Source organism: Pinus tabuliformis, chromosome 8 (genome assembly GCF_031772625.1).
Source record: "Pinus tabuliformis cultivar Carrire ecotype Pingquan chromosome 8, CPIR1, whole genome shotgun sequence".
Lineage (NCBI taxonomy): Eukaryota > Viridiplantae > Streptophyta > Pinopsida > Pinales > Pinaceae > Pinus > Pinus tabuliformis.
In genome coordinates, this window is record NC_142294.1 from 944574422 (window position 1) to 944704377 (window position 129956).

At 39.5% G+C, this 129956-nt stretch overlaps 1 protein-coding gene across 2 annotated transcripts; it reads left to right on the forward strand.

Moving 5' to 3' along the window:
• Positions 1–34066: 34066 nt before the first annotated feature.
• TIC20-II (chloroplast import component Tic20-II) lies at positions 34067–117582 on the forward strand. Of its 2 annotated transcripts, none has more exons than XM_089373109.1 (2): positions 34067–34985; positions 116170–117582. In XM_089373109.1, the coding sequence occupies exon 1, from the start codon at positions 34241–34243 to the stop codon at positions 34922–34924; it is 684 nt and encodes a 227-aa protein (XP_089229235.1). In that variant the 5' UTR covers positions 34067–34240; the 3' UTR covers positions 34925–34985; positions 116170–117582. The 2 variants fall into 2 exon arrangements, with proteins under 2 accessions (XP_089229235.1, XP_089229234.1); XM_089373108.1 differs by lacking the exon at positions 116170–117582 and adding an exon at positions 35192–35612 and having other exon boundaries at positions 34068–34985.
• Positions 117583–129956: the final 12374 nt, after the last annotated feature.

Genomic DNA, 129956 nt, shown 5'->3' on the forward strand with positions numbered 1-129956 from the left:
ATTTCGACAAAATTCCTTGTTTCACACATCGGGACAAGTTTCACTCAAATGATGTTTTAGAGCAATGAAAGATGAATTTTGGGAAACTGAGAGAGGTTTTTGTCTAGAACATGCCAAAGAAGAAAAACCTCCTTCACTTTTTGCACAGGTGTCATTGTTTGAGAGAAATGTTAAGAATACCGTTGCCTCAGGAGAATCAAAGACACCTTTGAAGTGACCTTGGGAAAATCACGTTTTCTCCTCGCTTGGTGGGCCAAAGGATTTGCTTGATGGCTAAAATGATAACTATACACAAATAGCTTTCCAATGAGCTATCATGAGCTCAATTTGGGGTTGAGGAAGGCATTCAAAAGTTGACTGCAACAACACTCTTCTTTCAGGCAGCCTCATTTGGCACTTTTTGACCAGTCTTGGGAGATTTGAGTTTTGATAGGTCAAATCAACTCCAAATTGAAAAATTCCAATTGGGTTGGAAAGTATACTCAAATACCTTTCCAACGAGCCATCCCGCGCTCGATTCCGACACCGGGTCTGTCCTTTGGCAGTGAATTGCCAGTGAGCTGCCAGTGACATGTCTTGCTATCAGTTTTGTGAGAGGATCTCTCAGATTCAGCATCATAGAGAGTTGGCCCGCTTGTTTGTCTTACACCTCCATGATGGACATGTCACTCTTGCAGGGGTGAACTTCACATTGACACCTGAGGTGATCTCAGAGGCTACAGGGATACCAAATGTGGGTGAGGTGTGGCCTAAGCGCAGATTACTTGATTTTGTTCACTTTGAGCCCTATGTCCGGCCATCATTTGTGAGACTGTTGACGGGGGTTTTCCCATTCAGATTTCTCCGGAGCGAGTATGCTCCCCTCATGAGACTTATCATGCATTATTTTACCTGTGAGGGCAGATTTTCACAGGTGTATTCATATCACATTCGCCTGTTGATGCATTTCACCCGGGTGAGGATGATGAACCTCCCGGTCTTCTTGTTTCATAACATTCAGAGGATGGTGCCCATGTTGCAGAGGAAAACCCCGGCTCAGCAGTACAGGAGCCTTTGTCACTATGGTTTGATCCAGCTCATAGTCTCTCATCAGTTGACTCAGCAGGGCATCTCATGGGAGGAGTTCATCTCCCATGAGTTTTTCACAGTGCCACCTCAGCCACATCAGGAGGCCATTCATGAGGAGGGTGGACCATCTCAGCAGCCTGATGCTCCCGTCACCCGACATGTCAGCTCCACTCCTTTGGTCACCTATCAGAAAGGCCCAAGGGCCTTATTTGCAGCAGCTAGGCGAGTACTATCTCCACAGCAGGTGGAAGGGGTCTCGCCTTCATCTTCAGATCAGCGAGTGTTATCTCCACATCAGGTGGAAGGGGCCTCGCTTTCTTCACCAGCACAGGTACTGCAGAGGGGCAAAGAGCCCATGATTCATGAGGATCCGGTGATTGATCTCGAGGCCAGTTCTCCTAGCCAAGAGGCAAAGGAGATCATTCAGCATCTCAGGGCCGAGAATGATGTTTTGCAGCGGAGACTCGAGGGTGCCCAATGGACCATCACTTATCTAGAGCAGCAGAACAGACAACTAGAGGAGGAGAAAGTTCTTGATGAGCTTTGGAGGATTCGTAGTGACCGAGTCCTAAACCGTAGGAGGCCCGGTGATCCATTACCTGCTGACCGGGAGTCATTGCTCATTCAGGAGAATGCTCACTTGGAGAGGCTGTTGGCTAAGGCCAACCAAGAGAAAAAGCTGCTAAGGAACATGAAGAATCACTATTGGGTAATTTTGGTATTTTTGGGAAATTTACAGGTTTTGGCTTCTCAACGGGTCTCACCCCCGGTGAGACCCTTTGTCATCGTAGCTCCGTTTTGCAAAAACTCAACATTTTTGGATTTTTCATGCAAAGTTACACATGCCTATGGATGGACTTGAGTTTTCATGGAGTTTTGGGCCTCCAAAAGGTCAAAATACAGCCAAATTTTGACTTTCTGCCCCTTTTTTGAGCTGCAGAAGTAGTCTTGGGAGAATTGACTTTTGACTGGTCAAATGACCTCCAAATCCAAAAATTCCGATTGGGTTGGAAAGTAGACTCAGAGACCTTTCCAACGAGCTATCCTGCACCTCATTCTGACACCGGGAAGGCCTCCAAACAGGGCTCCAAAGTGCGCGACCCGTTGAGGAAGATGTGCGCGACCCGTTGAGGGAACTTTGCCAGATTTGACCAGTTCAGCTCAGAAATTGCAGTTTAGCTCCAGTTTGACTTTCTGAGGTCGATGGTGGTCCTCTTGACTGTAGTTATGACACTTTTTGGATACTTTTACTCTTGTTTAACTCTTCTAGAAGTTTCTCTCATGTAAAGGGTAAAAATTGACTGTATGAACTGGTTTCCAAGTTTATAGAGGCAAGTTGTTTTGACTGCCTATTTTGTAGTGCTTAGTTTAGAAGTTGTTCAAACAGCTCCTAGGATAGTGAGCTCGACCCATGGAGGCAGGGAAAGAGGTTAGATCATCTATATTATGTACTTTCTTGCTCATTTTCATGGTTGGACTCTTGAGGGAGAAGCTATCATTGTATTATCACTTGTATCTCTGCAATTTTTGGCTAAGGAAGACCAGGGTTTTGCAGTCATTTTTGGGATTCTTGTGGACTCATGTGTTGATGGTGTGTTTCTTCATGTTCTTGTAAGCTTTGTTATGTGATTCATTTCCTTTCTTTACTGCTGCACATTAAACAAATGAAGTGTTAAAGTATGAATTCATGCTAGCCATGCTCTACTTTTAAATTTGTTTAATTTCAATGTTTTCTTCTGTCTAAAGAGAATTCAAAGTGATTGTTTGCTCTCTTTAGCTCCTTATCTTTCATTCCTCACCATTCATTTCAGTTAAAGGCATCAATACAGGCTCCTACCTCGCCCCAAAGACCCCCTGCAGAAACTGTGTCGAATCCCCGCACCCTAAATTGCAGCTCCTCAATTTGCCACCAAAAACCCCAAAAACCCCCAAAATCAACCTTTATAACCAGTTTTACTAGCCTAATATCAGTGTTACCTTGTTGGTCATCTCATCCCATTGAAGATCTACCGAGATTGACCGGAGAGAGCCTTCTCCTGCCCCGTAGGGCTAGCTACGAGGCTGAATGGTTTGATGTAGCCTTGAGGTTTACCTTTCTCAGCCTGAGGTGAAATTTCAAGTGCTAACATACTGGTGACCATACTGGGGAGAACAAACTTGTCTGTTGATTGATGTGTTTGTTTCATAAGTCTTAGACGGAGCCTGAAGTTATGCCAGGTAGCCTTCGAAAACGCTCTTGTTTTACATCAGCGTTAGTAGATAAACGCTGCTTCAGTCAATCTCCGTGAGCTTGTGAATACAGCACTTCATTTGCATTTTACCCCAGTACATGTATCAAGTTCAGATCTGATTGTTGATGGTGAACAACGATCAGACACTTGAAAGGCTGAAATCATTCACTGGCGACTCCTTCACTGAAAAAATCCAGAGATCAATGCTTCATGGTGACTTCACTGCAGAGAGATCAGTAGCTTTGAGCTTTTCACGATGGATCGGATCGCAAGAAGATATGCTCCCTTGAGCCAAGATCACATTCCAGGTTTTCCGAATAAAATTCCGAAGGTAGATTGGTCAAGGAATTTGCCTACATTTAAAGATGATGGTAAGAAGGATGCTGCTCTTCATCTGGTTAGATTTCACATGCATATTCGCAAGTTGAAGGTTGATTTTCCTGAAGATTGCTTGATGAAGATATTCCTGGCCACTCTGGAAGGTGAAGCCCAATCTTGGTATGAAAGTTTGTCGCCTGCTTGTATTTACTGTTTAAAGGATTTTCATGCCTTGTTTATTAAAAGATATCAAGCATCTTATCCATCATTAAATTTAGTTCAAGACTGTTGCAAGCATGCCTATAGTTTTATTGAAAGCCTTGAGAAATATTATGAAGATGATAATTTTATGGATGTTGAGATCATGGAGGCTTTGTATGAGAATCCATTTCAGCAACATGAAGAAAACCTAGTGGATACCCATCAAGATGATCAGAAAATTTTGCAGCAGAATCAAGATCAGCAGCTTGAAGATGGCCATATGGCTGAAAATGATGAAAGAGAGGGTTCTATTTCAGATCTGCCCACAGAAGACAGCAGCATGCAAGTAAGTCCAGTGTTGATTGCAGAATGTGATAATGTTAGGACAACTACTTCAGAACAACATTTAGATTATGATGACCAGGAATATCTTGTGCTGAAGCCCATCAAAGAGAGCTCTACTGTTGAGATCATAGACAAAGTTTTGGATTCAGATGTTCATGAACAGCAAGGTGAGATCTTTGTGCAAGTAAGTGACGAATCTCCTTTCAATAACTCAGTAATAAATGATAGTTTGAATGCCTTGTCATATGAAGATAATTATTGTTTAAGCAGAAGAAAACAAAAGGCATTGTCTCCTTTGTCTGAAGAGGAGATAGATCAGCTTTTGAAAGGTCTTGTTACAGCCCAAGCTACAGCAGATTTGCAATGCACACATAGTCAGGAAAGTGTTGGGGAAACTTCTTCCTTTGTTGAAGAAGATGAGTGTCTTATAGATCAGCAAACCGATAATGTTGTCCTTCACAAAGATGATAATCCCGCTGTCATATCATATGAAGATCACCTACCATATTGTCTGACTACCGAAGATCATAGCATACAGGATTACCTTTCAGATTCTTCATATGTTTCATGTGCTGAAATGTTTTTCCAAGAAGAGATCTGCTCATCCATTTGTTCAGAGATTTTTGAAGCCCATGAGCATACTTTTACTGAAGCACATGATGAAGGTAGATCAGAATTTGAAGCAAAGGAAACCTTGTTCTTTCAGCAGGAGGTGGCAATGGTAAATCCTCATGTTTTTCACGATCCTCTAGCAAGTTTGTTGCAGCCATCAGTGATAGTGTTTATTACAGTGTTCAGTGATGAAGGAGATCATGGTCAGCTATGTTTTTGGATGCTCAGTTATAGGTTTGTACTGTTGACCAGAAGATCTGATAAGAAGAATCAATCAAGAAGGCATCTGCTTGGTTGGTTACATTGGCATTATGATATAGTTTGATGGTAGGTTGTCTTGTAAGAAACATAGGCGGTTATGTACTGCCATCAAGTTTTAAATTTTAAGTTCAGGTCTTGAGTTAGTTTGTTAGAGTCAAGTTTTTCCATCATTTCAATTTGTCATCGAGTCGGTTTGAGTCAAGTTCTAGTTAAGTTTCAGTCAGTTTTCAGTCAATAAATGAGTCAAAGTCTTGTGTTGTTTGCCGAAATAATGACTCCATTGCCCAATGATTGGAAGGCACTGGTCTGCTCTCCCAGAGGTCTAAGGTTCTTGGCACCTCCAAGGAGCTACCATCCCCATTGGAGACAATGTTAGTGTCAGTCTTTCCAGCCTTCCTACAGTGATCAAATATGCTCTTACAAAGTGGTCTCAGAGTGTCAAGGTCAAATTTTGTCATTTCAGTGAGTCTTCAAGCAAAATTTGGTCACTAGGCATTAGGCCTAGGGTTTGCCCAAATGTCAGTCCATGTCATCATTCAGCTGAGCCTATCATCATTCAGAGGGTTTTCATTATCATGTCAGTGTCGAATGAGTCATTTTACATCTTGTTCATGCTTCAGTTGTGCCTAGACAAAGTTCATTTCCCTCTCCTAGGGTTTTGAAGCCAATTTCTCTTGGACGGTCAAATCATCGGCAAAACTTGTTTCCTGATGTTCATACACCTTCCCCTATCCTTAAAGTACCTTATAAAACACTTCCCATCCCTTAGATCCGCCAAATTCCTCATTTTTGCACAAACCCTAGTTTCTAGCTACAACCTGGCAATTTCTAGGTTGGGCCTGTGTTTTGCCCTTTTGGACCCCTTCCCCTCACTCAATCTCTGAGATTTCACTTTCCCCTTCTTCCTAACATCCCTCCCCACTCCCAAAAATTTCCCCAAGAATTTAGAAGCCCCTTATCCCCTTCATTTCGCTCCATTTCGACAAAATTCCTTGTTTCACACATCGGGACAAGTTTCACTCAAATGATGTTTCAGACCAATGAAAGATGAATTTTGGGAAAATGAGAGAGGCTTTTGTCCAGAAAATGCCAAATAAGAAAAACCTCCTTCACTTTTTGCACATGTGTCATTGTTTGAGAGAAATGTTAAGAATACCGTTGCCTCAGGAGAATCAAAGACACCTTTGAAATGACCTTGGGAAAATCAAGTTTTCTCCTAGCTTGGTGGGCCAAAGGATTTGCTTGATGGGTAAAATGATAACTAGACACAAATAGATTTCCAATGAGTTATCATGAGCTCAATTTGGGGTTGAGGAAGGCATTCAAAAGTTGACTGCAACAGCACTCTTCTTTCAGGCAGCCTCATTTGGCACTTTTTGACCAGTCTTGGGAGATTTGATTTTTTACAGGCCAAATCAACTCCAAATTGAAAAATTCCACTTGGGTTGGAAAGTAGACTCAAATACCTTTCCAACGAGCCATCCTGCGCCCGATTCTAACACAGGGAAGGCCTCCACAAGCCTCCTGCAAAAACGCGACCCGTTGGGTGGTGCGCGACCCGTTGGGAGGGGCGCGACCCGTTGGGGATTTCTCCACAAACACTTGCCAGTGAGCTGCCAAGTGACCACAAACTTGCTCAATCTTCCTCCAAATCATCAAATTTGTTTGAGGTAGGCCTTCTACACTTCAGTTGGTGGTTTGTCATGATTGATGGCTCTCATGCTTGTGTGCAAAAGTTGAATTGTGCAAGTGGATGAAATTTTAAATCATTATCTACAGAGGTTGAGGAACAGAGGAGGCCTCGTAGAGGAGGTAAGGGAGGACATCATAAGCGGGAAGAGCCTACTTCTTTGGCAGAATTGCAGGCCTGTCCTTTGGCAGTGAATTGCTTCCAGTACATGTCTTGCTATCAGTTTCGTGAGAGGATCTCTCAGATTCAGCATCATAGAGAGTTGGCCCGCTTGTTTGTCTTACACCTCCATGATGGACATGTCACTCTTGCAGGGGTGAACTTCACATTGACACCTGAGGTGATCTCAGAGGCTACAGGGATACCAAATGTGGGTGAGGTGTGGCCTAAGCGCAGATTACTTGATTTTGTTCACTTTGAGCCCTATGTCCGGCCATCATTTGTGAGACTGTTGACGGGTGTTTTCCCATTCAGATTTCTCCAGAGCGAGTATGCTCCCCTCATGAGACTTATCATGCATTATTTTACCTGTGAGGGCAGATTTTCACAGGTGTATTCATATCACATTCGCCTGTTGATGCATTTCACCCGGGTGAGGATGATGAACCTCCCGGTCTTCTTGTTTCATAACATTCAGAGGATGGTGCCCATGTTGCAGAGGAAAACCCCGGCTCAGCAGTACAGGAGCCTTTGTCACTATGGTTTGATCCAGCTCATAGTCTCTCATCAGTTGACTCAGTAGGGCATCTCATGGGAGGAGTTCATCTCCCGTGAGTTTTTCACAGTGCCACCTCAGCCACATCAGGAGGCCATTCATGAGGAAGGTGGACCATCTCAGCAGCCTGATGCTCCCGCCACCCGACATGTCAGCTCCACTCCTTTGGTCACCTATCAGAAAGGCCCAAGGGCCTTATTTGCAGCAGCTAGGCGAGTACTATCTCCACAGTAGGTGGAAGGGGTCTCGCCTTCATCTTCAGATCAGCGAGTGTTATCTCCACATCAGGTGGAAGGGGCCTCGCTTTCTTCACCAGCACAGGTACTGCGGAGGGGCAAAGAGCCCATGATTCATGAGGATCCGGTGATTGATCTCGAGGCCAGTTCTCCTAGCCAAGAGGCAAAGGAGATCATTCAGCATCTCAGGGCCGAGAATGATGTTTTGCAGTGGAGACTCGAGGGTGCCCAATGGACCATCACTTATCTAGAGCAGCGGAACAAACAGCTAGAGGAGGAGAAAGTTCTTGATGAGCTTTGGAGGATTCGTAGTGACCGAGTCCTAAACCGTAGGAGGCCCGGTGATCCATTGCCTGCTGACCGGGAGTCATTGCTCATTCAGGAGAATGCTCACTTGGAGAGGTTGTTGGCTAAGGCCAACCAAGAGAAAAAGCTTCTAAGGAACATGAAGAATCACTATTGGGCAAGGATGCATGTTTGCAAGGCAAAAATGAAAATGTTCCAAAGGAGGTTGACCGAGGCACTAAAACGGAGAAAAATGCCAAATCCACTCCGTATCTTGGCTGAGGCATCCCTCAAGGATCATGGCACTCACTAGCATCATCTATAGCACAAATCCCAAAAATTTTGGAGAATTTTGGGTAATTTTGGTATTTTTGGGAAATTTACAGGTTTTGGCTTCTCAACGGGTCTCACCCCCGGTGAGACCCTTTGTCATCGTAGCTCCGTTTTGCAAAAACTCAACATTTTTGGATTTTTCATGCAAAGTTACACATGCCTATGGATGGACTTGAGTTTTCATGGAGTTTTGGGCCTCCAAAAGGTCAAAATACAGCCAAATTTTGACTTTCTGCCCCTTTTTTGAGCTGCAGAAGTAGTCTTGGGAGAATTGACTTTTGACTAGGAAAATGACCTCTAAATCCAAAAATTCTGGTTGTGTTGGTAAGTAGACTCAGAGACCTTTCCAACGAGCTATCCTGCACCTCATTCTGACACCGGGAAGGCCTCCAAACAGGGCTCCAAAGTGCGCGACCCGTTGAGGAAGATGTGCGCGACCCGTTGAGGGAACTTTGCCAGATTTGACCAGTTCAACTCAGAAATTGCAGTTTAGCTCCAGTTTGACTTTCTGAGGTCAATGGTGGTCCTCTTGACTGTAGTTATGACACTTTTTGGATACTTTTACTCTTGTTTAACTCTTCTAGAAGTTTCTCTCATGTAAAGGGTAAAAATTGACTGTATGAACTGGTTTCCAAGTTTATAGAGGCAAGTTGTTTTGACTGCCTATTTTGTAGTGCTTAGTTTAGAAGTTGTTCAAACAGCTCCTAGGATAGTGAGCTCGACCCATGGAGGCAGGGAAAGAGGTTAGATCATCTATATTATGTACTTTCTTGCTCATTTTCATGGTTGGACTCTTGAGGGAGAAGCTATTATTGTATTATCACTTGTATCTCTGCAATTTTTGGCTAAGGAAGACCAGGGTTTTGCAGTCACCTTTGGGATTCTTGTGGACTCATGTGTTGATGGTGTGTTTCTTCATGTTCTTGTAAGCTTTGTTATGTGATTCATTTCCTTTCTTTACTGCTGCACATTAAACAAATGAAGTGTTAAAGTATGAATTCATGCTAGCCATGCTCTGCTTTTAAATTTGTTTAATTTCAATGTTTTCTTCTGTCTAAAGAGAATTCAAAGTGATTGTTTGCTCTCTTTAGCTCCTCATCTTTCATTCCTCACCATTCATTTCAGTTAAAGGCATCAATACAGGCTCCTACCTCGCCCCAAAGACCCCCCTGCAGAAACTGTGTCCAATCCCCGCACCCTAAATTGCAGCTCCTCAATTTGCCACCAAAAACCCCCAAAATCAACCTTTATAACCAGTTTTACTAGCCTAATATCAGTGTTACCTTGTTGGTCATCTCATCCCATTGAAGATCTACCGAGATTGACCAGAGAGAGCCTTCTCCTGCCCCGTAGGGCTAGCTACGAGGCTGAATGGTTTGATGTAGCCTTGAGGTTTACCTTTCTCAGCCTGAGGTGAAATTTCAAGCGCTAACAGGGCCTAGTAATCTGGTGGGATTATTGTAAAGCCTAGTTGTATTGATGAGGGTTTTGAGCTTAGGAATCCTTTGGTGGGATATATGGTAAACCCTGAGGAAGCCCTAGATGGTTTTTTTGTGACTCCCACATTCATGCTTGGAATATGGCACAGGGGTGATTGGATGAAAGAGATATTTGGTTCAGCCCAATCTATGGTCAGGTGGTACGTGTAAGTCCCTGTCTTAGTTGGCTTTTTCATATGTTAATAAGAACTATTTTCCCATTGTGTTTTATGTGTAAATGTACTTGTCAATGTGTGTCTTTAATGAATGTTCTATTATTTTTATTCTGATGGATATAATCATGGTTCATGAAAGACTTTGGTTATGTCTCTCATCATGATTTTATTAGTACATCAAATGTGAATGATTATATGATTTAACAGATGATAATGCAGCTATTGTGACAAGGCATCAATTCTCCTTAATGATTCTCATATAAGTATGATACCCCTATGCTCAGATATGTGGCTATGGCCTGTAGATTACATGTTTGTGATAAGTTTGAAGAAATGTCTGTCATGGCTAATAGGGGTCAGGTTTTGTCCTTATACCAATGTTTTCATTAATAGCTTTAATTCATTGTTATTTATCATTTCTTGAAGTTCCATTAATTTCTCGGCAAAGGCATGAAACCTTTCCTTGAAAAAGTGGCACAAAATCTCACGCTACTAGCTCAGAATTTCCTGAAAAAGGCCATAGTCGCATGCATTCCTTATTGTGGGAGTGAATAGAGGGTCTCAATCACATGCATGCCTTGTCATGGGAGTGATTGGGGGTCTAGCTTAGCAAAATGACAAGTTGTCTCAAGGGTTGGGAACCTGGCAGGGTTGGTTGTCTCTTGAAGGTTCTGTAGCTCCCAGGAAAGGTCAAATTAGTTTTGTTTTGCTGATTCCACTTCCTTAATTGTACATGGGGAGTTGAATCACATCATAGTAACTCTCCATCACATGTTTACCCCAGTGGACTGGTTAGCTTCGGTAAATGTGGGAGGAGGGTGTTACAGAGTGGTATCAGAGCATGGTTCACCCCTTGGACTGGACGGGAGGAATATGTTTGTCATGCATACATGTCAGTTGCATATGTGTTCTTGATGCTTGTGGTCTATGTAATTTTTGTGTAGGAATGGTTGTAGTTGTGTTGCCACGTGACATTTTATGGTGTTGTTTTTGGATGTATTTATCGTGAGCGCATGTTGGTTATGCCTTTGTTATGCGTGTTAGTGTTTGTACGTCATTATGCATACATTGACATGGTTATAATTGTCATGCATGAGGTCCTGGTATGCAGTTGTTATAATTATGCATGGTAACTAGATGATGGTTGAGATGATGTTTATATAATGCTATGATTATGTTTATATAAGTATTGTGCTAATCTGGTTGATCTTGCAGATGAGATATCCTCCCCTGAACTATACTGAGGTATGTTGATTATGTTATGTTTTGGTTTAAGCTGACATGGTATACTTGCAGGAAGAGAAGATCAAATATGACTAGAAAGATGGTAGACTATAGTTCACAAGACTCTCCCTATGGATCAAATGAGAAACATGGTGGTGGGTACTCTTTTGACTTGTAAGACACATTAAGAATTTGTAAGGAAAAAATAAGAAGTTACAAAGCAGATAATGACAGAAAAATGCAGGCATAGGAGGAATACACAGAAGTTAATGTAGTAATCCTTTAGAGTTTTTTAGACTTGTAGAGACAGGGACTGCTTAGGATCATCCATGGGCAGGAGGATAGGACTAATGGGGGATATATTAGTAGGCCGCATGGTGGACATAAGTCGGATAGAGATGACACAATCAGAGATGGAAGGTTCTTGGATACACCATATAGGAGAGGTGACGGACACAGGTTTTATTCTAGTTTTGGTTCTAATAGGTACCATGGTCATTATCGTTATCATCCTTACAGGAGTAGTGGCAGAGGATATTTTCCAGATGAGTTCAAGAAATCCAAGCCACTACCTTTGATTGGGGTTTGAATAAGCCAGAGCATGTAGAGGCATGGTTACTTAGGATGAATAAGTTATTTGAGTTGTATGATTACACAGAAAACATGAAGGCCATAATAGTTATCTTCAGCCTCAAAGGGAAAGTAGACATATGGTGGGAATATGTGAAGCATATTAGAGACATTAGGATAGAGGAGTTGAGTTGGCATGAATTCAAGAGACTCTTCAGGAAGAAATATTTGTCATAGAGGTAATATGATAGTAAATCCAAGGAATTTTATGAGCTAAATATGGGGTTGATGATAAATGAGGAGTATACGACTAAGTTCCTAGAATTGTTTAGGTATGTACCATATCTTAAGGATGAAAAAGCCAAATTTCAAATATTTGTCAGTAGATTTCCATTAGCATTTAGAGTTTGGATTGAGTCTGATGAGGCTCGGTCACTTGAGGAAGTCATTGGTAATTTTAAGCATTGTTATGAGCAACCAAAGTGCAAGACAAAGTCACATCAAGGTTGGAAAGGGAAATAAAAAGTTAAAAGTAAATGGAAACCAAAGCGAACAAGACCTCAGGATGAAGTTGAGAAAGAAAATGATGCACCTTACTGTAGGTTTTAACCTTGTACAGAAATTACCTGCATACGAATTCTAAAACACAGAAAAATAAACAATGCGAGAGCATAACACATAAAACACATATACACAGAGATTTTCCCACTAGATCCCAAAATCTAGATTACCATCTTGATTTTTCATTATGTTCCTTTCAATGTTACCATACATATTTATACATGCCGAAGCATCCAATACCATGGACCGAAAACCATCACGTCTAATACCATGGACCGAAAACCATTGCATCCAATACCATGGACTAAAAAACCATCACGTCCAAAAAACATGTGCGAAAATCATGCACAAAACCATAGGTGGGTCCACCCAACCTAACATAGGGTCCAAAACCAACATTTTCCGGGGCGCTGCCCTAGACCTCAAAAAGTGGGGTTACAAGTGCCCTTCAAACCCCTTGTTAACTATGTGGAAAGAATATAACACAAGCCGACATTCTCCCACTTGTTGTTTTCTTTCCACAGGGGGCCACAAGAGATCTTAGCCATTTTCCTAGCCCTGAAATGCCCATTGTATCTATACACCAAGAGAACTTCTCAGAGCTCACAGATTTTGTCAATGCATCTATAGTATTCTTCAAAGTATCCACCTTTACCAGCAACACCTTTTTGTCTTCTATCATATCCCTCACAAAGTGATACTGAACATCAATGTGCTTTGCCTTTGAATGATATGCAGGGTTCTTTGCCAAGAAAATTGCACTTTGGCTATCACAGTCTATCCTTATAGCTTCCTGTACTAATCCCATACTTGAACACAATCTCTGCAACCAAACTGCTTCCTTGCTTGCATGAGTGGCTGCCATGTATTCTGCCTTTGTAAATGATAGTGCCACTATAGATTGTTTCTTACTCATCCAACTGACTGCACCTCCAAATAGGTTAAACACATACCCACTTGTAGATCTTCTCTGATCCAGATCTCCAACCCAGTCTACATCAACAAAGCCATGAATATCCAACACTTTGTCTAATGTTGGTCTTCCTTGGTAGCACAGACCATAATCACTAGTGCCACAAAAATACCTGAAAACCCACTTCACTGTTGTCCAATGCTCCTTTCCTGGTTTTGACATAAACCTGCTCAATACTCCCACTGCATGTGCAATGTCTGGTCTAGTACAGACCATTGCATACATCCAGCTACTGATACACTTGCATATGGAACACGAGACATGTCCTCTTCCTCTTCTTGTGTCTTGGGACATTGTTCAACAGATAACCTCACACCTACAGGAATAGGAACCTTCACTAGTTTACTATCCTGCATATTAAACCTCTATAGTATTGTCTCGACATACTTCCTCTGGTTTAACCAAAGCTTCCTCTTTTCTTTATCTCTTTTAATTTCCATGCCCAAAATATAGTTTGCAACACCAAGATCTTTCATGTCAAATTTGGAGGACAATTGGGTCTTCAAATCCTGGATAATTTCTTTGTCATTTCCAACCAGCAACATATCATCCACATACAAGACTAGATAAATAACACGGTCACCAATTAATTTAAAATACACACAGTGATCTGCTTTGCTTTTGGTGAAGCCAAGACCCCGTATAAATGTATCAAATTTTTGATACCACATCCTTGGTGACTGTTTTAACCCATACAGAGACTTCTTTAACTTGCATACTAGTTCTTTCTTACCCTTCACTGCAAAGCCTTCAGGTTGCTTCATGTAGATTTCCTCTTCCAGATCCCAGTGAAGAAATGTTGTCTTCACATCCATCTGTTCTACCTCAAAATCAAAAGAAATAGCAACAGTTAAAAGTAATCTAATAGAAGTTACCTTGGAAACAGGTGAAAAAATATCACCAAAATCAATTCCCGACACCTGGGAATAACCTTTTGCTACCAACCAAGCTTTGTATTTCTCCACTTTTCCTTATGCATTTGTCTTCTTTTTGAACACACATTTACTACCAATGGATTTCCTTCCAGACGGAAACTCCACCAGATCCCAAGCCTCATTTTTGTGCAAAGATGCCATTTCATCAACCATGGCCTCTTTCCAAAGTTTTCCATCCTCTGAATCTACTGCTTCCTTCACAGTTCTGGGATCATCGTCAGTAATAGATAAAGCAAAATTTGAACAGAAAATAGATGGACTATACCTTTTAGGCTACCTTCTTTCTCAAACTGATCTTCTCACAGCCGGAGTTTGTGGCTCTTCATCTTCTAATTCCTCCTCTGTTGTAGAGTCTGATTCTTCCTCCTTTAGCTCAAACTCTATCTTCTCAAGTTCCTTTCGTTGGAATTCATGTTTAATAACATTGTTCACCTCTCTAAACACCACATCTCGACTGTACACAACCTTCCATGTGACTGGGTTCCAAAGCTTATAACCCTTTAAACCATCCTTATACCCAATACAGATGCACTTTTCAGATTTACTATCCAACTTGGTTCATTTCTCCTTTGGAACATGTACATATGCATCACATCCAAATACCCTTAGATATGAAAGAGAGGGTTTCTTACTAGTCCATACCTCCTGTGGAGTCTTATCCTCCAACACTGATGAAGGTGACCTGTTGACCAGGTAACATGCAGTATCCACCACCTCTGCCCAGAATTCCTGTCCTAACCCGGCACCACTGAGCATGCATCTTGCCCTTTCCATCAACGTTTTATTCATTCTTTCTACAAATCCATTTTGTTGAGATGTAGATGGAGTAGCCTTCTGCCATGCTATACCACACTTCTTACAAAATTCTTCAAATTCCTTACTGCAAAACTCTCCACTGTTATCTGTCCTCAGCACCTTTATCTTCTTCTCTGTCTGGGTTTCCACCAGAGCCTTAAATTCTTTAAACCTGTCAAAGACTTCAGATTTCTTCTTAAGGAAATATATCCATGTATTCCTTGAGAAGTCATCTATAAATGATACATAGTACATAGACTTACCTAGTGATGGAACCTTCAGGTCCAAACACATCATTGTGCACAAGTTCTAATATCTGTTTCGCCCTCTTACTACCAGAGGGGAAACTCACCCAATTCTGCTTCCCATATACACAATTTTCACAGAAATCAAAATCCAAAGAGCTATTACTCATACCTTCTACCATACCTTTACCATGAAGTATCTGAAGGCCCTTTTCTCTAATATGTCCAAGCCTTTGATGCCACAACATGGTCTTCTCTCCAGAGACCACTAGATTTTCTGCTCCACTTTCAGGAACCACAGAACTATTGCACCCATCAATAATAGTGCTACCTTGCATCTTGTATAGAGTTCCAATCCGAACTCCCTGCATCAATACCAGTGCTCCCCGAACCATCTTGCAGGTATCCTTCTCGAACACTATTTTTACACCTTCATCATCCAATTGGCTTACAGAAATCAGATTTCTGGCCAATGCAGGAATATGTAGAACACCCGGAAGTGTTCTAACCCTTCCACCTTGCAACTTCAACTTTACTTTTCCGCGACCAATGATTCTAGCCTTTCTGTCATCTCCCAAGAACACATCACCACCATCATATTTATCATACTCGCAGAACCACTCTCTATGGGGAGTGAAGTGAAAGGATGCACCTGAGTCAATCAACCATGCCTCATGATCTACATGTGTACTTGAAGAAGCCAAGTACACATCCCCACCTTCATCTGAGGTTGTTTTTGCCTCTGCAAAAGGAGCCTCATCAGATCCCTTTCCTTTTTGAGGAGCTTTAGATTTACAGTCCCTTTTAAAGTGGCCTTCCTTTCCACATTTCCAACACACCACCTTTATAGGTTTTCCTGGAGATTTAGATCTCCCACTCAATGACTTATTTTTGTTTCTGTTCTAGGTCCACCCTTGTACAAACAAGGCATCACCATTTTGGCTCTCTATAGTTTTCCGTCTCATCTCCTCCGTCGTAAAGGATGATACTATTTCATCAAAATGCAAGGCAGTTGCATTGCTACCTATTGCAATAACCAAACTATCCCATGAATCTGGTAGAGAACACAACAAACTGATGCCTTATCTTCATCTGAAATTTTAATATCAATAGATGCTAACTGACTTACCATAGTATTAAATTCATTCAAATGATCTATCACTGAGTCTCCAGTTTTCATCCTGAGGTTATACATCTTTTTCTGCATGAACAATTTATTCACCAGCGACTTAGATTGGTACAAAGTCCCTAACTCGTCCCACAAAGCCTTTGTCATAGCTTCCCCTGATACATTAGGCAATACTGAATCTGAGACACACAATCGTATTGTGCTCTTTGCCTTCCGATCCAACTTCTTCCATTCTTCATCGGACACTCCCGTTGGTTTAATACCTAGATCTACCACGATCCACTGGTCTTTATCCACCAACAGATCCTCCATCTTGAGTTTCCACAACTCAAAACTCTGACCATTAAATTTCTCGATCTCTATCTTTCCACTACTCGCCATCTTCTTTCACCACCAGAATTGATCTCACAGATCTCCCACTAGACAGGGTCTACCATAGGCCCGAGCGAAACCCCTCAGCAACAAAGGCGTCCCTTTGAAGCCAAAACTGCTCTGATACCAAATGTAGGTTTTAACCCCGTACAGAAATTACCTGCATATGAATTCTAAAACACAGAAAAATAAACAATGCGAGAGCATAACACATAAAACGCATATACACAAAGATTTTCCCACTGGATCCCAAAACCGAGACTACTAGCTTGATTTTTCATTATGTTCCTTTCAATGTTACAATACATATTTATACATGCCAAAGCATCCAATACCATGGACCGAAAACCATCGCGTCCAATACCATGGACCGAAAACCATCGCATCCAATACCATGGACCAAAAAACCATCGCGTCCAAAAAACATGTGCAAAAATCATGCATAAAACCATAGGTGGGTCCGCCCAACCTAACATAGGGTCCAAAACCAAAATTTTCCAGGGCACTACCCCGGATCCCATAAAGTGGGGTTACAGGTGCCCTTCAAACCCCTTGTTAACTACGTGGAAATAATATAACACAACCCAACACTTACAAGAAATTTAATGGACCTCAGCCTGGAGAACAACAGAATAAAGGTGATGGTAAGGGAATTTTGCAGTGTTGGACATGTGTTAAGGAGCACCACAAGATATATTTTCCACATAATCATGGTGGTAGGACTCAAATTTACAGTGCACAGGATGCAGAGACAGTTGGGGATGTTGGGCAGAACATTCCACAGACTTATGCAACACTAGACAACAGCTAGGAAAATCACCAGGCATCTATTATCGAGATGGAAAATAAGATTTGTGATCAAGTTGTTTCTATTTTGATTGAATCTTAACCTAATTATAGTTATGTAAGTCCTGACCTAGTGGATAAGTGTGGTTTGAATAAAGAAATGCATGCAAAATCTTGGTTAGTGCAGTTGGCAACATGTAAAAAGAAGAGAGTTCATCACTGGGTAAGAGCTTTTGCATTTGAGTTGAATGGTATGCCTACCTCAACACATTTGAATGTACTACCATTGGGATCATATAGTATACTTTTGGGTATGGACTAGTTGTATCTTCACAGGACTAAGGTGGACTACTCAGATGATAAATCTATTGAATGCTTGGATGACAATGGAGAACAAAGAATCTTGCAGGTTAAGAAGAAATCTACATCAATTAGAAAGGTGGCAGCTATGCAAGCAAAGAATAGTCGCAGAAAAGGGTGTGTGTTATTTGCAGTGCATATTTCTAGGGTTAAAGGTAATGATGTTGAGGATGCAAAATTTATGAAGAGGCACCCAATATTGCAGTGGTTTCAGGATGTGTTTCCGGTATATATTTTAGAGTTTCTGCCTCAGAGAGAAGTGGATATTTCTGTTGAGTTGGCACCAGGGGTAGCACCAGCATCAAAGGCACCATAAGTGATAAGCACACCAGAGTTGGTAGAGTTGAAGTTGTAGTTGAAGGAAATTCTTGAAAAGCGATACATTAGGCCAAGTGTATCACCTTGGGGTGCACCAGTGTTGTTTGTGAAGAAGAAGGATGGTACTCTCAACTTGTTGTAACCTGTCATACCATCTTATATTTATGCCAAATGATCCTATTTTTCATCCCTAGTGTAGAGAAGGACTAGTGCATTCTTGATTGGCAAAAGGGGAGAGAAAAAATTCTAACTCCAAAAGCTAAAAAGGAGGGCCGACCATCGAGATCCCAATTTTGGAGAAGGCTCAACACATCTAGGACCAAAATCAAAGGAAGAACCAAAATTTTGGGACCCGAAACTTAGAAGGAGAGGCAGATAACACATCAGAGCTCGAATTTCGGAGGGTTGATTATTTTGAAACTTTGAAGATGAGAGTTTTGTAACCCCTTAAAAATTGTAATTCCTTTGTAAGCGTGGAAATTGTAGAGAAGGGGAAATACAAAGGAAATCATCGCAAAACCAAAGTAACTTGAGACCTTTTCTTTCTCCTCCAAGAAGACACATGGAAATAGGTGATTGGTCCTAAGGAGCAAACATGGATGATGAAATCATCATGATAGGGCTATTGGGTGGACATGTAGCAGTCAATTTTAGCATTTTCAGAGACCTAATAAGGAAAATATGGGTGAAACATGTCACCCCTTAGAAGGCATCATGTGGATATGATGATGTCAGCATGACATCACTTTGGAGATCAGTCTTTCAGAGATTGGAGTTTTCATAACCCCTGTTAAATTATTTGATAAAAAATTTTGATCCGATGAAAGGGGCTTCGATGTGAAATGGTGTGTTGTTGTAGAAACCCAAAGAACCAAGGGGAAGAGAAATTGCAAAGGAAATAGGCCCCCAGAAGGAACCCGAAGGCCTTAGCACCTAAGTGTCAAGACATTGTTCATGGCACCCGGTTCTATGGCAGAGTTTCCATAAGGAAGTTAATAAAAAAGGGGGCCAAGCACAACGAGATAATATGATTTTGTAACTTCTATTTTAATAGAGTTACGATGCACATGGGCTATGAAAATATCAAATGTTGTATTGTATGAAAGCCTTTGGTCACAAGTAGTGGTTCTATGGCGAATAAGCAATAAGGAGCTAAAAAAAGAGGAGTTAGGGGCATCGGGAGGTTGTGATTTCATAACTTTATTTTGATAAGAGTTATGATATATTAAGGCCCTATAGTGCAGCAAAGGAGTATGTAAGACGAATGGGTCAGCAACTTAGTAAATGCATGTAGAAGGTTGGTGTCGTAGGAGTAATTGCAACTGTAGAGATCGTTGGGTCAAGGCAAGAAGGACCACAGTCTGCAGAAGAGATTTTTTTCTTGTCTTGTGCTGAGAAGTAAGTTGTCCTTGATATAGCATGCACGTTACACAAGATTAAATAAAGAACAGTGCCATCAGTTCAGAGAATCCATTCCGTTGTACCTTTTGATCTTTGTGCAGTATGAATGAGAATTAATTCACATTATGGAGATCACTCAAAGGCCCATTCTTAGAAGTTAATGATGCATGAATGTGATTAGTTTATCAATGCCTACAACTCGAGATCGTCATCCCACCACAAGTCCAGATAAGAGAGCCTAAGTCCACCCCAAGAAATCATAGGAGTCAGAAAGGGAGATATTTTACTGTGTCAATAATGACACCTCATGTTTTGTGTATGTTTTGTAAATATTTCATTCCAAAGAGGAACCAAAATATATTAGGAAAGCTAGGCCACTCACATACTCACATAGCTAATTAGTTCAAACAGTTGGAGCATTCGATATATTTTGTAATTGTTTGTTTGAACTCTCTCCCATTAAAAGGGGAGAAAAATTAATAGGAAGCGAGGGGATTTCCTTGGTTCCAAGAGATTGTTATCATTTTGAAATTCCCATAAGTCTAGTCTGTGACATGTATTTTGTTTTATAAGATTAATGAAAAAATTGTAGTGATTCCAAGCATTTTGGATATGCAGTAGGTGTTCTTTCTTTGTATGACATTTCATATGTGTATTTCCCCCTTTATAAATTATGTAATTATAGCTACTGGATTCACTCTTAATTCAAATGTTTACTTATGTTATGTGATAACATATGGTACCTGTGAGATTTTAGATTTATCTATGTTATGTATTAGCAGATGATACCTACGGATTTGCAGATTTACAGGTGTTATGAAATAACTAATAGTACTTGTGAGGGATAGAGTTGAAAGCCTTAAAATGTGCTCCATAATTTCTGTATTTCATTCATTTTATCTCTTCATGATTTTGATGGGATTTGTTGCATAGGATTCTACGTTTATCCATCCCTCTGCATTAGGTTCCTCCCTTGCATTTCCCCTTTCCATCTTTACTACAACAACAAATTAAGTTGAATTCTTTGTGTGTTGGTGACTAGACTTGAGCATTATTCTTGGGAATGATACATTGTTCACGTGTATATTGAAAGCTCCCTCTGAGAAAGGTAATTGAACCAAAATCTGAACCATTTTTTACATCCATCTCTTGAGCTGCACTGATTTATCGCCAAGAAAGATTAAGATGTCCTAGGCACTGACCCCTCATCAACCTAGGGGTTGTCTCTGGGAGCTGCAACAAAGTTTATGCATTGACTATAGGCAGTTGAACAAAGTGACCATCAAGAATATGTATTCATTGTCAAGGATTGATGACTTGTTCGACTAGTTGAAGGAAGCTACAATGTTATCAAAGGTTGACTTGAGATCCGAATATCATCAGGCATGCATTAAAGAAGAGGACATCTACAACACTACTTTCCGGACTAGGTATGCGCATTATGAGTTTGTTGTAGTTCCATTTGGATTGACTAATGCTCCAGCTACTTTCATGTGCTTGATGAATAGTGTGTTTCATCATTATCTAGACAAGTTTGCATTGTGTTCATTGATGATATATTGATATATTCTACGAATGAGGAAGAGCATGCCAAAAACTTAGCAACAATGTTGAGATTTCTAAGAGAGCACAAGTTGTATGCCAAGCTTAGAAAATGCAGCTTATTTCAGACAAAGGTACATTACTTGGGGCATGTTGTTTCCAAGGAAGGCATAATAGTGTATCCGGAAAAGATGAGAGCTATCATGGAATGGGCAACTCCTAGGAATGTGGATAAGGTAAGGTCATTTACGGGGTTAGTAGGTTATTACAGGAGGTTCACCAGGAACTTCTTTTGGATTGAATATCCTATTACGTCACTGTAGAGGAAAGGTAAGAAATTTGAATGGACAAATGAATGTGCATAAATTTTTGAGAAATTGAAGCAGTTGTTGATAAACCCAGTTCTAAATATTGTAGATCCAAAAAAAGAGTTTGTGGTGTGTACATATTCGTACAAGAGAGGACTAGATGGAGTCCTAATTCAAGAAGGATAGGTAGTGTATTATGATTCACGGAAGCTAAATGAGCATGAGCATAATTATCCGATACATGATCTTGAGTTGGCAACAATCATCCATGCATTGAAGATGTGGAGGCACTATATTCTTAGCAGGAGGTTTGCATTGATGAGTGATCACAGTGGATTGAGGTATCAGTTTGACTAATCGAATCTAAATTCCAGGAAATTTATATGTTTGGCCACGATTATTGAGTTTGACTTTGAGATCCGGTACATTAAAGGAAAGGAAAATAGGTTTGCAGATGCTCTTAGCAGGAGAGTGCAGGTGAATCGTATAGAAGCTATGATTTCTTATGGGACAAACTTATAGGATCATATTTTACAGGTAGGACAACAAGATGTCAAGTACATGGAGCATAGGAATAGGTTATAGTAGGGTACAGGTGATAAGAATGTGGACTATCGTCTGACATTGGATGGTTTGGTTAGATTTAGGGACACGATCTATGTGTTGAATGACATTGATATCAAGAATACCATCTTGCAAGAATTTCATGCAAAACCATATTCAGGGTACCTAGGATACCAAAATACATTGACAACGGTGAATTTTTTTATTATTATTCGCTGAATTTGAAGAAGGAAGTGGCAGAGTTTGTGGCTATATGCTTGGATTGTCAACAGGTAAAAGAAGAATGTAAGCACCCAGGTCGATGAATACAACCGATTCTGATTGCAGAGTGGAAATGGGAGGTCATTTCCATGGATTTCATCACAGGTTTACCAATGACATCTAGATAGCATGATTCTATCATGGTTGTGGTGGACATGTTGACAAGTTAGTGCACTCCATTCTAGTGAAGTCTACCTATTCAGTTAGTGATGTAGCACAAGTCTTCATCAGAGATGTAGTGAGGTTGCATGGTGTTCCAAGGAATATTATGTCAGATAGGGATGCTAAGTTAACTTCTAGATTATAGAAGGAGTTGTTTGCAGGTTTGGCCACAAAGTTGGCCTTCAAAAAAAGTCATCATCCACAGATAGAAAGATAGATAGAGAGGGTCAACAAGATATTGGAGGACATGTTGAGGATGTATGTGATGCATTAGCAGAGGAGATGGGAGCAGTGCCTTCCATTGGTTGAGTTTTCTTACAAAAATGGGTATTAGGATTCACTGAGAATGAGTCTATTCAAGGCACTATATTGACATAGTTTCAATACTCCCATACATTGGAGTGAGATAGTGAATAGGGTATTGATAGGAACAAAGATGTTGGTTGAGATGGAATAGGAAATGCAGGTAATCAAGAAGAATGTGAATGAATCATATGACAAACAAAAAATTTATGAAAATTAGAAGAAGATGTTTAAGGAGTTTCAGGTTGGGGAACAAGTGTACTTGTCCATCAAGCCCAAGAAGAGCTCATTGAGGATTGGATCATGTGCCAAGATGGTACCTCGATTTTGTGCACCTTTCAAGATTCTTTAAAGGATTGAACCAATAGCCTATCGAATTGCACTGCCCCTAACAGTGAAAGTCCATGATGTTTCCAATGTGTCCTTGCTTAAAAAATATGTTAAATATGTTGCTCATATGATTGACTGGTATGTATTACAAGTGAGCTAGATGGAGAATTCCATTTGAATCCTCAGTGTATTTTGCAGAGAAAGATGCCCATGCTCTAGAACTGAGCAATTGAGTAGATCAAAGTGTAGTGGAATCACTTTGGGCCCAATGAAGCTACATAGGAGATGGCAGATCAAATGTAGACTATGTATCCTTCTCTATTTGCTAGTTGAGTGAATTTTTTTGGAATGTGTTTTGGTGTGATGTTTTGGTATATGTATATACGTATATGAATGTAAATACCACCATGTTTTGTGTTATAAAGATCCAATACGCGATATGGGTGTCATGTCATTATGGTTATCATGTTGTTATGTTCCTCATGTTGGTTTGGTTCTTAGCGGGATGATCATTGTAAATACAACATCGTGCTAATTTATAAAGCTCCGTGAGTAGTATATTTTGCTTTTAAACGGTCTTGTTGGTTGTAGGTGCCATTGAACACCGGGGATAGTTTTCCCCCAAGGGGGATGGTTTCAAAACAACCCTGGTAAAAAAATCCACGTAATAAAGTTAATAAAGGAAAAATAATAACCAATGTCATGGGATGCGTATTCCAAGATGAATGTTGGAAAAATCATCCTAGTGTGGGTGTTCATTTGGTTTATTATGGTTAAGGAAATTGGCGAAGACAATGGAAAAGGATTTGGAAAGGAAAAGTGGCATTAGTTGGAATCTTATTTATGAAAATAATGGAAATTACGACAAAAGGAAGGTGAAAGGTCACAGGTTACATCTGAGGAGGAAAATGAAGGAAAATAATGGAAATTGAAGAAAATAAAGGCCTCATTGATAAAAAGGATTTTAAGGATCAATTTACAACCTTTTGCCAATTCATTTTTGTTGATTTCTCTCTATTCTCTCTACTCTATCATGCTCTTGGACACTTAGAACATTCTTGGAGTACTCCTTCATTGGAGGAAGGAAGGAAAAGGAAGGTCAAGAAAGAAAATGGAAGCAAAGATCAAGCAAGAAAGAGCGAGATCTAGTGGCTACAACGAGAATACATGTAGGTATCGAGTGCATGTATGATTTCCTTGCTAGTTTTGGCGTGCATGGGGATGAGCCTCATCATTGAGTAATTATATGGGCCTTAATTGGCCTTAATTTGCCTTAATTCACCTCCTACCTTAGTCAAACCAACTATTCTCAAAACTTATTGCATACTTTTTATTATATTTTGTTTATGAAATGAGTTAGAGTTGGATATGTTGCTTTGGGGTCTAATGTGCATGAAATGCAGGAATAAAGGATAAAAGCAAGGAAAATGCAGGTATAAAGGATAAAAGTAAGGAACTATGGTAAATACCTTGGTAAAACTAGAATGGGACAAGGGAGAGTAATTATAGCAGGTAAATCCTCCTCGTTTACTACCCCTCCATTCGAATATTCCTCCACCAGATCGAAGTGCAAACAACCATCACTTTGAAGACTAGAAGACAACCTAGCAAGTGAAAGTGACAGAAACCAGTTTATCAGATGTGTAAGTAGAGAGGCTTAGGACCTCATTAGGATTCAGACTTCTATTTGTAAAACTCTATTTTATTTCCTGAGCTGCAAAGACTTGTGGCAATTTGCTCTGTAATCCATGATGGTTTTATAATAAGAATGAGTTCTATTTAAGCCAGCTCTGAGTTAACTCTGAGGGCTGAAGCTCTTGGGTTAGGGCCTGACCCAAGCAGCCAAAGCTTCTCTTTACTGTACCATATATTCTAGCATAGAGTTCTGTTTTGTTTATTTGCTTAAGTAGTTTCATCATTTTCTGATCATTTGCTTAAGTAGCTTTATGGTTTTCACTGTTTATTTGCTTAAGTAGTTGCACTTTCATTACAACAACATAGCGTAGATTATTCATGGTTTTCTTGTTCATTTGCTTCAATAGCTGCATTTGTTGTAGTTTACTTCCATTTGTATTTTTTTAATTAGCAGGTTAGCTAGAGGAAAAAGATCACTATCAGGTTGTGTGTAGGTGTATCAAACTAATCTCCTCCTTCTAGGACCGTGACTTGAGGAAGGGACCCTTCAGCAGCCCCAAAAACATAGGTCTCTGGTTCTCGCATGGGCTATGGAGTTCCCTATTTAATGCAGTTATTTGTTCACCCACGCTTGTTTTCTCTGTCATTTTTAGTTGAAACTGCCTACAACACGTTCCTCACGCATCACTTACTCGTCATCTGATCACCAACAAACCTTCACAATCACCATCCGATTCACTATTTTCTCCAACTGCTGCCTTGCGTGGAGTCCACCACTTACTTTATGAACTTTAATTCCCCACGTCGATCTGCCTTGCCTGATCTGACGGCTATCGCATCACCCGATCACTTTAGGCGCTTTAAACCCTCACCATCAATATGCCTTGCCTGATACGATGCTTGTCGCTTCACCCGATCACCAACTATATTTTCCGATCTCCACCATTGATCATCCCCACTTGATCCAACGGTTATTGCGCAATCTCATGCGGATTAGTGCACGAACGTTATCCGCCCAAGAGCATGTGAGAAAAGTGGTTTCCTCATGCTACGTGTCACACAGTAAGGCTAATCGCATGAAATTTCCAAATACTGCTTACAGACTGAAGGGCATGCGAGAAACTACTTACCACCTTAGAAACTTGATCCCTCATTTCCGCATGTTTCCTTTCCCCGCGATATGATCTTCGTTGCCCATATCTTGACTTCACCCACGCAATAAGATCTTAGCCATTCATCGCTCATGTTAGCCTCATCCGTCCATCTCTTGACTTCACCCGCAAGATTAGATCTCGGCCATTCATCTCCTATTAACCTCGTTTGTCCATCCACTCACCTAATCCCTTAATGCCAATGAGGATTGCGTGGTTCAGCCAAGGGAAATAAGAGTTTGGATCAGCCATACTCATCTATTCTCATGCAGGATTGCGCAGTGGAGGCAGGCAAACAGTGGAGGAGATTGGAACCTGTGATTGATTCAGATCTGAGCTAGTTTTGTGTGTAACATGTGGAGATAGTACTGAGTACTTGTGAGGAGTATTGTACTATGTATTGTTACATGTTCTCAATCATTATAATATACAAATAGTGTGGGGTTTTCAGCTGTATGCTTTCCCCATATTACATACTGTGTTAATGTGCGCATGCGATTGATGTTTCATTGTTTTTAATTCCGCAAAATTGATGATCAACGTAGAGGAGGTTATGTATTATGCATGAGCAATAGTGTATAATCGGGATAATCTCTATGAATAAGTGTCATATTATTCAAAATTTTTACAAATTATTGTAAATACTATAAGAAAAACTGGTCGTAGAGCTCTTTTCTTCAATGGTGCAGGAACAAATGAGACAAACTTATGGAAAGATCGCCACATCACCAAGGTTAGTTACCCAAAACTAACCCTAACACAAATCTTCACCATTGGATTAACCGATCAAATATGGAGCGCTAAAGGTGTGCCTAATTGATATGTACAGGAAGGTACACGAGTTGTTGCATGCACGATCCATACGTGGTCTATTCTATATGAAGACTTGTACTGTAATCAACGAGCGAGGAGCACCAACACCCAGATGCACAATCAAACATTAAATTTTAACTATAACACTAGCATTACTCAATCATGCCACAAATTCTCATTAATATCATTGTAAGGCTAAGAAGAGGCCAAATAAGACCTCAGACAGTTTGATTGGTTAACATGAAATAGTTTCAATGTGTAATAGGGTAGGGAAAAATTAAATTACAACATATACAACAAAACTTTGGTTTAAACAACTGATTTTTTATACACCAACTCATATTTAAAGGCAGATCAATTACAATAGTCCTTGGTGCCTTAAGGCATGGACTAAACATTGAATACTCAATCAAATATAAAATATAAATCTTGAAGCCTATGTTTTCTATCTTAAAAATTTATGCTTTAATAATTTGTGTTTTTGATTTATATGCATTTTTGTTTTAAATACCTGATTTTTTAAACATATTTGCAAATATCTCAATATATATATATATATATATATATATATATATTTTAACTGAAACGGGTGTAAGATTTTATTTATTTGAATGAGAGAGATGGGGTCTTTGCTGAGGCAGCCCCGTTTACAAAGAAAGCAGCCAGCATATTCTGCTTGTGAGTTACAGACTTTTCAGGGAATTTGGTAGAAGTTTTCATCATTGATAAACAACTGTCCTTTCATGAGCGGGCATCCTTTGTTCGCCAATTGATCCGCTTCGCCATTCAGATTTCTAAGGATGTGATAGAATTTATAGGAGGTGAAGTCTTGGAGGATTCTTTTCAGTCTTCCCAGCAGTTTATTGAGGCTTGCATTGTTGAAAAGATCCTCAGCATTTAATTTTTTGATAAGGATCTCTGAATCACCGAAAACTTGGAGGTCTTTAACTCCCTTTTCTCTTGCTATTTGATAAGCTTTGAGGAGTCCATAGATCTCTGCCTAATTATTGGATTTCTGGCCTAGTTCCCAATAGAAGCTGTCTCTTGAGGTGCCATCCGAAGAGTAAATGACCCCACAAGCGCCAGCATTCCCAGGATTTCCTTTGGAGGCTCCGTAAAAAAAGATGGTGGTGAGGTTTTTGGATTTCCACCAATTTGTGAAACTTTCCTAAGTTTCTCTTATTCTCCACTTCGGATTAACTGTTTGAGGGGCGAGATGAAGCTTACGAGGAGAAGGTTCAAGCGAGGGAAGCCATCTACTTTCTTCAAGAAGGAGCAATGGATCTTCTTTATGAAACTGTTGTTGGGCTGCTTCCAAGAGTAATGCTTTAGCTTTGGCTGCAATTTGTAGAGGAGTGTATCTATTTCCATTGAAAATTTGATCATTTCGAGCCAACCATATTGCCAACAAACGAATTTTGGAATTGTTGTCCAAATTTTTTTCCAAAAAGATTTGGTGGGGATGCTGTGGGGGTAGATATTATTCCAGGAGGCAAACAGTTCCGCTACTGTATTCTGGGGGAAGGCTAGAATCTGCAGGTCCAAAAGAGCGTGCTCCCTACTTCCTTGGCAAATTTGCACTCAAGGAATAAATGCTGGGTTGTTTCAGAGTAGCTTTTGCATAACTCGCACCTATGAGGTCCTACAATATTCCTTTTCTCTAGATTGTCTCCAGTGAGTAGTTTGTTGTGCACCAACGTCCAGAAGAAGAAGTTCACTTTGGGAAGGGCTAGGTTGTCCCAAACTGACTTCCAGAAGGCCGGTGCGTGACTGCTGTTCCTTGAACTCTGGAGTGCTTTATATCCTGCTACTGTAGTATATGTTCCAGTCGTTCCCCAAGCCCAGCTGTCTCTTGTGTGGTGATGTTCAGGAGAGGATCCTTCCAGCAAATCGATAAGACGGTTTTTTTGTGGTATTAGCCAATCAGGGATACCATTGAGATCCCAACCGGCCCATTCACCTCTGCTGTCCCAATTCGAAATATCATAGAGTCTGGTTTTGCCTGCGCACAACAACCACTCTCTGACATCCACTATATCTTCATTTTCTTCCAATGGGTCGTTCCCCATTATTCTATCATGCCACATATTGATTCATTTTCCGTTTCCAGGCACTCTATACAGGTTTTGGTTAAAGAATTTGCTGCTTTTACAGCAAAGCTTCCATACCTGCGTGCTATTAGCAGAGGAATCGAATTGCACGCTTCTGTATGTAGAATTTCCGGCGTATTTGGACATCAACGTGATGTTGGTTTGATGATTGGGTTCATGGACCATTTTCCAGAGTAGTTTCCCACCCATAGCCAGATTTACAAGGGAGGAATCTCGGATTTGAAGACCCCCCTTTGCTGTCAGCCGTCTGACCAGTGCCCAACTTACTAAGTTCATTTTGTTTTCATTCCCTCTCCCGCCTTGCCATAAGAAATCCCTTAACAGTTTTGAAATCTGCTCTGTGACATTCTTGGGGGCCAGCAAGAAGGCGGCTTGATAGATTGGGAGCGCAGATAGCTGGGTCTTAATTAGGATAAATTTTCCTCCTTTGGTTAGCCAATAGCCTCCCATCGCTTCTATATTTGATTTAATTTTGCATATTATCTCTGTCCAGAGCATTCTCCTGTTGGCACCATTGATAATTGGAAGGCCAAGATATTTAATTCGATCCCAGTTGGCATGACCTCTAAATCCCAGAACTGCCGCGATGCTGTTGGTCTCTTGTTGACCTGTGTTCCAACTATAAATTTCGCTCTTTCTTTCGTTGATGAGAGCACCTGTGACCCTGCAATAGCTTTTCAAGACTGAATCGAAGCCTTTGGCGATTCTGGGGGACGCACCTCCGAGGAGAAGTGAGTCATCAACAAAGAGAGCATGGTTCAGGGGTACTGCATCTGAGGAGGATTTGAGACCAGGGAGAGTGCCAAGAATTCTTTCAGCTGTGAGTTTTCTGCTGAGGGTATCTACCATTAAAATGTACAGGAAAGGGGAAAGGGGGCATCCCTGCCTGATGCCTCTCCGGGCTTGGAAGAAATTGGAGGGGCGGCCATTGACCAGGGGGGCGATCCAGGGGTTATTTATGCAAGCATTAATAAGCTGAACAAAATGAGGCGAGAAACCAAAGGTGAGGAGTACCTTAATGAGAAAAGAGCGTTTGATTCTATCAAACGCATTTGCCATGTCTAATTTAATCAACATACCTCTCTCATTTCGCTTCATGTTGGTGTGGATTGTCTCCTGGACTTGGATGACATTGTCGAGAATGTGTCTGCCCTCCATGAAGCCGCCTTGTGGACTAGAGATCAACTTCTTGAGCAAGGGCTTGATCCTGCTTGCTAACAATTTTGCCAGAATTTTATAGGATGCATTACACAGAGATATGGGTCTGAATCTGGAGAATGTTTCTGGATTAGATTCTTTGGGGATAAGTGCTAGATATGTAGAGTTGGTTCTTCCACTGATCTTAGCTTTTCTCATGAAGCCCTTTATCATTTTTTGGAGATCTCTTTTGATTATGTTCCAGCATACTTTGTAGAAGTGTATCGTAAATCCGTCTGGGCCCGGTGCCTTATCTGATTCCATGGACCATATAATTTTTATAATTTTCTCCTCTATTACCTCTCTGCTGAGGGTAGCGTTTTCTTCTGGACTAATTAGATGAGGGATATTGGAGAGGAATTCTGTTATTTCCCCCTCGGTAGCTTGTGCTCCATCACTAAAAAGATTTTTAAAATGGTTGTCTACGGCAGCTTTGACTTGGGTAAAGCCTTTGCTGACATGGCCCTCTGTTGTCCTTATTTCATAGATGTGATTCTTGTTCAGCCGAGCTCTATATTGTCTATGGAAGAAGGAGGTGTTCCGGTCGCCTACCTTTAACCACAGACTCCTGGATTTGATTCGCCAGTATTCTTCTTCTTTTCTGAATGATCAATATATAGCAGCTTCAGCCTTAATTTCTTGTTCCAGGAGTTCAGCTGTGATCTCTTTGCTCTCCAATTCTGTTTGTAAAGTCTCCAATGTGTATACTGCCTCTTTTCTTATGCTGATTGGAGTAGGGACTGGTTTCCTTATCCACTCCTTCAGCGCTTGTTTTGTGGCTTTCAGTTTTTGTTCCCAAACAAAGCTTGGGGACCTTGAGAATGACTTGGCCCAGGCTTCTTTAACAGTTTCAAAAAATCCTTCTCTCTCAATCCATAAAGGGCTGAAGCGGAATGGTAGAGGACCTAGATCTTCTTCATCTTCAAGGAGTAGCTGGATCGGCTTGTGGTCAGAAGCTAACTTGGGTAAAATTTTTGTTTTGATTATCTTTTTATCCATAATCAGGGAACCTTGTACCAAAAATCGGTCCAATCGAGCAGAGATATGTTCTGTCCTAGATCTGTTGTTGGACCAGGTATAAAGACCGCGAATGGGCTTGAAGTCTAATAGGTCCCATTGCTGCGCTAGCTCTTCCACAAAGGCCAACATAGGGTCTCTGTTGTTGGAGCCGCCCCTTTTCTCTTTTGATTTCAGTACTATATTGAGGTCACCTGCTAGAATTATGTTGCTTGGGGTATGCTGGTCTAAAAATGCTGAGAGAGAGGTCCAGCATTCTCTTTTTTCAGTATAAGTAACAGGAACATAAAGATTAAATAGCGAGAAAGACAACTTACTTGCACATTGTGTTAGCTCCGTGAATATCTAGTGCTGAGTTTCATGAGATTTTTGAGTAAAAAGGAGTCTTCTGACCAGAGGGTTGCCAGCCCTCCAGAGGAGCCCCTTGAGTTTACTGCTTTGCCTGCATTTTTCTTCCACTTTGACTTGCTGATGTCTAGAAGCGCTCGAGCTTCTATCTTCGTCTCTTGGAGCATGAGAATATCTGTGGGTTCTATTTTTAGGAGATCCATGACTGCTTCAGCTTTGGAGGCGTTCCCTAATCCTCTACAGTTCCAAGAGACGAGCTTCATGATTTACTTGAGAGGGGGAGTAGGGCCTCCCTTTGAAGGCCTTGGTCTGGTGTTTCTTCCAATGGACATTTCTATGGTGGCTCGCCTGCCTTGGACTTTGAGTCTCTTAGCTTCCTCTTCCCTTATTTCTTTGCGGGATTTCCTTCCTGCTCTTCTGGAGGGGCGTTCAAAGGCTTCATCCTCTGAAGAACCCGCACTATCTATTGGTTTTTTTCTTGTTACTTCTGCATAAGATGGATTAGAGGGGCTACCTTGCAATACCTCAGCCTGTGTAGCTTCTCCCCCTTCTTGGTTTAATGGTGGATCTTCTGTATCTGCCTTTTTTTCCTGTGTCGTACCTGCTATGGCGGTCTGATCTTTTTCAGTGTCGTTCAGGGTTGCATCCATTTCTTGATTGTCGGTCTGGTCTTTTTCAATGTCATTCGGAGTTGCATCCCTTTCTTGGTTTCTCTTGGAGCTGCCTGGATCTCCGGAGTTATGCCCTTTTCCATTTCCTTTTTTTTGATGAGCAGTCTTTCAAACTACCGTCCATTGGTCCTCATTTGTTTTGTCTATTTGGTCTTCTGCTTTTTTCTTGCAATGTTTCGCAAAATGGCCGTGCTCGTGGCAGTGTCTGCATTTGAAAGGGAGCTGTTCGTAATCCAGTTCCTGGATGTGAGTCCACCCAGCGACAGAGAGCTTTATTGCTTCAGGCAAACCCTCTTCTGGATCAACCTCTACACAGATTCAGGCGCATGTGTACTGGTCTTTCCTTGCTGCCTGGTCTATGTATTTTATGAGCGCATTACCAATGATCTGAAAGGTTTTTTGATTCCAACAGTGCAGGGGTAGATGGGGGAGTCTCACCCACACCGGGACGGCGGAGGGGACATCCTGAGAGGGGTTAAAGTCCGGAGACCATTTGTTTAAATACAGTCCTTGTGGTCCCATGAAGTAAGGGCCATTTCTGAAGATGAGACTTCTATCTTCCGGGTTCTCAAAGGCAAATACGAAGAACCCTTTGCCAACAAAATAGCTCTTGACTCTGTCTTTAATCAGAGGAGACTAGTTTCTTTGGGTCCAGTTCTCGACCGATTTTGGAGAAGGCCAGAGGCCCGTAAACTGGCCTATTAATCCTCTTTCCGCAAGGTTCAGTGCTGCCTTGCATGTTTCTTCTTCATGAAGGGCAACCGTAGGGATCAATCCAAGTTTCTTGACGAACTTCTGCTGGCTAGCCGTGGGAGGGCGTTTCAAGCTTGCAGCTATTAATGCTTTGAATGCAGAAATCTCCGGAGGTGGGTTGAGAGGAGGGGCAGAGCCCCCGCTGGATTCCATGGGGTCCTCTGCATCCGCAGGGCCGCACTGGCTTGTCCCCAACAGCCCAGTCTTTCCAATCTTTCAAACCGGCAGATTTTACCAATATTCCAGTTGCAATGACCTCTGTTTCAACGTGAAGGCCAGTACAGGGAGTCAAAGCTCCTCTCTTGCAGCGAGGGAGGCCGAGGCTGGCCTGTGGCCAGAGGTAGTCGACGGTTAGGTCTTCAGTCTTCGGCGGCTCGAACGAAAATTACAAATATCTCAAAATATTATCTCATATTCAAGTGTGTAATATATTGTTTATGTTGTATTATTTTTTATTTAAATATTATAATTTATAAGTTTTTAAAAAAATTACACATTAATGTAAAAGAAAAAATTAACTGTTTTGCTTAGAGTATGTCTTAAAATGCTTATGTTTGGTTAAGAGCTAGTCTTTAAAAAAAAGTGATCGCCCTCAGACCTAGAGACATTTAGCAGGAGTAAAAGCAACGACAACGAGTAAATTCAAATAGTGTAGTTTTCCTTAAATAACAATAACAAATCAACTTACATTTCATAGCTATCCCCACCTCATTTAACAACAATAAATTTTACTATTGTTAAAAATACAAAAAACAATCTATTACCCATTAAATAAGGTGTCATGAAATGTTATTTTTTCTAAACATAATATGTATTGTTTTGTTAAAACAATTATATATTATTTTGTTAAATTTAAAAATATTAAGTTATGTTTATTTCGAAATTTATCTCTACACAAGTAATATTAATTATTAAAATTAAATAATAAAATATAAATAGTATATTTATGTATTTTTTTTTAAGGTTTTTTGTTATATTTTTTTATCTAATTTACTTCAAAATTTAATTAGAATAATTAAAAACTCCGTCATCCAAGTATTATAGATGTTTTTCTCGTGCTCAATCCATATAGAACCCAAAAGCCATTTTAAATAACAAAGGAAAGATTTTTTTTTTTTTAAGAAAAAAGAAAACCAATAATCCAAATACTCTCTATCTGATTTTTTCAGAAAATTTTCATGAATGAACAAACAAAAAAAAACAATTAATCATATGATTACAAAGAAATAAACTTTTAATCATATGATTCAACATTTTCAGGTAATAAATCCCATGCACTTTTCCCTCTCGCTTAAATGCCGAACAGTAAGTACATAGTTCAGTGGCCTTAATTTCCAATGCAAGGCTGAGCTTTAATTAGATTGAAAGTGCTGTTCTCTTCACGCATTACCTTTCTGTTACTTGTGGCTGTAATCGCTAAACCCGGGAACGCCGCTGGAATTTGAATGAATCGAAAATGAATAGCATTCTCTGTAATCCCGCTGCCGCAGCTTCGCTCTATCTTTATAAGAATTCATTTCTTTGCCCCTCCATATCCTCAGCCAGCGGAAGAAGTATCACGCCAACCTCCGCACCTTTAATTTCAACCTTGGGTGGCATCGGGGATGGCTGGAGCAAGAAGAAGACAAATTTGAAATCCCCAAGGACGCCAAGAATGCACAGAATCACAATGCAATCCGTGGTCCCTGCAACAGACCGGGTTGTGGCTGCTTTAGGGTACGTCCTGCCGTTCTTCAACGGCTTACAGTACGGCCGCTACTTCTTCATGCAATACCCTAAAGCGGAGATTCTTTTCGAACCCCTGTTTCCCCTTCTCCAAGCTTATCAGGCCGTTCCCTATGCTTCCTTCATAGCCTTCTTCGCCCTCTATTCGGCCGTGGTGAGAAACCCTAGTTTCAGTCGTTACGTGAGATTTAATGCAATGCAAGCCGTAGTGCTGGATGTTCTCCTGGTCCTGCCCCTGATAATTCAACGTATATTGAATCCAAGACGCGGGCTGGGATTTAATATTTTGGTGATGTCATACAATGCTGTGTTCCTTCTCCTCGTACTGGGATTTCTGTATGCTCTGGTGTCTTGCATCCTCGGAAGGACTCCAAGGCTTCCCTTTGTTGGAGATGCAGCTGACGCACAGATATAAAAGATATGATCTGGATTTTGCTGTTGTGGTTCCCCAGTTCAATTCCCATTCCAATTAACAGGTTTTGCTTATGCTCTGTTTTTTCTGTTGCTGTAATTTGGTTTAATCGTGTACTTGGATGCCGCCTAAAGTAATCGTTATTTAGTTTCGGGCTCAAAGAAAATGACATGTATGAACTCTGTAAAGGAGGTGAGGTATGCCTTTTCCCGATTCTTTGTCATGCAAGTGCTTAGTTTAACTAAACATTGTTGGTTCTGCAATGTCCAGTGTTTGTTGACTGTTGCCCCCGGAGTCCTTAATTGAAGGGGCGTTTCTCGATGCTTTCTCCCATTCTACCTAGTAAAACTCAATCAAAATTCTCCAGGATTGTTATTCGACCGTATTTCTGCCTATTATGGTTCTCCGTATGGTTACTCTAATCCGCTGTATTCAGTAGGCAGCATCTTGATGGTTGACATTATATATGGAGGAATACGGGAAGCAACATTGTTCCGTTGGATAAGAATATGTTGGACACAAATGTTTGGAATCGCATGGGAAATTGAGCATATTTTAAAAATGGTTCTAGATTAATGCTGACGCAAATTTCCTCAGGTAGTAAACAATGTTTAACAATGATTATTTTAAAGACGTCATACTGCTAGTGATATTTTAAATCTAAATAAGCTAACACGACCTTTTTAATGGATGACCATTTTGTGTTTGTTTTAACTTTTAACTACAAATTCTTGTATTTGACTCCCATTTCGTAGTTTGTCTTGGTTGCCATCTTCTTCACTTGTTGGTATCGAGAATTACTCTCAATGAAGGAAATTGATAGTTGATTAGTTGGAATTATTAGTCACTTATATTTTTTTATACTATCACAAGCATACCATCAATAGTAAACTTACTTTAACAAGAATACTATCAATAATAAGTTTGTGTCAACCATTTTACTATATATATTTTTCAAACTAACCAGGAGTTTAGTTGCAAGATTGCCAATAACACAATGAATGGAAATCAATGTATTAATGATTAAGTGTCTTGGGATGAAAATATTTGCCTATATCCATGCTTTAGTATGGGAAACCACTTTCCTTGTTGTAGTGATTTAAGTTGTTTGCATTAGTATTGTGTTTATTTTGAAATATATTGCAAAATAATTAATATTTGGATAGACATTTAATACGAGATATACAATGAAATGTATCCTTGTGTAGTTTCACTAGTTGTTTAAATGCAAATGAAAGGATATAATAGGTTGTTTAAATGCAAATGTAAACTACTATTGTTAATAGATTGTACGAGTATGATGATTTTTCCAAGTATAATCCTCTCACAGAACTCATCAGGCACTTTCTCTCATTCTAAAGATGGTAGTTAAGGTAAATTAGATTCTTTAGTGCTCAAGGTTGATAAATTAATTATTATTGTATTCATGAAGAGCTAAAGATGTCATGAGTGGGAATTGATTTTGGATGAGAAGGCTAACACTCCTCCACTCGATTGCTCGGGTTAGATGCAATTGATAATATGAGTACAATAATATATATTGAAAGATTGTATTTATAGGACAATTAGCAAGTCATCATCTTTTGAAGTGGCTTATCTAGGATAAAGTTGCTTGTTCTAGTGCTTATCCTTTGATGAGGCTAACTATACTTCAAAAGGTGGCATTTCTCTTTCTTTTGGGACAAAGTTCTTCATTATAGGTTGTGTCTTGCAGGAGGTTTTATTCCTTGAAGTCTGTAGTGACATCCTTTCGATCGCAAAGTCAAGAATTTGGCATCCAAGTTGATATTAAAAACTACCAAGAGTCTTGACCCATTGAGCTACTAATATAATGCTACGCCACCATTTGGAATTCTCCATTGTCGTTAGGACTTGGTGACACCTATAGGAAGACTGTAGTAGGAGAGCGTAGCTTACTCTTGATAGACGGTGATTAGTAATAACAAAAACCAAGATGGAAGGGTGCTAATCTTTTTACAAGATTCGAAATGATCACAATCAAACATGTGGCCTTTATTGGCTTTTGTTGCTTTTTTGAGCATTGGGATTTATTAGAAATCCTTTCATAAAACCTTCGTTTGTATAATGCGATTTCAGTGAATGATGTCATTTGGGAAGGTAGGTTTACAGTTCATGTTAAAATATAAAGGGCATAAATCAAAGCCTTAGTCAAGTTTCTTTTAAATGTTATATTTTTTATAATTTTAACTTCCCTTATTTTGTCATTGATTATAATTAAATATAACTTATAAGAGTTCAAGTAAATTCTAATCATTGAAACGACCCAATGATGATAAGACTCGTTGCAAGAAGTAGAGTTAAACCAATAATAATAGGGCTTAAGAATAAAAAATGTGTATGATAGCGAGAAAATTTAGGATTAGGTAAAAATGTGAAAGTTGGACAAGCATTTTTAGGAGGGTGAAATTGGCCTACAACACCAGCCTCCCAAAGTGTCTCAGGTGATGACCATCTTCATGTGGGCCTTCTTGAAACAAGGCCTTAGGCAATGCCCATCAAGTAGGTACAAGGCCACCTGGGTGCATCCTTGGGTCCTTTGGGGCACATCACGAATCTTGCCTTTGACATGACTTCTTGACTAAGTGTTTCATCATCTGGGGGTTTGAAAAGGGCCATATGTCCATGTGGAGGCTCCTCAAGAGCTAACTCTCATCTTTGAAGGGGAAATGTTGAGGCTGCAAAGTCACAAGTGCTCTCATGCTAGGCTAGACGCCCTCCCTATTACTGTAGAAGGGCCAAGCCATCCCTCAAGGGATATCTAATGCATCTGTGAGAAACCACTTGAAACATACCCTCAAGATCAAGTGAGATCAACATCATTAGGTAAACAAATCATTGAAGTATCATATTAGATGATATTCAATGCTAGGGGCACAAAATACACAAGCCTTGCCTTAAATGTCTTTCTAGTTGATGATTTGTAAGCATGTTACTACACTTGTGTTAGGGATGATTATGCAATTAACCTTATTAGGTGCTTCTAGGCTCAAGGGGACAAACAATTCCTAGGTAGATCCATCAATGCGTAGGTGCATGTGATAAATGTGTACATGAAATCTGAAGTACTTCGAGGAAGATGCCATTGCTTTGGTGCTAGTCAAAAGAGGTCCAAAACTTGAGTATAATGATGATAAGAGGGAGGAATTGTGAAGGCATGAGATACCTCTTTCCTAGACTCGTTTTCACCATCCCTCTGGTGCGCATAGCTTGCCTTTTACTTCAATGATCTTTCTTTTCTTCCTTGCATGGCTTGCATGACCAACTTGCTTTATGGTTTTTCAATACCCTTGAAAGATGATGTGGTTTATTGCTTATTGGGTTGGGACATTATTAGTTCCTTTGTTTTAGAGAGAGCATTACATGCTTAGGAATTGGGTGATGGCTAATGGGGGGGGGGTAGAGCTTAGGCTAGGTTTTAACTTTTTACCCACATGCTTATTATTAGTCCTAGCCATCTTCTGCATTTTCATTTTCTTTCATTTGTGGCCATATATGCTTTATCTTTCTTTCAATTGCATCAACCTCTCAGGGCAAAGCTTCTAGGCCTTGACATAGAGATGTGGATAAAGGGTGTTAATACTGGTGACAAATGACAATCAACCCAAAGAATGAAAGTGTATATCAAGGACATAAGGAAAATGATGAATATAGATTACCTTGGGCACACTACATCAATTAGTGTCTCCTATTCATGCCCCTCTTGAACAGTGGAAAGAAAGGTCTCAAGGAAGGTCACACTGGACTAAGGGCAAAGGATAACCTCCTAAGTGAAGTGTGGGAACAAGGATACAATGAAAAGTGGTCAACCATCCAATTTAACCGGTGATTCATATTAGAATGCCCTTAACATTAAATGAAAGCACACGATCACTGAAATGGTTAGTGTACCTTTTGATAAATGACCCACCTTCATTCAAGAAATATGCTAGATGGGAGAGAGCATTGATTGGAGCATAAGTGGAGAACTTTGAAGCAAAGCTATGTGTGGATCATCATAGGGTTGCTCGTTGGTTGGTTGACCAGAGGGGGAGAAAATTGTTCTCCTAGGGGTTACCCACTTGAGTGGGTAACAAGACCCTAAGGGAAACTATAGGCAAGCCACCATTATCATCTTAGTGGCTTTGACTTCCTCTCACTTTTGACTATGGGGCTTCCTAGCCAAAAGGGGTTTCTCTAAGGTTAATTGAGCTTACTGTGTCGTTTTGTGTAGTGAGAGCAAGGGAGATCTTAATGTTTATATTATTATTTGATTCAATGTGTATGATTAATATCTTTAGCTTCACCACTTAAATTAGGATTCTATTTATCCTTAAAGATTATCAATGCAACACAGGGCTAAATAAAAGCAAGTGGATTCAGTGTTATTCTATAAAAGTCAACACTGTTGCTTATGAGAGATGAAAGACCATTACTAAATATGCTTATAACATAATTAATGCAACAAAAGAGATCTATGAATGATCCACTTATTCAAGATAATACAAATGACAAAGTAGGCTAGTTTTAGCAAATTGACTTAGGATTTTTATCCGACGAATTTAGGTTTTAGTCAATCCAAAATCTGGTTTAAGATATTATTTCAAGGTAAAATCCATATATAAAACCAACTTATGAAATGTCCTTGACAAAATATTAAACAAGCATGAAACTAGGGCACAATCATCACAAGATGTGTAGGCTTTTTAGGCCTAGGGTCTTGTAGTTTAAGTGTAAATCTATGTAAATGATATTACAAGGTTAAATTCTAGATTAATAGCTAATCTTCAACAATGCTCTTTAACAATAAATAAAATAATGTCAATGACCTCAAGCATTAGGTCTATACAACGTGTAGCACTTTGGGTCCAAAATATGACCCCTTATTTAGAATCTAGCATCTTTCTAGCAAGAACATAGTTTGAGGTATTATATTTGATGACCTGAACAACATTCTGCTTCCCCACTATCCTAACCTTGTCATCCAAAAGCTCAAATAACAAGTTTCCATCTTTCACCCTATTAGATACATCAACTGATTTGAGGGCAAGAGACAAATAAATTTATAATAATACAATACTTTCCATCAATCCATCCATTTGATATGATGGAACAACTTGTTTTGGCCCATGACTATCTAAACTCCTTCAAATATTCATATGTGGACATAATCTCTTTTTACAAAAGAGATCCTCGCAAGTCATGCATACTAGGGCCTTTAAAGCCCTTACCTGCAATAATAATGGATTCCCACATAACTTCGTCATAAGGTGGGTGAGTGACATTGAAGGGGATATGTGCGTCATACCACCATCTAGCAATGTATTCAAAAGCAACTTCTTTGCATTGCTTCTTCCAATGGGTATCTAAAGTGGGTTGAGTTAGACTTGGTTGAGAGGCACTAGCAGAGGCAAAGCTAGAGGGAGGTGTGAAATAACTCTTAATGTTCTTATTTTTATGTTGATTGTGAGGCTTAAGAGATAGAGGAACATAATGGAAGGGGTCATGGACATTGGTGGAAGGGATAGAGGAAGAGTGTTCAAGTTCAAAATCACCATTAACACATGTTCTTATAAGTAAAAGTTGCGTCTTCCTTTTAAATTATTTGTTTTTGTTGCATTTTCCAAAACCTTTTTCTCTTCAAAATTCTCAAACCGTGTAAACATTTCTTTTAGTGCACCACATGGGGTTACTCTGCCTCTTGCACCAGCCAAATGTTGTTTCAACCTATGAATTCCCCCACTACAATTGAGTGCTGGCAAAATTTGCAAACCATTTGGTTATCAATAACGTCATAATGGGTCCATGCAACAACTTTGACTCTTAGGGCCATGAATGATGGAATTTAAATGGAAAGAAATTTGCAAATTGAAGAAAAAGACTTGCAACAAATTACAATGCAAACCCTATCTTAACTTTAAGAACAAAGAGGGGCTGATTTTAACTTGAAAGAGGAAAAAAAAACAGGGACAACTTTCGGATTTGCTAGTTCAGAAGAGAGAAAGCATGGTTGGGAATGACATAGGGGCTGTAACCTCCTCTTAAAGATGCCAACTCCATTGGATAGCTCCAAACCAACTCCAAATTATCTCCAAGATGTGAAACCAACTCCAAGCGTGAGATTGCTAGACCACTGTTGAAAAATTCAGGCCTGTTGTAGAACTTAGGAAGCAAGCTCATAATGAGAGGTGTGAAAAAAATAGGAGGGGGAGGGTTCTTTTTATAGTTAAGACTTAGGGTTTAGGTAGAGATTTTAGCCTTTTTAATAAAAATAGCCTAAAAACCCTCTTAAATCCACACATGTGGGGTTTGTGAATTGCTCGACTGGTTTATGACAAGAATGGTTGGCTTAGACTGGTTGGCACCAAATTGGTCCATCTGTCCGAGTTGATGGCTACGGAACACTAGGTCAGCTTCACTGGGACATACTCACTGCAGGAGCAGGGGACACTCGCTACACGTAATGCTATAATTTTTCAATTAGCATAATCACATATATAACAACGGGCTAAAGAGTGCTTGCAGAGATAGCGGCGCCTTATTCTTGATGCTCACCTGCTGCTCTTTCTTCTGGGTTGATCCTTGGCCCTTGCCATTGGTCCAAGGTTGTAGGAAGTGCATGCCCCTCGCTTCGGACATTAGAACCTCGCTCCTAGTGGGAGTGTTATAGGAGCGTCCCTTGGAGTGCCTTTTGGCCTCAAAACAGATGCTCCCTTATTAAATGGAATGCTGACACTCCCATACACATCCATGTGTCGGAACTATGCTTCCTAAGCACTTCAGTAATGTTCCCAAGATGCTCCCCACACGTTCTTGAGGCCAGTTGAACCCTCTTGTGCACTCTTGAGGCCACTCGAACATGTTGGAAAATGTAACCAGCTTCGATCTTCATAATTGTCATTATCCTCATGTCATTATGTATATTTTATGTTATAAGCAAAAGAAGAAAGAAAAATATTATTTTCAAGCATGGGTTTCCTGCTCTATTTGAATGGTCATCTAGGTCAACCATGTATTTCATGCTCCTAGGGTTTGTTAAGTCAAGAAAGTATTTGTCTTGAGTAAAAAAAATATGTCATATATATATGACCCATTTGGGCAAGTTGTAACATGTAAAAGATATTAATTTCTAGTCTAGAAAGTCAAATTTGACCTCCAAGGCCAAGTCGGCCCTGCCAATGAAAAGATGGCCTAGGAGAGGCTATTCGACCTGATGAGAAGCATATATATAGAAGGAGCATCGACCTCATTAACGCACACGTCTAAAGTTCGATCTCAAGCAAGAAAGAGAAAGCAAAAATAGCGAAGGACAAGAAGACAAGAGGAAGCCAAAAACAAGAAGTAAAATTTGATTTTTGGGCTTGATTTCTTTCACACATGCAAAACTAGGGTTTCTGCAACAGCTAGGAGGCCAAGAATTTGCAGGTCTGAATTGCAGGTTTGAAGTATAGGGCCAGAACTATGATTTGGAGTAGATTGAAGGAGGTTTGACTCTCGTTGAATTTGAAGACTTTGACTTGCTTAAGGAAGGGTTTCTTGGAGGGCTAACTTGGTGCTTGGAGGAAGTCTTGACTTTGGTCTTTGGGTCTTGGATTTCTCATTTGATTTGATTCTACAAGGAGAGGAGATTCTTTTTGGGTTTTCCCCTTTGGAGGGGTTTTGCCCTAGCTTGGAGCCTACATTTTGTGTCCATTGTCTTTTATGATCTTCATGGTTTATGCTCTTGATAATTGTTTGATGAAAATAATCTAACTAAGAATAATAAGAAGCTAACATAAGTTCAAAAGCTTTTATCAAAGATAAGGAGAATTGTATTAATAACTGCCCTACTTGATTCTCCAACAAAACATTCTTGTGCGAATGTGAAAAATGTTAGTGGAGGTGGGATCTAGGATGGGTTTATTGTTGAGGGAAAGTGACAATGAGGTTAAAACACCTCTTCCCCCCTTCTTTTCCTCATTCTTTCATCTTATTTGCTTGAGCTTGAAGAAGAGAGTAAAGGGGAGAGCAAAGGGGAGTAGATTTTTAGGGCATATTTATGAGAGCTTGGAGGAGGGAGCAAAGGAGAGGTTAGAGGAGTGAAGAAAGAGAAGTTTGGAGGAGATAACAAAGGTTGCCTCAAAGAGCTAAGTGTAAACCTCAATTCCTTCCTTTGCTTTTATTCTTTGTTTGTGTTTTTTTCCTCTTCGCCCATTCCCGTTACTTCTTCTCCCTTAGTTTATTGTAAGTTGTCCATCTAAGATTTGAGAAAAATGGTGTTTTTGTGGTTTATCATTCTATTTTTGGTTTATGGCGTGGATGGGGGTGGGCATCAAGGGGAAGAAATGGAAGAAGAGGGAATAGTGGTCACACTCATAGTGATCCAATATATGATAATGAGGAAGGGTTTGAAGAGGTAAATGGAAGACAAGAGGGAAAAGGATAATTGATACCTTTGTGGAGATATGTGACAAAAATTGAGGGGAAAAATGGTGGAACTGCCAAATTTCTATGCCATCATGATTGTCGTCAAGGAAAACCTTATACCGATTCATATACTCATGTGAGGAGGCATCTTTATGGGGTAATAAAGAGTGATGATAATAAGGGTGCCATAGGGATCTCAATTTTCCCTAAGATAGCAATAAAAGAAAGGGAAAATTGCATCAAAATAGAGGAGGTTGCAAAAAAAAAAAATTGGAACTTTATGAATGATAGTAGATTTCCTTAATTTTGGTGGGAGCAATGAGGTGGATGCAAAAGTGGTGCAGTTTCTCTATGCTTACGGTATACCATTCAATGTGCTTCAGTCCCCCTATTGGCATAATTTGGTCAAGGGCATCAATGAAGCCCCAAGAGGATACAAGAACCCTAACTGTGATGAAGCTAGAACTTTATTATTAGATAGAAAAAGTAAAAAATTCAAAGAGCTTTGACATGATTTACAATGAGTGGGGGGGGGGGCTTCGGGGTATTCATTATATCAGATGGTTGAACAATGTTAGAAACCAACATTTGATAAATGTTCTTGGTGTTTCTGCTAGTGATGGTGTTTCTTACAACGCATGACTCCCCTTCTATCACTGCATCTTCTCAAAACATTGCAAATCTCCTATTGAAAAGGATGTTGGTGTTGCTAATGTGGTTCAAGTAATCACTGATAATATGAAAAATTGGAAGGGAGTGGGAAAAATCATTGAGCGGACTTATCCACACATCTTTTGGTTCGGGTACTGGCTGCACACATTGAATCTTTTGATATATGGTATTGTCAAGCATAAATAATTTGGATGGATTAATCAACTATACAAAAGAGTTAAGCAAATCATCAAATTTGTCACAAGGCATACAAGGGTCAATTACTTTTTTGGTACTTAAATCTAGGTTGCAGCTGCTTAAGATTGTAAAAATTAGTTTTGCTAGCTATTACCTCACCTTTAGGTGCCTATTGAAGGTGAGACAAGCATTGCTATGGTGATGAGTGATGCATGGGATGACATGAGCAATGATAGAGATGGTCCTAATGTAGTGAAAAAGACTATTCTTGAGTCTTGACAGTCATTTTTGGTCACAGATTAGATATATTTTTCAATTCACCAAAGCCAATTTATCACATTATCATGTTCGCAGATTTGGATCGGCCAATAATTAGGGAGGTGTTTGAGCAGATAGATAGCATGCTAAGGCATATTAAAGATATTTTGTTGAGCCTAAAGATGTCAACTTATATGACTATATTTGTGCCTGTTGGAGCACATACATTCTCGTCTTTAATGTAAAAAAACAGGCTGAATGTAAATTGGGAAGAGACCTTGGTTTACGTTCATTACAACTTGTGATTATTGTCCCATTACCTCGAGGAGGCAAAGGCAAATAAAGACTTGATGGTTTGGGACAAAAATCCAGTGGAGGATAATTTGGAAGGTGGATGTTGTATTTAGAACAATTGGAGGATGCTCTTATGGATGATGATGATCATGTTGAGATACCGCCCCCATCTAGTGCCATGGTCCCCATATCCACAATCTGGCTACAATAACAGAGGCTTCATCTTCAGTTTCGTAGCTTCTGCTTCCATCTACTTCACTACCACCACATGGAAGCCTACACAACAGTCGTGGTGGTGTAAAGAGAGAATAGTAAATAGATTCACTACTGTATTTGTTATAGATGATAAATTAGTGTTTTGAGTTTGGACCTTTCGCTCTTCATACTTTAGTGTGGAAATGGCCTATTGTGTAAGCATCATCACTATTTGGTCATGTTGACAGTTGCTAAATAACCTTCAATATAAGTTAATGGTCTACTTTCTATTATATGCTTAAAAAATTGATGTTTGTTTGTAACTGCTAGACTCTAGATGGATGGTGACTGACTGACCTTGTCATATGTTTTTGAAAGGTCCAACTTGTGATGAAGAATGACATCTTTCTGGCCTTTATGGAATGCAGACTTTCCTGGTCAGTTTTGATTGCTTCATGTAGTCGTTGATCATCAAGAAATCTAAATTGTTCCTTGGAGATGGGAGGAGAGAGAATATGCTTGTGTCACCTAACAGTTATCTTGGAGATGACGATCTTATTATAAATTCCATTACACAATGGTATCATTCTGAAGCCCTTAAAGGTGTTGGGAGGTGCCATTTTTAGGTAGCATTGTCAGGAAGGTTGAGTTAAGGGCTCCCAGAATCTTTCCCGACCAGGTGGATTCTTCCACAACTGCTAACAGATCAGTTTCAAGGTAATCATAGAACTTTCAAGGTAATCATAGAACCCTATATAGGTCCATCCTTCCCTGGATTCTTGTCCTTATGGAAAGATTCTACTACTTCTGACCTCCTCAGAAACCTCTGCCATTAGGTCATTGTTTGGTTTTTTTCCACAAACTTAGGGAAGTAGGATGAGAGCTTGACAATCTGTGCTATATTTACCCTAGAGGGTTCCTTGAGGCTTGAACAACTGTTGAAAGTGCCCAACCACAATTGCGGCAATGTCTTGAAACTCTCTTTGAATTGTATTCCTAAAATGTCCCAAATAGTATCAGAATTCTTTCTCATGTTAGTGTAGTTATGAACCTTGTTTGTGTTTTCATCTCTTTGTGCCAATCACACTGGTCTACACTTGTTATATTTTCTAAACCACGGTCAGCATATTTTTCTCTAAAATAATGCCTAAGCTATTAGATAGCTGAAACCTGAAAGTCTGCAAACATGTACTGTGGAAAACTTATAAGGAAAATTCACAGGTCTGTCCTAAATCACATCACTGTTATTACACAGGAAAAAACGGAATTACAGTGTACTAGTTAAATCACTCTTAGAAGTAAATACAGAAACTCAGTAGATGGACTGTCAAAACCTGTAATCGGTTGCTCATTAATTCTGAAACAAAATCTGCTATAGGAAAACATCAGCAAACTGATTTACTGTTTGCTGTTCAAAGCTGAATGAATAAACCTATACCTCTGTCTTTTCTTTCATATTCTGAGAAGAAGAGTAGGTACAATGAAGCTGGACACATGCACAACAGCTTCTTAAATGAAAATGATCCGAGGCATTCGAGCATTATGAGACTGCATGTACCTGACCGAACTTAGACAAGCTAAAAATTAGAAAATTGTTTAATAAAACTTAAGCTAACACATGCAATTGCATGCAACATCTTTTACTTAACTGAGAAATGACATGCAAACAAACAACACATGTAAACTGCTGACAATAGATTGCTGAAGATAGAACAGCAAACCACTCTTATAACACTGATTATCTCTCATACTTAATTCACCAAATTGCTGAAGAAGAAGTGCACCCTCATTGTCTTGTTGAAACACCTAGATCTATTTGCTTTGTTAGGATATTTCAACACTTAGAAGTTAGTTAAGTTCAACTTGGTCTAATGTGTTTATTAGGTACAAGTGTGTTTCTTAGTATGCATTAATTGTATTGTAAATTGTAATCCCATTGTTATGGTATGTTCTAGACCTAGAGTGGTCCAACAATTCATATTCTCCTCGATACTAATGGCTATTGATTTGTGGCATAACATCCGATTGGTCCTATTACCCACCAAAATTGGTAACCCCACAGGAGAAAACTTTTCTCCTACATTTGTCATCCAACTGGACACCAACTATGTTAGGATATTCCAACACATAGGAAATAGTTAAGTATAACTTGGTCTAGTGTAGAGTTAGGTAAAGTGTGTTTTTTTACTTGTACTTTTGTAACTTACAATCCGACGGTCACGATATGTTCTAGACATGAAGTGATCCGACGGTTCATTCTCTCCTCGGTATTACCGACACTTGATCCGTGGTTTAACACCCGATTGGTCCATGATCTCTATTTAAAGAACATGGAGGGTCATTTGTAGGGTGACTATTCATGAGAGAAGCTTATGTAAATTTCTTTCTTTTATTAATAACTTGCCTGAGGTGGCCGCGTTGGCTCAGGCCGTGCACTGTTTCCCTCTTTGAGGGTTTTAACCACGTCAAGAATACTGGTGTATTGCACTGTGATATGTTTGTGAGCAGTGTCCTTTGGTGTTCTATCTGAGGAACTTACCTTGTAAATTCCTACATGGTATCAGAGCTATTTGAGGGCCGCATCTGTTGTTGATCCAAATCTGAGGTCGGTACAAGTGCATGCAATTGACATTTCCTATATATATTGTTTCTGACTGCTTTCGCGCCGAGAGAACTGCTCTATTGTGTTAGGAGTGTCTGTTCCAACGAGGAACCCCTTTCGTTTCACGCGAAAAGGTTTCTGGTAGCCCTAGCTACGTCATTTTTAAGATCTGGAGGTATACATGCTTTATTTGCAGTTTTAGTTATTCATCTCTCTGTTTATTTCGGTTTATTTAACTCTCTGTTTTTTTATTACTAGATCTATACCTTTCATTTCTGCGTATGCTTTTTGCCTTGCGACTTAATGCGACCTGGGCAAATCATAAACAGGAAAGAAGGATTTTTCTCATGCATATGCTCTTTTTTGCCATGCCTTAGTTTGATCTCGGAAAATCATAAACATTGAGGAAAATATATAGTTTATGGCGAAAACTAACTTCAAGCCATAAGGTTTGGTTTTTTTTGTATGTCTGTGTTGGGTTGTGTGGTTTTTTGTTTTGTAGGTAAAAAGAGTTTTTTCAAGTAAGCACGCACCCCAAAGCTTCAATGACTAAAAAAAAACCCCTTCTCTTTTCAAAAAATTACTAACCTTTTAAACTAGCTCACTTGGTCCAAAGTTACTTTATGAGAATAGAGGTCTTGAGTTCAAGTTTTTCTTTTTGTTGAGTTACTTTTTCAAAAAACACGTAACTTATGTTTTAAAGTTACTTTATGTAAAAGTGTTTTCACCCATTATAAAAAGTGAGTCACTTATAATTCTAAAGTCTCTTTATCTTTTATTTAAATTACAATTTAGTGGGTAGCTCATAAAGTACCGTTGTAAAAGTGACTTTCACTTATTTATAAAAGTGGGTCACATAATTTTTTATCTTCCAATGGTGTGGTCTTACATTGTGGATTTACTTAGAAGCAAAAATCTTTACAGAATAGCCCCATGCCAAGAAACCAAACCTAAAGATGAAGATAAGGCAACCAAATGGGAAAATAAGTAAGATCAAGCACGTGGGTTGATAGGGATGTCTATTTCTCCAGACCTTAGATTTCATATCGCAGAACTTGATACCCCTAATGAAGTAATGAAACAACTCACTAAAGTTTTTGGAATTAAAAATAAAATTAGAGGCCATCAACTTGAAAATGAGTTGCTTATGTTGGACCCCAATAATTTTTCTTCCATTAAATATTTTTTGTCCAAGTTCAAGACCCTTAGACTTCTCTTGGAAGGTGTTAAGGTTAAGAAAGAAGATGGTAGCCTTATCTATTCCATTCTTACTAAGTTGGGACCAACTTACTTTGTGTTTGTTTCCACCTTCCATTCTACTAGAAAAACCTTTATTTCTCAAGGACAAGACTACAAGTCCCTCTCTTTTGATGCCTTTTGTGATTCTTTAATAAGAGAACAAGAAAAACTCTTACATTTTGGTCTTCTTAATCTTGGAAACTCTTCTAAGAAAGCCTTAGCCGCCCAGCAACAACCAAATTCAATGAATCCTAAGAAACAGTATTTTAAAAGAATGGTCTTAAACCAAACAAGGGTCATAAGCAATTTCAATCTCAAAATTAAAAATCAATTCAACAAAATGATAAGGCAAATAATAACAAAGGGAAGAAGACTGATAGACATTGCAACTTTTGTAATCAAGATGGCCACTTAGAATCCAAATGCTTTAAGAAGATGGAAGCTTTGGAAGCAGCAATGAAGAAGCATAACATCCATTTGGAGCACTCTTCAACTTCAACTTCATCTTCAGAAATAACACTTTCTGCATGTGGTTGTCAAGCATCTCGGTCTGGTTATGCACTAAATGTATCTTTTTCTTCTCATTCTCATGAGTGGCTCATTGATTCTGGAGCTTCTTATCACATGGCCAAAAACAAAGCCATGTTTTCTTCTTTAAATGATTGTAACACCAAAAATATATATGTTGGTGATGATATATCTCTTAGCGTTGTAGGGACTGGAACTGTTCATCTAGAGAATGGTCAATTTAATGATGTATTATGTGTTCCAACCTTATCCTGCAACCTTCTATCTGTATATCAGATAACTCATTCAGGTGAAGGTAAAACCGTTGAATTTTCACCTCACGATGTTGTAATTAAGGACCTAAGAGTTCCTAAACAGATTTTAGCTATTGGCGTTGCTGATGATTCTACAAGGTTGTATAAGTTTAACAACTTTGGGTCATCAACTCTTCCCTCGGTATTTGTTGCTCATAATGATGAAGTGAGCAAACTTTGGCATGAGCGATTTGGTCACTTAAACTATTGCTCCTTTCAAAATCTATGTAAAGAAAATATGGTGACAGGTTTTCCTATGGTATCTTGTAGAGATGGTATTTGTTTCGGATGTGTACTCGGAAAATATCATCGAGATAGTTTTGAAAAACGTGCCTCTTGGCATGCCTCAGCCCCTTTACAACTTGTGCATAGTGATTTATGTGGTACACTTCCAGTTGTTTCATTCTCTGGCTACAAGTATTTCCTAACTTTCATTGATGATTTCTCCAGACGCACTTGGGTATATTTCTTAAAACTCAAGAGTGAAGTATATAACATGTTCTTGGCCTTTAAGGCCTCTGTTGAAAAACAATTTGGGCATCAAATTCTTAAGCTAAGATCTGATAATGACGAAGAATATGTTAACAACAAATTCATCAACTTTTGCACTGAGTATAGAATTCAAATGCAACATATTGTTCCATATACTCCACAATAAAATGGTGTAGCTGAAAAGAAGAATCGCACCTTAAAGGAAATGTCTAATTGTATGCTTCAATCTAAAGGACTTAGTCTTAATTTTTGGGTGGAAGCAATTAACTGTGCAAATTACATAGTAAATCGCACTCCTACTAAGGTTTTAAAGAATATCACTCTAGAAGAAGCATGTAACTCAGTTAAACCAGATGTCAGTCACTTTTGTGTTTTTGGAAGTGAAGCATGGACCCATATTCTAGATGAGAAACATAAAGCCTTAGAACCTAAGAGTGAAAAATGAATTTTTGTTGGATATTTTGAAGACTTCTTTCACCTAAATCCAAAAATATTATCATTAGAAGAGATGTAAAGTTTGCTGAAAATATATCAGCCTACGAGCCTAGTTCGACGGATGTGCCACCTCTCTCTATCCCTTCTACTTCTGAAAATATTTCTTCTTCAGATGATGACAACAAGGATGAAAATCCTCCCCCACCTTCTCGGGATCCTCCTTCAGCTCCTCAGCTTCCAAAATGTGTCCGCGCTACTTGGGATGCAGCGGGTGTTCTTGCAGGTGATCCTACAGATCAATGTCGCACTCATTCTCAGTTTGATAGAGCCTCTTCTTCACTGGCTCAAGCTCCAACGAATTATGATCTTGACACCTTTGCAGAAGCTTCAGGTTATCCAGATTGGGAAGCAGCTATGAATGAAGAATATCGTTCATTATTGGCAAATGATACATGGGATCTTGTTCCTCTTCCAAAGGGACGAAAACATGTTAGATGCAAATGGGTTTATAGAACCAAGTATGGACCAGATGGAAAAGTTGATAAACATAACTAAGGGTTTTTCACAAGTTGAAGGCATTGACTATACTGAAACCTTCTCCCCTATTGCCAAAATGAACTCTATCCGCCTTGTTCTTTCTTTTGCTGCCTCTTTCAAATGGGAAGTCCATCAGATGGATGTTAAATCTCCCTTTTTGCATGGGCACTTGCATGAAGAAATCTATATGGAGCAACCTCCTGGATTTATACAAACAGAGTCCAGCCTTGTATGTTGGCTTAAGAAATCTCGTTATGGTCTCAAGCAAGCCCCTCGGGCTTGGTGTGCCAAAATGGATAGCTTTCTTTTAGATACTGGCTTTTCTAGGTGTCATTCTGATAATACTGTCTACACCAAGAAAGTAGGTAAGTCTCTTATCATTCTTGTTCTTTATGTTGATGATCTTATCCTTACTGATAGTGATCCCAACCTTATAAACCATGTGAATTCCAACCTTAAAAAGCAGTTTGAAATGACAGATTTAGGACACTTGCATTATTTTCTTGGTCTTCAAGTCTTGCAATCCAAGGAAGGTATTTCCCTTTCCCAGTCCATGTATGCCTATGATCTTCTACGCCACTTTCACATGGAACACTGTAAGCTAGCCTCTTCTCCCTTTCAGTCTGGAGCCAAACTTTCAGTCGCTTGTACTTCCCCTGAAGTTGATGCTACCTTATACCGTCAGCTTGTAGGAAAACTTTGTATCTGACCCATACCCGTCCTGACCTTTCCTTTGTTGTTGGCCTTATTGCTCGGTTTATGCAAAACTCACATGAAAGCTATTAGAAAGCAGCTAAAAGAATACTTTGTTATGTTCGAGGTACAATTCAGTTTGGGATTCATTACAATGCAAAATCATCTCCTTTATTGGTTACTTTCACTGATTCCGATTGGGCTGGTGACCTCGATGATCGGAAGTCTGCTGCAGGTTATGTCTTCACTCTTGTTTCTGGACCTATTACATGGGCTTGCAAGAAACAAAGTGCCATTTCTCTTTCTTCAGCAAAAGCAGAGTATTGTGGCGCTGTAGAAGCTAGTAATGAAGCCCTGTGGCTTCGTCAGATCTTGTCAGAGTTTGGCTTTCAGCAACAGCATCTGACTACACTTTGGTGTGATAATCAAAGTGCCATTCAACTATGCAAAGATCCAGTCCAACATCAGCGCAACAAACACATTGAACTACACATGCACTTCATCAGAAAGCTCATTCATGACCATGTTCTTGAAGTGCAATATTGTTCAACCGATGATCAAGTTGCAGACATCTTTACAAAGGCTCTCACAAAGGCGAAGTTTACTAAACTTTGATTTATGGTTGGAGTTTAGGAAGTTGTCACTAAGGGGGGATAGGCTCTAATGCCTCCTTCCTTCTCCTATTGTGTCATATTTGTACATCCTTCAATCCTATCCCAAGTTGTTCTTAAGGGGGGATGTTAGGATATTCCGACACATAGGAAATAGTTAAGTATAACTTGGTCTAGTGTAGAGTTAGGTAAAGTGTGTTTCTTTACTATGTACTTTTGTAACTTACAATCCGACGGTCACGATATGTTCTAGACATGAAGTGATCTGATGGTTCATTCTCTCCTCGGTATTACCGACACTTGATCCGTGGCTTAACACCCAATTGGTCCATGATCTCTATTTAAAGAGCATGGAGGGTCATTTGTAGGGTGACCGTTCATGAGAGAAGCTTATGTAAATTTTCTTTCTTTTATTAATAAATTGCCTGAAGTGGCCGCGTTGGCTCAGGCCGTGCACTGTTTCCCTCTTTGAGGGTTTTAACCACGTCAAGAATACTGGTGTATTGATCTGTGATTTGTTTGTGAACGATGTCCTTTGGTGTTCTATTTGAGGAACTTACCCTGTAAATTCCTACAAACTAGCCAACAACCCTTGATATTCACTTCTCGATGATGATATGCCATGTGCCTCCATCATCTGCATCAACGACATATCACTCACCATCTGACATTTCCACTTGGATGAAGGTGGGCTGCTATTCAACAGGTACTTCGTTAATTTTGTAATCTGGTGCTTATACTTGTTTGTTTTGGGATTTTGGTATGGATAAAGGGTGATCTAGAAGATGGATTGATCTTGACTGTAGATTTATTCTCTCACCTTACTAGGGGGTTAATTTCTAGCCCTAGTTTAGTGGGACCTCCCTTGAGGCCTTACTAGGGGAGGCACTACTTGGAAAACTCGGATTGAGATAGCATGTTCATTATCCCCTACAACATACTTGACACTTTCCATGCCACATTACAAGCCCCATTTACCGCCTCCATTCTTCGAGTCTAACTTGTCATTGGTTCATTGGGATTTCAACCCTCATGTCTGCACTCCTTGAGTAGGGTCAGAAAATGTTGCCTTGGAGGTCGATGCAACTAAAAAAAATGGAAAAACATATCATGACCATAACAAATAAATGAAGAAAATCAAAATGCAAAAGATAGCCTGGACATATGTTAGTACGTGGGCAAAAGTTTAGCATGAACTCTACCCTCCTCATTAGCCATCACTTGATTCTTGAGCACATGATGCTCCTTTACATCAAAAGGAACCCTTGCATGTCCCAACCTTGATGAGAATGCATTGTCTCATCTGAAGGGGTGATATTGAATGCTACATTATAAAGAGCAAGCTCTAACCCTTGAGCCATGCATTGCAATACAAAGCATTATCAAGAAAAAGTAAAAAATGCACTAGAGAGGTGGAAAAAACAGGTCGAGTAGGGTACCTCATGCCTCTACGATTGCTCACTCCTTTGTTGGCATTATGTTACAAGTGTTGTCCTTGATGGCAACTCACTCAGAGGTTTGATACAGGTGATGGCAACTTAATCAGAGGACAGATCTTAGTACAACAGGTCAAGAGAGATATACGCAGGTTCATCGTGACCAAGACGCGTATACATGCGGGTTAGTCGTTACAAAGGCGCGTATGCGTATACACGCACTTTCACGCAAGGAAAAGTGCATACATGTTGGAGAACCTACTTTTGGTCTGTGGTATTTAGTCCTCGGTAATTGAACCTATGGTTTTGGGCCATGGTATCTCGTCAGAAGTGTTGATCCCAAGTATTGGGTCCATGGTATTATTTCTACATGGTTTTGGACCATGGTATTGGGAGAAACCTAAACCTATATAAGGAGAAGATCATTAGGCAAAGGGGGAGCAAGGGATGTATGTCTGACGAAGTGGGAAGATCTAGTATCGCTGGTTATGGGTTTGTGATGCTTAGCTCAGGTTGGATATGACAGCGAAGGTATAAGTAATTATCTTTAGATCTGTACGCGGGTTGTCTCTGGTGAAAGCGCATATACACGCGGTTTTGATATAGTCAAGTAGCGTATGCATTATGAGATTTGGTGTTTTAGGTTGCTGTTGGTTCTAGTGGTTGTTGCAGAGTTCTGGGCTCTGGTCTACGTTTTGTGTTTTTGATGACATGGTTTTAGTGATTCAGTATTGGGTGATTTAGAGATTTATGATGCAAGTATAAGTTGATGATTGTATTGCAGCAGTGATTGTTTTGTACTTATGGATCCAGTCTGAAAATTGATGAAACGTGGTCCCTGGAAGAAAAGAAGGTTGTAGCCTTCTGTAGGTCAGCACCTACGTACTAGTATATCAGCTAGTACAAGAGCTGAGGGGGTTGTAGCTCCCTTCCAGAAGAAGCTGGAAAACGAGAGAGGGTTGTAGCCCTCTGCAGGTTGCAGCCTGCGTATTGGTAAAGGACTGCACCGGTACATTGTAAAAGAAGTTTCTTATTAAAGGAAGATAGAAACAAATTGCAGCAGGTGGTTTTCACCCACATTGGGTTTCCACCTTATATCATGGTGTTTATGTGTGCTCTTTATGTGTGATGATCTGTTCTGTTTACTGTTCATATGGTTAATAATGTTCTGATGCATTCACTGAAGATGAACTAACTAAATCATAAAGTTTACTGGATGTACGCTAGTTGCTTTTAACACAGTCGTGTATATACGCGGATATCTTTAACTGAAGTAGCGTATATGAATCAGAATATGAAAATGAAAAGTGTTTGATTTGCTAATACTGATTCACCCCCCCTCTCAGTATTATTTCCAGCATCCTTTACATCTTATACATTCAGGATGTGGACGCCCATCAACTGGTTTGACCATGGCACTTGGGCATGAAGCCTTTTCTCCTCCCTTGCTAGACATTTACACTAACACCTATTGATCGAGGGGTTGACCTTGGAAATGACACTTCCCCTTGAGGGTTGGAAGCACCTAATAGGGTTGACCATTAACCACTTCTATCAAGGTAGGGAACACCTTTATGGGACTTGGTCTAATTAGATATTAGAAGGTGATCCAAGTTTGAAGTGTTAATATGCCCTTAGCATGCAACATCCAAGTTTGGTCCACTTAAATACTCATATGATTTTAGTCTCTAATGGATGGTTGCTTTCACTTGAGTTCATGTTGGTCTTGTTAGGTGGTCCACAATAGCTCAGGCCCTGAGGGCATCCATTCTGCAGAAGGAGAGATAACGTAGCAGATGCAATTTTGAGAGCATTGGGCCTCATGATGACTTGAGCAGATGGTACAAGTCCCATATAATACTGACCTTCTTTGACCCAACATATAGGATTCTTAAAGCTTGCACTACTGAACCCAACATGCCCCTAGGTTAACCTTGACACTACTTGATGGGCAGGCAATAATTCAGAGCCTAGATGAGGATGGTCTTCCATATGAGACTAGGGAAGGCTTGTTGTACCTGATGGTGCCCTAATGCTGGAGAGAGGAGGGTCTTGTTTTGACCATCAGAGACCCATGGAGGTGACATGGTAACACCCCTAGCTGGATTTGGGACCCAGAGGATGATTTGAGGAACACTCCTCATATTTTGGATGATCCTAGCACACAAACATAATTTCAGCCTTCATCACACCATAACATGGCATTTGGAGCCCAAAAAAGGGCATGACATTAGCATTTATGAGGCTACGACTCACACGCGTGGTCATTTATGACAACGTTGAACTAGTGGGTTTGCTTGTAACCTAGGCTTTTGTTTGATGTCAAACTTGTTTTAGGGCTTAAATAGCTAAAATTAATTGAGGTAGACCTCATAAAAATAGAGGTCACCTCATTATTATATCTCATCATCACTTGTGGAGTGTTTCATCCTAGCTAATGTGATTTGCATTCTTGTGGAGATGTGATAAAAAAGGGCACGACGTTAGCATTTATGAGGCTACAACTCACACGTGTGCTCATTTATGACAACGTTGAACTAGTGGGTTGGCTTGTAACCTAGGCTTTATTTGATGTCAAACTTGTTTTAGGGGCTTAATTAGCTAAAATTAATTGAGGTAGACCTCATAAAAATAGAGATCACCTCATTGTCGTATCTCATCATCACTTGTGGAGTGTTTCATCCTAGCTAATGTGATTTGCATTTTTGTGGAGATGTGATCCATTGTGGAATTTTTCTCTCTTGGAGACTAACCCTTGTTGTGGAGACATAATTTTGGGATAATAAAGGACTTTTTCATGCCTTTATTGTAAGTACTTTTGTGGTTGATTATCTTCTGAGTGATTATTGTTAGGGTTTCTATGTGCTAGTTTAATTGAATATTTTTCTATGGAATATTGGCAAAGTATTGCATATTTTTACTAGAGAATATATGACATCCCTTGAATGATCTTCATGTTAAGCTCTCTTCATGACCTCGTCCCCTCATAAAATGATAACTAGGATTTTTCTTGCCCTTACTTCATACTGGGGTTTGATATTTCTATGGGTAGGTTTCCCATAGACTCCATCACCCAAAGGTCAAGCACTGACATCCACATAGGTGATCACAAATCATTGGAAAACATTTTTAAAACCTTTTTCTCTCTCTCCCTCACATTTTCAGTCCTTCAAGGAAAGCCATTAGGCTAGGGCATAGTGCCAAATTCAACTAGGAGTGCCTTGGCTTGCGATAAGTTTATACACATGGTTTAAGTCTCATTGCATCAATATCCACCCTTTTCCATGTTAAGTTTTTCCATTTTAGGGTTGACGTCACAAGCCCTAGGTAATTTTGCCCTAGGGTGTATCCTAACCCAATCCTTGGCTTCAACTTAGGGTTGCTTAAAGGATTGTTGCTCCATTTGTTGATCAATTCCATCTTTAACAAGCCTTTTCTTGGTCTTATGCACCTTGGTAAGCCTTTGTCCTTGCTTACTTATTAAACCCTAGGTCATAAGCACCCTCGATAGGCCTCTTGGAGAGCATGCTTTGCCTTGTCTTTGTTGAATCGAGCCTTGTACTTAAGTTGAGTGTCATTCTTGAGCCTATCCCTTTGTCAATTTTGCGCCATAGATTTTGAATACCTATTAAGTGACCAATACAAGGAAGCCTCCCTTGTGGTGAAACTTGAAAGTCCACTAAAGAGCAGGAGGTGGTGAGCTGTGGTGACATTGGGCCTTCATCTCATAGTGTTGTCCCTTGGTCTGGTTCTTGCCTTGTGAGCCCTTTCACAAGTCTTGCCAGATTTTAAATCAACAAGTCCATTATATCTATTCAAAGAGCATGGAGGGTCATTGTCAATGATCGAGTGTGAGACTCTTTTGTATTAATAAAATTGCTTTAAGTGGCCAAGTTGGTTGGGCTCGTGGATTGGTTCCCTCTTGTTTCTTATAAACGTGGTGTTTTGTGCTAGTTATGTTCTTGGCAAACATCATTGGGACAATTTTGACAAACATGTCTCCTGCCACACCTCAACACTTTGTAGCTTGTTCATGGTGATTTGTGTGGTCCACTTATCCTTTTTTGTGTGGGTACAAGTACTTCTTACCTTCAATTGATGACTTCCCTAGACACACTTGGGTTTACTTGTTAAAATTTAAGAGTGAAGTTTTGACTTGTTCTTGGCCTACAAAGTTCTTGTAGAAAAACAATTTGGACACCAATCACAAATGCTATGAACAAATAATGAAGGTAAATATGTCAACAACAAATTCACAACTTACTGTACTACATAGAGCATTCAAATCTGACACACTATTCCACATACACCACAACAAAATTGTGTTGCTGAAAGAAAGTACCGTACATTAGAGGAAATGGCTATTTGTATGATTCAGTCTAAGGGATTAAGTCTTCATTATTTGGTGGAAGCATTCAAATTTGCAAGTACATAATAAATCACACTCCCATAAAGACTTTAAAAAATATAACATTGGAAAAATCATGGACTAAAATTAAGCCAGATGTAAACCACTTCTAAGTTCTATGTATTTGGTAGTGTGGCATGGTGCCACATTCCCGATGATAAAAGGAAAGCCTTACAACGTAAAAGTGACAAGTGTATTTCTGTTGGATATTCTGAAGATATAAATGGTTATAAACTTCCTATACGTCATTCTAATGAAATAATCGTTATAAGTGATGTTAAGTTTAATGAAAATCTCTTGGCATGCAAGCCTAATTCAATGTTTATGCCACCTTCTCTTCACATTGGGGTTTCTTCTCCAGATGATGACAATGATGATGGAAATCCACCTCTGTCTACTCACCTTCTTGTAGGTGAGTCCATTGAACATAAACATACACCATCACCACAACTTCCCAGATGGATTTGTTCAACAGGAGAAGTAGTTGGTGATCTTGTCAGTGATTGTACAAATGTTGAACTAGATCTTTGGCGAGCTTGATGGTACTCTCATTGTTACACCATAGGATGGTGAGATGTCATTGCTGGAATCAAAACTTTGAGAGGATCCGTTGAAACGCAAGATTGCTGCATTAGCTGCTACTTGATACTCTCCTTCTGCTAAAGAAAGAGCAATAGCTTGTTGCTTGTTACAAGCCCAATTGACAGGTGTTAACCAAGACTGAAAACATAATTTGTAGTAGACTTCCGATTATTAAGGTCGCTAACCTATTCTGAATTAGTCCAACCAACCAACAAAGGAGCCCCCTTGATTTTCAAGCTGATGAGATCTAATCACATTAGGTTTATCAAATATTTTTTCCATCCAAGCTTCATATGGGTCGTTGATTCTTTAAAATGAAATTGTAAATCAAGAGAAATGGACATTTTGATTAGTCCACGTGTTTTGTCATTCTTATTATCCCATTTGACTTTCTTATCATCATTAGTGGGGGCTTTTTCTTTTCCCAAGGTAATCCAGTGCAATTCTTTACTTTTAGTACATCCTCCATGTGGGATTTCCATGAGAAGTAGTTGATATCGGTAAGCAAAAGTTCATTTGGAGTGGCCATATTAAAATATGCAAATGATATGGATTTGAAAGCTGAAACTCACAGTTTGGATGGAAAGCTCTCTAAAATATAGGATGTTTAAAAAAATAGAGCTTAAAATGGACTTCGGATGTGAAAGTTATGCCCATTTAAAAAAAAGGCATTAATGGTAACAATGAGCCACATGGTAGGTAGAAGTTGGCTCACGTGGTAATCAATGTTACTGAGAAATACAAAAACTTATTTTTCCTAAATAGTTTTGCCTATAAGTTAACTTTTACAAATAAGTTAGTTTATAAAGTGACCCACTTTTATAAAACAAGTGAGAATCACTTTTATAATGAAGTTACTTTATAAATGAGAGATGCATGCAAAAAATAATTAAAAAAAGAATATTAAAGTCACTTTGTAATGTTTCACTTTTACAATACAAATGAAATATACTTTACAATAAAGTTATGAAAGTTTGTATGAACTTTTTTTTAAACAATATTTAAAAAAAGAGTTTTGAATTCAAGATCTCTTACTAAATAAAGTAACTTTCAACCAAGTGAGCTAGTGCAAAATAAAGAACAATACTAAAGAAAGAATGGGGGGGTGATGTGCTTGCCAAAATTTTGTGTTGGGGATTCACCCCGAAATGTGTGCTTGCCAAAATTTTGTGCTCATTCAAAAACAAAAAGTAGCATAGTAAAATTTTCAACTCAACAATAACAAAGTTAGATCTTTGTTAGCTTAGCTGAAAATTGCAAGTTTTCTCTGCGTTTCGAATTTGCCGAGATTGCACAAAGCGCATGACAAAAAACATACATAGTAAAAAGGACACTTGCCTTGTTTCTGATTTGTTGAGATCCCATAGGACACACGACAAAGAGCATACCCAGTATAAAAAACAAAAAACAAGAACAAACCCAAAAAAGTAGCAAACCCAAATAAAAAACAGAAACCTGAAATATCAACTTTTTAATTTAAAAAAAGGCCATATTTGGACTTATGCCTTTGGATCTGACAAGAAGGTTGTATATCGAGCAAACATACACCTTTTCAAATGAATGAAAGGTGTTATTATTTAAAAGTAGTGCTTTTGATGTAATGGAACAATTTGTTTAGGTAAAAAATGTTCAAAAATAGTATATATTCGAAATGCAACAACATGGTTCAAGATCTCGATCAACAATGAGAGCAACTCTTCTAACGGTCTTTGATAGCATGTTCTGTAAAATAGTGTATTTCATACAAGTCGAACTCCTCCAATAACCACTCACACAACCAAATCATAACACTGATGTTTTTATGTGGTTAAAATCCTTTGAGAGGGAAGTAGTCCATGTTGACGGGGCCACGTGAGGCAATTTTATTAATGGAAAACAAAATTTGTACATTAGAGAGTTTTTCACAGTTGATTATCAATAATGACCCTCTATGCTCTTTAAATAAATATCATGGACTAGTCTGGTGTTAAGCCATAGATCAATCGTGATTACTATCGAGGAGAGTATGAGTTGTCTAGAACATATCATGACCATTGGATTACAATGCAAATGGCACATATTTAAGAAACACACTTTGACCTAATACAAACATTAGACTAAGTTCAACTTAACTAACTCAATGTCTACATTTCCTAAGTTTTAACATCCCCCTTAAGAACAACTTGGGATTGTTGAAAACTGGCAGTTAAGGGATGAATTTCCTTGAATAAAATCTCGTTTATGACTATTCTAGAGTGACTTTCTAAAAATAGAAAGTCATGTCCATCATTTCAAGCATGACTTTCCAAAAATAGTAAATCACCTTGATTCAATTGGTAATCAAGTTAAATGACGGGAAATCACTTAACCTATCCTTAATCAATCTTAATTGCTCAATTATTATTATTATTATTTTTTTGGTGTGGTTCACGAACAACCTGGTTAGTGAGTGGTCTCTACGTCCACGAAAAAATGTGGGCTAATCGCCCCTTGGCCTACTGGCAAGACCTAACTCCAAGGGCTTCAGGCAGAATCGACCTTGTGACCTCCCGATGGCGAGGCACGGTTTTTGACCAACTGAGCTAACCCTTGGGGCTCTTATTATTATTATTATTATTATGATACTATAATATTATTATTAAAAGGGAATTACATGTCACCTTTCCTTCTTAGCATTCAATCATGCCAATTCACTCCTCTCTCTCTCCTTGATGGTACTTGTACCCCTCTCTCTCACTTAATGGTATGTTGCCCTCTCTCTTTCTCTCTCTTAATGGATTCGTTGCACTCCTCTTACACTCTTATGTGCATTCAAGTCTCGTCATAAAAGATTCCTCTTATGCACTCTTCAATGCAGATGTTACACTCTCTCCTTCAAGGCTTGCGTACTTCTCTTTATGGCATGAGTTACAAAGGAAAACATACCTCCTTTATGGCATGAGTTACAAAGGAAAGCGTACCTCCTTAATGGCATGAGTTACAAAGGCATGCGTATGTAACTCTCCCTCAAGGCATGCGAACCACCCACCCTCCCCCCCCTTAAATAGCATATGTAACTCTCCCTTAAGGCATGCGCGTTACTCCTCCTTCATGGCTCAAACTCCTTGCTCCTCCTATATATATGTGCTTTTCATCTTCACTTCTTACTCACTTGTGCATTGTGAAAGAAATGTTAAAGGGGACCGTTTGGTCCACCGACTTGGCATGATGTAATCACTGTAACCGACAGTCCTGTTGATCTATTATGGTCATTTGTTGGACATTAATAAAATTATCTTATCTTATCTTATCTTTTCTAACTTGTGAAAGAGGGAGTTGGAGAGACTAGAGAAGGATTGAGACAGTGAGAGAGAGAAACTTGGAGAGTAAGAGCAGAACTTGGTGAGCCAAAGTGATTTTCTGTTTGCATCAATTGTTGCTATCAAAGATCTTCTTGCTACAACTAGTTCAGATTTGGGTGAATTTCTTCATTCTCTTGATCTCTAATTGTATTTTGTTTCTTTGCTAAACAATTGATTTCTAATAGAAGAAGAATTTGGTTGGGTTTTCCCTTGGTCATTGGACCTAAATTCTCTGTGTCTCATTGTGTTCTTCTCTGTCTTCTATTTTTTCATATGATTTATATTGTGTATGTTCTATCTACAATTGCTTAACTGATATTGCAGCTGGAAGAAGTTTCATTTTTTTAAGTAATTGTTTCAGCATAGAACATCAAAGTTTCAACATGGATAGGATTGAAGGATTTACAAAGGCGACACAATAGGGGAAGGAAGGAAAGGTATAATTTAACACTTTCATTTCCATTTTGATTCTTCCCACTTGACCAACTTTCTCTTGGTGCCTACTAGTTGTTTGAACGTCCTTTGTTCATACTCCAAAAAGGTGCCATTGGAGTTTGAGTGGTACACCCTAGAAATTTTCCCTTAATTGATGTAAGCTGTCTCTACAATTCTTGTACTTTTTCTTCGCCCAATCAATAGTTGAATTCTTCACTCTTTCAAGATTATCATAGAACTGGTAAGTAGTGCTCCCTTCCTTACTTTCATGAAACAATCTTCTTTCATTGGCCAACAATTTAGTAAACTTAGGGTCTTAAAGCCAATATGGGTTGAATTTGAAGGACCTTGGCTGGGAGGGTTGGAACATGATCAAATTTCAATATGCCCTCTCCATCTACCCAATACTTTTTCCTTTCGCTTTTTCTAGTACTACTATCAAGAATCTGTCCAATCTTTTGGAGATACCATCTCCTCCTACACTATCATTCCTCCATGTGGGGATTACTCTCAATGGATCCATATCATGAAGTGTATAACCTTCTATCTTGTGGAGGAGGAAGTTAGGGGTCTGTTTTACCTATAGACCCCAATGGTTTCCGTCGCTTAAGAATAAAGTTCATATCATGGGTTCCAATTGTCAGAAATCCGGAAAGGCAAAAAGATTTTCTTATGTTGATAATTACTTGTGATATTCTTGTAGTTTTATTATCTTCTTGTATGTTCTTCTTTTATCTTAGTTTTATTAAGCAATCATCAAAACAAAGCGTGAAGATCAATGCCACTAGATGTAGGCACTCAGCCAGGGCTAAAACCTCTCTATAGGGGAAAACCTAGTCAAACTCTTCTACTAGTAAATCAAATTGAGGTAGACCAAGACCTTAGACCTAAAAGACCTTCCTCCTCCACCAAGTCAACCTTCTAATATGATTAAGCAAACTTCAGTACTCTCTTCTTGTCCAACAAGCTACGATCCAACAACAACCCAAAATTTCGACCCCCAACAACTTTAGAATTTCGACCCAGCTATAATCCAAAAACTTTGCATGATTGCCCAAGAACTCGAATTTGGTCTTCCAGCTTCTTCAATCCTTCTCCAACAACTTAGCTATTTTTTTTGCCTCCAGTAACTGTAAATTGAACTTGTTGAGCGAGTGTGCTCCAAATGAGTCGAATTGCTGCGTTTATATAGTGTTTGTGTGAGGTTGAATTCTCTTAATGAGTCTGACTTGTCTTTCTTGAGGACGGCTTGGTGGAGGAGGCCTAATTGACCTATTTTACATTAAAATAAATTTCTTTCTTGACAAATGAACCCTGAGACGGGTCTATTACATTATGACATGGACAAGGGTACTTGACATAAATCCTAGAAGCCTATAATGGAGGCTTTGACCTATAAATAATTGACCCAAGCATGAAACCCATGCTTTAATAAGTCAATTTCTATAATAATAAAATTTCTTCTTCTTTCTTTTGACAAATACATTACATCTTGACTCATATACAATTATGAAGACTGGCACTAGTTACATTCTTCAACACTCCCTCTTAACTAGGAAGGTATTCATATATATATATATATATATATATAAGGTACATGAAAGATCTCAAAATGATATGCTTTATGAAGAGTCACAGTGCTCGCAGTGCTACAGATTAGATATCTTACCAGGGTGCTCTAATCGGGTGGGACTATGGTGGACTCAAGCTTTAGCCACTCTAGATACCATCAGGTTTTTAAGCTCTACCACCAACCTAGGGATCTAGGTGCGTATCCAAGGTCGAAGCTCCATGACATATGCCACACTCCCTACTTTGGGATCTAGACATCAAGACATAGGCCGACCAGATGTCCTCCCAAGCATCTTGCCATAAGATGCTTCATCTCTCCTAATCAACTAAATTAGATATCCACCAATCCAAGCATGCTTCAAATGTTCAATATTTCATTGGGAGATCCTGCACAATCACAACCCTAATCAGTAATAAACTTTCAAACATATATATACAAGTAAACACAAACCTTCGGGGTCCTCAATCATTTTGATGCTGCTTTTATCATCTCCAATCTTATCAGAAGTTTTCTTTTTCTATTTCTTCAGCAACACCAAATACAGTTTCACTTCTTCTCAAGTCTTTTGTTTATAACTTCATGAATCACGAACATTCATCTGTAGTACTTTCATTCATTCAATTTCATTCTTACTTCAAGGTATTCATTATGATTGCCATAATATGCCCTCCGTCTCAACTGGAAAGATATACCCTTTCTTCTATCTAGGCTCCCTCTCAACTTGGGGAGATCAACAACTTCATAACTTCGGAGAAACTTCATTCTTTCAAGGCTTCATTTCTTACTTATGGCATCAAGGTTATCTTGATCATCATCATTCTTATAGCTTCTTTCATCATACTCATCATTATCATCTTCAACTTATGAATATCTTGAAGATTAAGTACTTGCAAATCTTCAACAACAAGTACAACCAAATACAAATATACAGAAGCATGAAGACAATTATGATATGTTGATCATGTCACTGAAATAGAAGCATCAAAACATTCAAACTTTAGAAATCAAATACCTAAACCTAGTTAGGTTCATATCAACAAGAGACACATCTTTTTATATACTAGACTTCAACTTCTTGCAAGGATTTTGTTATAAACCCTAGACTCCATCTTCGAGACATAAACCCTAAATTTCACAAACTAAATCATTAAGTTAGCATACTTGTCTATACATATCTAGGATGCACTAACATTTCTCATCAATATCTACTAGGTAAACCCAAGACACAAACATCAAAGTTAGATATACAACAATTTTATTCAAACTTAGGTTTCGATCATACAAACGAATATACACTAAGGGTTTCATTCCTAGGGTTCACGAACCCTAATTTACCAAACCCAAAAAATCTAGGGTTTCATTATATTACGTAGACATTAACTGTAAACCCTAAAGAACTAGGGTTTTATCATAACAATACCAAAACCCTAAATTTCAAAAGAATAGTATTTCATCATATGTTCTAGACAAGCACTAGGAGGACTTAGGGTTTCATTATTAACATTGACATACCCTTGGCATTAAGAGGCTAGGGTTTTTTAGTGAACCCTAAAGGTTAGGGTTTCACAAGAATGATCAAAATGATAGTATAACGAGGGTAGATTCAATCCAATGATTAATCACCCTAACAAGAATCTTTAAGATTCAAAATCCTAGACATAACGATGTCAATAATGTAAAGCAAATTTTAAAAGAGAATGAACATACTTTTTCTATGAAGAGAACCTTGTAACAAAACTTGTAGTTTAAGACATACCTTAAAATGTCATTTAACAAACCTTGTAGGACATCAATTCTTGAACGACTTCCTTTGCAACATAACTTCTTCCATGCTTCAAGTTTATCCTTTGAAGTCTTCTCCATAACCTTTGTGTATTCTGCAATCTTTCCTACCAAGGAAAACATAAAGGGTTAGTAGCATATAATACAAACAAATCTTGATATGAGAGGGAAACCAATCATAAAGGAGGAGACAAGGAACATGATACTTATCTTTTGGTAAAATGGTGAAGCCTCTTCTTAATTCAATCTTTCTAAGGGACACCTACAACTTATCAAAATAATTCAAAAATGTTCTAACAAGACATGTTAGACCTACAAACTCTAGAAATCAAAACATAAAAGAAAACATTGCAAAACTTAAGATAGAAGGATATGCGAGGGATAATATTCCCTAAGAGTCTTTGGCAAATAGATCTTTGATTTCAGATTCTTCAGTCTTGTTTCTCTTAGGTGGAGCTTCATCAACAACATTCACATGTTCTCTTTCTCTCTTCTTATTCCTTGGATCTTCAGGACAATGACTTTTGTAGTGACCCATCTTATGACAATTGTAGCATTCAACCTTGGATAGGTCAACTTTCTTCTTTGGTCCTTTGAACTTCTTGAAGGTTCCCTTCTTCTTGTGATGAGCAGAATAGGCATTAGAGGTGTTGTCTTCTTCATCCTCCTTCTTGTTGTTTACTAATGATATTTGGGCTTCTTCTTGACTGCATGCATTCCACATTTGTTCGAATGTTGGAGTATCCTTCCAACTGCTAATTCCTGATGCAAAAGCACTCCAAGATTTTGGTAGTCCTAGAAGAGCAACAATTACGAGCTCCTTTTCTAGTACAACTTCATCTATTGCTTGGAGTTCATCTCTTATTCTAGATATCCTTACAAAGTATGATGATACAATATCGTCTCTTGTCATCCTTATTGTCCTTACTTCATTCTTGAGGCTTGCTATTTGACCAATGTTCTTGATGGTGAATAATTTGGAGAGAGCCTCATCCATTGCTTTAACAGATTTTATATTAGATGTGTAAGGGATGAGATTGTCTTTCACTCCATCTACAATTAAGTTCATGGCCAAGGTATTTGTTTCCTTGTATTTTTGTTCTTGCTTCATCTGTTGGTTTCTTGACTTTTCCTTGAACAAAATCCAACACTTTATGTCTTGCGAGAATAAGATCCATTCTCTTCTTCCATGCCTTGTAGTTGGAGGCTCATTCTAGCTTGTTCTCTAACTTCATTGAGTTTGTTATATTGCTATCTTCTACTCTTTGTGACCTTTCTTGAAACCCTTTCTTATATTTCTCCTTTCAATAGATCTTTAGTTTGCCTTTTTCTTCATTTTTAGCTCTGATACCATGTTAGAAAATCAGAAAGGTAGAAAGATTTTTTTATGTTGATAATTACTTGTGATATTCTTGTAGTTTTATTATCTTCTTTTATTTTCTCTTTTTATCTTAGTTTCATCAAGAAATCATCAAAACAAAGCATGAAGATCAACGACACCAGATGTAGGCATGTTATATGGAATTTATACCTATGGATAAGTACATTTTCCCTAAGTGGGTAGTTACACTTAGAACAACATAAAGAAAGTGGTTTAACCTTTTCCTATAATAGATAGATGAGATGAAGGAACGAACTTGTGAACTTCGCTTCCTTTGATCTCCTTTGAATTGCTCCTGTCACTCCCGCTCGAACTGAATTCGCTCAATTAATACCTGTCAACAGAAATAGAAGACGACAACCATCAAAGCATATGATCTATCTACTATAAACAAATGGAATTGACAACATTTAAACATATATGCATCATAGATATGAACAAGAACTAGGGAAAATGAACAAACCACTTTATTGATGTAGAAGGAAGAGTTACACCAGATGCGGTTTGATCCCGTGTCACTCATCTAACTTCAGTGCAAACCCTCATCACACCAAAAGCACATCAATCCAGTAGCATAACATTACTTGACATGAACTCAAATCTCAAACCAACAGTGTTTCTCTACAATCTTCAAATTCCAGCCCTTGATCACTATGATGAGTGGTCAATTTATAGGGAAATGCAAGTGGTTATGTCATAAATTGGGTATTGAATGGTTTTCCAAAATTGGAGTTAGTTTCCATGGAGAAAGGGATGAGAGGATAGAGGGATAATTGATCCATAGCCTATCCAAAGTCGACCTCATAGGATGAGATAAGCGCTGGGCATCCTTCTAGAATGCTCTAGAAATCAAAGAATATTCCCAAAATCCTATGCCAATTTCGCTCATTCTCGCCCAGTGCAAGTCAAAATTGGCCTAAGTGCACTACTGTGCAGGCATGAATGGACCTACCTGCTTTGTAGCGCCGTTACCCTTGACCAAGGCTGCGCTGGTGTCCCAAGGAGGTATTTCAGTAGGGTTTCAAGTTAGGAAACTTTCATGGATGGAAGCATTCAATTTGATGACTTGTCTAGGGCATGTAACAACTGAATTATGGTTTGATGAGCCCTAATTGTAGTGATCTGATCGTCGGGGGTGATGTGCCCAAATAGACCTGTAATAGTTGCCCCCTAAAGCATGAAGTCGAAAATGATAATATCGAGTGATATGCTTTATGATGTGATGAGTAGGATCTGAAGCGGATGGTGACCTGCATCGATTACAATACATAATATCATGACATCTTTGAATTTTTCATGAATTGCTGAGGGAAGGCATACCCATACTTAGCATAAAAACTTTTCACTACATGTACATATATTAGATAGTTGTCTACAGATATAGACCCATGATAGGATGGCCATCTGTGTAAAGCCATTGTACAGATGATTTAGTACTCTCTTGAAATTGCAGCTCGGATGGATGAAACTAGATCCCGGGTCTTCTATATCATCCAATCATTTGCTCAAGTACGAGTCTAACCATTTGAAAATGTGATCTGAAGTCGAACATGGGTAGACACCCTCTGATTACCAACCAATGATGTAAGCTGTTAACAAATGCGAGAGAAATCACTGATAATGATAATGATTCTCAAGGTACTACAATACATTTTGCATGGTGTGAATAGATGTTTTGATGTCGAACACCATACAAAGTCTTTCGGTCGAAGGCCTGTGATGTCAACTTGTCGTCGGAAGCGAGAAACTTGCCATTGATGTATGCAAACCTCAAGGTATCGAAAGGGTGTTTCTAAGTCTACTTCTGGGATAATGTGTTGATGTCGACAAGAAGCGACTCATCGCAGGAGGGCCTTGATGTATCCCCCACCAATGACACGAAACGAGTGTAATGATTTTGAAGACAAAATACGACTGACGACACAATGTTCAGGAATGGTGGTCATGAAAATGAAGGTTTATGAGTATTGCAAACGATGAAGTTTACTAAGTGACTTATCTTGAACATGTCGACGACACTGAATGAATTGGCAGCATTGACCCAAAACCAAAGTGATGGATGGTGTGATAGACCATAGTTATGATAACCATCAAGCAGATAACCCAACCCAAATAGTCACAGAGATGAAGTGAAAGTGTCATGTTCAAGCGCGACTTGCTACCATAAAGTGATTTATCCCTTTTCCTATTTTCCCCACTCATTGCTGACCAATACCTCTTTATTTTTTTAAAAAAGCTTGCGGAGGATAACATATGCTTGTAGTATAATTCCGCCCTTCGGGTGAATCTATCGCTATGTGATGTTTTAACGAGTCTAGCGAAGGTGAAAATCGGTCTTGTCATGATGGACAAGTTTGTTGGTATTTGATGTTTTAACGAGTTTAATGATAATGAGAACTCTGTCCTTTTCATGTTTAGAGAGTTTGAAAGGAGACAAAAAGAAAACTCCACAAGTTCTTTTTTGTAAATTTGTCTCTCAAGTCCGAAAAAGCATAAAATAATACAAGAGAGACCCTATTGACCATGTTCAATCAACGTATTCCTTTTTTGTAAGTAATCTATCTCAGTTTGGAAAAGGGTTAAACTTATACTGAGTAGATGTCGTTTCAAATCCGTTTACGAGCTGAAAAAGACAAGCGCTCAACGATCTTTTCATATTTCGAGAGTCTGAAAAGAGCTTAAAGAGGACTTTAGGGGGGTTCCTTTTTCGATGTTTAACAGAGTTTGAAAAAGAGATAAAAGTATGCTCTGTGGTCAAAAGTACAATTCACGATCATGCATGTCAAATTCACCATTTTCGCTGTAAACCTGCTCAAAGAACCACCAAAGGGATTAAACATACTTGTTTCATTGGTAAAATTTGGTAAAAACTATAGTTTATTCATTTAATGAACATGAAATAACCATAAAACAAGAATTTACCAAGTCATTTTTACCATTTGATATTTACCATTCAGTTTTTTGTGCTCTGAACCAGTTTTTACCTCAAACTTCAGCAGCTGATTGTGGGAGATTTTGTCGATCATTCTTCGTGCCGTCAGAACCAGGTAGGAGATCTACCTTTTCTTTTTCATTTAAGGTCATTCCTTTTCAGTTTTAGGCAATTTTTTTAGGGTTTTGGGGTCCGTAGGGCAAATATACCTCGCCTTGGGATCAATGCAACCCAATGCATTGAAAACTACGTTGCAGTGCAGTCAAGCAGAAGGGTACCTGCTCTGCAGTGCACTGTCTCAAGACCAGGGCTACGCTGGGCGCAATTTAGAAATTTGTTTCATCTGTTTTACCCAAAATCTCTTCAATTTTTTGCATGAAATGGATCCTAACTAAGCCTATGGTTTGATTTCAGACTTTGATCGGATCATAATGGCTATTACTTGGCGTGAAAGAGAACATGAAGAACAGGATATGGTTGCCCTAAATGATCCTGGTACTGTTGAGGCCCTCGGAGATTGTGGGTTACTCAAATATTTTAGGCTATCCGGAATGAGGCAACAACTAGAACTATTGCACATTCATGGGATCCAACAGAACATGCTTTTAACATAGGGGGCAAAGTGCTCCCTATATTGATTGATGATATTTACTTCCTTACAGAATTGTTGAGACATGGTGCCCCCATTTCTCTTTCAGGTTCTTCCCGTGGGGGTGAATCAGTGAGGGACTACATTCGACAATTCTGTCGGCCAGGTACACAACCTAGCAAAGATGGGAAGATAAACATCAGGGATGTTCATGATTTTCCCTTGCGAACAATCCTCTTCACTATCACAAAGTTGGCGGGTAGTGTGACACTTCATCTGGCAAATAGATCATACATGCAGTATGCACTCGAGTGTCTTGAGCCAACTATATTCAACTGGTGTGAGGCAGTAATTTCTTTGATGAAAGAGCAACTGACCAAAGTAAAGAGCGGCAAGACGAAATTTTTTAGCTATGGTTCAATCTTGATTGCTTTTACTTTGGAGAGAATTCCATTGATGCAACCTCAGCATGTGTCATTGAGTTTAACTGGTCCTAGAGATCCACGGATGCAAAGATGGGTTGAGTTGATGGCTAGACATGCTGGTCAGTCATCAATCTCATTTCCTCCTGCATTCTTCAGTTGGCTCCATCGACAACACATTGTCATCGAGGAGCATCCATATGTAGGGATGGATTTTCGTGGAGATCCAGATTTGAGATTACCAGTGGGTGCTCAATGGGGTGCTATAGGTAAACTGTTTTGACCATGTCTTTTCATTTTTTAAGTTTTTACATGTTTTTTTTTTGTTTTTTTTGATGTTTCCAAGACTAAACTAAAAATGTTTTCATGCATACAGATGTTGGCATTGTTCGACTAATGGGTCATCAACAGGAGGTCGGTGAACGAATGCAGAGAAATGTCGGAAGAGCAGTTCTCCAAGATTTGGATCTGTCCAAGACACTGGCGGAGTTGCAAGATCATATAGAGGGGTTAACCCTCGGTATACCGGATGTCTGGATCGAGGAGTTACTGATGAGGCTACAATGCCGTACTATTGGTGTACCTAGTCGTTGGATGAGGCTATTGCGCATGATAGCTCAAGCAGTGACCTGTTATCATGAGCATCATTAGATCTACTTAGGATGATTTACTGTATAAATTTTGAGTTCTGAGGTCAGATGACCGACATGTCTTGGACACAAATTTTTGTAAAAATTTTAAACATCTATCTATTTTACTTTCAGTGTTTTTATATGGTTATGCGTAATCCTATTCAACTGTTAATGTGAATTGAAAATTTACTTTTTACACGTGTCGTAAATGTTTGTTTAACACATAGTTCGCTAAAGAATCAGTCAATGTGTTAAAGTTCCTGGAAATATGTTGATATTGAATGTAATCAAAATGTCTTTCCAAGAGACGAACTCTAAGGAACATACGATAAATAGTTGGATTTCGGACGATATAAACATTTGTAAGTTGCAGTACGACAAGTTGTGAGTCCAGCCTAATGATGATTCGACGAATGCCAAGCGAAATGGAATCAGAGAGGAGTTCGATCAATGCGCTATACTCAACGATATTGTTCGTAGAACGATTGATACAAATCCCTTGAAAACTCACTAACTTGCCACTTGGAGTGAATATGGCCCATGTTGCAGAAGATAGGTTCTACGTACTACGACTAGCACCATTGGCATAACCAACAAATGGTTCCAAATATTCCGACATGTGCAACAAATGCAAAGCGGATTACTTAACCACATAAAAACTCTAAAAGTCACATTGTGACACATGCAATCAAAGCATATATACAGTGTTTTTACTACGCATAATCAAGCATAGTAACGTTTAAGATACAACTCGTTTCGGGGTTGCGACAATGAAATTCCATCATAATCAACTAACTCGTAAGTGCCTTTTACCAAAACACGCTTAACAATATAGGGGCCCATTCATAATGGTTCAAATTTTCCTGCTCTTAATTTATCGACGTCTTGATCATAAAGCAAGACCAGGTCTCCTTTTGAGAATATGCGAGGCTTGACATTGCGGTCATATTGTGCCTTAATTCGTTTCTTATGTGCTTTATTGGCCAATGCGGCTTCATGACGTGTTTCATCTAGATGGATGAGTTCTAAGAAACGTGCTTCTTCATCAGAAGTGTCAGGTAACAAGTCAATTGCGAGTTTTAATGATGAAATTTCACATTGTATTGGCAAGATTGCCTCCAGACCATACACCAATTGAAAAGGTGTGAATCCAGTTGCGTTTCTTACCGAGGTTCGGTAAGCCCACAAAGTTGAGTACAGGATCAAATGCCAGTTTCGTTTGTGAACTCCTATCATTCGTTGAAGCATTCGCTTAAGGATTTTGTTGATGGCTTCAACTTGTCCATTTGCCTGTGGATAATAAGGAGTAGAACTATCATGTGAAAGTCCTAACTTGGCAGTTAATTCAGTCATCATGTGATTGCGAAAATGCGAACCATGATCTGTAACTATAGCTTGTGGTACACCAAATCGTGCAACCACATGGTTGAAGAAAAAAAGTGCAGTCGTCTCACCACTGTTGTTTAATGTAGGCATCGCCTCGACCCATTTCGTAAAATAGTCCACAGCGACAATAATATACCCATGCCCCCGGCCGAGGGAGGGTTACATGTCATAAAATCAATGCCCCATTTTGCAAATGGTCCAACAACGATGACAAGATGCAGTGGTGCAGGTGGTAATCGAGTTTTATGGTCAAAGATCTGGCATGCATGACAACTTCTGACAGCAATAATGCAATCGTTAAATATGGTTGGCTAGAAGTAACTAGCACAAAGAATCTTCTGTGCGGTAGCATAACCAGATAAATGTCCACCACAAGCACCAGAATGGCAATCATTCAGAACTTTCTCGGCTTCCTCATGTGTGAGGCACCTCCGTAAAATCGTATCGATACCACGACGGTAAAGAGTGTCGCCAATGATTGGATAACCTTTGGCTTGATATCGAATACGTTGCTATTGCGAGCGAGAGGTATCGGGGCGGAAAGTTTGGGTTTGGAGATAGATCAGTATATCTCCATACCAAGGGTTAGATGACGAAATCAGAAACAAAGACTCATTCAGAATTGATGGTTCCATTGTTGAGTCGATGGCGGTAGAGGGAAGGTCGTAAAGAAGCTCAGCAAAAACTAGAGATTTCTTTGACTTTTTGATGAATTCCAAATCAAATTTCTGCAAAATGACTATCCACTTCAAATATTTGCCCCCCAACAATTGACGTGACAAGATGTATGTTATAGGGTTGCAATCCGAAATGACAGTAGTCTTTCGGAGCAGGATATAATGACAAAATATTTGTACAACTTGAACAATAGCCAAAACTAGCTTTTCAACGTAAGAGTACTTAACTTCTATATCATTGAGATTACGACTCAAATAATAGATCGAATGTTCAATCCCATCTTCTCCCTGGACTAAAACCATAGCAATGGTTGTATCTGCAGCGTCGAGATACAGGAAATAGTCGTTTTGATAATTAGGGGCATACATTAGTGATGCTTAGATCAAGGTATCTTTGAGAGCATCAAAGGAAGCTTGCGCAATCTGGTCCCAATGGAAGGGAATTCCCTTTTTCAAAAGACAAGTAAATCCTGTAGCCATTTCGACATAGTTGGGAATGAATCTCCTTAGAAAGTTAGCCTTCCCTTGGAGTCTCTGTAACTGAAGTAAATTGGAAGGTGGAGGCATTACTGTTGTTGATATTGTGGCTGCCACGGTTGTTGATGTAACGGTTGTTGCCCATTAATGTAAGTTTGACCAGGCTGTGAATAAATTAGACCAGTGTAAGTCTGAGTCATCCCAGTTAATGGTAAACTGGCCTGAGGTTGTTGGATTCTAGACACAAATGATTGTTGTAAAATGGCTTGAGAAGACTGAGTCTGTGGACCTGAAACTTGAGGGTCAGAGGTTGAAGGACCAACTTGCAAAGGTTGAGATACAATCAACTAAGTTTGCGACTATGGTAAAGTCGTAATGACAGGCGTAGTAGGTATGGATGAAATAGATTGCATTGGTTGTGATGGATACACAAGCCTTGGTTGAACGGGCATTGTAGGCTGCCACTGACAAACAATCATTCCAAAATAAGTTGGACCTAAAGATGACGGTATACTGCCATATGATTGCCCCCCAGAAAATGGAGGATAAGCAGATTGGGCATATTGTTCTCCATATGGAGGTAATCCAGTGTAAAGTGGATACATTGGATGGTAACCAGATGGACCAACTTGATATTGACTTGATGGATCAAATTGTTCAGTATCCGTAAGTGAAGAACCAGGTAAAATTCTCGTGGACGACATGGGTGAAGACCATGGACTAGAAGCAACACCAGAGTGGGTTTCGGATAATGATTGGTAACTCGGCGGGACGGACAAAACACCATATAGATGTGACTCAGGTGTTGTGGTAAACATCAAAGTAGCGACAATAGATGTTGTCGTAGTTGTAACAGATGATACAGTTTGGGATGTTGTTTAAGCCATAGTCAAATGATCCAATAAATGTCCTAATGAATCTATGGGAGTTTGAAAGTAAACAGGATCAAAAGGAGCAGTTAATTGAGGATTAGAAGGATAAAGATAAAGCTCGGGTCCAAAACGAGTTGGAGTTCTGGGTGAAGTTTCTTCTTCAAATTCCTCTTCAATAGCAATCAAACCAGGTGGAAGGATTTCATCGTCAGGTCTGTAATAAATTTCCAGTGTTTGACTCTGCGGTAAAGGAGAAGTCTCAATAGTTACAAATGTCTGAGGATAAATCGGTCGATCGTCTTCTAGTACGGGAACAACTTTTGATTATTCAACTTCGAGATCCAAGTGTTCTGGTAAAAGAACAACGAGTTCAGGATGAGTTTCTTGAACAACTTCTGGTTGAACTATGATAGGTTCGGGATCAACTTCCGGTTGAACAGATTCAAGTTCAGAAGTAATTTCTTGTTGAACAACTTTGGGTTGAGGATCAACTTCTTGTTGGACAACTTCAGTTACCGTTTCACTAAGTTCACTTTTAGTGTCCTCGGGTAATTGTAAAGGTTCCACTTCAGTAGCAGATGAACCAGTAATTGTAGGAGTAACTGGGGTCACAGTACTTACCGGTATAGGTGACTCTGGTAAATCAGATGAAGAACCAAAAGTTTGTGATGTACTGGACTCAGTTAAATGAGACCGCTTTTGCCGACTAGGTGTAGCTTCACGGGGTAAAGGTGGTTTACTTGCTGTCCTTTGCGAACGACGGGGTAAAGATTGATGTTCTTCCACGATTGCTGATTGATTTTATTACAAAAGGAAATAAACAAAAAGAGGGTAATCTAGGCAAAAGGATTACCAAGCAACTGTGAACTACAATATATTGCCTCAGTAAACCAAGGACTTAACATACGTGTAGGCAATCTCCTTGAATGCTGTATTCAGTGTATCACAGTGTACAAGGCGGTCGACTCGGTTACCTATGGATGGATAGCAACCTAATGTAGTCCTCCCAAATATACTCGGAAGTACGTGGAGGCCCAATCCGTGTTAGCGCTGTCTAATGCGAAACTGCACGGTGAGAGCATTCCTTTATACTTTTTTACTATAACACTGCCCTATATATCCGAAAGTACGTGGACGAGCTACAATATACTTACGTACGTGGAATGAGGTATCACACTCGGAATGTATCGCAGACAATTAGCGACAACTGCTATGTTTAACGACGTCGAAACACGTCTCTAGCCTAGACCTCTAAATGTTATGCGTTAAGTTACAATGCTCCATTAGGTTAATTGAGATAAATTTTAGTTGATCTTGTTTAAAAGTTTGCCTTTCAGGTTCACCGCGTGATGTTTCTGAAACTCCTAGAATGCAACTATGATGAGAAACATTATTTTCATTTGATTTGAACAATGAAAACCGTAACTAAAAGGGATAGAGCAATCAGAATCTTTAAACAAAGAGCATAGAGCACATCTAATGCAACTTTCCCTATACTATTCCTACAAGCACACACAAACTTCTAAATGCATAATGCATGTTTTTCTTTTCATTCCTTTAATGTTTAGATGAACATAAGGAAACTAAATGCACAAACGATCAATCAATGCTTTTCACAAGAAACGAAGACTTTACGACAGTTTCTTTTTCAAAGAAATGAAGACTTTACGACACTTCTTTTTCAGAAAAGATTAATCGATGTAAGTTAGGAGAAGAAATGTAAATTGATTTTAGAACCATAGAAAACATTGATCTTTCAGCAAACAACATCAGAAGCAAATTTGGAAAAACCAAGCCAATGATGGGTTTTTTAGCTTGACAGGGATCAAGGAGCCCTGAGTGGGAGACAGTACGCTGCAGTGCATTGTCTCTAAGCTAAGGCTACTCTGCAGCGCATTGTGTCGAGACCAACATTGCGCTGGTGCTAGAGAGTCCAATCAGGAGACATTCAAACACACTTTTTGACCATATGTTAGGATATTCCGACACATAGGAAATAGTTAAGTCCAACTTGGTCTAGTATAGAGTTAGGTAAAGTGTGTTTCTTTACCGTTGTACATTTTGTAACTTACAATCCGACGGTCACGATATGTAGTGATCCGACGGTTCATTCTCTCCTCGGTATTACCGACACTTGATCCGTGGCTTGACACCCGATTGGTCCATGAATTCTATTTAAAGCGCATGGAGGGTCATTTGTAGGGTAATCCGTGCATGAGAGAAGCTTATGTAAATTTTCATTCTTTGATTAATAAATTGCCTGAAGTGGCCGCGTTGGCTCAGGCCGTGGACTGTTTCCCTCTTTGAGGGTTTTAACCACGTCAAAAATACTGGTGTATTGATCTGTGATCTGGTTGTGAGCGGTGTCCTTTTGGTGTTCTTTCTGAGGAACTTACCCTGTAAATTCCTACATGGTATCAGAGCTATTTGAGGGCCGCGTCCGTTGGTGATCCAAATCTAAAGCCGGTAGAACTGCATCCGACTGCTGTTTCCTAGATCTGCTGTTTCTGACTGCTTTCGGGCCGAGAGCACTGCTCTGTTGTGTTCGGAGCATCTGTTCCAGTGAGGAACCCCTTTCGTTTCACGCGAAAAGGTTTCCGGTAGCCCTAGCTGCGTCATTTTTAAGATCTGGAGGTATACAGTGTTTATTTGCAGTTTACTGTTATTTTCTCTCTGCTTATTTCGGTTTCGGTTTATTTAGCTTTTTTTTAACCGGATCTATACCTTTCATTTCTGCGTATGCTCTTTGCCCTACGATTCTGTGCGATCTGGGCAAATCAGAAACAGAAAGGAAGGATTTTTCTCATGCGTATGCTCTTTTCCCTGCACCTTAGTGTGATCTCGGAAAATCAGAAACGTTGAGAAAAATATTTAGTTTTTCGGCTAAAGCTAACTTTGAGCCGCAAGGTTCATTTTTGAAAATATTTAGTTTTTTAGGTAAAGCTAACTTCGAGCTGTAAGGTTCGTTTTCTTTGCATGTCCATGTTGGGTTTTGTGTTTTTTGTTTTGTAGGGAGAAAGAGCTTTCTCAAAGCAAGAACGCAACCCAAAGCACCCCCCCCCTCTCTCTCTCTCTCTCTAATTTTTTGTATAGATCAATTGGTTCAAAGCTATTTTAAGAGAGTAGAGGTCTTGGGTTCAAGTCTCCATTTTGTGGGGGCGGACTTTTTCATTTCCGCACATTCCCGCACTTCGTCGGCAACTTCAACAACTTTTTTTTTAAAAAGCCATAACTTCTTCATCCGGAAGCCTTTTTCAGAGCCGTTTTTTTTAAACCAACATAATTTTTCGAGATCTATCCATTGGAACACTTACTTCCAGCATCTTCAGCTTCAGTTTCTGTTGAAATGGAAAGGCAATACCAAGTTACCCTTGACAGCACCAACTACTTCCAATGGTTGTCCTACATGGAGGATTTATTTAGAAGTAAAGGTCTCTACCGAATAGCCACAGGCCAAGAAAAGAAACCGAAAGATGAAGACAAGGCTGCTAAATGGGAAAATAGACAAGATCAAGCACGTGGTTTGATAGGGATGTCTATTTCTCCAGATCTTAGATTCCATATTGCAGAACTTGAAACTCCTCATGAAGCAATGGAACAAATCAATAAAGTTTTTGGGATTAAAAATGAAATTAGAGCCCATCAACTTGAAAATGAGTTGCTTACATTGGACCCTAATAATTTTTCTTGCATTGAAGATTTCTTGTCTAAGTTCAAGACCCTTAGATATCTTTTGGAAGGTGTTAAGGTTAAGAAAGAAGATAGTAACCTTATTTATTCCATCCTTACTAAGTTGGGACCAGCCTACTCTGTATTTGTTTCGACCTTCCATTCTACAAGAGAAGCCTTCATTTCTCAAGGAAAAGACTACAAGCCCCCTTCCTTTGACTCTTTTTGTGATTCTTTAATAAGAGAACAAGAAAAACTCTTACACCTTGGTCTTCTTAATCTTGGAAACTCTTCGAAGAAAGCGTTAGCCGCCCAGCAGCAACCAAATTCAAAGAATCCTAAGAAGTCATATCCTAAAAAGAATGGTCCTAAACCAAACAAGGGTCCTAAGCAATTTCAGCCCCAAAATGAAAAATCATTTCAACAAAATGATAAGACAAATAAAAACAAAGGGAAGAAGACTGATAGACATTGCAATTTTTGTAATCGAGATGGCCACTTAGAATCAAAATGCTTTAAAAAGATGGAAGCCTTGGAAGCAGCAATGAAGAAGCATAACATCCATTTGGGGCAATCTTCAACTTCAACTTCATCTTCAGGAATGACACTTTCTGCATGTGGTTGTCAAGCATCTCGGTCTGGCTATGCATTAAATGTATCTTCTTCTTCTCATTCTCATGAGTGGCTCATTGATTCTGGAGCTTCTTATCACATGGCCAAAAGCAAAGCCATGTTTTCTTCTTTAAATGATTGTAACACCAAAAATATATATGTTGGTGATGATAGATCTCTTAATGTTGTAGGGACTGGAACTGTTCATCTAGACAATGGTCAGTTTAATGATGTATTATGTGTTCCAACCTTATCCTGCAACCTTCTATCTGTATATCAGATAACTCATTCAGGTGAAGGTAATATCGTTGAATTTTCACCTCATGATGTTGTAATCAAGGACTTAAAAGATCCTAAACAGATTTTGGCTACTGGCATTGCTGATGATTCTACAAGGTTGTATAAGTTTCACAACTTTGGGTCATCAAATCTTCCCTCAGTGTTTGTTGCTCATAACGATGAAGTGAGCAAACTTTGGCATGAGCGATTTGGTCACTTAAACTATCGCTCCCTTCAGCATCTATGTAAAGAAAATATGGTGACAGGTCTTCCTATGGTATCTTGCAGAGATGGTGTTTGTTCCGGATGTGTACTCGGAAAACATCATCGAGACAGTTTTGAAAAACGTGCCTCTTGGCACGCCTCAGCCCCTTTACAGCTTGTGCATAGTGATTTATGTGGTCCACTTCCAGTTGTGTCATTCTCTGGTTGCAAGTATTTCTTAACTTTCATTGATGATTTCTCCAGACGCACTTGGGTATACTTCTTAAAACTCAAGAGTGAAGTATTTAACACTTTTTTGGCCTTCAAGGCCTTTGTTGAAAAACAATCTGGACATCAAATTCTTAAGTTAAGATCTGATAATGGCGGAGAATATGTTAAAAACACATTCATCAACTATTGCACTGAGAATGGAATTCAAATGCAACATACTGTTCCATATACTCCACAACAAAATGGTGTAGTTGAAAGGAAGAATCGCACCTTAAAGGAAATGGCTAATTGTATGCTACAATCTAAAGGACTTGGTCTTAGTTTTTGGGCAAAAGCAATTAACTGTGCAAATTACATAATAAATCGCACTCCTACTAAGGCTTTAAAGAATATCACTCCAGAAGAAGCATGGAGCTCAATCAAACCAGATGTAAGTCACTTTCGTGTTTTTGGAAGTGAAGCATGGGCCCATATTCCAGATGAAAAGCATAAAGCTTTAGAACCTAAGAGTGAAAAATGTACTTTTGTTGGATATTCTGAAGATGTCAAAGGCTATAGACTTATTCCATTTAAGTCCAAAAATGTTATCATTAGAAGAGATGTAAAATTTGATGAAAATATATCGGCCTGCGAGCCTAGTCCGACGGATGTGCCACCTCTCCCTATCTCTTCTACCTTTGAAAACATTTCTTCTTCAGATGATGAAAGTGAGGATGACAATCCTCCCCCACCATCTCAGGATCCTCCTTTCGCTCCTGAACTTCCAAAATGGGTTTGTGCTACTCGAGATGCAGCAGGTGATCTTGCCGGTGATCCTACAGATCAGCGAAGCACACGTTCTCAGTTCGAGAGAGCCTCTTCTTTACTAGCTCAAGCTCCAGTAAATTATGATCCTGACACCTTTGCAGAAGCTTCAGGCCATCCAGATTGGGAAGCAACTATGAATGAAGAATATCATTCATTATTGGCAAATGATACATGGGATCTTGTTCCTTTACCAAAGGGACGAAAACTTGTTAGATGCAAATAGGTTTACAGAACCAAGTATGGACCAGATGGGAAAGTTGATAAACATAAAGCTCATCTTGTTGCTAAGGGCTTTTCACAGGTTGAAGGCATTGACTACACTGAAACCTTCTCCCCTGTTGCCAAAATGAACTCTATCTGCCTTGTTCTTTCCCTTGCTGCCTCTTTCAAATGGGAAGTCCATCAGATGGATGTTAAATCTGCCTTCTTGCATGGGGACTTGCATGAAGAAATCTATATGGAACAACCCATTGGCTTCATACAAACAGACTCCAGCCTTGTATGTCGACTTAAGAAATCCCTTTATGGTCTCAAGCAAGCTCCTCGGGCTTGGTATGCCAAAATGGATAGCTTTCTTTTAGAATCTGGCTTTTCTAGGTGTCATTCTGACAATACTGTCTACACCAAGAAAGTGGGCAACTCTCTTATCATCCTTGTTCTTTATGTTGATGATCTTATCCTTACTGGTAGTGATCCCAACCTTATAAACCATGTGAAGTCTAGCCTTAAAAGGAAATTTGAAATGACAGACTTAGGACACTTACACTATTTTCTCGGTCTTCAAGTCTTGCAATCCAAGGAGGGTATTTCCCTTTCCCAGTCCAAATATGCTTGTGATATTCTACGTCATTTTCACATGGAAGACTGTAAGCCAGCCCCTTCTCCCTTTCAGTCTGGAGTCAAACTCTCAGTCACTTGTACTTCTCCTGAAGTTGATGCTACTTTATACCGTCAACTTGTAGGAAAACTTTTGTATCTAACCCATACTCGTCCTGACCTTTCCTTTGCTGTTGGCCTTGTTGCTCGGTTTATGCAAAACCCCCGTGAAAGTCATTGGAAAGCAGCTAAAAGAATACTTCGTTATGTTCGAGGTACAGTTCAGTTTGGGATTCATTACAGTACCGAAGCAGCTCCTCTATTGGTTGGTTTCACTGATTCTGATTGGGCTGGTGACCTTGATGATCGGAAGTCTACTGCCGGTTATGTGTTCACTCTTGGTTCAGGACCTATTACATGGGCTTGTAAGAAACAAGGTGCCATTTCTCTTTCATTAGCAGAAGCAGAGTATCGTGGTGCCGTAGAAGCTAGTAAGGAAGCCTTGTGGCTTCGTCAGATCCTGTCAGAGTTTGGCTTTGAGCAGCAGCATCCGACTACACTTTGGTGTGATAATCAAAGTGCCATTCAACTATGCAAAGATCCAGTCCAACATCAGCGCAACAAACACATTGAACTGCACATGCACTTCATCAGAAAGCTCATTCACGACCATGTTCTTGAAGTGCAATATTGTTCAACAGATGATCAAGTTGCAGACATCTTCACAAAGGCTCTCACAGAGGCGAAGTACACTAAACTTCGATTTATGGTTGGAGTTCAGGAAGTTGTCACTAAGGGGGGATAGGCTCTAGTGCCTCCTTCCTTCTCCTATTGTGTCATATTTGTAAATCCTTCTATCCTATCCCAAGTTGTTCTTAAGGGGGGATGTTAGGATATTCCGACACATAGGAAATAGTTAAGTCCAACTTGGTCTAGTATAGAGTTAGGTATAGAGTTAGGTAAAGTGTGTTTCTTTACCGTTGTACATTTTGTAACTTACAATCCGACGGTCACGATATGTAGTGATCCGACGATTCATTCTCTCCTCGGTATTACCGACACTTGATCCGTGGCTTGACACCCGATTGGTCCATGAATTCTATTTAAAGCGCATGGAGGGTCATTTGTAGGGTAATCCGTGCATGAGAGAAGCTTATGTAAATTTTCATTCTTTGATTAATAAATTGCCTGAAGTGGCCGCGTTGGCTCAGGCCGTGGACTGTTTCCCTCTTTGAGGGTTTTAACCACGTCAAAAATACTGGTGTATTGATCTGTGATATGGTTGTGAGCGGTGTCCTTTTGGTGTTCTTTCTGAGGAACTTACCCTGTAAATTCTTACACCATAAACACTTCAAGATGACTGAAAAGAGATCAATGAAGTCAAGTAAAGTCTACTAGGATGTAATATGATAAGGGTAACAGTCGTTCCCCAGTGGAGTCGCCAATTTGTTATATGGAATTTATACCTACGGATAAGTACATTTTCCCTAAGTGGGTAGTTACACTTAGAACAACAAAAAGAAAGTGGTTTAACCTTTTCCTATAATAGATAGATGAGATGAAGGAACTTACTTGTGATCTTTCGCTTCCTTTGATCTCCTTTGAATTGCTCTTGTCACTCCCGCTCGAACTGAATTCACTCAATTAGTACCTGTCAATAGAAACAGAAGACGACAACGATCAAAGCATACGATCTATCTACTATAAACAAATGGAATCAACAACATTTAAACATATATGCATCATAGATATGAACAAGAATATGGGAAAAGGAACAAACAACTTTATTGATGTAGAAGGAAGAGTTACACCCAATGCGGTTCGATCCCGTGTCACTCATCCAACTTCAGTCCAAACCCTCGTCACACCAAAAGCACATCAATCCAGCAACATAACATTACTTGACATGAACTCAAATCTCAAACCAACAATATTTCTCTACAATCTTCAAATTCCAGCCCCTGATCACTATGATGAGTGGTCAATTTATAGGGAAATGCAAGTGGTTATGTCATAAATTGGGCATTGAATGGTTTTCCAAAATTGGAGTTAGTTTCCATGGAGAAAGGGATGAGAGGATAGAGGGATAATTGATCCATAGCCTATCCAAAGTCGACCTCATAGGATGAGATAAGAGTTGGGCATCCTTCTAGAATGCTCTAGAATCAAGGAATATTCCCAGAATCCTATGCCAATTTCGCTCATTCTCGCCCAGCGCAGGTCAAAGTGGGCCTAAGTGCACTACAGTGCAGGCCTGAATGGGCCTACCTGCTCTGCAGCGCAGTTACCCTTGACCAAGGCTGCACTGGTGTCCCAAGGAGGCATTTCAGCAGGGTTTCAAGCTAGGAAACTTTCATGGATGGAAGCATTCAATTTGATGACTTGCCATGTAACAATTAAATTAGGGTTTGATGAGCCCTAATTGTAGTGATCTGATCTTCGGGGGTGATGTGCCCAGATAGACCTGTAACAAGGCATTCAACCAGGGCTAAAAGCCCTTTATAGGGAAAAACCCAGTGAAACTCTTCCATTAGTAAATCAAATTGAGATAGACCAAGACCTTAGACCTAAAATACCTTCCTCTTCCGCCAAGTCAGCCTTTTAATATGATTCAACAAACTTTAATAGTCTCTTTTTGTCCAACAGTTACAACCCAACAACAACCTATAATTTCGACCCCCAACAACTTCAGAATTTTGGCCCAACCACAATCCAAAACTTCAACCACAACAACTTCAGAATTTCGACCCAACTATAATCCAGAAACTTTGCATGTGTAAGAGATAGATTGCCCAAGAACTCGATTTTGGTCTTCCCTTAATGAGGCCAACTTGTCCTTCTTGATGCCGATTTGGTGGAGGAGGCCTAATTGACCTATTTTACATTAAAATAATTATTTTTCTTGGCAAATGAAACCCAAGAAGGGTCTATTACATTATGACATGGACAAAGATACTTGACATAAACCCTAGAAGCCTATAATGGAGGCTTTGACCTATAAACAATTGACTCAAGCATGAAAGCCATGCTTTAATAAGTTAATTTCCATAATAATAAAATTTCTTCTTCTTTCTTTTGACAAATACATTACATCATGACTTAAATACAATTATGAAGATTGACACTAGTTACATTCTTCAACACCAATCAACATTAGCAAAACCAGATTGAAACTAGTGGAACTGGCCTGTTCGATTGGTCTGGGGGTCAAACCAATCTGGTTCGAGGTGTAAAACCAGAAATGGCTGGTTCGGTACGAAACCAAACTTTTTTCATTGAACTTGTCGATTTTGTATTGAACCAACTTGTTCTGTACAATGTGACCAAGGACGGTTCCAAACACAATTATTTAAAAAAAAGAATTTTTGAGTGGGGCAACCTTATATTCAAGCATATGGCCCTACTATTGCGATGTAATTAATGGTAGTGTTAAATTATTAAAGTGACATTACGGGAATTTTGAGGTCTAAAATGGGCCTCCTAAGAAAAATGTACAACTAAAATAAACTTTATAAGAACCAATAGGATTCAAGATGATGATGTCAACCATGGGGGATGATTCACCATTTTTGGATTAAAAAAGTAAAAAGATTAAAAAATAATAAAATAATAAAACTATTTTTTTCAACTCGTATTTTCAACTTATCTCCCTAAGGTTTTATTCAAATTTCGAACGAGAGTACTCGTTGGATGCAAAATTTAATTCCTCATCCAAGGAGTACCCATGTTGCATACTTTCGATGGACCCTGCTATACGGAAATATTTCTCATTTTTCGTGTAGTAGGGTCCATCAAAAGTATGCAACATGGGTCCTCTTTGGATGATGAATCAAATTATGCATCCAACGAGTGTTTCCGCTCGAGATTTGAGTAAAGGCATAGGGAGATAAGTTGAAAATACAAGTTGAAAAAATAGTTTTTTCTTTTTGCCCTCTAAAATTTGATGATGTAATGTAATCTTATTTTATTATTTCCACAATTTTTTTATAATTTCCTTAGGAGGCCCATTTTAGACCTCAAAATTCCCCTAATGAAGGATGAAAATGAAAGATAATCTTTCATTTTCATCCTTTTACCTCAATTTAACACTAGCATTAATTGACTCAGGATGTTTGAGAGTGGTTTTGACGTCATTGGATTTCATATGAAGAAAGTAGAATTTTAGTATCTTATTCAAAATCCAACAGGCTGAATAGTTTTCAAGATTAGAGGGATTGCAATGTTTCAATTGGATTCTGTTGTGTGTGAGGGTATGAAACTAGCATTTAATCAAGAGCACCAAGCCATTTATGTACCTTGGTGTTAGTGGAATTGATTGTTGAACTCCTCTATCATGACCCTAGTAAAAATTTTCCCATCGCTCAGACAAAATCTTGATTTGACATGTGAAGAATCTTATTTTAATGCTTAAAGGGTGATATTGATGATGAAGATCCAAATATAGGCAATGACTTAGATGATACGTATGTATTTTTTTTTTATTATATATATATATTTTTCAGAGGAAAAACCGTAATTTTTATTAATGGTAATAAAAATTACATTTTGTAAACACACTGGAGTGTTTCTATAGATAGTTTGATAACAAAACTGAATAGTAATGCAAAAATATAACAGGCAGGGGTCAATAATAAATAGTGATCCCCAAAATACATAAGGTCGAGAAGCTCACTGACATGTGAGTGCATATAATATCATGATCAAATACAAAATGTTCATGCACAATGTCCATAAGATACAGTAACCTGTTGTGAAGTACAAAACAAAAATATAAAAACTAAAGCCTGTGGTCTATCCACACGTGCTGTGCAGTATAATCTAGTTGAGGAGAGGATCTGTGAACCGACTCTAAGTGTGGGAAGATACTGTGCTTCCAAGGTACTTAGAGATCCTCCAACAATTTGAGCCAATTCTAGAGCCTCTTTGGAGAGACCATCAACTATTTGGTTGAGTTCCTTGTATATATGATGGCAAGAGAAACATGAGAACATATTTTTTAACCACAAAACATCATCCAATATAGGTGATAATAGGAAATTCCTGCACGATTGAGTGTCATTCAACCAATTGACCACAAGCTTGGAATCTCTAGAAATTTGAATATGTAAAGCACCCTGATCAATAACAAAGGCAAGAAGGTTCTGACAAGCAAGAAGTTCAGCATAATTATTCGATCCAACACCTAGACCCATGGAAACATGAAAATAGATGTCATTAGAGAGATGAAAAATGAAATTGACCCCACAGTTACCACCTAAATTGACTGATGCAACGTCGAAATATGCCCATGGTTTTGTCATGTTAGGATGATCAACCACAATTTTGTGAACCCCGCAGGCGTTTTTCTCCCGCGAAAAATGATTAAGGATCACCATTGCTTCAACAACAATGTTCCTTGGAGAAGAGACATAGTCTTGAAAGATAGCTCGATTATGAGTGATCCAAATTCCCCAACATATGATTAATGGAAGAGCTTTGAAAGTGTTGGAAGAAGGTAGAGAGAGCCAGTGAAGCCAAGCGGATTCAACAGATGGGCCACACCAGGGCCCAATTTGTGCTTTTGTGATCCTATAGTGATCCTAGATTTGTCGATCAAAAGGGCACCTAAGGAAAAGGTGAGATATTGATTCGCCATTTGCCTGATAGAGAGCACACCAGCTAGGGCCAATAGAGAAGCGCCTTTGAAGAACATCCCACGTAGGGACTTTTCCATTTATAATACACCACATGAGAATCTTAGCCTTCGGTGGGAATTTGGATTTCCAAATGATCTTCCACCACCATTGAGAAGAAATCAGATGACGCTGAAAAAAAATAAAGTTATATCTAACTTTTGGGGAGTATGGCCCACTCTTAGCTCTTGGCCCAAATGAGTTCATCATCCCTGACTATTACATGTACATGAATTGACTATAAGGCACTTACATAATTATTCCAATATTCCATAAAAGGATCCAAATCTCTAGCTCGAGCGCAGATTTCCAACCTTGACACCAGAGAGAAGTGGAATTCAGGTCAACAATGTGAGCTGACTTTGAATAACCTCGATCCCAAAGAAAGTCAATTAATGGGGAAGGGAGACGATGAGCACGATGACAACCAGGCCAAGGGTCCTATCCAAGATGAACCAGGAAACCATAGCCGCCTTTCTAGACAAGACCATTGCAAATGGTTTCAAAAGTATCTAATAAAGATGTTGAGTCGGGCTTTGTCCGACCTGCGCACCCATTCCTCTACTGTAAGAGGTGAAATGTATTTATCAATTACAATCATAGTCCAAAGGCTCCATCTGTTTTTAATAACTAGAGCATGAGAAAATAGGAAGATGTTATTGAGGCCCCAACAACCAAGGGCCTTTGGTTTAGCAATTTTATCCCACCCCACCCAAGGAAGGGTAACCTCAGAGTTTGAGCCAGACCATAAAAATTTGTAATAGACATGCCTTATGCAATACACCTTTTGGAATCCATGCAAGAGAGGACCAATACACAAGAATCACTTCAAGAATAGATTTGATTAAAACTAGCTGACCTGCTCGAGAAAGCCATCTTTGATGCCATATTTTAATACATGTCCCAACCTTAGAGATCAATCAGTGCTAGTCCACCATTCTATAAGTATTAGGCTTCAGGTGAAAGCACAAATATTTTAGGCCATCATCAAGGTGATATATTTCCATTGAAACTAATACATTGATTTGTTGAATCTCCTCCTCCTACAAATTTGAAATAAGAGGAGAGAATTTATGAAAATTGATGGCAATACCTGTGGCCTTCCCAAATAATGAAAGGATCTTCTTCAAGAGTGCCACCTAGTGAGGATCTCCATTGCAAAAAATGAAAATATAATCAATGAATAGTAAGTGTGATATAACTAGAGCTCTAGTTACCAAGCACCCATGGAAATGCCCATCTTGTTTAGCTTCCTCCAAGAGCCTGCTAAGACCCTCAACAACCAACATAAATAAAAATGGAGAAAGGGGGCATTCCTAATAAAGACCCCTTTGAGCATGAAAGAAAGGAGACGATGCATCATTAATTAATACAACAAAGGAGGCTGTTTGAATACATCTCATAACCCATGTGATGAAATCGACACTGAAACCCACATGAGCTACAAGTAATCAGAGATAAATCCAATTGACCCTGTCATAAGCCTTTGATAAGTCAAGTTTGAAGATAGCCTCGTTAAGATTCATCGTCTTAAGCATGTGTAAACCTTCAAGTGCCACCCCAATCGCTTCATGAATTTGCCTACATTCAAGGAAACCAAATTGTTCTTTAGAAATGAAGGCAGAGAGGATCAATTTTAGGCGAAGAGAAATCACCTTCGTAATAACTTTGTAAATGGCATTGCATAAAGATATGGGCCTGAAATCATCAAAAGAAGCAAGGGATTCCACTTTAGGAATCAGAGGTATAATTTTGGAACTTATTGTAAGGAGCATATGGCAGTTCCTACATGATTCCACGACCACTGCCAAGAGATCATGCCCCAGAATTTCATAAGGACCCGGGAAGAATTTGATTCCCCAACCATCTGGGCTATGACTCTTGTCTTTTTGGAAGCTGTGGAGAACAATTTTTAATTCATCTTCAGTTACTTTGGCTATTAGTTCACGATTCTCCATGTCATTGAGAAAGCGAGGGAAGGGGAGAGCTGTGCGAATGATTAAACTATTGTGGCCTCCTCTTGGGCTTTAAAGAGATCTTCAAAGTGGTGGACACCCAATAGGGCAAAGTCCGAGAATGAAGAAACATCGCTGCTTGATTGATCTTTTAATGACCAAATCGTGTTTTCCATCTTACGACCTTTGGCAAATGCATGGAAGAATTTTGTGTTGTTATCCCTGCATTCCAACCATATAGGTTTGCTATTCAATCGTCGTTTGATGTCACAATTTTCCAGAATTATTTTTCTTCTCCTTAAAAATTGAAAGAGTAGGTCTCTAGAGTCAGTAGATTCATAACCCTTCGCCTCCTAAGATGCAATTTCCTGAAGATTGTCGCTAATCTCCCTAAGTTCCAAAGAATCCGCCTGTTTCTTTGCCATAACCCACTCCTTTGTTTTCTACTTTACCTTCTTAAGGTTTTGCACAAACTGTTTACCAGTCGAAATCCTTGAAAGTGGCGAATAAGAAGACGTTAGTCTTTTACCATCTCCACAAGGGAGGCATCCTTTAACTCGGAGGAATTCATCTTGAAAGGGCATGCCGACTTACGAGTGGCACCTTTAATTTCAAGGAAGGTGGGGGAATGGTCAGATGCCCCATCGGTGCTGACTCTATATTTTATGGAAAAATATTGATCCACAATAGCTTCTCAGACGAGGAGCCGATCTAGCCTCATAGCTATATGGTCTGTACCCAACCGCTTATTTGTTCAAGTGGGACAGAGCTTTAGTGGTTCCATGTCAATAAGGGATTGATTGACTAAGCAGTCATGAAAAAAACAGTTAGTGGATCAATATGTGCTCTGTCCTCCCAAGATTTAGATAAGCTTGTTGTTGCTTAAATTGTATAGGGGGATTCAACAACGAATCAGGGTAGGGGCTGTCACTTTGATGCTTGCCCTCTCAGTTCTAGCTGTTTCCCTACAACAGACTATGGGGGGTAGTCCCTATGAAATGTGTGGATGAAAGACTTGTACAGAACCGACTAGTCCGGGAGACACAAGTGAATAGTCTAACAACCTTCTTATTGATGATTCAGAAGTTTAATTATTAGCACGATTTGGTTAGACTATTTGAAAGAACGGTGCCTTACGGAATCAAATTAATTGCAAAATTAGTTACTAAATTACTGGATGAACAGTTGTTGCTTAGGATGCACACTATCCTATATTAAATGTGACACCTAAAACTAAGTGAAATGCAAGATCTTGGTAAATTTTAGATTAGATGCCTATCTAAATGAGTACTTCCTTTCAACTGTTTTGAAATTAGTTTCAAGTGTGGGTTGTGGAGACAAACCCAGGGAAAGATAGCAAATGCTATATTAACGATACCTCCCTTAGATTTCTAACCGATCGATGTTTTCGGCGCTACAAAAACTGTGGCTTTGACGACTGCAAGGTCACTGTGTTAACCACAAGTGAGGGTCTAAACTTCACAGGTTGGGTGAGAGAGGTGGTCCTATTGTCTTTCAACCAAACTTTTGCTCGGAGGTAAATTAATTAATGCAATGATATTCCTAGAATGCAAGTGCAAAATGAGTGATTAGCTTTAGATGTGATCGTTAAATATTTCAAGTAATTTAAAAGCAAATAATATTCGATTAAGAGAAAGGAAAGTACTTTAGCAATTATTAGGACAATCTTCACCAAAAGAAGTGCTAAATGAACCAATAAGATGACACCATAAAATACTGCGAAAAGCAATTCAAGATTAGCAATCCCACAATGGACAATCACTTAATCAAATAAAAATAAATGAAAGATGCAGAAGTCCAATGTTTCTCTTAACAATGTTAAAGTGCCAATTAGATAATGCCAATCCTTCAACATGATATCAATTCAATAAGCAATTCTTGAGATATCAATGGTGATTGATCAAGTGCTTTAAGAGTGAGCTAACTTCAATGTTGCAAGATTATGATTGTAGACACGAGGCTCACTTGCAAAACAATATGTTAGTACCAATGTTGCACGACTTGTATGAGACTCATCACGACATTGACTCGTCGACTCATATAAGACTCGGGAACGACCCTTATAAGACTCGTCAAAATACAAAAAAAAGGTTAAAATATGGTAAATTTTAAGCACAAAAAAGAAACTAATGACAATTCTAACCCTTATAAGTTATAAAAACCACAATATATGCAAGAATTCATAACATCATCTCATATCTATAAAAGTACAACATAACATATTCGATTTTTGTAAGCAAAACATTTAGATACTGAATAAGAAAAGGACTCATGATTCCATAATTAAAATAAAAAAATTTCGGCAAGTTCAAAATTCAAATACATATGTCATAATTGATAAATGATTGTCTCATATGTTCATAACAATCTTGAGTCTCATCACTCATGGACGACGACGCCTATAGTAAGCCCTCGTGTAGCTAGTGCTAACATCGGAAGGCTGAAGCAACTGTGAGGCAGGTGTATTTGGAGTCTCCATTTGAGATGGAAAACTAGAGAGATCCTTAGTCTCTTCATCAAGGCAAATTAAATTAGGGGACTCCTCCTCCACAACCTAATTAGACTCTAAATCAATAGTATCCAATAAAATTGGATCTGTATCCTTTGGTTGCACTTGTTTTGTGAGCATTCGAAGGTTGTAGTAGATGAAAACCAACTTCTCCAACGTCTCATGCTACAACCTGCTTCTCTTTTCGCTGTCGATGTGCTCAAACACTGACCAATTGCACTCACAAGAAGAAGCACTGCAGGGTTGACTTAGAACTCTGATGGAAAATTCTTGTAATTGTGGCACCTCATTGCCACAATCTATCCACCAATGAGTTGTAAAAAAATAACAACAAAGATTATCGGTTTGCAATGGCAAACATATAAAAGAGAACTAACAAAATTACAAGCTAAGTTGTAACAATTTGCACTTACAAGGCATTTTCTTGTCCTTGAGACGTTGGCTTGAGCTGAATCCAAACATGCCAGATGCTTCCTTGTACATATCTCGTTGTATGTTGATTTTGTTTTGAATATCTTGATTCGAGAACATCTTCTCAATGCATATCATGACACCTCTCATCACCTCAGGATCTTTTTGAATGCTAGACCCCTCATTATAGAATAAGCTCGGATTGAGATATGTTCTTGTTGCATGCAATGGTTAATGTAGTTGTCTGTCCCACTTGGAATCAATAATTTACCATACAGGGAGATATTTAGATTCATTTCCCTTATAGAAAGTCTTGATGGCCTCTTTGGCCCTGTCCATGCCCCCATAAATATATCCCATTTCGGGTTTTTCTCCATCCATCAATCTCAAGACTTTCACAAGGGGCTTAGTGATGCTGACAATGTTAGTGACTTTGTCCCGCAAACTATCACCAAAGACAAATGCTTTCACAAACAATGCTTCTAGTTTTGTGCTATCTTTCCAAAATACCCATTGCTGGCTACAAAACATTCTTCTCAAAGCTTGGTACTCATAAAAAAGGCTTTGGAGGGAAAGAAAGTTTGTAGCAAACCGTGTAACAGCTCGACGACTAAGCTCGCCCTGTGTGAATTCCCTCATAAGGTTCAACACCCAAGCATGATTATAAATATACTTGGTAATTTCTTGCATTCTTGCACAACATCTTGCACCCACTCCAACTTCCGAATGTCCTCTAGCTTCTGATCTATGCAATGGGCAGCGCATGGAGTCTAAAAAATGGTGGGATATTTGGCACAAAGCAACCTCCTAGCTGCCACATAATTTGCTGCAATGTCCGTGATTACTTGGACAACTTTTGTAACGCCAACTTCCTCCACCTCATCAGCCAACAATGAAAAAATCAAATGTGCATCTTTTACATTTGCAGATGCATCAATGGATTTTAGGAATATGGTTCCTTTAGGGCAAGCTACAACAAAATTTATTATTCTTCTACCTCTCTGATCTGTCCATCCATCAGACATAATTGTACAACCTGTAAATTTCCATGAGCTTTTAATGCTTTCCAATTGTTCCTTGACACACTCAAGCTCCTCATCTAGCTCTTTCCCCCTAAGTGCATTATAAGATGGGGTTTTGTATCCAGGGCCAACACTTGCAATGGCATTCACCATGGGCTGATAAAACTAAGACTTTGCATAGTTGAATGAAAGACTTACGGTACCAAAACCTCCTCATTGCCATATCTGCCTCCTTCCTCTTCCTTTCATTAAAACTATCCAAGGTTGGTTGATATCCTGGAGTTGTACGAGCACTGAATAAAGAAGAGGTTATACTCCTCTTTGCCACAACACTTGAAGAGGAGTTACAAATACTTGGACTTTGAATCTGTGTTTCACTCTAAGATGAAGATCTACTTATCCCAACAATCTCATCCTTCCTTTTTTCCCTCTTAGAACTTTCTTCTTCAATGGATTCCAAAGCAACTGCCATTTCAGTAGTGACTTCATCAAGGCAATTTTGACAACATCCCACACCATTCCCAGGAATTTTGGCTAGGTGGTATTTTAGCCTGTTTATGCCTACATGCATTGTGTCTTTACAATAATTGCACTTGACATGGTGGTCATTACCGACAATGAGTCGTTGACCATGTGCCCATGCCGGATCATGAGACTTTCTAGAACCCTTTGGTGGCATGGTGACAGAATCCGAAAGAAAAAAAAAAAAATTTAATTTCTTTTTGGTTTTTTTTTTTGGTTGTGTTATTTGTTGTATTTGCAAATTTTTTTGGCCTTGTGGTTGAGTTTCTTAGCCACACAGGGCTGCTATGTGGCTGAGAAACTCAACCACAGGGCCTGCGGGCTGAGGAGGCAATCCTCTTTAGCGTGCAGGCTGTGTGGCTGAGTTTCTTAGCCACACAACGACCCTGTGTGGTTGAGAAACTCAACCACAGGGCATGGGGGCTGAGGACGATTGCCTCATCAGCCTGCAGGCCTTGTGGCTGAGGAGGACTGCCTCCTCAGCTTGCAGGCCTTGTGGCTGAGTTTCTCAACCACAAAACGACCCTGTGTGGTTGAGAAACTCAACCACATGCCCAAACATAAAAAAAATTTGCAAACATAAAAAAAATTTCAAAAAAAAAAAAAAAACTAAATTGAATACAAAAAAATTACATGGAAAACATTCAAACAAGGTTCATGATGCCTACTTGAAGCTGGGTCTAATCCGATGAAGCTTTTGTTAGCCTCCAAGAGCTCCTTCACTGTGCAATGGAGTCACTCAACACTCATACAAATTAGCCAAACACTCAAATGACAAGTGAATGACAAATGGAAGGGAGAGAGGTGCTTATAAATAATTTTCTTCCCTCCAATTACCTCATTTCCAAAAAAGAAAAAAATAATAAAAATAAAATAAAAAAATTGAACAAAATGTGCCTTTTGAGGGTTGGCGGGTTCTATAGGGGTCCAATACGGGTCCTATTAGCATACCTGCGGGTCGTATAAGGGTAGCCGGATTCTATAAGATACATGCCGATTCTGGGTCTTAAACGCGGGTTCTATGTGAGTGACCTGGCTCAGTACAAAACCCGCCAAGAAATGCTCTAATACGCGTCATGCTTCATTGGTTAGTACATTTGTTACAAATGTAAGCTCACAAGAAATGCTAATTCCACTTTTCCTATTAAAAGCAATGTAACTACTTATCAATAACAAACAAAAATATTCCTTTAGAACTAATGTCACAAGAATGCTAACAATCCTTTAGAAAACACAATATTGATGCTTTTCAATGCCAGTGAGAGGAAGAGGGCAAGACTAGGAATGCTTGCAATTAGAACTACTCAACAATGGTAATGCTTGCAATTAGAACTACTCAACAATGTTACCATTAAAAGAACAAGAGTAGGCTTATGAGGGCAGCAAGCTAATCTTATGCAAGAAATGCCAATCCAATCCAATCTTACCAATTATCTTCTTGACTTAGTGAAAGCACATATACTTGTCAATCAGATGAGATTGCAAACAATGAATTACTTATGCATGCAATGGATGCAAGAATGCAATTAGGTGAATGCAACGACTAGCAATGAGATGCAAAGCTTACAGCAGTGAGAAACATCCCAATTGACACCCAAGCAATTACCAAAGGTGCAAGGTGTGAATGCCCCATGAAATGAGATGACTGCTATCTATTTTTGTACCACTGTTTTGTCAATGATCAGACCTTACAACACTTAAATCGGACCTTAAATTAGAGTAACAGTCCTCCCAAAAATCACAAGAGATGCCAAGTAATGCAAGCCCAACCAATGCAAATGATATGCCAGCTATCCAAATGCCACAAGATGTACAAAAGAGAGCATCAGACTTTTAAAATATACTACTGTCACAAAAGATCAGTCTACTGTACCCACTGTTGATGCATATCAATCTATTTTTTCAGTGAAAAGCCATTACCAAATGCAAGAAACAAGCGCATGACCAATTTTGATGCTATAAGTACTGTACCAAATATCAGTGGTGCCATTGTTGTGTGATATCAGACCTCTGTAACTTTTATATCAGACTTCTAACAGTCAAGTCAGTCACCTGGATTAGTCATAAGATTACTTGCAAATTAGCCCATACAATTGATTATTGAGCCCTTAAGTCAACGTGTGAAGTTCTTTTAAATATTTAGGCTTATGAGGATCAGTTCTTAGGCCTAGATCTGATGTGATTATACCACTGTCATGACATTCTTCAGGTCTGATTATACTTATGACAATCAAATAACAAGAGTAATGGCAGGGGAATCAAACCCTTTAGGCCTTTTGACATTTTTCTAAGCCAAGTTTGAGAAGTTGAGGTGCCAAGAATGCTATGGGTAAAGTTAAAGATGTCGAGATGGGTCCCTCAAACACCTGCAACCATAGAGATCATTCTAATGCCAAACATACATCAAAAGATGCCACTATGAACAAGGGACTGAACTGCTGTAGCTACTATTAAAATGTATCAGATCACTGGAACTCGAAAATTGCAAGGAACAAGAATTAGTGTCAGCCACTTGTAGACCCCCTTTCCAATGACTGATGAATCAGTTGTAGAGTCAAAATACAAAGATTGTGACCACAGATCAGTGGTGTAATCTTCCCAGAAATCAACGTCTATTCTGCAATCACAAATAGTTAGCCCACAAAAGATTATAATATCAAAATTTCAATGTGAAACCAATACCAATCCCTCAAGAAATTTTCCCAGGCCTTTTTAGGGTCGTGGGTCCCTTTTTAAGGCTGCAGCTGTCAATATAGGGCTAATATTCGTACATTGAGCCCAAAATCAAACCTCTTTAGGGTTGCGGTAGGCCTGGAAGGCCTTATTTATGCCTGCGGCTAGGGTTTTAGCCTTTTCAAGATGTTAAAAATGGCCATGAAACCCTAGCCGTCTAGGGTTTTTAAGGGCTGGAAACTTCTAAAAATTACTCCTTTCTTTGATCACTTGAGAGATTTCACCTGTACAAATGAAGAAAAAAATTCTCAGAAAAGGAAAACACCGACATATATACAAAAAATAAAAAAATTTCCCGAAACCTCAAGTGCTACAAAAATAAGACAAGGGTTAGATTAATTTACAAATATTAACCTCAACTTCTCCTTAAGGTATATCTTCTGCTGTTCGGAAGATCCTTCATACAATGTAGCTAAGGCTTCCCACATTTGTTGGGCAGTATCCTTGCCAGCTATATGGGATACTACATGATATCGAACCTCGTCGAGAATGATCCTCTTAGTTTTCGCCATCTTAGTCTTGTACTTCTTGAGGGGATCTCCATTGGCGGGTACAACTACTGCACCATTGACATAAGTTTTGAGATCATGCTCATCTATAAGGCAGGAGATCCTAGCCTTCCAGATCACATAGTTGGAGGGTCCGTACAACTGATCTTGATCTCTCAACCCAGCGAATGCCATCTCTCCTAAAAAAAGTCGAACTGCTCCCTCTTTTCCTCTGTGCAGATGCTGCCCAACTATTTGCACTCCCTTATGGAGTGAGAAATCCCTCACACAGTTACTGTTGCTGTGCTAGAAAAAATCAAACTTCTTGGCTATAAGTCCTTCAAGGAAGAAATTCCCTCAGTATGTGCTATTCTCTCCTTTTGAAGATATTCTGCCAGCAACTGTTGCACAATAACTGCGTCCCACCTGAATATTTGCTCTACAAGGAAACTACGTTGCTCCCTTCTGCCTCTGGAAAGCTTCGATCTGGAGAATCGAATTTCTCTGTTGACTCACTCAGAGAAATTGATCTCACTCAAAACTTCGATCTCCTTGGCCCAAGGACTGCGCTACCTCTGGGGTTTCGAATTACTGCCAAGGCAGAATTTCAAACCTCCTTCCTTTTTGCTCTGAGCTCTTCTGCTTACGATCTGTGCTCCGATACCATGTGAAAAATTGGTTACCCGATTCCTATTGCAACAAACTGATGATATTTCTCCTATTTGTTAATTACTTGAACAAATTACTTGCAATTTTCTACAACAAATATCGAAATACATACACTACAACCTACACAAAATAAATATTGCAGAAACTAAATACTGCATTGGAGAGAAATAAACACACACATCTACACAGTTGCTTTTAGACAATGTCCCCGGAAAAACCCAATGTGGGAAAACCGGTGCAACAACTGAGGGTTATATTTATTATGCAGTAGTAAATCTGAGTAGTAAGTACAAATCATTGGATGCCCAAACTGGCTATTCAATACAGAGAAATACTGGCAAAGAGTTAGTGAGAAAAAAAAATCTCACACTAATCGGGAGATCCGACACTGATTAGGGACTGGCTAGATTGCCCCACGCTGCCTCTGGGCAGCTTCTGCATCAATCCTACACAGCTCCGCATCACAACTGCTGGGCTTTGCGTCACCTCATCTTCTGATCTCTTGTTGTCTGGAAATTCGACCCTCTGGGCCTCTGGTCTTACACCCCAGCTTCTGGCACTAGATCTCGACTCTCCCAGCTGAATTTCAAACTCCCTTTGAAGCTTTGCGCTACCTCTGTGTGGCACTGTGCTGGCTCTCTGAACTGCTCTATGCCTTATCTGCCTTGCACTCTTCGGATTTTGAAAAATCTCCTCCGGACTACTATCCCTGCCCCTCACTGCAAGAAGATCACTCGATCTCACTCCGAAAACTCAACGCTGCTACTCTAGAGAAATTCAATCTCTGATCTCTCTCATTTGATATGTTCTCCAAGTGCCCATCGAACTCCTTCTTATAATCTCTTGTTGGAGCTCCAACGACCAAGATTAAAACATAATCAACGACTAAGATTAATTGGGAGTTGACCTTTTAATTAACCAGATTTCCCTAAGTTTAGACTTAAGGAATCATTTAAAAAATTTAATTAATATTATTTAAACCATCTCTAGGTGGAATTTTCCTAAATGATTTTTGGGTTTTGGAGAATACATGTATTCTAGCGTCTCCACAAGTGTCGTGGCTAGAACACATCTGATGCTACAAAAATCAATAGGGTAATCCCTATGAAATGTGTGGATGAAAGACTTGTCGGGAACTGACTAGTCCAGGAGACACAACTGAATGGCCTAGCAACTTGGTTAATGATGAGTCACAAGTTTAATTATTAACACGATTTGATTAGATTATTTGAAAGACCAGTGCCTTATGGAATCAAATTACTTGCAAAATTAGTTGCTAAGTCACCAAATGAATAGTTGCTGCTTAGGATGCACACTATCCTATATGAAATGTGACACCTAAAACTAAGTGAAATGCAAGATCTTGGTAAATTTTAGATTAGATGCCTATCTAAATGAGTCCTTTCGCTCAACTATTTTGAAATTAGTCTCAAATGTAGGTTTTGGAGAGAAACCTAGGGAAATATAGCAAAGGCTATATTAACGATACCTCCCCTAGAGTTCTAACCACCCGATGCCTCTGACACTACAAAGACTGTGGCTCTGACGACTGCAAGGTCACCGTGTTAACCACAAGTGAGGGTCTAAACTTTGCAAGTTGGGTGAGAGAGGTGGTCCTATCGTCTTTCAACCAAGCTTATGCTTGGAGGTAAATTAATTAATGCAATACTATTCCTAGAATGCAAGTGCAAAATGAGTGATTAGCTTTAGGTGAGATCGTTAAATGTTTTAAGTACTTTAAAAGCAAATGATAATCGATTAAGAGGAAGGACAATCTTCACCAAAAGCAATGCTAAATGAACCAATCAGATGGCGCTAGAAAATGTTGTGTAAAGCAATTCAAGATTAGCAATCTCACAATGGACAATCACTTGATCAAATAAAAATAAATATAAGATGCAGAAGTCCAATGTTTCTCTTAACAATGTTAAAGTGCCAATTAGATAATGCCAATCCTTCAACAAGATATCAATTCAATTAGGAATTTTTGAGATATCAATGGTTATCGATCAAGCGCTTTAAGAGTGAGCTAACTTCAATGTTCCAAGATTATGATTCTAGATGTGAGGCTCACATGCAAAACAATATGTTAGTACATTTGTTACAAAAGTAAACTCACAAGAAATGCTAATTCCACTTTGGCAATGAAAAGCAATGTAACTACTTATCAATAACAAACAAAAATACTCCTTTAGAACCAATGTCACAAGAATGCTAACAATCCTTTAGAAAACAGAATATTAATGCTTTTCAATGCCAATGAGAGGAAGAGGTCAAGACTAGGAATGCTTACAATTAGAACTACTCAACAATGTTACCATTAAAAGAAAAAGAGTAGACTTATGAGGGCTGCAAGCTAATCTTATGCGAGAAATGCCAATTCAATCCAATCTTACCAATTCTCTTCTTGAATTAGTGAAAGCACATATTCTTGTCAATTAGATGAGATTGCAAACAATGAATTACTTATGCATGCAATGGATGCAAGAATGCAATTAGGTGAATGCAATAGTTAGCAATGAGATGCAATGCTCACAATAGTGAGAGAAGTAGCCCAATTGACACCCAAACAATTACCAAAGGTGCAAAAAAGGTGCAAGGTGTGAATGCCCAATGAAATGAGATGACTTCTATCTATTTTTGTACCACTGTTATGTCAATGATCAGACCTTACAACACTTATATCATACCTTAAATTAGAGTAACAGTCCTCCCAAACATCACAAGAGATGCCAAGTAATGCATTTCCAACCAATGCAAATGATATGCCAGCTATCCAAATGCCACTAGATGTACAAAAGAGAGCACCATACATTTAAAATATACTACTGTTAAAAAAGATTAGTATACTGTACTTGCTGTTGATGCATATCAATCTATTTGTTTAGTGAAAAGCCATTACCAATGTAATGTCCCAAACTAGGAAAAACAGTGATATGCAAAGCAAACAATAAAGACAACACCATAAAATTTAAACATTCAGTGCACACCCATAAAAAGTCCAGAAATAACAACCAGCTGAGCCATTTTATTATAATCTGGGAGCAAAGTACAATAATGTGGAAGAGGTGCACCTCGACTTGCCTCAATGGCAAGCGTGATCCAGCCCAGGTGATAATATGTCAAGCCCAGATGGCAGAAATAGCTGCTGCAATGATGCCCTGCTCTGCCATAGTGAAACTATGCTGTTTGCTGCAAAGATGTTGCTGGAAACCCCACCTCCGGTGCTCAGAAAATTCTACCAAATTAACCCCACATATCTCAAGCAAAAACCCATCAAAACCCAGAAAGGGGTTGGCCTGGTTTTGACCCCAGAAATTTGGCTTCCCAAGAGCCACGTCCTACTCCAACTACTAAAAGGTACGACCTGCCTGTGATTCCAGAAAAATCCCTCCAAAACACCCCAAAATGGCTGAGATAATCTTCCACGAACTTCCCCTCATCTCTCCCAGCAAATACTTGGTCCACAAACTGATCCACGAATTCCCACATGTGCCCAGTGAGACGCTCCTGCGCTGGCCCTGGGTGCTGTCAATCACATTGCTCTCAAACAGCAAGCTCCTGCTCCCAAAATCCTCTCAAAGGCTGGTGCTCCCCATACCTCCTTCACCAAAATTCTCTCTACAATTTCTCCCTGGAAGGCCCCTGAAATAGCTACTGCGTGTTCCCCTACTGCGTCGTCCTAAAGTATGCACTGGTTAAGTGATAACTAAGTTTAGCGCTCTGAATATTCACCTGCACGTTCCCAGAATGATAGAAAGGAACCTCACTAGGGCGGCACTCACGGTCCACCGAAGAGAGGGTGAATTCTCTGCTTGGAGATCTTGTGCTAAACAACGAGTAACCTGACTAAGCAGCTTGAGCAACTAAGGTTGAGTTCGAAAGGAAAAAGATCCAAAATGAGACTGGGCCTCCGCTATTTATAATTCGAGGGCCTCTTTTCCCATGTGGGCCCTCTCCAACTAGCAATTTGACCTTTTCTCCTTAGCCATTCGAACTTCCCTTTAAGGTGGTGCGTTTCCTCATGTGGGTGGCCCCCACGCTTTGCCAACAAGACATTTCAACCCTTTTTTCCTTCTTAAGTCTCTTCCCAAAAATCACATGGGTCCCATGCTTCCAAAATTGTCAAAATTGTAGAATAAATAAACTTGTAACAAATTAATTTAGGAAGGGACATTATAGTCCTCCCCTCCCAAATGTTGCTTGTCCCCAAGCAACTTCAGCGCTGGATGCTCACGTATGTGTTCACCCTCCCAGGTGGCATCCTCATCCGACAAGTTCCTCCAACGCACCAAATATTCTCTAATAAGCCTGCTCCTCAACTTCCTCTCTCTAGTCTCTAGAATGGCCTCCAGTTCCAGAACTTGATGCCCCTCATCATCCAATGGTGGCAAATCAAACTACCTTTCAACTTGGTGCCTATTTGCATACATCTTTTGCTGGTTTTGGGCTGTCAATAAGTTATCCTTGAGAGCCTTGAGGATGTCTTGGCTCTCTTGGATCCAATCTTTGGCCTTTGGGGCCCTACTGTCTCCAAAAACAATGTCAGCAAAAGATAAAGCATCATATCCATACAAGGCACGAAAGGGTGACATACTGATGGACATGTGGTGGGTGGTGTTGTAGCAGTACTCCCCTAGGTGTAGCCACTGAATCCATGCTCTTTGCTGCCCGGTCACGTAGTTCCGAAGATAACCCTCCAACCATTTGTTCACCCTCTCAGTCTTATCGTCGGTCTGCGGATGATAGCTAGTGCTAGGTGTGAGTTAAATACCCACTAGTCTGAAAAGCTCGTGCCAAAACGCTCCTATGAATCGGCTATCCCTGTCGCTGACTATCGTCTTAGGGAGTCCATGCAATCGAAAGACCTCGGTGAAGAATAACTCGGCCACCTGTGACGCTGTATACTGAGTTGGGATGTCTAAAAAGTGCGCATATTTGGTCAACTGATCTACTACCACATAAATACAATCCTTCCCCTGCATTGCTAGGAGCCCCGTGATGAAATCCATGGAGATACTTTCCCATTTCCCCTCGGGAATGGGAAGTGGCTGCAACAACCCAGCTGGGTGAGTCAACTCCCCCTTGTTCCTCTGGCAAGCCTCACACTCCTGCACATATCTCAACACATCTCCCTTGAGGCCTTTCCAAGTGAACCGCTCTCTAACTGTCATATATGTCTTCCGGAACCCCTGGTGTCTCGAAAGTGGGGAGTCATGAGCTGCGTGGAGAACCCTCTCCTTCAACTGTGAGCCCGACACCAAGAATATACGCCCCTTGTAGTAAATGACCTCAGCCATCACCCTGTAGCGCTCATCAGTGTGAATGCTCTCCAGAATCTTGCATGCCTTCCTGTCCTTAGAGTACTCCACTAGTAACTGCGCCTTTCAGTCAGGGCAAATGCTGACGAGTGAAAGTGTTGCGGGCCTCCTAGATAATGCATTCGCCACTATGTTGTGCTTGCCCTTCACATACTCAATGTCGAAATTGTAGGCTTGCACCTTGATGACCCACCTCTGCTGCCTATCATTGAGGCCCTGCTGCCCCATGAAATGGCGAAGACTATTGTGGTCCGTCTTCACCTGAAATCTGTTCCCCACTAGGTACTTCTGGAATTTGGCCAATGCAAGCATGATGGCCAACATCTTCTTGTTGTAAATAGAGTATGACCTCTCATGTGGGAGTAGTTTCCAACTCTCAAAGGCAATGGGGTGCCCATCTTAAGACAATATTGCACCAACCCCCTCGCCCAATGCATCGCACTCCAATGTGAATGGTTGCGTGAAATCTAGAAGTGCCAATACTGGGTCGCTGCTCATCACCTCCTTGAGGTGATCAAATGCTGATTGTGCTCTAGCTGTGAGAAGCCCTTCACGAACTTTCTGTAATAAGTGCATATGCCTTTGAACCCCCTCAACTCAGTGACATTCCTGGGCTCAGGCCATTCCTGGATGGCCTAAATCTTCTCCTCAAGTACCCTCACTCCATCTGCGCCAATGATGTGTCCCAAGTAGAGCATATCCGTCAAACCAAACTCACACTTGGACAACTGGGCATAGAACTGCTGCTCCTCTCGAATACACATCACCACCTCCATGTGCTACAAATGCTCCTGCCATGTGTGGCTGTAAATCAGAATATCGTCGAAAAAATCCCATACAAACTTCCGCAACTGCCCACGGAATACATGGTTCATGCATGATTGGAAAGTGGCAGGTGCATTAGTCAGCCCGAAGGGCTTGACCAAGAACTCAAAGTGCCCATAGTGGCCCCTGAAAGCCGTCTTGGGGATGTCTTGATCCCTCACCCTGATCTTGTGGTACCTCGAGCACAAATCGATCTTAGAGAAGTACTTGGCTCCTCTAAGCTTGTCCATCAACTCATCAATGCACAGAATGGGGTATTTGTTCTTCAGTGTCTTCTTGTTGAGTGCCTTGTAATCGATGCACATACGCAAGGTCTTGTCCTTCTTCTTCACCAGTACTACTGATGATGCGAAGGGGCTAGAACTCGACCTGGTATGCCCCAACGCTAGCAACTCCTTGATATCTCGTTCTATCTCATCATTGTACGACTTAGGATGCCTATAAGGAGTGGTGATGACCGCCGACACCCTGGGCTCTAACTCAATGGTGTGCTCAAAACCCTTGTCAAGTCGCTGCCCTAGTGGTATGTCTCGAAACACTACTAGGTACCTGTCCAAAGTAGTTTGAATCTCTGGGTGGGGTGGCTTGGGCTGTCCCCCAATCTCCGAAATCCTCAGCTCCACTGCCTACGCTATGTCCCCATGCCTCAAGTCAGCCTCCATCCTGTGCGCTGAAACCATTTGTGGAGGATATGAGTGCATGCCTTGAAGAACCACCAACTTGCCATCTGGACCTGTAAACTCCATCTCTAGTTTCCTCGAGTCAATGGTGACCTGGCCAACGGAGTAAAGCCACTGGAGACACATCACCACGTTGGTGTTTGGTACATCCACAATAAAAAAATGATCTGTCACCAAATAGTTCCCCGTGGTCACTGTCAATGCAGGAACATACTGGTTGCAATGCTTAGTCCTGTCCCCCGGCACCAGGATTGAGAATCCCTCAAACTCCTCTATAGTGATGCCCCTCCTCTGGATCATCTGGGCATGAATGAAATTGTGGGTGGCCCTACTGTCTACTAAGGCTGAGACACGCTATCCCTGCATTGTAACTCGTATCCTCAAAGTAAAAAACTTGGGAACCCCATGCAAAGAAGCAAGGACTCCCCTAGTAGGTGCGAAAGATGCTCCCCCGAGTGGTGGTGGTCCCCTATCTGCCTGACCCTCGTTATCTCCTGTGCCAAACTCCAACTCCACATTGTCCTCTTGATCACTATCCAAGAAGGCCTCTATATAGTGGGCCTTGCCGGTAGTGCATCGGTGGCCTGGTGCTCATGGCTGTCGACATGTAAAGCAGAGTTTGCTTGTTCGGAGGTATCTCCTGGTCTCCTCATCCAACTGCCCAAGCCCCTGGGCTGCTCGTTGTGGTGGGGGTCTGGTGTCACCTCCCTTCTGTGGGTAGGGAGTGTGTGAGGGAAAAGGTTCCTTAGTCTTGGGGATGCCCCCCTGCAAGTCCCTAGCACAAGTCACTGCCTCTGCAAAGTCGAGGGTCTGCGTGACTTCACTTCTCCATGCAATGGCTCCGACAACCCCTCTATGAAAGTGTACATCCTCCTAACATCGGATAGGTCTGACACCATAACTGAAACCCTCAAAAACTTTGACCATAACTGAAACCCTCAAAAACTCTCATATGTAGTGCTCAGCTGGCCAGTCTATCTAAGTTGGGTCAATTCTCTCAAGTGAGCCTCCAGATCCCTCCTATCAAAACGCTCCACCACTCTCCGTGTGAAGTTCTCATAGTCACGTTGGATAAGCCATGAAACCACCACTCATGCGCCTCCCCTTCCAAGTGCAGGGTAGCCATTTTGATGGCCTCCATCTCTGTCATCTGATTAAGATGGAAATAAGTATCTAGCTTCTCCACCCAAGCTCGAGCTGTGCATTTGGAAGAACCATCATATGTGGGGAAATACATTCTCCTAATAGTGTGCTGTAGCTGAGTTCTATGAATTCTGCCCCCCATTGTACTTGCCCTTCTCATTCTGTTTGAGCTGACAATAGTCTCTAAATGACAGGGTCGCTTTGAAATCTTCCCCCATGGCTTGCCATTCCCTGAAGAAATCCCCCATGGGCATTTGATCATCCGGTCCCCCATGCTCACTGGGTGTTGATGGTAAGAAAGCAGGTAACGTGGTTCTGGATGGCCCACTATAGGCTGGTGGGTGAGTGGTTGGTGAAGGATGTTTGTGTTAATCTAGTTGTCAATGATGTCAATATTTTGAAGAAGGCAAGGACATTAAGAAGGACATGGTGATGAAGAAGGCAAGGACATCAAGGACATGATGATACTTGAAGAAGACAAGGACATGAATTGTGAAGACAATTAATGAAGGAATCATCCATGAAGAAGAAGCCATACTGTCCTAATCATTTTTTGCACTAAATAATTCAAGGGAAGTCACAAAGAAAAATGTTTTTCACCACCTTAGAGGCAGTCTTTCAACATGGGACCTAGACCATCTGAAAGAGGATTTTTTTCCTCTTTCCAATGAGCTATTACTTGCCCCGAAACTCCAAATAGTTTGGGAGATGTTGATTTTTTGAGTTAAGGAAATTATACCTATCAGTTAGCCGACCTATACGTGGACACTTAAGTCGGCCTACCTCCAGTGACGTGTCTTTCCGTTTTGCCTTGCAAAAACACTATTTATAGAGGTTCAGACCTCATTTCTTTGGCATCAATTTCGGTGAATAAGATATAGAACAAAGCTTTAGTTCACATCTCGTGAAGACAAGGGAGGAAGGCTTAAGATTTAAGGAAAAAGAGATGTTTAATTTGACTGGGCCCTAAATCTATTGGACTGTGTATTATTTCATAAATCAGATTGCACCTGTGGTGGACTTCATACCTTGGACACCTTCAGAATTGAAGTGATTCGGTATTCTTTGCTCAAGCTGTAGTATACTATTACTGTGCAGTGTATCTCCTTAACTCGGACTGTGATAAACCACCTCTGACTGTGTGGAACAGTTTGCTGATTGGTGCAGCTGTAGGAAGAAGGCCACGCTGCTACAACCTGTTGGGAAATGGTTGGAAGGCCTTGAAACAAGGTTGTAGGGTCTTCTAGGAACAGTGAAGCAGCAGGTGCAGACTTGGTGCAGTGTGGTGCTAACTCTTCTTGGGAAGTGTGAAGACAGATCAGTGGTATAGTTTGGTGTTTGGAGCAGTGCAGAATTGAAGATGGTGCAGAATAGTGTAGATTGGTGAAATGAAGTATTTGATCAAATAAGTCCAGTGAAGTAGCAGAGAAGGATTGGTGTCCTTGGGGTAGGTGTCCCTAAACTCAAGGTTGGAGCCTTGGTGAAGATAGCATCGAAGCCCTAGAGGTCGGAGCCTCATTAAGTCCAAGTTGGTGCTTGGAAATCATTGTACACCTTCATTTGTAAAAGGATCATTTGTCCTTATTTCAATAATAAAATTATTCATTTCTCTGATTTTAAATTGTGTAGAATCTAACTGGTTAACAATTGAAAAGAAATACTGATTCACCCCCTCTCAGTATTTCCAACAGGTTGTACTGCTGTGAGGCTCCTGATGTCTCCCCAAAAAGGAACTCACGATGGAGGCCCTTGTCCCTGTTTTGCTGCTTGATCTCCTCCAACATCTCTTTCAATCCCTTAGCCAAGTCATTCAAAGCCTTCAAGAGGCTATCAAATGCTGCTTCTTCCTTACTCCTTGGTTCCCCCATCTCTGCTACAACGATTGTCTTCCCACGTGCCTCCAAATCAGGAGTAATCTCCAACTCCCTTTCCCTACTCCTGTACCTTTGCCTCTGGTAAGTGATGTTCTGCCTGTCCTCCTCGTTCATAGGAAAGTCTCCCATGACTGAGCCAAGATCTAGGCTCTGATACCACTGTAATGTCCCAAACTAGGAAAAACAATGATATGCAAAGCAAACAATAAAGACAACACCATAAAATTTAAACATTCAGTGCACACCCATAAAAAGTCCAGAAATAACAACCAGTGGAGCCAGTTTTTTATGATCTGGGAGCAAAGTACAATAACGTGGAAGAGGTGCACCTGGGATTGCCTCAATGGAAAGCGTGATAAAGCCCAAGTGATAATATGTCAAGCCCAGGTGGCAGAAATAGCTGCTGCAATGATGCTTGCGCTGCCCCAATGAAACTGTATTGTCTGCTGGAAAGATGCTGCTGGAAACCCCACCTCTGGTGCTCAGAAAATTCTACCAAATTAACCCCACACTACTCAAGAAAAACCCATCAAAACCCAGAAAGGGTTTGGCTTGGTTTTGACCCCGAAAATTCAGCCTCCCAAGAGCGATGTCCTCTCCCCCTGCTGAAAGCTATGAAATGCCTGTAACTCTAGAAACATCCCTCCAAAACACACCAAAATGGCTGAGATAATCTTCCCTGAACTTCCCCTTATCTCTCCCAGCAAATACTTGCTCCACAAACTGACCCACGAATTCCCACGTGTGCCCAGTGAGAAGCTCCTGCGCTGGCCCTGGGTGCTGTCAATCACACTGCTCTCAAACAGCAAGCTCCTGCTCCCAAAATCCTCCCAAAGGCTAGTGTCTCCCTATACTTCCTTCACCAAAATTCTCCCGGCAATTGCTCCTCGGAAGGCCCCTAAAATAGCTACTGCATGTTCCCCTACTGCGTCCTCCTGAAGTACGCATTGGCTGAGTGATAGCTGAGTTTAGCGCTCTGAATATCCTCCTACAATCTCCTGGAATGATAGAAAGGAACCTCACTAGGGTGGCACTCGTGGTCCACCGAAGAGAGGGTGAGTTCTCTGTTTGGAGAGCTGTTGCTAAACAACACATAACCCGGCTAAGCAACTTGAGCAATTAAGGTCGAGTTCAATAGGCAAAAAATCCAAAATGAGGCTCGGCCTCCTCTATTTATAATTCGTGGGTCTCTTTTCCCATGTGGGCCCCCTCCAACTAACAATTCGACCTTTTCTCCTTAGCCTTTCAAACTTCCCTCTAAGGTGGTGCTTGTTTCCTTGTGTGGGTGGCCCCCACGCTTTTCCAACAAGACATTTTGGCCCCTTTTTCCTTCATAAGTCTCTTCCCAAAAATCACATCGGTCCCATGCTTCCAAAATTGTCATAATTGTAGAATAAATAAACCTGTAACAAATTAATTTAGGAAATGACATTACAACCAAATGCAAGGAACAAGAGCATGACCAATTTTGATGCTATAAGTACTGTACCAAACTTTAGTGGTGCCACTGTTGTGTGACATCAAACATCTGTAACTTTTATATCAGACTTCTAATAGTCAAGTCAGTCACTCGGATTAGTCATAATATTACTTGCAAATCAGCCCATACAATTGATTATTCAGCCCTTAAGTCAATGTGTGAAGTTCTTTCAAGTATTTATGCTTATGAGGATCAGTTCTTAGGTTTAGATTTGATGTTATTATACCACCGTCATGACATTCATCAGATCTGATTATACTTATGACAGTCAAATAAAAAGAGTAAAGGCAGGCGAATCAAACCTTAGGCCTTTTTACCTTTCTCGAAGCCAGGTTTGAGAAGTTTAGGTACTAAGAATGCTATGGGTAAGGTTAAAGATGTCGAGATGGGTCCCTCAAACACCTGCAACCATAGAGATCAGTCTAATGCCAAACATACGTCAAAAGATACCACTGTCAACAAGGGACTGAACTGCTGTAACTACTATTAAAGTGTATCAGATCACTGGGACTCAGAAATTTCAAGGAACAAGAATTAGTGGATTGTCTGAGTCACTTGTAGACCCTTTCCAATGACGAATGCATGAGTTGTAGAGTCAAAATACCAACATTGTGACCACAAATCAGTGGTGTAATCTTCCCAGAAATCAACGTCTACTTTGCAATGACAAATAGTTAGGCCACAAAAGATTATAATATCAAAATTTCAATGTGAAACCAATACCAATCCCTCAAGAAATTTTGCCAGGCCTTTTTAGGGTTGCGACTCCCTTTGTAAGGCTGTGACTATCAACATAAGGCTAATATTCATATGTTGAGCCCAAAGTCAGACCTCTTTAGGGTTTCGTTAGGCCTTATTTATTCTTGCGTCTAGGGTTTTTAGCCTTCTCAAGATGCCAAAAATGGCCCTGAAACCCTAGCCTTTTAGGGTTTTTAAGGGCTGGAAACTTCTAAAAATTACTCCTTTCTTTGATCCCTTGAGAGATTTCACCTATACAAATGAAGAAAAAAATTCCCCCAAAAAAAATTCTTGAAACCCCAAGTGCTACAAAAATAAAACAAGGGTTAGATTAATTTACAAATATTTACAATATTTACAAGATTAAATATTAGCTCTCATTAGCAAATTAAACCTTTGTAACATAGGATCAAATAAAAAATTTGAGATCTTTTTAAATAAATTTCATGGATGTATAATTTCGAAAAAATAGACTGGCCAAAACCCTCCTGCGAACTAGTTCGTCACAATGAAATCTTGGAGCTCAAACAAGGTCGACCCCTCTCCACAATCTATGAACTTGGAGCCCAAGGGCTAGCGTTCCATTCAATCTTAAAATACACTCTTAGATCATATAGTGAATCAGATCACCTAAGATAACATGTACCAATAAATTGTTTTTATCACCGACAAATGAAATAACAATTGTAATATTCAACACAATATAGAGTATAAACACATAAACTAGCACATACTACATATCAACAAATAGAAGAACTCCATGAACTGAAACCCAAAGCCTTTATCTTATGAGAAAAATAATTCCAACAGAGTAGAAACTCATTACATTAGTAGAAAATTACTTCACCCAAAGATGGGAAATAGAAGCTAGATAGCTTCCTTGTATATAGAGAAAACCCTTCCCAGTGGAAAATAACGACTAGTTGGCTTGATGCTCGTCAAAATAATCTCCACCGTCGATAATAACTTGATCGTTTAATTTCCACCATTGATTTTTAATTTTTGAGGAAAAATTCGAATTTCTCTTAAAACCTTTTTTATTAATTCAAAAATTTAAATTTTGGATTAATTTTCCAAAAAATTGACTTTGCCTTAATGACCAAGGTCCAAGAGTTCAAATTTTCTTAAAATATCCGTTTTTCCCTTGGTGGAGGACTCTCCAAAAATTGATTCATTTTTGACCGACAATTTTTTGATTATTTTGCACTTGGAGAGAAATTAATTTAAATTAATTTCTCTGTAATTATTTCTTGATTCAAAATTAATTAATTTTCTGGCTTTTAGGATTTTAATTTTATTATGTCAGAAAAATTAATTAATTGACTCTAGATGGGATTTAATTATTTTTCCACCCTCAAATATTTTAGCCATGGTGTCTGATTACGAGGGACCATGAACTAATTTTTTTTTTTTTACATCAAAATATTACAATTTAATTCAACCTTAGAAGGGGAAATACACATTTAGACAAGACCCTCGAGACATTACCCAATTTTGCGACACAATATGATCTAGTACGAAATCAAGTGTTTATAATAAAATAATTTAGCCATGGTGTTCTAATAATGAGGATCTGTGAATTAAAATTATGCCTAAACACACTTTTACAACAGACTCGACAAACACTAGGACTCACGTAAGACATTGTCAATGAATTCCGCCCTAGCTTTGGGGTTAAGCTAGAAGACCTTGCCGATTATGCGTGTTTACAAACACATAATTCAGGGAGGTTAAAAAACTTCTTAAGATGAAATCCTTTGTCAAAAATCATAGGTTTACCCAGGTGTTGTTACATAATTAAACGATCATACTATACATCATTTACTCTAGACTTTGTAGAAATTGGGTTTACAATGATGAATTCATGCTGACTGATGGCTTTAATCTTTGAAATTTTTTCTTCACTTCCCTGTACAATTGCTTTCTTGGATTATTGATTGACGAAGTGTGGTCAACAACGCCAGTGCCACCAATTATGAGAGAAGACAAATTAAGAATGTCTTACTGAAGAAAGACTCCCAGAATGATTTTCTGTTGAGTAGGACCATATACATTGAGCAAGGAAAAGGGACTGGACAATTCCTCTGAAAAAAGTTCTATACAAAGTCCCGCCATAGTGCTCCATGCATTGAGGAATTTAAAACTTCAACTAATCCATCCCACCACCAAACCCCCTGAGCATCCAATAACATCTATATCATGAAAACTCCTCCAGCACAAAAGTTTTTCAAGACACTGAATATTAGTAGGTCCAAAACCTAGGGTCTCTTGGAGAAAAATAACTCTAGGGGATTCAAATTCAATAAGGTGTTTTAGAGAGAGTCATTTGGGGAGACTCACCAAAGCCCTACAATTGAATGAGAGGATTTTCATAAGGGCACATTTAGCAGGGCTGCAACTGGTCCAAGGGTCCCTTGAATTGGAGCTTGTTGTCTCGCGACTATATCCACTTTTGGCACGCTCTTTGGCTTTGGTGATATTGGACTTCCTACCTTGACCCCAAGAATTTGGGCAAGTGATCTAAATTTTACCTAACCCTAAATTTAGGGGGTTTTTTGAAAATGGCGATTAGATTAGGGTGGTAGGTTGGATGAATAAAATCATCACTCGAAAAGGAGAGAGAAGGGGGTGGTAACAAGAGAAGATAAGTCGCATTGAGGCAAAGAGAAAGAACATAAGGCTTGGGAGGGAGAGATAAAAGAGACGAGGAGGGACAGAGGAGGAGACCATAATGATGTAGGGGAGGGGAATCCATGATTTTGATCAAAAGAGACATTAATGTTATTTTAATGAGGAAAAACAACAGAGGAGGCAGAAAACGTACCTGGAACAAGATGCTCCAGTGAGTCCATAGGACCACAACCATCGTCCTTATGCATACAATCCATATGAGGAGCAACAACCATAGATACTAGCTCCTCGGAATGCTAAGGAAGAGCACCGTCTCCCCACTAGAAGAAGGCATCCCATTCAGAAACCCTTCATCTTCCCAAAAATAATTCTCCTCATCAGTCGGTGCCAACTAAACCATTGGGCAATGCTTAACAAGGGGACCATACTAATGACATCTGCGATAGTGGAAGGGACACCTTCATAATCAAGATCCTGAATAAAACTTTCCCCACCACCAAGGTCAGTTTCTTTAGGAAGACCATCCTTGAGGTCCACCTTAACCATAATTCGAGCCATAATTAGAATCCCCAATGTGAGATACGAAGAATCATGTGCCAAATATGTGCCAATAGTGTTCCCAATATCTTGAAATATCTCATCTGCCCAATAGTCTAATGGCAGACCCAACAATCAAACCCAAAGGGGAACCAGATTTGACCACTCCCTGCAAGCATTGAAGAGAGGCGTCCAAAATTTAAAAACAACATGAGACGAGTCTATGTGCCAAACCCTCTCTTCGACAACTTTAACATCCACTGATTTTGCAAATTTCAAGTGAATCCACCCCTTCATAAGAAGCTCCATCTCTGGTTGTGCCTGAACCAAGGGAGAAATGTCATGTGCAGTGCAATCCCTTAGGGTTTGAATTGCAAAATGACGGCCTTGAGCCCAACCCACGAGCAATGTTTCCACCATGGCCGCAACCCGCTCCATGCGGACATCCCCCCAACACCAGAGCCACCTTAGGGCAAGATTTCTTGTGAATGCAATGGGGTTTCTTGGGGCCAATCCTATAATTGGAGTTCTTGCTAAGGCAAAAACACGAGTTGGGTTTCGATGGGAAACCCTTGAGTGCGTTGACCCATCTTGAGAGGTTGGAAATTGGGAACACTAATGATGTATTGGGTCAGTGCCAAGAAGGTTTGGTAACTGGAAATGACTAAATTTTGACAATGAAATAGAGATGTGGTTAGGCATTTCCAACATGAAACCCCTTGGACTCCCATGCCAAAACCAAAGTCGGTCGTCTCCTGGGATCCAAGACCAAAAAATGGAGGGTTATCAATAAGAAATCTGATAGTGAGACTAGTCTTGATGGACCTGAGACCCATACTAGACCAATCCAACCTAAACTCCAACTTGTCGAGATATACCGGGTGTCCTCCCTAAGAAGGGATTCAGTTGAGCATTCGAACACCATGGCATCCATAGCATCGAGGGAATTTTCATGAGCCATATCCTTAACAGCGAGATGTGGAGAGCGACTATCTGATGTAGACAATGAGGACCCTACGAGGCCATAAGGTGTTCCCAAGCGGCTCAGAAAAGTCACAATTATTCCAAAGTAAGGGGAATCCTTGGGCTCATAATCAACAAGCTCCTTATCTTCCATAAAATAAAACAAAATAGTGCAAGGAATAGAATAATGACGCTAGAACCCCAACCCTCAAACCGTGACGACCTCGACCAGCTGCTCATGGAGTCCAACTTTGAATAATGAAATAGAATGTGACAAATAATCGGCATCAAAGCTCCTATGCGGTAGCAGTAGAAAAAAGAAGAAAAACCTTCGAAACCCCTTGAGTGCGCTGACCCATCTTGAGAGGTTGGAAATTGGGAACACTAATGATGTATGGGGTCAGTGCCAAGAAGGTTTGGTAACTGGAAATGACTAAATTTTGACAATGAAATAGAGATGTGGTTAGGCATTTCCAACATGAAACCCCTTGTGACTCCCATGCCAAAACCAAAGTCGGTCGTCTCCTGGGATCCAAGACCAAAAAATGGAGGGTTATCAATAAGAAATCTGATAGTGAGACTAGTCTTGATGGACCTGAGACCCATACTAGACCAATCCAACCTAAACTCCAACTTGTCGAGATATACCGGGTGTCCTCCCCGAAGCTGGGATTCAGTTGAGCATTCGACACCATGGCATCCATAGCATCGAGGGAATTTTCATGAGCCATATCCTTAACAGCGAGATGTGGAGAGCGACTATCTGATGTAGACAATGAGGACCCTACGAGGCCATAAGGTGTTCCCAAGCGGCTCAGAAAAGTCACAATTATTCCAAAGTAAGGGGAATCCTTGGGCTCATAATCAACAAGCTCCTTATCTTCCATAAATATAAAACAAAATAGTGCAAGGAATAGAATAATGACGCTAGAGACCCCAACCCTCAAACCGTGACGACCTCGACCAGCTGCTCATGGAGTCCAACTTTGAATAATGAATAGAATGTGACAAATAATCGGCATCAAAGCTCCTATGCGGTAGCAGTAGAAAAAAGAAGAAAAACCTTCGAAACCCCTTGAGTGCGCTGACCCATCTTGAGAGGTTGGAAATTGGGAACACTAATGATGTATGGGGTCAGTGCCAAGAAGGTTTGGTAACTGGAAATGACTAAATTTTGACAATGAATAGAGATGTGGTTAGGCATTTCCAACATGAAACCCCTGTGACTCCCATGCCAAAACCAAAGTCGGTCGTCTCCTGGGATCCAAGACCAAAAAATGGAGGGTTATCAATAAGAAATCTGATAGTGAGACTAGTCTTGATGGACCTGAGACCCATACTAGACCAATCCAACCTAAACTCCAACTTGTCGAGATATACCGGGTGTCCTCCCCCGAAGCTGGGATTCAGTTGAGCATTCGACACCATGGCATCCATAGCATCGAGGGAATTTTCATGAGCCATATCCTTAACAGCGAGATGTGGAGAGCGACTATCTGATGTAGACAATGAGGACCCTACGAGGCCATAAGGTGTTCCCAAGCGGCTCAGAAAAGTCACAATTATTCCAAAGTAAGGGGATCCTTGGGCTCATAATCAACAAGCTCCTTATCTTCCATAAAATAAAACAAAATAGTGCAAGGAATAGAATAATGACGCTAGAGACCCCAACCCTCAAACCGTGACGACCTCGACCAGCTGCTCATGGAGTCCAACTTTGAATAATGAAATAGAATGTGACAAATAATCGGCATCAAAGCTCCTATGCGGTAGCAGTAGAAAAAGAAGAAAAACCTTCGTAAATCAAAGGTGCTAAGCCCCCGAATCCTTGCAGAGAGCCGAAATATATAGGTATTTGTTGTAGCATAATTTTTTTTTGACAATAGAGGCCATCTAGAGCCTCTTTGTTGACGTATTTTTGTTCAAAAATGTATTGCACCAAGTGCTATTTTGGTTATATGCACTCTTATTTGCTATATAAATGAGAAATCTTGCATATTTGTGTCTACATGGTTTGGATTCATTTGGATGCACATGAATATATACATGTTTTTCTTTAAAAATTGAATATTTGATGTTTCTTTGGTCTTGCTTTTTTAACAGTTCTGATCTGGTTCCGACTGGTTCCCGGTTCAAAGGGTTTTCTGGTTCGATCACGGGTTCGGTTCCGATAACGTTGGTTCCAACATGGTCCTGCTTCAGTCCTCCTTCCACACTAAATTCCTTCCCATCCTCAATATGCTTCTTTATAGAGTGGAGATGATACTTTTTTCCCTTTACTGGAATGTAATATTCATCAGAAGCACTTGATGTGTTATGGCTATCGACACTCAGAAGTCCAACTGTTGCTTGCTAAAGTTAGGTATAGCTCCTATCACCATCTCTGAGATATGATCCCATTCCTTGTTACCCTTCTATTGGATCCCAATTCTTCAATTGACCGCATCTCATCCCAAGAAAGGGGGCTATTGAAAGGGCGAGTTTGGAGGTGAATCATCATTTTTCTCATTCATTTGACAACTCTTCCCTTCCAAGTTTATCAGGGATAGTATATGTGCTCTGTTTTTCTTGTACCCACTCCAGAGTCCGGGCCTTCCATTGGGCCTGAGTGATGTCCACAATGGCAAGAGATCTTTCTCCCTGCCCCTTTAAGCCCTCTTCATTATAGCAGCCAAACATCATTTCATCTTCTTGCCTAGTGTCAAATTGAGTGTGTTTCTGTTTGGGGGACTATATGACCTAACCTAAGCAATGTTCTGGAGGATTCTAGCAGTTATATCCGAATGAATGAATGTTCTGGATGAATAACTCTTGCAGCTATATCAGAAAGCTCTGGCTTGGTTCTATCGGCCATCTCCTACTCTGATCTGGATCTTATGTAACCTCTTCATCAGGAATGAATTTCGCAGGGCATCCTCTTCTAAGGTAGCCATAAAGATCACATATACTGCATCTAAAGGGGATCTTAACATAGTCTAATTCTTGCCTATAGAACCATCCTCCTACCTCTATAGCTATCCGTTCTGGTAATCCATCACCTAAATCATTTCCACACAATTCTTGCCACTGAGGTATTTTCCAGATCCCTTGTACTCTCATCAATGTCAAAAAGTCTGCCCAGCATGTTCCCTATTAAAGTTAGGGTTCTGTCTGTCCATAGCTCCATTGATAGGGAATGTGGTTTTATCCATAGAGTCTGTATATTAGTGCTCTCCTTCGTGGTGTCAAGTAGAGGGGGTGTCCATACTTTGAGGGGTAGGATGGAGCTATCCCAACCAGATGGCCCCTTGAATGTTTTCTCTGTCATTCCTCAATTGGAAGATTAAGTGAGGCCTAATAATATCCACACAGGCAGCCAGCCTGGGGACTTGGTCCTGTGGCCTCCTGCTTGTAATTCACAGCGCAACACTCAACTACTTCAGCCAATCCATGAAGCTTTTAGTACTACTCTAGCCCAAGCATGCTTAACCGCATAATTCTGATAAGATCCAATGCATTAACACTGGTATGATTGCACCCAGCTCTCAAAGTTGAATATGAAACCAATACAAAACTTTTTGATTATAGTTTTGATGATTCAAGTAGAAAAACCTGAAAGATAATTCCAGTTTGAGTCCATAAGCATTCTAAAAGCTTTTCTCTGTTTCAATTGGTACAATATGGTTGCTCTGTTAAGTTTGATAGATCACAATAACAGAAGTCCAGTAGATTCGATGGTTCATGAAAACCTCAGGAAGGGCACTGTTTTACTTGTTTGGTTCACCTCCTTGTGCTGGACTTAGTAGTGACGGTTGAAGGCTGTTAATTACCAAACAAAAGTTTAATTTGATGTGGGGAAAACATTTGAAAAACTCAGCTCTCAAACGTTCAGAAAAGTTCTGATAAGTTCCAGTGCATTAACACTGTTATGATTGCACCCAGCTCTCAAAATTAATTATAAGAGCAATACAAGATAATTTTTAATTATCGTTTTAATGACTCAAGTAGAAAAACTCGAAAGATAATTCAGTTTGAGTCCATAAGCATTCTGAAAGCTTTTCCGTTTCAATTGGTACAGTGTGGTTGCTCTGTTAATTTTGATAGATCACAATGACAGAAATCCAGTAGATTCAATGGTTTATGAAACTCGCAGGAAGGGAACTTATTTACTTGTTTGGTTCACCCCCTTGTGATGGACTTAGTAGTGATGGTTGAAGGCTGTTAATTAGCTAACAAAGGGTCAATTCAATGTGGGGAGAACCTTTGGAAAAAGTCAGCACTATATCTCTAGGTGAGTTTTTGGATGTTATCAGCTTAGCTTTGGAGTTCTCTTATGATGCGCCTATCTTGGAGGCTTTGCCTTTGCTTTTTGACTGCATTTGTCGCAATTTGAACGGGTCTAGTATCTGTAGGACTTTTAAGGGTGTGACAATTCTAGATAGCTATCAATAAACTGTAATAATTTTTTTTTTTTTTTTTTTTTCTGGCCTTATTTTGATTTTTGACATTAATGTTATCCTTTGTTTTATTAAGGCCATCTCTGTATACAGATATGTTTGATGGTTCATGGTAGTGAAGCCTTATTATGCCCACCTCATGGTTGTGACGTTTCTTCCAAAGAATATATGTTTATGAGAATGGATTTAATGAACTCTTAGATTATGTCTTTTATGTATCCCCTTGCCCACAGAAGAAGGCATTGGATGGTACTCGATTATGTGGGTGGTTGAACAGTTACTTCATGCAACTTAATGATGAAGTGCAGAGAGAACTATCTGCAGAATCAGAGGAATTCCTACTTGGATGTGCCCCTTGGAATGCATCATACCCATTCTCACGTGTATCTGAAGCATTGTAACAACTCCTTACTCCCTGTTATGTTGGAAACCTGCGATTTGATATTATGCATTGTGCATTCACATGTTTCAGTGGTGTGTGTACTACTATTGTAATCTTGGAGTGAGTTTTAAATCCACCGGTTTGACACTACTTACTAGGATTATGATGCACACGCACATGGATGCATGCAGCAGAGTGAATATAAAAGTGGTTAGTATCCTGTTCATGGAAGCGTTAGAGAATCCTTTGCATATGCTAATTCTTATTTACCACACAGGTGTTGAATTCTAAATTTTTACCCTAAAATATTATGAGATAAAGTTGCTAACGGTAAAGGCTGAGAACCCATAATCTTATGCAGGAGGTAACTGTGACTACCGGCAAATAAAAAAGTCTCTTGCCAAAGATAGCTATTAATGAAGGCTGTTTATGCATACTAATTTAGAACCTGAAGTGGGTGAGGATGCTGAGCTGGAAGTACATGCCCAGGGAGGGAGCTGGGTCAGTGAAAATGGGGCATTGTTATGGGCCCCACCCAGGTTTGAATCCTTAGAGTGGTGGGTTTGCCACTCAGGGCCAGTATACCCTCACAAGGGGTCCATCGTAAAGTGGTAGAGCTGTGGCTGTCAAGTTGTGCCCAGTCTCATGTCTCCCAGCATCAAACAGTGCCCCAATTTTTGATATGTGGTGGATGCTGTCATTTAAAACTCTTGAAGCATATTACTAAGAGTTTTTTTTTTGTGCTGGGAGTACCTCCCCTTTCAGTGGAATGTTGGACCCACATTTTTTTGGTGTCATACAAGCAAACCCCTTTGTGTCTAGTGGTGGGTCCCTTTCCACTTACCGACTTGGTGGTTTTGGAAAATCACCTTTCGTCGTCCAAGACTTGTTCGAGTGTCGGTTGAGTTGTATCGTCCATTAATTATAATCTTTCTTTATTCAAAGAGATACCAATGCTAGATCGCTTGTTAGAGCAGATATCGTTGTTTCTTGTGCATATCTTTCTAGTATCTCCAAAATTGTGGTTTAATGTATTATGCACATAGAAGAATTTATACTGTGGTTAACAATTTCCTGTCCATGCACTGTTTACCCTCTTGGAAATAATATTGATAAGTAGATTCTATTGAGCCTGCGAAGATTCCTGCTTTTGTGTAAAAATCTAACAAACCATGTATTCACAAGTGTTACATGTCTTTGTTTCGTAATGGTAAACCCAATGAACAATTAGCTTTATTGGATGCAAAGTTTTCATAGGCTTGGCCATAGTAAGCAAGGTTTCACTCTGAATGTTTTCTGGAGATGTCAAAGGCTTTCCTAAGTGGAGTGTGGTATTATCCATTTACATGTGCTTTCTTAAAAGAGCTAGTTAGGCTCACTGCCTCAAATTGCCAAGCATTAGGACATAGGAAATCTTCATTTCCAAAATGACAGAAATGCTACCAAATTCACTGTGGTAATGCACATTTACTATTTTGGTTCAAGGGTACTTGCAGCTAGTGTTGAATTGAATGGCATTATTTATAAAGGAAATTTAGAATTGCCCAACTTCGAGGGTCTTGTTACCACTCAATCTAGGGTCTTGTTACCACTCAATCTAGTAGGGTTCTGTTATTGGGTAAAACCCAACACCTCCCATTATTCACTTGATTCCTACTATGGGACCCGTTTTACTGATTGATTGTTAATATTATTATTTGATTTTCTAAATTTGGATTGATCCGGTGAGTTCGTTTCGTTCATATTTTTCCTATCTAAACTCATTTGATCTATTTGGACTTTTTAATTTGTAAAATTCACCTATTCAAAGGTCGGTTATTTTTCATCACTTTGGCCTATTTGATTTTGTTTGTTTTATTATTTTGTCTTATTATACTTGTAAACAATCCTTTTTATTGTTAATAGTACTTTTTCATTTTTGTAAATATTTATTTTTTTTTATAACCTCCGAAGCCAAGAACTTCATTTAGGCCTTAAGCCTAAATAATTTATCAAAGTGGTACATTGGGATAGGATTTATATTTAGAATCATGCATCGGAACACATATCATATACCAAAGTTCAAACCATATAAAATGTTATCGGAACTATTGAAAATATTGGAACCTTTTACATGGCTTAACATAAAATAGTAACAAAGTTCGAAACCATTTGAAATAATATATGAGGCAGGGGTTTTAAACTACATTATAATGTGAAAGGCTAACCACATAGGCGGGGAGTTGATATATTTGTTGGAAACACTGAGAGTGGGGGTGAATCATTATTTCTTTTTTTATTGTTCTTGTTGTTACCAAAAGCACACACACACACACACACACACATACACACCACACACACATATATATATATAAAACTGGTTGCAATTAGTTGCCAAGCTCCAACTTGGACTTCAGTGAGGTTCCAACCTCCAGAGCACCAACTCTGTCTTGCAATAGTTTTGCACTTAGGAGCACCAACTCCCAAGGATTTTCACCCCTGTTTAGTTCAGAGGCTCCAACTTCTTGGGCTCCAACCCAAACCTGGTACCAACTGTTTTGCTGCAGTTTTCTGCACCCAACACTGTTGAGCTTCTGCCTTTCTCTAGTTCTCCTGTGTCTTTGGTCTCTCCTGCCTCTTGCCTATTCTTCGACCTCCTCTCTTATAGATTATGCATTCATTAACAATACTTACCTTGTGTTTTTCTGTTTTTATGTGTTTCATACACCTCTGACTGATCGTTTCCACTTTCCACTGCCTCTTTGGCTTCCTCCTCCATCGCTGTAGATTCCTCTGCCATCACTTGATCTTTCGGCTTCCCTCCACAATCGCTGTGGCTTCCTCTGAGCTGTTCGAGTTCATTGATACTCCATGGACACGTAACTTAATAAGAGAAGTCCAAGGAAAACTCAGAGAAATCATTGTAACGCATTACATCGTAACAACGTTCATTTTCCAATCATTATGGACACACAGGTTTTTTTTTGTTATTTATTTATAATTTGTTTGGTTCTTAATTGGTTCAGTTTAACGGAGATGTTGTGCCCCAATCGCAATCACTATCGCCATGAATCACCCCATTTAACTGACGTTTAACCTCTTGAACCATCGGAACAACTATTGTAAGCCTTTCAACCTAAAAACACCCCCGCACAAGCCAAATATTTCATTACACAGTGAATATGAGAAAAACAGAAAAAAAAGACTAAAGGCGGACTTCAAGAAATATTAACACCTGCACCTATTCCTGTATCGGGTCTGGTCCATATCGCAATCATGCTTTAGTGTGGCAAGGCTTCATAATATGCGATATGTGATGGATGCGATGATAAATTAAGTCATATTGCAATGTGCGGCGGGTCCGCGTGGATATGCATTGCAATCAGGAGTTGCCCTTGGCGAGGTTCGATGTGACGTTGCAAATTGCCGTCGGCGATCACAATGGACCACTTGACACATAGTAGCTCCGCTCTCGAAGTGCCAATGCGATATACATCGGCAATCGCAAGTTGCAAGGGTTCAGGGCTCGACGTTAACGCAGACCACTTCATTATAGCGATGCGATATTAGGTGCCGGACCTGATATGACTCACCGCTCCCGTGTATTAAGTTTCAAGTCCGCTTTCCGCCTCCGATAGTGTATTTGCCTATACTCTGTCTTTCTGCCTTTTCTGCTTCCTGATAATGTAAAAACATGCATATATATGATTTAGCCGCTGATACATGAGGTTGTGACATAAATATGATATGTGCTCCCGATAGTGTTTAAATGCATGCATAATATATTGTTCTGTGCCTTCGATAGTGTAAAAGCACACATATAATATATGCTCCTCCGCCTGTGTTTGCATGCATATAACTCTTTTGTGGCCCGATAGCTCCCGATAATATAAATGCACCCATTGCTCCTCTAATGGCTCTGTCTGCTTCCTTATAGCTCTGCTTGTTCCTCTGTTGCTCCGATGGCTGTCTGCGTCCTCTGTTTGCTCCTGTACTTTGTTCCTCATGCCTCTGTTATGCTCCTCTTGGCTTCGTCTGCTCCTCGAATATTGCCATATTGACATCAATGATAATCTGTGTCCAACAATATTACTGCAACCAAAACATATGATATAACAAAGTCCCACTCTTATAATATTATATCGGGAAAAATTGATCGATGTTTCGTTGTGAGCACAATTAAAAGTTTTGATATGGCCTCTAGCCCCAAACCTTCGATATATGCCCACTCTTGCCACGTTGCCATGTCTCGATGCCACATCCTTTGCTTTTCCTACGGGTTCCACTGCCATACGTCATATACCACTCCCGTAGATCAGAGATTTCGGGAATTTGAAGTTGTAACAATATTTTAAAAACCCGATAGCACAAAATTGCCAAACGGACCCCAGACCTGATGCAATTCTTAATCATAAATTTATTTGGGTTTGAGTTCCAAGGCCTTCAAAACTTTTTGTTTGATTGCTTGTTTCAAACCCTGATACCTCTGGCGAAACCGATATATCTTTAAATTTTGATTCAAATCGGGGTTTTAGATCCATGGCATATATCGGAGTTTTATTAACTCCCGATACCTATAGTCTTCCGATACTAGCCCTCTGTCCGCCAACTGTTGCACCCTAGACCCGATTTGTTTATTCACTATGGTCTAATGTGTTATCGATTCTGTGCCATCGGAACTTGGCAATGTGTTATGTTGTAACATAAATGATTTTGATAAGTTAGATATTTATAAGAGGGTATACAAAATAGAAAGCAAAAAAATAGAATAAAAGAATGAAAATATGAAAATTGTTTTAAAAAATATGAAAAGAACCCCATGAAAAGAAAAACAATTGTACAAGTGAGCAAGCTCAAATGCCACTTGAAATAATTCTTGTTTAAATAATTCTTGTTGGAATAATTCAACCAAACTGTTAAATCTTAGTTGAAATTAGTAGATATGATAGGTTAGAGAAAAATTGACCAAAGCATTTAATATTGGTCAATTGCATTTTATGCACTAGAATAGGTTAGAAATCACTTTAGGAAATAAAAGAGGGCATGCTAGATCAAATGTGCCCTTAGGATTATTAATCATGCTTTGATAAATTTATCTTAGTTAAATAATAAACTAATCATGTCATTTAAACATGATCAGCGAGATGTATTAAGTATTACATTGAGTTTTATTATAACCCCAAGAGACGATTTGATGTTTTGTTGGCTTGTGATATCGAAAGAGCACCTTCCAACAACCATGATTTTCCCGCCCTGATCAACGACGGGGAAACCACTTTGCACCCCCCCATCCCATTTCCCGTTAACTCAAGGGGGGTGGTGGTGTCCCGGAACGTAGTATCGCTTTCTCGGCCCCACACAACGTGGCACTCCCTCATGACTTCACACCCCTTCCTCCAAAACCACTTACCATTGACCCCCCCTGAAATTGGGCTATCACTCCTCCGCTCTCGCCAACAATCACCATGTCGCCTCTCGCATTTTTTCCTTCCGCTAATCACATCACGCCACTTGTCATTCCTCCATTCGCTCATATCCTATTCCCGTTGCTATCTGCCCATTATACGCTTATCCGTTGCAATATTCCCGTTGCCCATTAATACACCTTAATCCTGTCTGTAACGGCTTCAACCGCAACGGTAAGTGATCAAGTCTATAAAATCACCTTGTTTCCTCTCGCGCGACTTTCCAGCTACTCTGTTACTGTCTTCAATTGTAGATACTATTTTAAGCTTTAGCAACTCCTACCGTCCAACACATGTCAATCTCAGCAAATTCATAAGCCCACTACCATTGACAGAGTTTCATCGCCCATCCAGGTACCTATTCAAGTCAAAGCTTTGTCATTTTCCTTCTCAAACTTCTTAGTCATGGCACCAAAGGGAAAGGGCCAATCCTCTAGCAGTAAATCAAAAAGTGAGGATAACCCTAAAACCTCTGCTACCCTGGACCTTGATCATATGCCATTAGCAAACCAATATTTCAAGATTGCCGACACCGAGTGTGAATTCAACCTGTTTGAATTACATCACTGGTTAAAGAAAAATTACCTAGACCAACAAGATGAGGTTAATCTTTGGAACCCCTATTAGCTATGTTCATTTTCCCACAGACACACTATTTCCCTGATCTTGTCATGTGGTGTCAAGCTAGATACAATCCACTGCAAAGAACCATTGTGGCCCAGAATGGAGACATTCTGATCTCAATTACACATGAAACCATAAACCAAACGTTCCTAAATCCCTCAAAATGACTCCGTCGGCCATTTTTCTGCTGCGGTGTCTTATGGATTTGTATCATAAGCTATCTTTCCTCAAAGAGCCCAGATTTTCGAGATTTTCCTTTCAGAAGATTCTCTCAACGTCTTAAGAAAAATCCCCCTTATCCAGCTTCTATGTTCCCAGAGAAAGCCAAACAAATCATTGCTTTAGTTTCTTGCCTCTCAGGGTATCCACTAGACCAGTGGGTAGGTGAGCCTATCTAGGCTTTCTATCTATTATCTCTAATGAACACAAGCTAGTATTATTGTTCAATTTTAATCAATTCCTGGCTGATAATATGCATGAACAAATGATGAAGATGACTACAGAAGACATGTTTAATTATTCATTGTATTAGTCTACATGTGTGCCTTTTCAGCAAGGAGATAAGTTTCCTATAACTCTACATAAGCAAGGTGATCAAGGCATCAACCAATCAGTGGGATAGTGGAGTTTATTATGTTAGGGAAACTCAAGAGAGTTTAAATTTGCAGACTTCATAGACAGTTTTGTTCATACAGTTGCAGGGCCTTCTTAACAATCAGAGTGAGCCAAGGATCAATTCAAAGATTAAAAGGATTTGCACTTGAGTGAGAAGACAAAAAACGGGAGACTGGTATTTATACCAGAAATATAGAGAGATAAGAGTATATGGATGTGAGTTGGCTCCCTACAGTTTGCCTAAATATGTTCCAATGAGGTTTTCTCTCTGTAATATATGGGGCAGATGATCAATATGGATGAAATCCATTTTGTCTCATGTAAAAGAAAATCATAATTCAATCAAGACTCAAGTGGGACCATTAATATGTAATAACAGAACAAAAGGAGATGACGCTGACTCAATCCTCAAGCAATTCAACTTTCAGCCTAGTTTCACTTGGGCATATGATCCATTCAACATAATTTCTAATTTAAGGTGGAACTCAAAACCACACTTATAATCAAGCCCACAGACCAAAAATGAGAAGTTTATGAATTAATACAAGTGGGAGGAAAATACATTGCAAGAACAGAAGAGTAGATTCTGTCTACAACCACCCTCCACACTTAAGTACTTCAAGATAAACGGAGAAAAAGGCAAAGGGAAGAAACTACATCTCCAACATGTACAAAAATAAGTGCCCAAGAATTCCATCATTCAACAAAAAAAGCAAAGGACACATCTCAAAGATGTCACCATTCAGGATGAGGAAGAACAACAAACTTGTTACGAGTGGTTTATAGTTTTCCACAGGGGCAGAGGAACACTTCCCTGGCATCCCATCCTCCTTGGCCTCACATAATCCTTAGAAAATCACAGTCAACAGATTTGGGTGAACATGTTGATCCCAATGTCTTCAGTAAGTTTTTGCAAATTAAGCTAAAAAATGAACACTCAAAGCCAACACCTATGCTCAGTTTTGGAAGTAGACTTCTACCTCCCAGCTCAGGTTGTTAAACAACGTTTGATAGTGAGAAAGGAATGATGCAAATGACATTCTTACTAGCTCAAGTACCATCTCCAAAAATTCCGCAGATTATAAGAAGACTATCTTCTCATTTGATGCAAAACAAATACATCCCATTAATCAAATGGATATGCATAGACAGTATGGAGAAATGATTTTCTCCACCATGACAAAAACTGCTATAGAACTTTCAAAGTTAAGGACATCTCTAACAAATGTGCAGACACAATTAAAATTGGTGAACATTTCTCATTAGCAAAGGACACCAAAATCAAAACATTAGAAGATTTGGTGACCACGCTGGGTTATGATCCTAGTGATGTCAAAGCAGTGGAAAGATCATCAAGAAAAAGAATGCAAACATGGCAGCACTCAGGAAACAACTGAAGTAGGCTTCTAGTGAGGATCCACAAACAAGAGAGATAGAAGAAAGTGAGCAACATAAAGAAGATATGCTCAAATTGATCATTGAGCAAACTATACAGATAAAGGAGATGGACGAACAAATAGAGAAGTTACTTAAGGAAAAAGAGGAGGCTGGCACAGGGACTATAGCTCCAGTGACAACCATACCAACATCAGTGCAAGGGGATTCAACATCAGTACAAGGGGATTTGATCGAAGTTATGCAGGACCCGACTCTTAAGAGATAAGAAAATGATAAGCTCCAACATAAACTAAAGAATCTAGAAGCACAAAAGATAAAAAATGATACCCTCTTGGTTGAAGAGATGCAAAATCTCATCAACTTGCCAAGAAGATAGATCAATTAGAAAATCAGTCACTAATGGCTCACACCATGGCCCAAGCCAAGAAAAGAATTTGGATGGATATCAATCATGCCATAACTGAGGTTCGCCATCCATTCAGATTTTTTTTGAACAAGAAGAATTAATTAAGAGGTGCCAAACAATAATTGAACTAGTTAGAACAACACTGGGACAAAAACCAACTGAGGCTACATCCATGATTAAAGGGTCGAACTCAAAGACTAGGTCAGTTAGAGCAGATTCAATTGCAGATAGGACAAAGACAATCCTAGAGATCCAAAAGTTATTGTAGAAATAGTAACTTAATGATTCAGTTGGAGACTATGTCAAGCTTGGAAAACGGTCTGTAGAGATTTCATACCAAATTTAATTTGCTGAATCAAAGAGGATTGTCAGGGTTAGTAGCACCCAATAACATATTAATTAACTTGGAAGATTACTGTGAGAAGCTTTACACCATTGCAACAGATACATCCAAGTTTGCAGGGATTAAGGGACATGTCACAGGTAAAGCTTTCATTGAAGCCTTGGAGTTTGATTTAACTATCAAACATGAAATCAAGCACATTTATCATCAACCAACTTTCGAGAAAATACACTAAAGTAGATGAAGTTTATAGAAAGCTAATAAATCTTTTTATATACCCAATGATGAAAAGCGGGATCAGTTGTGTGATACTATCGAGTAAAAAGTGTTATCTCCAACAAAGATACAACAAGACAACACATTTTGGGGCCAAGTCATCAATAATTTCCTCGAAGATAGTGCCCAACACCTCTAACAGTTTAAGTATTCATACATTTTTGTACTAGTTTTGTAATCAGTTAGATGTTTTCTAGAATCCAAATATATTTTATATAAATAAGTGGCAATTCGATGTATTAAGGGTTGAACCCTTCGATGAGTTTTCTAAAGCAGAATTGTATCAAATCGAAATTGCTTCACATTAATGAGAGGATTCTGGATTGCTTCAAACAACTTGTCACTTGTGTGAGTTTTTCTTATGATTCCACTTCAATTTGGTATTCTGCATGTATTTAAGTTTTTATGAAGAAAACTGGGTAAGAGAACACTGAATATCAGTGTATCTTAAACCCCCTTTGAAGTTATAATCTATCTTAAAGATTTGTTTATTGGACTTTTTGTCTTTATAAACTCCTCTACATTTATAAAATTGTCAACCATCTTCATAAGATTAAATATATTTTGTTGGCTATAAACATTGTTTACTTGCATGCTTTTTATGATTAACTAAAAATTCAGTGTGAATATTTAAGCTTCTTATATCTTTGCCTTTCCACACACTTTTAAATCAAATTACTATTGAAAGGTAAAGGATCAACCATTCTTAATATTTAGTATTAATAAGGTTTAAGAACTTTCCTTTAATATGCTCATAACATTGTTCATCCAAAAACTTTTAAAACAACAAAACATTTTAGATGCTCTGACATAATTAATTAACTTAGAATTATCTCAGAGGACAACATTAGATTGGCGCCGTTGCCGGGGAACGAAAATGAATTATTTTCCCTGGGCAACAATAGAACTTTCCTTTAAGGTGAATAAAGGACTAGTAGATAAAAAATCTTTCACATGGCGACTTCACAAACCCGAACTGGCTCTTTCAAGTCACACTAGATCTCATTCTGATTTTGAAATTGTTTCTCCATTATCTGATCCAGAAGACACTGTAAGTGAATGCTCTTTAAGAAGAAGACTTGAAGCTTCTTCCTCTTTTTCTATACCACTGCAACCTAAGGATATGTTCAACCTTTGATTCCTTTAGGTCTGTTCCATCTCCTTTAGATTGGTTGACTTAACAATAAGGGTTTTAAACTACTATCCCAAAGGAGTTGATCTATAGTCAGTTCTTTTAGTCCATTCATTTCCTAAACTACCTTAGAATCACCTGAGTTATAAGAAGAATTGGGATGTACATTTACCTGAGTTAAAACCTACTGATTTTATCTCTCCCATTGTTTATACTTTTCCATTTACTTCTGCCCAACCTGAGGAAACTTTTTTCGTATATTCAAATCCTTTGTTTGAAAACAAAGAAGAAGTTGTAAACAGAGGTCCAGAAGTTAGTCATCAAAACACCTTTTAAAACTTTAAGAAATCCTCCACCCTCTTTTCCTCCACCTACTTTACACCTCCATCTTCACCTATAACCTCATCATCATCTACCTCATCTTCTATCACATCTTCTACTAATTCATCTTCATCTTCAAGCATGGCTACTTTTCAACCTATTGTTCAAGCTAGGTATGCTGCTTTACAACGTCCTAATATACTCAATAATTTTCCTGATGGGTATTAAAACACCTACCTAGGTTTAATGGGGAAATTGGTTTGTCTGCTGAAGACCATTTAACTGCGTTCTTGGACTTTGCTGATAAGATGAACATTGAACGTGAAAATGGGTATATGAAGATGGTGTTCAATCACTAGAAGGGAATGCCATAATTTGGTTTAAACAACTAAGACCAAATTCTATCTGATCTTGGAATGAATTAACTACCATATTTAAGATCAATGGGGGGTTAAAAAGGATCTTGTCTATTTTCTTACAGAATTTGAAGAATTGAAAAGAAACCCTGGTGAG

Excerpts from the sequence above, each read along its gene's own strand:
- TIC20-II (XM_089373109.1), top strand. The coding sequence starts at position 34,241 with ATGAATAGCATTCTCTGTAATCCCGCTGCCGCAGCTTCGCTCTATCTT.